The sequence below is a fragment of the Sycon ciliatum genome, chromosome 1, assembly GCF_964019385.1.
Source record: "Sycon ciliatum chromosome 1, ocSycCili1.1, whole genome shotgun sequence".
Lineage (NCBI taxonomy): Eukaryota > Metazoa > Porifera > Calcarea > Leucosolenida > Sycettidae > Sycon > Sycon ciliatum.
The window spans coordinates 63,992,511-64,135,868 of NC_088643.1; the positions used below are offsets into that span (position 1 = coordinate 63,992,511).

Sequence of the window (143,358 nt, forward strand, 5' to 3'; positions counted from 1 at the left end):
ATGCCTGATGATACCATTGTTGCGGTACATACTGGTATAGTACTACACTACAAATACATGTACTACAATAATTATATCAGTGTGAGATGCGATGCATCACTGGAGTGCTGAACACACCTAGTACCTGTTCATTGCACCTCAAGTGTACTTTCATGTACATGCTCGCCTGTAGTAGTGAGCCTGGCAGATATCTCCAATCTGTTTTGATCTATTATTGCTTTTCTTGCTTATGCCCATACAGTGAGATGTCGTGCGCAACTCCCAGTGAACTTCCTCGCCAACTCTCAATCAGTAACGCGCAGTGCCAGCGTTCCTCATTGCGGCCAGACTGCTGCCGATATCATTGTGGTCGTGGATGAGTCCAAGAGCATGAAGCCACATTATAAGGAAAGACTCCACGAGGCTTTCACAAGGTTGGACGTCAGCCTAGAGGAGCATGGCATCGGTCTCTACCCCGGCAAGCCAAACCAGTACACCGTAGTCGGATTTGGCCATTCGGAAGGCAGGACAAGTGTAAACGGAGTCCATAGATACGTTCCACATGTCCTCTACAGCAACAATGGACGTCAGGTGTATGACATCAATGGTTTCCAGGAGGCATGCTCTAAACTGCAGACCACAGGCTCCCTGGAGGATGGTTATCTGGCGATGAAATTCGCTCTGGAGGACATCACATCGGGAGGACGACAATTACTCCGACTGAGGCGTGAAGATATCGCACCCGTTATTATCTTCATTTCGGATGAAGACAGGGATACCCACCAACAAGGAGCAGGTATTTCACGCAGCGCCATCAAGAGAATAATTCGCAAGAGTGGAGCCACAATGGAAGCGATTGTAGACAACAACGTCTGGTATAACAACCAGCGAGGTTTTGGAATGGATTCCAGCGGAACGCTGTACGTCGCTGAGAGCACTACACGGTACACAACATCAAACCCAAGGTTCTACAAACGTTACCTGGACTTGCACTACAGGACCACACGCCGTGACTACTCCTCCGTGGCCTTGGAGGTCGGCGGCGCTGCATGGGACTTGAACTCAATCCTGGACAGTGATGTGCTGTTTGATTCGCACGTCCAAGCGTTCGTCGACAAGACGGTGACCATGGTGGAGGACAAGGTGCATAAGTGCTGCTCATGCCAATGCTCGCCAGGCACAGAGGACAGATGCTTGCTCTGCACGTATGCATTGTCTGTTGGGGAGTGTAACCTTCCCGCTGTCATTGCTGGCTAATGGGATACAGTCATGTAACATTACATTCCATATTCGAACAGCTACAATGTAGCTGTTTCGACCTTGTTAGGTCTCCTCAGTACATAGTCATCTACATAAACACACTTCAGTACAATGTATTCTGGCTGTTCTGGTGCACGGTTTTTTCTAAATCTTTTTAAAACAAAATATGGCCTACTCCACTGATGCGTTTTGCAGTTCAATTCCAGGATTTCTAGAATTTACCACTGTTCGAAAAGACCTTTCCCCAATTCTTATTACCCTTTCTAAGCACTCGCAGACTCCACTGCAGCCACTTACACATTTTATTAGGGTGCCTCAAGCCCTCAACTCGAACGTTCCAAATAGGGTCTCTTCGCTACACACGCCGCTAATACAAAATATAAATAGTATAATTTGAAACTCGGATGTTGAGCCATAAATAAATGTGGAAGAGAAAAGGACATATGGATACGAGTTAAGAGTAACTCTCCATCACTGTAACATGATACTATATACAGTCAGAAAGTGCAATAACTAGGCACAAAACTGACAGAGTACTGAAACATTCGACGTCCTGACACCTAGCTTCAACACATCTCCGTAGCGCTAACCGACAGCCTTCCAACTTGGAAGGTTCAAGGTTATGGAAAAGACCAAAGAGGGGAAGGCAAGCGCAACGAAAACGAGCAAAAGCTACAGTCCCAACGGAACAAAGAATTCTTTGTTCCGTTGGGACTGTAGCTTTTGCTCGTTTTCGTTGCGCTTGCCTTCCCCTCTTTGGTCTTTTCCATAACCTTGAACCTTCCAAGTTGGAAGGCTGTCGGTTAGCGCTACGGAGATGTGTTGAAGCTAGGTGTCAGGACGTCGAATGTTTCAGTACTCTGTCAGTTTTGTGCCTAGTTATTGCACTTTCTGACTGTATATAGTATCATGTTACAGTGATGGAGAGTTACTCTTAACTCGTATCCATATAAATAGTATAATTATTGAATTCACCAATTTTTCCCATCTTCAGGGTGAAAACAGTCAATTATTACGCTACCTTAATAGTTAATTTAAGTTAAAACCCTTTCAGCACGCATCACGTATATGTACGTGATGGTACATGTAACTGGCCCACGGATCACGTATATATACGTGATGCGTACAGTGAAAATGAACGTACTCCCGAGACATCCGTGGTCGACGGATCTTATCCCTACGTGGACCAGTGACGTGCTGGATGAACGTCGACTGTTCTACGATAGTACTGACGGGCGCACGTGTGCCGCTATGCACGCGTACTAGTACATAGATGTCGCGTGCGAACATGCATTCCGCAGAAAAAATTGTGAGTGAATAGGACTACTTTTGGAAAATCACGAAAATCACTGGTTTTGGCTCCGCGGGTCAGTTACACACCCTGGCCGTGCTGAAAGGGTTCTTATATCTTTTAGTTATGGTCATCACACTGTGACTCTCTTAAAGGGGAAGTTAATTAAGGCAAAAATTAAAATTTTACCAGTTGTAGTCTTCGGGGTGCTGAGTCGAATAGTCGTGGTCCGAGGAAGCTGAGACGCTCCCTTCCTACTTGAATCCCAATCGAACTCGCGCACTTCCACCGAAACTGGGTGACTGCGCCCTACTAGATGGGGATTTGTATGCAAAATGTCACTAAAAGCGCCATTTCGTTCTTATAAAAGCACGGATGACCGCGATTGGCCCATATGTTGTACTCTTTTGGACGCTGAGTCGATTGGTTTTGGTCCGAAAAGGCTGCGATGCAGCGTTCCTCCTTTATTCCCAATCGAACATGGTTGAAGAAGCGGTCACGTGCTCCTGCGTACGCCAGTCACCTGGTCACCGTGCCTGCAGGGTACAACTTACACTGTACCAGCCTGTTTGACCTTTTTTGGGTGCAGTCCTGTCACTCGAGTTGAACTCGAGTTGAACCTTGGTGTGAAAGTTGTCGCCTGCTGGCGTGGTGACCAGGTGATTTGGGCACCCAGGAGCACGTGACTGCTTGTTCAACCATGTTCGATTGGGAATAAAGGAGGAACGCTGCATCGCAGCCTTTTCGGACCAAAACCAGTCGACTGAGCGTCCAAAAGACTACAACATAATTATGGGCCAATCGCGGTCATCCGTGCTTTTATAAGAACGAAATGGCGCTTTTAGTGACATTTTGCATACAAATCCCCATCTAGTAGGGCGCAGTCACCCAGTTTCGGTGGAAGTGCACGAGTTCGACTGGGATTCAAGTAGGAAGGGAGCGTCTGAGCTTTCTCGGACCAAGACCATTCGACTCAGCAGTCAGCACCCCGAAGACTACAACTGGTGAAATTTTAATTTTTGCCTTAACTTCCCCTTTAATAATGATCACAAAGGCAAACACGCCTGAGGCTTTATGGTTTCATCTCACCGAGCCCTGGATCCCTATTCCTGCATTGCACGGTCCGCTGCCTACACGAATACTATAGTACCGTATTGTCCCCAATAAACATGTATGTACGAGTACAGTACTAGTATTGGAGACGTGTACCTTTATTGTTTTTGTTTCTGGAAAGATTGACTGACTGCCTGGGTTGGGTGGCAAACAACGCGTGATAATGATACTGTGAGGCTGTAAATACACCCAACCAAGGGAAGAATCAATGTACAAAGACACAAAGATGATCAACGGGTAAGAAAAAGGAAGTAAGGTGGACCCTAGTATCTGTACCCCAGTAATCAGGTAATGCCCATCACACCATTCCGCCATCAGTACTATTTGTAGAGACGTGTCCTTTTATATTTTGAGCCACACTCAACATGTACCCAGGTACTACAATTGGAGACGTGTAGGTTTCCACGGCCTCCAGTACTGAACAATTACATGTCACGCAAGTCCCGTGTAGATAAAGCTGTGAAGTGTGAATTAAATGGGGGATAACACGGTAAGTACAATCATGTACATCAGCTCCATCCCAGTCCTGGTTGACCCCGATGGCATGGAATGCACCAAAAGCCACGACAAGGCTAACGTCATCGGGAAGTACTTTGCCCAGAAGTGCAGCCTAGACGATGACTTTGCAGAACAGTCGGGGCCGTTCCCGCATGTCCGCCAGCGCACCGCAAATACGCTTGCAACAATCCACTTCCGCCAAGCCACCGTACGCCGGACACTCCGAGCCCTGAACCCAAGTAAAGCCACAGGGCCTGATGCAGTACCTGCTAGAGTGCTGAGAAAATGTGCTGACTCTCTGGCCCTGCCCCTATCCAAGCTGTTTACCCTGTGCTTCTGCAGTGGTCATCAACCTGCCATGTGGAAAGTTGCCAACGTCGTACCGGTACACAAGAAAGGCCCCAAGTCGAACCCCAGAAACTACCGACCGATATCACTACTGCCCATAATGTCTAAGTGTATGGAGTCCATCGTGAACCGCAGCCTGTCCAACTTCCTGAAGAAGAATGACATCCTTTCTCACAGGCAGTTTGGCTTTCGCACTGGACTGGGAACCTCTGATCTGCTGATTGCTCTTCAGCATGAGTGGAGCCTTGCAGCTGCCAGTGGAGGCCTCGTCAGGGTACTCGCAGTAGATATTGCCGGGGCCTTCGACAAGGTCTCGCACAACGGCAGTAGTAGTGACCGGGCCGGTCCTGGTGCAAAGTCCTGGTTCAAACTTGAACCCACTTGACCTTATGAATGGGTACTTGAACTTTGCGGTTGTTAATTAAGTGGCCACTTGACCTTTTAATTGGATAAGTGGTAATGAAGTGGCCACTTGAGATCTGAAGTGGTTTTGAAGTGGGCCAGGTGTCATATTTAATTGGATTAATGATTAAGTGGTGTTTGAAGTGCCTCTCGGTGTCATAAGTGCTTTTAAAGTGGTGGGTGTGGTTGTTGATAAGAGTCACTGTCTGGGAATGTGTTCTGGAAACTTCTAGGTATTCCCAGGCTAATTAGAACTAGCTCTACGGATGTCATAGGGGGGGGGGGGGGTATTTTAGGAGGTGTGTGGTAAGCATGTGTTGTAGAGCACTGTGGTCTACATGTATATAAACACGTACGTGAACATCCTTTTTCATTTCCTAGAAAGCTTTGTAAGAGTTGCTCTCTGTCTTCTCGCTGTTAACACAACCTTTATCTCTTTTAAATCACTGTTGAAGAAAATAAACATTTGAGAAATCTTTCCTGTGAGGATGTACAACTCAGCCCTCGTTATTGCCAATGGCGTTGAGGCTGGTCTTCAGTCGAAGCATAAGACTCGCGGTAAATTCTACCCGCAGTTGAATCCTGGAACCTCTCACCACTACACCGAGGGGGCTGTAGCTGGCTTCAAGGTAATGGGGAAAGCTCGTAAATCTAAGTTCAGTCAAGTTGTAGTTGAGATCAGGAAAGATATCGCCGAAGTCATCACAGGTATTATGAAGACATCTCCATCAGCTAGAAGAGCAATGTCCTCGTCTAGGGTTCACCGAGTGTCTACAAACTTCTTCCCCAGCAAATCTGATAAGGATGTTGATGATGATGATGAGTGTGACGACGACGACGACGTGGAGGACAATGCAGAGCCTGGCTGTGATGGAACTGACACTGTCAACACTACTGAGATATATGTCAAGGGGACAAGCGCTGTGCCCATCAAGGCATTCCGTCTGAACAAGAACGCCGAGTACGTAGTCTACCCTGCAACTGCATCTTGGCGTAAGGAGGACGGCCTGTACAAGTTCACCGTTGGAGTGCTGCCCGTGGCACGCGTCCATCAAACCAAAATGGCTGTTCGGGACTTCATCGCTGAGGAGGACAGTGATGTTCTCAACATTCCCAGTGACGTAACTTCTGGATTGGCAACAACCTTCCGCGAGAAGTGGAGTTTGTCTAATGCAGCAGATGTGAATGAGGATGATGATGATGCCATCCGTGAACTATTTTCCTAACTCTCTCTCTCTCTCATTATTCATAACCCTGACGTAGTGTGTACTAGTAATTGTTTTCTTTTTTTTTATTTATATTTTATTATTTTTGTGTATATGTTCATGCCCATCATAATGTAAAGCAAAACATTATTTGTGACATGCACAGCAATATTCGATAATTGTCACACTAGTATTTCTCAGAGCACATTGTTTTTTTTTTGCCTTAAAAATAATTTCAAACACATTGAAATATTCGCCGTGATGATCACTCTTATTTAAAAAAGTAAAAAAAAAGTAAAAAAAAACAAAAAAAAACACTTATCATAATTATGGTGATGATGATCCTTACTCTGATTGGTAGAGACACACACACACACACACACACACACACACACAAACATAGTAATAATTACAACTATACACGATCCAGCAAGCTAATGAGTTGCAAACCGCAGCAATTTTCGAAAGCCTGGCTCCGCCAACTTCTAATCCGTACAAAACCTCTTACCCCTTTTCAGCTGAAGAAGTTTAAGCAGAATATCCGAGAGTTTAATTCTGAGGAGAAGGAACTGATGCAAAGACTAATCCAATCTTACGGGTGCTGTGAACCTCGTGTGGAATTAATTCCTGCGGAGATGAAATGTGCGCTGTACCGTTTCTCAAGTGCCATGTGTAGGGCGAGGAAGATGATGATGAAGGGTACCGTTGCCGCTGTATAAAACCCCTGACATCTTAATTTTCCATCATTTCGCAAAGCATCCTTGCCAAGTCACAAGTAATTGTTGTTGTTGTCTTCATCCTTGCTATTACTTTGGTGAAGAAGAAGAAGAAGAAGAAGAAGAAGAAGAAGAAGAAGAAGAAGAAGAAGAAGAAGAAGAAGAAGAAGAAGAAGAAGAAGAAGAAGAAGAAGAAGAAGAAGAAGAAGAAGAAGAAGAAGAAAAACAACAACAACAACAACAACAAGAAGAAGATCATGAACATGTGGTCTATTTTGAAAGATCATGGTGAGGACGGCCATTGTCCAATGGGTGCGCTGATGCGTTGTGCTGCGCGGTTAGGAATCGCAACCTCGCTGACAAACCTGGTGGAACCTTTCAATGGAGACCATGGATATGACCAAGCAGTTGTTGAAAGTCACCCCATAACCAACTTGATCTGGATTGCTGCCAAGGACATGGCTTGCTGCGGGCGGAAAGAACTACTTGATGTAGTGAAGCTGCTGTTTCCAGTTGATCCAAGCCCTGATGGAAGTACGCCTAGTACTGCTACTGGCAAGTCGGACATTGCTCAACGCCACCTCATGAAGAACCTATCCTGCGTGTTCAAGAAGGTGAAGAGCACCCCTTCCAGTAACAACATTAGTATGATCATCGTGTTGGTTGCAATGCTCATTCTCTTGTGTGAAGAAGTGTCGCTGAGAGGATACGATCATGAGCTGCACTGCACTCTAGTTGAGTTCTTCGATCGAGAACTGCATGCTCTTGACGTGGTGCACTACAAGCGTTGTCAGCAAACTCAGTCAACATTCACGAATTGTGGAATTCCACAAATGCTCACATTGATTACTATTATGTCTATCCTTGCCTCCCTCACGTTGAGCTATATTATTTGACATGTGGACACACACACACACACACACACACACACACACACACACACACACACACACTCTTCTTACTGGTTGTCATCGCTTTCATAATATTGGGCAGAACTGCCCGTTTGCCATGCGATGTAAAATAAATAAACAACAACAACAACAACAACAACAACACACACACACACACACACTCAAATCATCATCATCATCATAATACATGACGTTATTCATTAAAAACATTTTATTATAATTTATCAATACACTTGGTAAAGAAAACGGAATGAATCATAAATGTTGTAGTTTCTGTACACGCCTGTGATGGTATCGTCCATTCTCAGTACGGCTTGATTGGCATGGAGTGGGTTGGAAGTGAATAACAGCGTGCACTTGTTCTTCCTGGGTGTTTGACTGTGTGCCATGCCCAGCGTGTGTGGACTGCATTCGGCTGCAGCGACATGGGCGACTACCATGATCTCTACCTGAAGACCGATGTGCACCTTCTTGCAGATGTGTTTGAGAAATTTAGATGCACTGCAATGGCCACGTACGATTTGGACCCGACACACTACTACACCCTGCCTGGATTCGCGTGGGACGCCCTTCTGAAACATACAGGAATCTCGCTCACTCTGCTGGACGACGTGGACATGCATCTGTTCGTCGAGCGCGGTCTTCGTGGCGGTGTTACAATGGCGTCACACCGCCACGCCAGGGCGAACAACAAGTACATGAGCTCACACGACCCTGAGCAGGCGTCAACATATCTTCAATACCTCGACGCGAACAACCTGTACGGCTGGGCCATGTCGCAGCACTTGCCGACATCAAAATTCCAGTGGTGTGCCCCCAGTGACGAACTCCTGCAGAAGATCCTCACCCAGCCAGATGACGCAGACACTTGGTACATGGTGGAGTGTGATCTGTCAGTGCCCACAGAGTTCCACGATCGCCTGAACGACTACCCACCCGCACCGGAGCGTGTAACCATCACCGAGAGTATGATGTCACCATACCAGCGCGACTTGATTGCAGCAGATCCTGTCTCCGGACTGAGTGCTCCGAAACTGGTCCCGAACCTCATGCCGAAGCAGCGCTACGTAGCACACTACCGTAACCTCAGGCTGTACAGTCGTCTAGGTCTGAGGATCGATGCTGTACACCGCGTGCTCAGTTTCCGCCAAGCTCCGTGGATGAAGCCCTACATCCAGCTGAACACGGAGCTTCGGAAGAAGGCGAAGAACGATTTCGAGAAGGACTTCTTCAAATTAATGAATAACGCTGTGTTTGGGAAGACAATGGAGAATGTGAGAAGAAGGATCTCCATTAGACTGCTGCGTGTGGAAGACGAGGAAGATACCATTCTCACAGCTGTGGCTAAGTCCACCTACGTCCGCCATGTCCTCTTCGACAACGGGCTTGTGGGCGTCGAGAACAGGAAGCTTGCGGTCCACCTCAACAAGCCGGTGTACGTTGGCATGAGCATCCTGGAGCTGAGCAAGGAGCTCATGTACAAATTTTACTATGACGAGCTCCAGCCACGCTACGGAGACCGCATGAGCCTGCTGTACACAGACACGGACTCGCTGGTGCTGCTGTTCCGCACGGAGGACCTCTATGCGGACATGAAGAGTATGGCCGATCAGTACGACACCAGCAACTTTAGCCCCGACAGTCCTCTGTACAGCGAGAGTAATAAGAAGGTTGTAGGTAAATTTAAGGACGAGCTCGGAGGAAAGCTCATGACAGAGTTCGTGGCGCTCAGATCCAAAATGTACGCGTACGATGGCGAGGAGAGTGGTCAGCGTGCAAAGGGCGTCAAGAGAGCGGTGACGAGAAGATTCACGATCGCGGACTACCGTCAGTGTCTGGTCGACAGGACGAGGATGCCACACGCAATGACCACCCTGCGCAGCCATTCGCATCGTATCTTCACCGAGACGATGACCAAGTCGTCTTTGTCGCCGTTCGACAGCAAACGATACATCCGAACGGACGGTGTCAGCACACTTGCACATGGGCACCACCGCATCGCACCGCTGGATGACTGAACAATGATGGTTGTGGTTGACAATCACAATTATTAGTCACACCCTGTACCATATCAATTCCATTTGTCTAATGAGTTACTGATCTTGATCTTGATGATGATGATGATGATGATGATGATGTTGATGTTATTATTTTTCTACATACTACATAATTTTGTTTTCTCCATAACTTAACTAGACTTTTAATATAGCTAAACATAATTGCGTGAAATGCAATTGCACAGTTGATGATGTTTACGATGATGGCAATGTTTGATGTTGATGTTGATGATGATAATAAGAATAAGATTGCTCTTGTCGGCAGCTAGAGCTTGCTCAATTGTCCGTTGTCAATCCAGGAGTTGAACTTGTCCGGGTAGCCTTTCCACTTGACCAGAGACTGTCCGGGGCGTTTGCGCAGGACTTTCTCCACGCGGAACTTGGTTTTCCTTGGTTTTCTGCAGTTGATGTTCGTAGAAACTGCCCTGAATAGGCTCGTTCATGAGATCTTGAATGTTGTAGGTGGGTGGTTGGGTGGGTAGAACTCTATTCACGACGAACACCTCTTCAGTCCAATTGGGTGTGTAGCCCTTTTTCGAAATGAGCTTTGCTCACAGCAATTCTCACTTCATCGTTCACAGCATAGCGTCGCCGCGCTGTGCGTGCATCTGGACTTTTGCTGGGGTGATCCTGTACAAACGATGCATTACGCTCCTCGGACGCCTCGGCAGGTTTCATACCAATACTGCGGTACGGTGCTTGCTGGTGTTGTAGTCATGTACAAGTTTGGACTTTGGGTAGCACTTTGATGTAGACATTTGTTGATTTTGCTGTAAAGTGTTTGAGCGTTCTGTTGAATCGCTCTGCAACCACCGCCCCTTGCCGTCGTTATGAGTGCTGTACATGCTAATACCGTTGTCAGCAAGCCACTGCTTGACTGTTGCGTTGTAGAACTCTTTACCCTCATCGACCCACAGCTTGCGAGGTGAGCGCTTGCTGCTGGTCACAATGCTGCGAAACGCATCTCTGACAAGTGCGCCCGTCTTGTTCTGGAGCGGTACAACCCACCATGCATAGGGACCGAAAAGGTCGATGACGGTCAGCAAATGTCGAGTGCCATTGTCATTTTTTTTTTTGCAAACGCCTGCATGTCCACCAGATCTTCACTCCATCATGATAATTATGTCATCCAACTCGTGCACTATCACACGTCTGCGGGGCAGTTGCACCGCTGTCACTCCCAACACCGCCAGTCCCACCACCTGCGGTGCCGTTTGTGATTGAATCACTGTCAACGTCCAGGATCACGGGATCCTTGTGCAACCTATTGTCAGTGAAGTCACAGTTAGTGGCGTGCAAGTACTCGCACAGTACCTTCAATTATAGTACCCAGCTCCGAGAACAGTCTCCCTACGAGAACTGCATACCGACCACACACGGCAGTGCATGATAAAATTAAAAATAATAATAATAAAAATATTGACTGGTTATAAAAATGTTATTGAATAAAGTCATGTATTATGATGATGATGATGATGATGATGATGGCCTGTGTGTGTGTGTGTATGTGTGTGTGTGTGTGTGTGTTTGTGTGTGTGTGTGTGTGTGTGTGTGTATTTGTGTGTGTGTGTACATCTCCAATAATATACATGTAGCTCAAAGTGAGACAGGCGAGGATAGACATAATAGTTATCAATGAGAGCATTTGTGGAATTCCAAAATTCGTGAATGTCGACTTTTGCTGACAACGCTTGTAGTGCACCACGTCAATAGCATGCAGTTCTTGATCAAAGAACTCAACTAGAGTGCAGTGCAGTTCATGACCGTATCCTCTCAGCGACACTTCTTCGCACAAGAGAATGAGCATTGCAACCAACACGATGATCATACTAATGTTGTTACTGGAAGGGGTGCTCTTCACCTTCTTGAACACGCAGGATAGGTTCTTCATGAGGTAGCTTTGAGCAATGTCAGACTTGTCAGTAGCAGTACTAGGGGCTGTCCCATCAGGGGTTGGATCAATTGGAAACAACAGCTTCACTACATCAAGTAGTTCGTTCCGCCCGCAGGAAGCCATGTCCTTGGCAGCAATCCAGATCAAGTTGGTTATGGGGTGACTTTCAACAACTGCTTGGTCATATCCAGGTCTCCATTGAAAGGTTCCGCCATGTTCGTCAGCGAGGTTGCGATTCCTAACCGCGCAGCACACCGCATCAGCGCACAATCGCTCCCGAGCGGCATATAACTGAAATACCGCCGCTAAAAGGTACTTTCAGCCATATCAGCTCACAGGTCTGGACAATTGGTAAAATGCATTGTTTTTCAGTTGTACCTCCACTACATAGCATTACAATTGAAATTGAAGTTAACGTTCGAGAACCTTCGACGGTACGGGTAATTCATTTCTAAGTCTGCTGCAGTGGTGGCGGGGTTGCTATACCCTAATGGTTTCAAAACATCCCAGACAGTCAATCTTATTAACACCACACCCACCACTTTAAAAGCACTTATGTCGCCAATAGGCACTTCAAAACCACTAAGTCATTAACCCAATTAAATGTGACACCTAGGCCACTTAAAAACCACTTCACGTTTCAAGTGGTCACTTAATTACCACTTATCCAATTATAAGATCAAGGGGGCTAATTAACAACCGACTCCGTCGACGGAGTCGACTCCGTCGGTTGTTAATTAGCCCCCTTGATCTTATAATTGGATAAGTGGTAATTAAGTGACCACTTGAAACGTGAAGTGGTTTTTAAGTGGCCTAGGTGTCACATTTAATTGGGTTAATGACTTAGTGGTTTTGAAGTGCCTATTGGCGACATAAGTGCTTTTAAAGTGGTGGGTGTGGTGTTAATAAGATTGACTGTCTGGGATGTTTTGAAACCATTAGGGTATAGCAACCCCGCCACCACTGCAGCAGACTTAGAAATGAATTACCCGTACCGTCGAAGGTTCTCGAACGTTAACTTCAATTTCAATTGTAATGCTATGTAGTGGAGGTACAACTGAAAAACAATGCATTTTACCAATTGTCCAGACCTGTGAGCTGATATGGCTGAAAGTACCTTTTAGCGGCGGTATTTCAGTTATATGCCGCTCGGGAGCGATTGTGCGCTGATGCGGTGTGCTGCGCGGTTAGGAATCGCAACCTCGCTGACGAACATGGCGGAACCTTTCAATGGAGACCTGGATATGACCAAGCAGTTGTTGAAAGTCACCCCATAACCAACTTGATCTGGATTGCTGCCAAGGACATGGCTTCCTGCGGGCGGAACGAACTACTTGATGTAGTGAAGCTGTTGTTTCCAATTGATCCAACCCCTGATGGGACAGCCCCTAGTACTGCTACTGACAAGTCTGACATTGCTCAAAGCTACCTCATGAAGAACCTATCCTGCGTGTTCAAGAAGGTGAAGAGCACCCCTTCCAGTAACAACATTAGTATGATCATCGTGTTGGTTGCAATGCTCATTCTCTTGTGCGAAGAAGTGTCGCTGAGAGGATACGGTCATGAACTGCACTGCACTCTAGTTGAGTTCTTTGATCAAGAACTGCATGCTATTGACGTGGTGCACTACAAGCGTTGTCAGCAAAAGTCGACATTCACGAATTTTGGAATTCCACAAATGCTCTCATTGATAACTATTATGTCTATCCTCGCCTGTCTCACTTTGAGCTACATGTATATTATTGGAGATGTACACACACACACAAATACACACACACACACACACACACACACAAACACACACACACACACACACATACACACACACACACAGGCCATCATCATCATCATCATCATCATAATACATGACTTTATTCAATAACATTTTTATAACCAGTCAATATTTTTATTATTATTATTTTTAATTTTATCATGCACTGCCGTGTGTGGTCGGTATGCAGTTCTCGTAGGGAGACTGTTCTCGGAGCTGGGTACTATAATTGAAGGTACTGTGCGAGTACTTGCACGCCACTAACTGTGACTTCACTGACAATAGGTTGCACAAGGATCCCGTGATCCTGGACGTTGACAGTGATTCAATCACAAACGGCACCGCAGGTGGTGGGACTGGCGGTGTTGGGAGTGACAGCGGTGCAACTGCCCCGCAGACGTGTGATAGTGCACGAGTTGGATGACATAATTATCATGATGGAGTGAAGATCTGGTGGACATGCAGGCGTTTGCAAAAAAAAAATGACAATGGCACTCGACATTTGCTGACCGTCATCGACCTTTTCGGTCCCTATGCATGGTGGGTTGTACCGCTCCAGAACAAGACGGGCGCACTTGTCAGAGATGCGTTTCGCAGCATTGTGACCAGCAGCAAGCGCTCACCTCGCAAGCTGTGGGTCGATGAGGGTAAAGAGTTCTACAACGCAACAGTCAAGCAGTGGCTTGCTGACAACGGTATTAGCATGTACAGCACTCATAACGACGGCAAGGGGCGGTGGTTGCAGAGCGATTCAACAGAACGCTCAAACACTTTACAGCAAAATCAACAAATGTCTACATCAAAGTGCTACCCAAAGTCCAAACTTGTACATGACTACAACACCAGCAAGCACCGTACCGCAGTATTGGTATGAAACCTGCCGAGGCGTCCGAGGAGCGTAATGCATCGTTTGTACAGGATCACCCCAGCAAAAGTCCAGATGCACGCACAGCGCGGCGACGCTATGCTGTGAACGATGAAGTGAGAATTGCTGTGAGCAAAGCTCATTTCGAAAAAGGGCTACACACCCAATTGGACTGAAGAGGTGTTCGTCGTGAATAGAGTTCTACCCACCCAACCACCCACCTACAACATTCAAGATCTCATGAACGAGCCTATTCAGGGCAGTTTCTACGAACATCAACTGCAGAAAACCAAGGAAAACCAAGTTCCGCGTGGAGAAAGTCCTGCGCAAACGCCCCGGAAAGTCTCTGGTCAAGTGGAAAGGCTACCCGGACAAGTTCAACTCCTGGATTGACAACGGACAATTGAGCAAGCTCTAGCTGCCGACAAGAGCAATCTTATTCTTATTATCATCATCAACATCAACATCAAACATTGCCATCATCGTAAACATCATCAACTGTGCAATTGCATTTCACGCAATTATGTTTAGCTATATTAAAAGTCTAGTTAAGTTATGGAGAAAACAAAATTATGTAGTATGTAGAAAAATAATAACATCAACATCATCATCATCATCATCATCATCATCAAGATCAAGATCAGTAACTCATTAGACAAATGGAATTGATATGGTACAGGGTGTGACTAATAATTGTGATTGTCAACCACAACCATCATTGTTCAGTCATCCAGCGGTGCGATGCGGTGGTGCCCATGTGCAAGTGTGCTGACACCGTCCGTTCGGATGTATCGTTTGCTGTCGAACGGCGACAAAGACGACTTGGTCATCGTCTCGGTGAAGATACGATGCGAATGGCTGCGCAGGGTGGTCATTGCGTGTGGCATCCTCGTCCTGTCGACCAGACACTGACGGTAGTCCGCGATCGTGAATCTTCTCGTCACCGCTCTCTTGACGCCCTTTGCACGCTGACCACTCTCCTCGCCATCGTACGCGTACATTTTGGATCTGAGCGCCACGAACTCTGTCATGAGCTTTCCTCCGAGCTCGTCCTTAAATTTACCTACAACCTTCTTATTACTCTCGCTGTACAGAGGACTGTCGGGGCTAAAGTTGCTGGTGTCGTACTGATCGGCCATACTCTTCATGTCCGCATAGAGGTCCTCCGTGCGGAACAGCAGCACCAGCGAGTCCGTGTCTGTGTACAGCAGGCTCATGCGGTCTCCGTAGCGTGGCTGGAGCTCGTCATAGTAAAATTTGTACATGAGCTCCTTGCTCAGCTCCAGGATGCTCATGCCAACGTACACCGGCTTGTTGAGGTGGACCGCAAGCTTCCTGTTCTCGACGCCCACAAGCCCGTTGTCGAAGAGGACATGGCGGACGTAGGTGGACTTAGCCACAGCTGTGAGAATGGTATCTTCCTCGTCTTCCACACGCAGCAGTCTAATGGAGATCCTTCTTCTCACATTCTCCATTGTCTTCCCAAACACAGCGTTATTCATTAATTTGAAGAAGTCCTTCTCGAAATCGTTCTTCGCCTTCTTCCGAAGCTCCGTGTTCAGCTGGATGTAGGGCTTCATCCACGGAGCTTGGCGGAAACTGAGCACGCGGTGTACAGCATCGATCCTCAGACCTAGACGACTGTACAGCCTGAGGTTACGGTAGTGTGCTACGTAGCGCTGCTTCGGCATGAGGTTCGGGACCAGTTTCGGAGCACTCAGTCCGGAGACAGGATCTGCTGCAATCAAGTCGCGCTGGTATGGTGACATCATACTCTCGGTGATGGTTACACGCTCCGGTGCGGGTGGGTAGTCGTTCAGGCGATCGTGGAACTCTGTGGGCACTGACAGATCACACTCCACCATGTACCAAGTGTCTGCGTCATCTGGCTGGGTGAGGATCTTCTGCAGGAGTTCGTCACTGGGGGCACACCACTGGAATTTTGATGTCGGCAAGTGCTGCGACATGGCCCAGCCGTACAGGTTGTTCGCGTCGAGGTATTGAAGATATGTTGACGCCTGCTCAGGGTCGTGTGAGCTCATGTACTTGTTGTTCGCCCTGGCGTGGCGGTGTGACGCCATTGTAACACCGCCACGAAGACCGCGCTCGACGAACAGATGCATGTCCACGTCGTCCAGCAGAGTGAGCGAGATTCCTGTATGTTTCAGAAGGGCGTCCCACGCGAATCCAGGCAGGGTGTAGTAGTGTGTCGGGTCCAAATCGTACGTGGCCATTGCAGTGCATCTAAATTTCTCAAACACATCTGCAAGAAGGTGCACATCGGTCTTCAGGTAGAGATCATGGTAGTCGCCCATGTCGCTGCAGCCGAATGCAGTCCACACACGCTGGGCATGGCACACAGTCAAACACCCAGGAAGAACAAGTGCACGCTGTTATTCACTTCCAACCCACTCCATGCCAATCAAGCCGTACTGAGAATGGACGATACCATCACAGGCGTGTACAGAAACTACAACATTTATGATTCATTCCGTTTTCTTTACCAAGTGTATTGATAAATTATAATAAAATGTTTTTAATGAATAACGTCATGTATTATGATGATGATGATGATTTGAGTGTGTGTGTGTGTGTGTGTTGTTGTTGTTGTTGTTGTTGTTGTTTATTTATTTTACATCGCATGGCAAACGGGCAGTTCTGCCCAATATTATGAAAGCGATGACAACCAGTAAGAAGAGTGTGTGTGTGTGTGTGTGTGTGTGTGTGTGTGTGTGTGTGTGTCCACATGTCAAATAATATAGCTCAACGTGAGGGAGGCAAGGATAGACATAATAGTAATCAATGTGAGCATTTGTGGAATTCCACAATTCGTGAATGTTGACTGAGTTTGCTGACAACGCTTGTAGTGCACCACGTCAAGAGCATGCAGTTCTCGATCGAAGAACTCAACTAGAGTGCAGTGCAGCTCATGATCGTATCCTCTCAGCGACACTTCTTCACACAAGAGAATGAGCATTGCAACCAACACGATGATCATACTAATGTTGTTACTGGAAGGGGTGCTCTTCACCTTCTTGAACACGCAGGATAGGTTCTTCATGAGGTGGCGTTGAGCAATGTCCGACTTGCCAGTAGCAGTACTAGGCGTACTTCCATCAGGGCTTGGATCAACTGGAAACAGCAGCTTCACTACATCAAGTAGTTCTTTCCGCCCGCAGCAAGCCATGTCCTTGGCAGCAATCCAGATCAAGTTGGTTATGGGGTGACTTTCAACAACTGCTTGGTCATATCCATGGTCTCCATTGAAAGGTTCCACCAGGTTTGTCAGCGAGGTTGCGATTCCTAACCGCGCAGCACAACGCATCAGCGCACCCATTGGACAATGGCCGTCCTCACCATGATCTTTCAAAATAGACCACATGTTCATGATCTTCTTGTTGTTGTTGTTGTTGTTGTTGTTTTTCTTCTTCTTCTTCTTCTTCTTCTTCTTCTTCTTCTTCTTCTTCTTCTTCTTCTTCTTCTTCTTCTTCTTCTTCTTCTTCTTCTTCTTCTTCTTCTTCTTCTTCTTCTTCTTCTTCTTCTTCTTCTTCTTCTTCTTCTTCACCAAAGTAATAGCAAGGATGAAGACAACAACAACAATTACTTGTGACTTGGCAAGGATGCTTTGCGAAATGATGGAAAATTAAGATGTCAGGGGTTTTATACAGCGGCAACGGTACCCTTCATCATCATCTTCCTCGCCCTACACATGGCACTTGAGAAACGGTACAGCGCACATTTCATCTCCGCAGGAATTAATTCCACACGAGGTTCACAGCACCCGTAAGATTGGATTAGTCTTTGCATCAGTTCCTTCTCCTCAGAATTAAACTCTCGGATATTCTGCTTAAACTTCTTCAGCTGAAAAGGGGTAAGAGGTTTTGTACGGATTAGAAGTTGGCGGAGCCAGGCTTTCGAAAATTGCTGCGGTTTGCAACTCATTAGCTTGCTGGATCGTGTATAGTTGTAATTATTACTATGTTTGTGTGTGTGTGTGTGTGTGTGTGTGTGTGTGTCTCTACCAATCAGAGTAAGGATCATCATCACCATAATTATGATAAGTGTTTTTTTTTGTTTTTTTTTACTTTTTTTTTACTTTTTTAAATAAGAGTGATCATCACGGCGAATATTTCAATGTGTTTGAAATTATTTTTAAGGCAAAAAAAAAACAATGTGCTCTGAGAAATACTAGTGTGACAATTATCGAATATTGCTGTGCATGTCACAAATAATGTTTTGCTTTACATTATGATGGGCATGAACATATACACAAAAATAATAAAATATAAATAAAAAAAAAGAAAACAATTACTAGTACACACTACGTCAGGGTTATGAATAATGAGAGAGAGAGAGAGTTAGGAAAATAGTTCACGGATGGCATCATCATCATCCTCATTCACATCTGCTGCATTAGACAAACTCCACTTCTCGCGGAAGGTTGTTGCCAATCCAGAAGTTACGTCACTGGGAATGTTGAGAACATCACTGTCCTCCTCAGCGATGAAGTCCCGAACAGCCATTTTGGTTTGATGGACGCGTGCCACGGGCAGCACTCCAACGGTGAACTTGTACAGGCCGTCCTCCTTACGCCAAGATGCAGTTGCAGGGTAGACTACGTACTCGGCGTTCTTGTTCAGACGGAATGCCTTGATGGGCACAGCGCTTGTCCCCTTGACATATATCTCAGTAGTGTTGACAGTGTCAGTTCCATCACAGCCAGGCTCTGCATTGTCCTCCACGTCGTCGTCGTCGTCACACTCATCATCATCATCAACATCCTTATCAGATTTGCTGGGGAAGAAGTTTGTAGACACTCGGTGAACCCTAGACGAGGACATTGCTCTTCTAGCTGATGGAGATGTCTTCATAATACCTGTGATGACTTCGGCGATATCTTTCCTGATCTCAACTACAACTTGACTGAACTTAGATTTACGAGCTTTCCCCATTACCTTGAAGCCAGCTACAGCCCCCTCGGTGTAGTGGTGAGAGGTTCCAGGATTCAACTGCGGGTAGAATTTACCGCGAGTCTTATGCTTCGACTGAAGACCAGCCTCAACGCCATTGGCAATAACGAGGGCTGAGTTGTACATCCTCACAGGAAAGATTTCTCAAATGTTTATTTTCTTCAACAGTGATTTAAAAGAGATAAAGGTTGTGTTAACAGCGAGAAGACAGAGAGCAACTCTTACAAAGCTTTCTAGGAAATGAAAAAGGATGTTCACGTACGTGTTTATATACATGTAGACCACAGTGCTCTACAACACATGCTTACCACACACCTCCTAAAATACCCCCCCCCCCTATGACATCCGTAGAGCTAGTTCTAATTAGCCTGGGAATACCTAGAAGTTTCCAGAACACATTCCCAGACAGTGACTCTTATCAACAACCACACCCACCACTTTAAAAGCACTTATGACACCGAGAGGCACTTCAAACACCACTTAATCATTAATCCAATTAAATATGACACCTGGCCCACTTCAAAACCACTTCAGATCTCAAGTGGCCACTTCATTACCACTTATCCAATTAAAAGGTCAAGTGGCCACTTAATTAACAACCGCAAAGTTCAAGTACCCATTCATAAGGTCAAGTGGGTTCAAGTTTGAACCAGGACTTTGCACCAGGACCGGCCCGGTCACTACTACTAACGGCGTCCTCCACAAGGCTGAGCGGTGCGGCATAAGTGGCCTCCTCCTTGCCTGGCTCCGGAGTTACCTGACAGACCGCCACATCCGGGTCGTCATAGGTGGCCAGTCTTCACCGACCCACCGAATCCAATCTGGCGTGCCACAGGGCAGCATCCTCGGCCCCACCCTCTTCCTTCTGTACGTCCACGACGCAGAAGACCACCTGCCTGATGGGGCGAAGCTGGCTGTATACGCCGACGACACAACTCTCTACAAGTGCATTACCACCCGACTCAGACTGCCAGAAGAGACAGCAATCCTCCAGCAGGCAGTAGACTCACTGGCAGCATGGGGAAGCAGGTGGAGGATCAAGTTCGAGCCCACAAAGTCGCAGGCATTGACCATCAGCCACCACCGCTCGCCAACCCCCCCCCCCCCCCCCGAACGCAATACGCTTCCAAGGAGCAGTCGTGCCAGAAGTAGAGGAGCTCAAGCTTCTTGGCGTCACCTTCGACAGGCAGCTGGCATTCCGCAGCCATATCCGACAGCTTGCAGTACGCGGAGCCCAGCGGCTCGGCTTCCTCCGTAAGGCATCGGCTGTGCTAGACCCAAAGCACCGGGCAATCGTGTACCGTGGCTTTGTCCGCCCTGTGCTAGAGTATGGCATGCTGGTGTGGATGAGCGCAGCCCCCACCACCTTGGCCCGCCTCACTGCCATCCAGCGCCGTGCCCTGCACATAATTGGAGATGGATCATACCTCCCGAGCCTCGACATTCGCCGTACCGTAGCAGGGCTCTGCTTTCTGTACAAGCTGCACTTTGTGGAGGGTCCGGAAATGGTGAAAGCCATTCTGCCACCATCAGCAGCCACACCGCAACACCGCATGCCTACTCGAGCGACAACCAGATCTGCAACACATCATCCATCGCAACTCACCAGTATCCTTCCCCTCAGGCACGAAACAACACGCTCCGCTCATTTCCCCACTCCCTCATCGAAACGTGGAATCAGCTCCCACCTACCCTTCTACAGTCTCCCCCTTCTCGCAGAGGCATGCACACGTTCAAGAAAAACGTCAACGACCACTTGCGGCGCAGCAAGTGGGAGTGGGCCACAGACAGGCTATGATCTCTGCCAACACACCAGCCTAATTATACTGACCGCACTCCAGCTCCCTTCTACCCCTCTTTGATCCCCTTCGCTCAGCCTTAAAACCCGATTATTAGTTCACTCCATCTTCTTACGGTGCACTGCTTTTACTATTGTTTTGTCCTATCCCAATCTCAAATTCTCCCCATTATCGTTTGCAAAGCCAGTGCTCCCCTCTTGGATGCACATGTTTCTTTTCTCCTACATGTATGTATCGGCGCACAGGAGTAACAATGATTCCGAGACCTTTGGTCGGAGGAGTTACTTTTGCCCCGCCCCCACTTCCATCCAATATGCCACCGCCCCCGCTGTGCAGCATCTGATGGTACTGTGGTATTCAGTAAAAAAAAAAAAAAAAAAAAAAAAAAACTCAATCGTCGGACAGAACTGATTGGTCCATTGTGGACTTTTCAGTGTAGCGCAGAGAAAATAAGGCAGAACCTGATAGAAAATGAAAATAAAAATTCAAAAACCTACCCCACACAAGTACAACTTACATTGTTATAACTGTAAAGGTGTTCTACTGATACTTTTATGTAAAGTGTTATATACACAAGTGGCAGGGCACCACGCATCTCCCCTGCAACTGTTTTATGTCCTGAGGCTATCGTGATTCCTGAGCCGTAGGACAACTATTCATAAAACCAAGAGTCCATAATCCCCCAGAGTGTGCAACTCGTGATCCTTCTCAGCACAAATCAGTGCCGCAACGAAATCCAAACTTCATACGTCATGTAGTGAGTAGCTATGACGAAATGGGAAGTTTGGCCCGGACCTACTTCGCCCGTTTGCCCAATTTGGGGTCTTTCTTTACGAATCCACGGCCACGTAACCTGGTAACACGCCTGAAAGGCTCAAGTACACAAAGAATTATTTTAGAGTTGTCGAACAGTTTTCTCTTTTGAGTGTCTCTCCGATAAGAGAAGAACAATGGCCACTGTTGAACCTAAAGCAAAGCGCTCCCCATTGTCGCCGGAGTGCAGTGTCTCTGTGGACGATATTCGTCAGTTTTTGCTCGATCTGGGCTCCTCATTTTCTTCTCTCGATTGTCGAGTGTTGGAAATTGTACCAAAATGGGACTGAGGAGCAGGTTGAAGCACATCTATTTCGAAATCGATCGGGTCTTCATGCCGTGTGCCAAGAGCTATTTCCATCAAATCTTGTAAATCTATATCCATGCCTATTCTTGCTATCCCGGAGTCACGAACTCTCCCAATACAAGCTTTTCAGACAACGAGCAGAGAAACTCTTTTCAAATAAAAAAATTCTGTGACTGTGAAATCAAAGCCGTTCTGCTGACACTGCATATGCGCATAGCCCGTGGAGCAAACGTTTTACGTGACACTTCCGTGGCTTGCTTCAACTTGGAACCCCCGCCGGATGTACCAGATATGCACATGGCCCCATCCGCCCATGCTTGCCCGGGGACCGGATGACGCAATGTTTGGATTTCGTTGCGCCAGACCCCAACCTGGAGTTGCACACTCTGGGGGGTTATGGACTCTTGATAAAACAAATCACGGTTCGCGTGGACTCGGGATCCGGGACTCGGCTACAAGTTATAGAGGCCGAGCTTTCCGCATCAGTGGATCAAAATGTAGGAACGCCACCACCCTCAAGGGCCAATGCCCATTCAAAATGCCACTTTTTGCCACGCGACAGATTCGAATCAGCGCACTGTTTGGACCTTCGGGAAGACATTCAGACCATTCAGACCAACTAGCTCAAGGAAAGATACGGCGATGTTTGCATTTGTATTTATGTATTTTATTGTTGTTGTAGTTGTTGTAGAGGTTGCAACTTCGGCGATGATTTTGTTTAGGAATGGGTTTGCTCCCACACTGGAGCTCGCGCTATTCCACCGACGACTTGACACTTGACTGACTCACGACTGCCATCCAGAGAACACGAGAGTTCATCGAACCTTCGACTCGGCAAACCTGCAAGAAAGCACCACTCCCTGCTCAATACACAGTGTTTCGGGGAATTCACCCCTCATCAGTTGAGCTTGAGTAGGCTGAGGAAGATTGTGCCTGAAGAGCACCACTTATAATTATAGTGTTGTCCAGGCACAAACATCACCAGGGATACAAACTTACAGACACTCCGTTTCCAGCGCGACAAACACCTCGTTTGTATCCCTGGTGACGTTTGTGCCTGGACAACACTATATAAGTGGTGCTCTTCAGGCGCAATCTTCCTCAGCCTACTCAAGCTCAACTGATGAGGGGTGAATTCCCCGAAACACTGTGTATTGAGCAGGGAGTGGTGCTTTCTTGCAGGTTTGCCAAGTCGAAGGTTCGATGGACTCTCGTGTTCTCTGGATGGCAGTCGTGAGTCAGTCAAGTGTCAAGTCGTCGGCGGAATAGCGCGAGCTCCAGTGTGGGAGCAAGCCCATTCCTAAAGTTGTAGTTGTTGTTGATGTTATTGTTGTCGTTGTCGCTGTCGTTGTCGTTGTCTTTGTCTTTGTCTTTGTCGTTGTTGTTGTTGTTGTTGTTGTTGTTGTTGTTGTTGGTGGTGGTGGTGGTGGTGGTGGTGGTGCTGCTGCTGTTGTGGCTGCTGTTGATTGTCTTATTTAGAGTCGAAGAACAACTTGACAGGGAAATGTTGCTTGACAGGGAAATGTTGCTTATTACATGATGTACACGACTACAAGAGAAAGGTTCTAGGCTGTACAAAACAGTACTCAATGCCCAAAGATGATGTCATGATGATGTCATGATGATGTCATGATGATGTCGACTATCAAAACACGATACGCTATAATATCCACTAACACCACCAGTTACTTGAAACCAGTTACTTGAAACCAGTTACTTGAAACCAGTTACTTGAAATCAGTTACTTGAAACCAGTTACTTGACAATCAGCTCATATCACTCTCTCTCTGCTCATGCGATAACATTGCACGACACTGACCAACGGTACTGACTGGTCTGTTGGAGTGCGCATCCAAGATGTGCTGCTCTAGATGAGTGGCACTGCCCGGCAGTTAGTTGTAGAAGCGCAGTATATCATGATGACACTTGTTCGCATTGAAGAATCGATTTTCTCGTTTCGCTCATCAGTGGAATAATACGGAACTAGTTGTAAGTATGACCAACGAATGAATTTAAGGTTTTAAAAGTATATTTGAAAGGTGCTACTTGGTAGAAATGAAACGTAAATCTTCATACAAGTGCAATAAAACTACGTGACAAGCGACGCAACATTGTAACGAGTTTACATAACCAAAGTGAGGAGGAACTGAACAAAGTGTCAACAGTAGTAACAGTTACTGCCAAAATGAATAATAACCTAAGTGCAACAACGTGCTCTTTCTGCTTACAGAGGCCTATCCATATCCATTCGACACACTCAAGCCGGCTCAACTGGGGACTTTCAACTGCGGAGCATAACGGGCACGACACAGTACAGAGAAAATGAAAGTTAGCATACACACAAAGACGGTCAGGACGAGATTACAAGACTTAGTGTAACTACGCAGATGAATTTCGCACAACTGAATACGCTAAACCGCCTCATCTTGCTCTCCCCCGACCGGCTCGTCCTCGTCCATCTCATTGTCGTCTACCTCGTTCAGCCCATCATCATCATCATCCGTCTCATCGTCCGCCTCTGCACCCACCATTCCGTGATCACCTTCCTCGTCCATCTCATCCTCATCCGTCCCTTCCTAGGTTTCTGCACCTACCGCTCTTCTCTCATCTTCTTGCTCGTCCCGCATCGGGCCGCGTTGCTCCTCCACATCTCTTTCTCTCCCTGACATCTACATACACTACACAATGACTATGTACATGTACGTCGGTGCCGAAAGTCACCAATTCTTGTTTGCAGATGATGTCACTTTATTTTGCCCAACAAAAGCTCTCTGTTTAGAAGAGTATCTCTTTGTCGTTGTTACTCTAATCGTGTGGCACATTCGCACTACGAGGTGATTTGTAAAAAATTTACATGGTATATTATTTTACAAATCGAGTAAAATATCATTGTTGAGGGTGATTGCGTTCTTCCCCTGAAGTGTTCTTGTTAGTTCGACAGACAAGTCAGTTGCCATTGTATTGTAGTTTGTAAGCATCAGCAGCGTTTGGCGGAATTGTTTTCTTCCACCGACTTGTGAGACATCAATCATGGATCGAAATTCGTGAATTTGTGGTCAATGAGGTAAAATATCCCTCAATGGATGCTTGAAGGACGTCCAAGAGCCAGCGAGCATATTCTACGGCAGGTGGAAACCCTAGGCTGGTCACCGATGCCAGCATTGAGTCTGTCACACCATCAAAGTAGCTGGGCTGAAGAAGAGATTAGCCAAAAAGGTGAAGGTCAGAAACTGCAATTTTGACAAAAGGTGTCTTTCACTCACTTATCATGAAAGGTGATTCAAATCCAAGTCCGAAGCTGCTGATGCTTATGGCATACAGGTAAATAATTAGCCGTTCAGTAGACCTACGTATGGAACTCAGCTTGCTACCTCAGAAGTGCTGGTAGAGATTCACCACGGCAAATGCAGGAAATGCGGCATGAATGTATGTTGGGTGTTGACGGCGGAGCACCCATTGAGGGTGGTCTGCAGTCTTCTTCCAACACAGAAGTATATGAATCAAGTGAAGGAGTCACTGCACTTGTCTTGGAGAGTATGGAAGCCCCGACATTGTCAGTATGTGCCGGTTAAATGCACTGTGGCCCAGATGCACGAAGGCACCCTGTCGTGGAACTGCTGGCGCGCATCATGGATGGTATCTTTGCTTATTATGGTTATTTCACGCATGAGGATGCACTGCAAGTTGAAAGAAATGGAGCAGCAAGATAAGGTCTGCGTGCTCATGCTCCACAATGCCGGCAGGCGCTCAAAGATACCCTATCGTTTTGAACCGCAATTGACGACGTACAGAAACCAATACGTTGGGCAACCTGCAAAACCAGTCTGCTTTCTCTGCATGTGATTTGCTTCAGATGTATCTTGATTTCCCATTTCAAGCTTATTGACACATTTAGGTCATATTTGTTGATGTTAGACCCTATTTTACTGACTTGTAAAATTTTGTACACACTTTTTCTGGGTGAAAAAATGCATGCAAAGCAACCCCACACTGTGTCTCTCATGTTTGTGGTGTTCGATCAAGAAGTCCATAGGTGGATAGAGGACATCATAGTGACAGAATGAGACCATGCACACTTCAAAACTCGCCAGTTGAACATCGATTATCCGACCACCTTTGGGCGTATTTACCTGGAACCCACTTTGGGAGATGCCACCTCTACAACATCTAGAAAGGTCGGCACAACTCGTGGTAAAGAAGCTTGGCGACAGGTGAAGACACTCGGCTCGCTATACGGCTCCGGGGAGGACGTAACGCGCCGTATTGGCTTGGCCGCAAGAGCATTTGGAGACACTCTGAAGTTATGGTTCAAACACAACCTGCTTTCTACACCCATCAAAATTCGTTTATACAACACTTTCGTTCTACCAATCTTGACCTACAACCTTGCTTGCCATGGCCTGTCCCGTGCACAAGAAAAGCGCCTAGATGTGTTTCATAGGAAACAGCTGCGGTGTACCCTTGGAATTACCTACCCAGATGTCATCTCGAATGCAGATTTATATGCTGTTACTGGCCAGTGCTCTGTATCTGAAATGGCCAAGCGGGACAGGTGGAAGCTATTAGGACATATATTACGCCAGCCAAGTGACATCCCTGCGAATGTTGCTCTCACTGCTTTCTGTACATATGCTACCAGTCAGCCCTTTCGAATAGGTGCACCCCGCTCTTGCCTCACCACAAGTCTCCAGCGAGACGTCCGCCTCACACCTATCTGCATTTTTAAGCCCAGCTGCCTTCGTGATCTCGGCACCTATGCCCGCGACAGAAAACAATGGAGTAACATCTGCTCAGCCATTTAGTCTAGTACTGCTCTTCTTAAATTTGACCTTATTACAAGACTTCTTTTCTTTTTCATTTCGTTCTCCCACTCTCACACACACATGCTCACGGTTAATTCTGCCGTCGTGAGTCCCATTCGGGACGGATACGAGAATAATAATAATAATAATTTGGGCAGACAACTGTCAGGCGGTGTTCAGATAAGGCAAATGTTCCGGATAAGAAAAAACTGTCACTCACACACTTTCAGTGGTTATTACTAGCCGCACGACCTTTTTACTTTTTACTTTTCAAAATTTTCGTATTTTTTGAATGGCTCACTACATGCACAGTGCGTACTCTACGGCACGTGCGCCCAAAAAAACTGTTACGGATAATCGAATGGTCGGATAGTCGATGTGCGGATAATCGACGTTCAACTGTATTCAGATGCCATGGAATTGGCCCGGCAGCAGGAGTGTGCTCATCAGGAGCAGCAGAGCGAGCCTGGCAGCGTCGACCAGGCAGACTCCCAGTCCCAAGCAATCGCCACTGAGAGGGGCAACGCCTTTACTGGCGTCAGTGCGAGAGGAAAGCAGAGAAATTCTAGATCTGCGTGCAGCGCTCCAAGATGCACCGTTTCTTGGTCGCCAGGACGATATGCGGGTTATGTTGCCCAGGGCTGCAGATTATGGAGAACGGGTAAAAGTAGAGCCGGACAGTCGTGTTGTAATGACCAGTGGTCAGCGTGTGGGGGAGCCTGCCGAACCCTTCCCGACTGTTGCCATGGCAACCGCGTCAGCACACGCGCCACCGCAAACGGATATGATCAACAGCAATGCATGCACCGCTTTATCTGCAGCAGCCGCAGAGTACCAGCCACGTAGTTCAGTGCTGCCAGCGTCATTTGCAACTATGACCACGGGCAGCAACGCTCCTGCTATAAATTCAGAACAAGGCTCTGCCTTCCTGATCAACGATCCTGCTGATCAAACACCTAGTATGATGTATGCAACGTATGGCAACAATAGTGCAAGGTCGCAGCAGGCATACATGTACCAACAACAGCAACCGCAGTGGAGTGCGAGCAATAGTGCAGTCGTGTACAACTCACCTGTGTCTACTGGACCGTCGCACACCATCTCTGCCGGAGCGTCACAGTACGGCGCGAGACCCAGCGCTGGCATGCAAGCACCCCAGACCGCAGTATTCGCCCCAGTTCCGACATATGTCGGAGGCACCGCAGCTCGACCTGCGCCACGTACTGCGCCAGCGGAAGCTGCACAGATCAACATCGCCAGCAAGTTGAAGCGGATCGAAATTGCCGTGTTCACCGGAGAGAAGCGAAAATACGAGCGCTGGAAATCCGCTTTCAGCGTTTGTGTGGACCAGCAGCCGCTCTCCGCTGAATTCAAGCTGCTGCAGCTCCGACAGTACGTGGCGGGGGAGGCACTGGATGCCATAGAGAGTCTCGGCTACTCGGCAGCAGCATACGAGGCTGCTCTGCGGCGGCTGGAGCGACGCTTCGGAGGGAGTCGCCGGCGCCTTGCGGTTAGGATGGAAGAGCTGGAGCGATCTCCACCTATTCGAGCCGGTAGAGCCCAGGACCTGGAGCGCTTTACCGATGTGCTCGACATGGCAGTGGTGACGTTAAAGGATGCCGGTATGCACACCGAGCTAGGTACCGGCATTCTCTACCAGCGGATCCAGCAGAAGCTGCCGGTGAACTTGTTGGCCCAGTATCGCCGCTGGATAGTACACCACCAAAAGGACGAATCGGTCGAGGTGCTGCTGGAGTGGCTGAATGCCGAGGCAGAAGTTCTTGCTGCCGCCACGGAAACTATCGAAGGCATCAGCCAGCAGCATCACGTCAGAAGCCAATTGTCAACCAACGGGACAAGTCGAAATCAGCCGACTCGGACGGCAACTGCTCACGACGCTGTGCAACCGCGCACGACCACGTTCGTGACAGCTACAAACACCGCTGGCAACGTGCCGACCGCAAGGTTCACATGCCAATGCTGCAATGGTGGCGAGCACCCGATCTGGCGTTGCCCAGAGTTTGAGAAACAAACTGTAAGCCAGCGCTGGGCAGCAGCGAAGCGAAGCAAGTCATGCTATAGATGCCTTGCGACTGGACATAGCGGCAAGGATTGCCCACGGGACCGGGAGTGCGGTATCGACGGGTGCACGCAGCATCACCATCACCTGCTGCACAGTGACCCCCGTCAACCGCCTCCAGCGTCGTCAACCCACGCCTCCGGAGAGACTGGAGCCATGCAGCCGGAGAACTTCAGTGCTGTCTCCCTCGGAAACAGCACGAAGGGAGAACCGAAGATGCACTGGCACTGCTCTCGGACACCGTCCTCCAAGCAAGAGACAATGGTTCTGTTGTAGCAACATGCCTGTTAGATATGAGTAAAGCCTTCGACAAGGTGAAGCATGCCACCCTCATCCAGGACTTGTTCAGCATCGGTATCTCCGGCACAGCCCTGAAATGGTTTCGCGACTATTTGTCTGGGCGCCATCAACGCGTTCGTATGGGCTCCCGACTGGGCAGAACTGTACCGTGCACTTGTGGTGTGCCGCAGGGCTCTGTACAAGGACCCATGCTGTTCTCCATATACACTAGAGATGTCCCCTCTGAATCTGCGCCGGCATCATCACTGCAGTTTGCGGACGACATCGCCCTGACATGTGCAAGACGGACAGCGCAAGAGGTGTCTGATGCGCTCAGCTTGGCGGTTACCTCCCTCTCAAGTTGGCTGGACGCTCGTGGTCTTGTACTAAATGCAAAGAAGAGCAATGTATTGGTTTTTACCAGCAGCAGTGGGCAGCAGCCGGACGTGGTTGTACGCTGTCGAAATGATGTCCTTCCGCACACCACCAGCGCGAAATACCTCGGCATCTTGATCGATGAACGAATGGCCTGGCAACCGCAAGTTGACCGGTGCATCTCACGCACTGCTAGGAAGATTGGTAGTCTGTGGCGGGCGCGACGTTGCCTCACTCTAGCTAGTCGAAGAAAGTACTTCCTATCTGTCATCATGCCGGATTTGACATATGGATCGTCCGCCTATGGCTCTGGCTTGACCCAAAACCAGCTAAACCGCTTGCAGGTGGCCCAAAACCGCGCAGCAAGGGCGGTGTTCGGACGACCACGATTTACCAGGGCCAGTGACCTCTTGGAGAGGCTCTCTGTTTATCGCGTGGACGAGGTATATCGCCAGAAACTGCTCGTGCTGGTATGGCGGTGCGTTCATAACCGTGCCAGTCCTGCTCTGCAGGCACTGTTTGTCAGCAACTGCGGAGCAACTCGCCTTCAGCGCAGTCTGGGCCTGCAACAACCAATAGCCAGAAGCCGAGCAGGCCAATGCCGACCGGCATCTCGCGGTTGCCTGTTATGGAACCATATACCTGACACAGTGCGAGCCATGGGCAACATCCCAGCATTCCGCCGAGCTGCCATTCCCTACACGTTGTAGACTGCTACACAATTGGTCACACCATGGTATTCAGTACCCACGAACTTTGCAAAGCCGCGCCGATAATATGGTAATGTACCGTGGTGCATGCACCCATGGTACCACCACTTCGTAGACTGCCTCCCGTTCATTTCTGTGCTCCTGTCTTTATTCTCGTCAGCTGTGTACATCAGCAGTTCAATTCTGTGCTCCAGTCCTCTTTATTCTCGTGAGCTGTGTACTTGTTTTGCTGTTTGTTTGGTTTATTTGAATTCGCTCAGTAACCGTGTACTTCAGCTATTCTCTCCTCCCTCTTCTGAATTTGACTCTCCGCTGGCCTTCTCTCCTCCCATCCCCTTACATTGTATTGGGCCTCCGCAGCTCCCCCCCCCCCCCCCCCTCCACGCACACACTACATTGTCACATAGCACAACTCAACCATTCGCTACCCTGTTATTGAGCACTCTTGCTCGTTTGGTCTCGCGAATCCAAATAAAATCAATCAATCAATCAAGAGAATAGAGTACGGACGGTGACGTCGATTCGGACAGTTCCCGTTCAGCTATCCAACGGCAAGTGGTCGCTAACTGTTAACGCGCTGCTGGACGACGCCAGCACGCGCTCGTACATAGCGAGCAATGGTACGGCAGAACTCGGCCTGGTTGGATCAAGCATGTCGCTGACCATCAGCAAGCTGAATGGACAGCAAGAGACCATTCACACTGTACCAGTATCGTGCACTCTGCGAAGTGTTGACGGAGCCACGTCGACGACTCTCCATGCGTGCACAATCGAGCAGCCAACAGGCAACATGGAAGTTGTAGACTGGCACCACCTGGGAAAGCAGTACGCACATCTAGCCAACGTTGAGTTTCCGCCGCTACCGTCGAAACCCCACATTGACGTGCTTATCGGTGCCGACTATCCGGAGCTTCACATGGCGGATGAAGAGCGCTCGGGTAACAGCCATGAGCCCGTGGCACGTCGGACGGCATTAGGTTGGACCTGCATCGGCCAAGTACAACCAGCACACCCAGCGGCGAACTGCTGCTTCACAATGTTCAGCGACGGTGACCTACAGAGCAGCTTGAAGCGCCTGTGGGAAATCGAAGAAGTGAACAGCAGCACTACGAAATTCATGTCACGCGACGACGAGGCGGCAGAGCAGAAAGTTGCAGCGTCGTTGAAGGTGACGGACGGCCGCTACTGCGTTGGCATACCCTGGAAATCCGAATGTCCAGTCATGCCTGAAAGCCGAGCGAAGGCACTCGGCCGTCTGCACAGCTTGGAGAAGAGGCTGCGACGTGACTCAGCAGCAGCAACAGCGTACATCGATGTCATCCGCAAGTACCTAGCCAACGGGTACATTCGACGAGTGCCTGACAACGAGTGTGGAGGTTCTGTATACGTACCTTCCACACTTCGCCATCATCCGTGAAGATAAGGCCACCACGAAGACACGTGTGGTTTTCGACGCAGCTGGCATCAGCAATGGTGTAGCGCTGAACGATGTTATCAGTGCTGGTCCCAAGCTGCAGCTACCGAAGGTACTCCTGCGCTTCCAGCAGAACAAGGTCGCCATCATCTGCGACATCCAGGAGATGTATCTCCAGATATCCCTGGCTCCGAAGGACAGGCCCTTCCATCGCTTTCTGTGGCGGGATAACGAGCAGGAACCGGCCACATACGAGTTCAATCGAGTGGTCTTCGGTGTGAACGCGTCGCCTTTCCTAGCGCAGTACGCGGCTAGACACAATGCTCATCAGCACGCCGACAGCCTGCAGCATCATCTAGGTCTCAAAGCCTTGATGTTGCATCGCCTCCTGCCGAATCGTCGGCGGCTTCTCCCAACACGCAATCATACGGTGTTGGAGAGGATGCAGGTGAGGAGGATGGTGATGATTGGCCGCCGCCACGACCTCCTGTGACAGCGCCATCTCACGGAGCTCGCAGCCTCATCAGCAATGCAGTCATGGAGTGTCGCAGGCGCCTGCAGAATACCCGCAAGAACAGAGTTCGTCGAGAACAACAGGCTCTCAACAACATCAAGGACAGTTTGTCTGAAAGCCAACGGTTTCTGGTAAACATTTGCAGTGGCGCCAGCAAAAGAGTCTCATCCTGGCTCACGTCATCGCCAGGAGTTGCCAATGGTACGGTATTGAATCGCTCGGATTTCAGAGACGCTATCGCCATTCGTTACGCCTTGCAGCTGGATGGCCTATCCCCAAATTGTGTGTGCGGCAAGGCAATGACGGTGGACCATGCGATGACCTGCCCTTGCGGAGGGTATCCATCCGCCAGACACAATGAGCTCCGGGATCTCCTAGCAGATGTAATGCGTGGGGTTGTTCAAGATGTGGAGGTCGAGCCGAAGCTCCTTCCATATCAGGAAGAGCAGCTCCAGGGGGTGACGGCGAATCGCTCCGTTGAGGATCGTGTTGATATACGGGCTCGTGGTTTTTGGACGCGGCAGCAGGAGGCCTTCTTCGATATCCGGGTGACGCACCCTAGGGCCAGCCTGCTGTCGTGTTCCAAAGTCACGAGTCAACTGGAGCGTAATGAAGGAGAGAAGAGGCGGCAGTATGGCGAGAGGATCAATACAGTTGGTCGAGGGAGTTTCACTCCGCTGGTGTTTGCGACAAATGGCATGGCTGGGAAGGAATGCACCATATTTTTGAAATCTCTGGTTAGCCTGATTGTCGAGAAGAATATCGATCTATCGTACTCTGTTGTCATGAGTCATTTGCGCTGCCGTTTATCGTTTTGTCTCCTTCGTTGGTGCATCACTTGTTTGCGTGGCTGCAGGGCGTCCTATCGTACTAAGCGCTCTGCAAATTTTGTTCATGAATGTCATGTACTGTCGCGTGTTTAAATGTCTTGCTCAGTTTGCAAAAGATATCTAGTTACTGTTTTTTGTTTTGTTTTGTTTTGTCTGCTATTACGAATGCCTCTTCCGTGCAATCCCTGTGTCGTGCCTTGGAGTTATAATGGTGTTCTTTCCTTGTGTTCTCGCTAGCTTCTCTGATTATTGATTTTGAATTGCCTTCATCATTGTTTTGCTTTGCATCTCTTTTTCTTTCTTGTTCCTCTTACATATTTATAACTTCGGGTTCTTTCAAATAAAGATTTTGAGTAGTAGTAGTAGTAGTAGCAGCAGCAGCAGCAGCAGCAGCAGCAGCAGCAGCAGCAGCAGCAGTAGTAGCTTTTTGAATTCTTCATTCCGACACCCAGTCTGTTATCAAATAAAGTCAACGTTCTCAGTAGTAGTAGTAGTACCGTAGTAGTAGTGTGTGTGTGTGTGTGTGTGTGTGTGTGTGTGTGTGTGTGTGTGTGTGTGTGTGTGCCAGCTAGTTCGGTTGGTGGGTACACTTATGCCAGATAGTGTTGGGCTTGTTGCCAACGGGCTCGGCTGCTTGAAGGTGTATTGTTGTACCTACCACCTTTGTTGGTTTCAGGGTTCATATACTTTCTATTTGAAGTATACATACCTGTTAACCATGGACTGCTTCTGGCTAGATTAACTCTTGTGTAATCAATGGTGCTAGTGAAGCTTATATCAGATCCACTCTGATTTAGCCACCCACACTAGTACCAAGTATTACCTTCACTGGGGGCAGGGGTACCTGCAGTTGGATCCCGGGACGGATACCCTGATGCCGTCAATCCTTTTTCTGCACCTTGTCCTCACCCACTTACTGAGGTGTGGTGAGCCCATAAGTGGGATCATTTCAAGTCCACCCTAGTTTGGGGATTTCAGGGGGTGTCGGCCGTTGGGTGGTTCAATGGCCAATTGAGTCATCTTTCCAAGATTCCTTTTGAGTCTCTCTCCCCTCTCCCGGGGAGACCCACGTGACCAGTTTTGGCAGTGGGCAAGTACAAGTACAAGTACAAGTGTGTGTGTGTGTGTGTGTGTGTGTGTGTGTGTGTGTGTGTATGTGTGTGTGTGTGTTTGTATGTGTGTGGGGAGGGGGTGCGTGTATGTATATGTATGTACATTGTATTGCCTACCAAGACAGAAGAGTGGAGTGGGCTGGTACGCCCAGCATTGACAACTGCTGAATGAAAATCAGTTAGCACCATCTCTCGAACAAACAAGTCAACAAGGAGGCATCTTCGGATTGAGGAGTGCTGGTTTCGAAACAACTGGTCAACCGTTTGAAGCTCAAAGTAGAGCTGCTGTTAGCTCAGAGTAGAGCTGCTGTTAGCTCAAAGTAGAGCGGGCTGGGTGCCATTTTGTGATTACGCAGCAAAACAAAGCGCATGACGTCAGTCTGGAATGCAATACAGTGCAGTGTGTGCGCTAGTTCGGGTTGTTGCTAACGAGTACTAGCACAGCTATAGCCTATAGCACCCCAGTGCACCAACCTCAGAAACAGAATGACAAGATCACAACATGTAAAGTTGTTTGTCGGCAGCGTTTTGATGGGCGACTCCGTAAACCTCTTCATGGGTGTGAACACTCCTACGTTTCCAAAATACTACCAGATTTTAATATTTAAAAAAAATTGAAAACCACCATAACGGTCAGCTGCCACTTACATGTATCTTCGTCCGCCACGAATTGCCGAATTGCCGCAACGTGTCAATATGTCCGCAGGAGCCTACTAACGGAAAGCGTTGCGATTGGAAGCAGCAGACGAAACAGCAGTATCCGGTGAGCATGTTTGCAATGCATGCATGTACAGTACAGGCCAGTTCTTCAATCATGCGCAACATGCACGTCATAGTGCGTACATGTGCATGACATAATTATAATTATGAGTTTGTGCGAGGACAATGCGTGCGTGGGGAAGCGAGAATGGTGACAATAGTCATTGTGACAATACTATGGGAACCCATCTCACGTGCGTCTGTGCCCGTCGGCTACAATACAAGTTCGGGATTGTATCTTGATTTGCTGAGTTGAATAGCACCTGCTAATTATCTCACCAGTATTGTCGCTGGACCACACGACCAATTGCTGTGATGTTTAGCCTTTGGGTGATGTTTAGGAAAACACAGCGACAAGATAACAATTTACTATACATCCTTTGCGACAATACACTGCCCACTGCGATGTAAACGTCTCAGATCATTGAAATAGCAAACCGACGTTCCAACTTTCATAATCTCCGTGCCAAGCAGATGCTCTCCAAACCAGAATTACCATTTTGTCAACAACCAAATTAGTAATGGGTTTGCTCCCACACTGGAGCTCGCGCTATTCCGCCGACTTGACCTGACACTTGACTGACTCACCTCCTAAACAAAATCATCGCGGAATTCGCAACCTCTATTTCGAACCAAATTAGTCATTATTATATTCATTTTTTTGGTTTGATAATTATTATAATTATTATTTTTATTTTTTCTTATTTTGTTAGGGATTTCCCAACAGGCAATGTTGCCTATAATGAAGTTGTTCAGTAACCAGACAGACCATCCTCCATTGTATCGTCACCTGTATCGTCACACTCGACTGTAGAAATTAATGAGGATTGAACAACAAGAGCCTCCCTCCACGCTGGCGGTTTCTGGGGCAGCTATTGGGGTGGAGTATTTCTTTTAGCACTTTATTATTCATGTGTATTTGTGCAGGCTTTTTGGCCGAATTCCTCGCTGGAATTATCATGACATAGCGGCATTGCTCAGTGCTGCCACATGAAGAAAAAATAAATAAAGGAGGAACATCAAGTCCTCCTTCGCCGGAGGGACATTTTGCCGAATTCAAAATTTTACCGTGGCGTCGCTTTCCACTTGTACAAGTATTTCAATCATCCAGCGAGGAAAGAACAGGTACCAATGTGCAATATATTAATTTTTTTCTCTCCTTGCTACAATACAATCATCATTCTTCCGACCTGCAATGGGATACAATACACGCTGCATCTGGCCTCTGCCTCTGGGCATGTCAGACAGCTGACAAGCAAGTGCGCGTTTGTCACAGGGGAAGTGACGTGTTCGCGAGCATGTGTCAAACGGCAGGTGCACACATTGCAACGTTTCCCCCATCCCCCATGTCCGTCCAACATCGCACTCACAGTCTACAATAGTCCTATCTCCTATGCACTCTCGCAACTATAAAAGGCGACTGTAGGAGCTACGCTTTTCAGTTTACTTTCATCTTATGTCCATGGAAGATTCTCCGAACAGAGGTGAGTTTGATGCTGGGGCGAGCTCTCTTTAAAAAAAACGCAAGTTCCAAAGAACTTTTTCTTCGGTCATGATTCAGGATAGTCTTTGACTTTGCGGGTCTGTCTCTGTTTGATTGACGCTCTTGTCTGTTTCAGTCACCTGATATTCCTATTCAACTGCTTGTCAACCCGCTCTGATCAAGTTTAAGTTTGAAGGTATTGTGTACATCATGATTGACTAGCGTGAGCTGCAAGGCACTAGTACCGACATGTGTACAATGTTTATTGCTCTCCCCAAGCTTCAAACGTACTCTTATGCACAACCCCGCTTAAAAGGTTTCAGCTTTTCTGCACTTTCCCTGGAGTACAGTCGTTCGTATCTGGATTCTGAACGTACGAAAAGCAATACATGCACCTTCATGACGTATACCGTCCCCCCCCCCCCCGCACACACACACATACACAATCATAAACCGGCCCTACCCCCACCCCCTATCCGCCCCTGGATGCAAGATGTCCCATTCCAAGACATCCAGGAATGGGACATTTTGAATCCAGTAGCGAATGGGGTGGGGTGGGGTGGGGGGGGGGGGGGTAGGGGAGGAATCCGGCTTGAATCTGTACTGTATATGAAAATAGTCGACATGGTCAATGACAATAGGCCTAGGGTACGATTGAGGGCCAATCGTACGTGAATAAGAAAATGTGCCTGTGGCAGGGGAACGAAGAGTCAACTGGCTGGTGTGTTCAAAGGTGTAGACTTCAGACTAAATACCTTTGGCATACATGTAGAATGTAGAACACGAAACAATCCCATCTTCACTAGAAGAACTGCTTGCCGCTTTTTACGTATCCACTGGCTGGTATCTGTCTTACATGTATGTATTGTGTCTGAATGTTTTTTTTTAATTGGCAGCAGACAAGCACAGTGCACGTACATGTACGCTTCTCAAACAGCTATACTTCTTACTTTCTGCCATGTTCTCCCTTGAAGGTACCAACGTTACCAGGCCAAAGATTGATCAGATCATAATGTCGCCGAACATCGCCAATGTCCTGTGTGGACTGCTGCTACTGATTTCCGCCACCTCCAAGCTTCAGGTGGCTTCACAGACCATTATCTTCCCTGATCCCACTCCCATTGTCCGTAAGCGACTAGAATAGTTACATGCACTGAGTGCTACGCACACTGAGTGCTAAGCGTGGAAAGCGGAGATTCTGGAAGCATGCATGCATTTTTAAAAGATTATCCTGAGAATGGAAACCTACAAGTAAACTAAAATGGAGACATTCTAGAGCGAAATATGTGTTATTGAATTAACTCGTGTTACTTCTGTCGCCTGTGTTCTATCCGGTCAGTTGCGCAGGAAGTCGAAACGGGCTGTCCAGATATCAACATTCCGAATGGACGGGCACAGCTCACAACATTCACGGATCTGGGAGTGACGATAGCATCGGTACGTCCGCGGTAGAGCCTACATCCAAAACTCACTTATTATTGCATTCAGCACCAGATACACAGGAAACCCCAGCGCTCTGTATTATTGTCCGTGTGTGTGTGTGTATGTGTGTGTGTGTTTGTGTGTGTGTGTCCCATGTGGTGCAGTGGTATGTGCAGCGATTTCCAATCGAGAGGCTGCGGGTTTGATTCTCGACGATTATGGTCACACACGTCTTTCTTCTCTTTCTCAGACTTCTCCTGACTTTTCTTTCATTCTCCTGGGTGGTTACCAACAGCCAGTGCATGCCGGCGAATGTGGTGTGATGTGTGTGCGGAAAAAAATGAAAAAACCAAAAAGTAGAGATTCACTGGCCAGAAAAAGCCACTTCATAGCTGTGTGGTGTAGACCAGGCTGAATAGTGGCGGTCAATTCTTCAGCCTTGCAAGTTGTTGAATGGTGCAATCCCAGCACAAGCTGCTATGGCTTCTGCTGTAGCATCGCTATCATCGCCTTCGGCGATGGGCGTCCATGGTCCAATGGTGTGTGTGTGTGTGTGTGTGTGTGTGTGTGTGTGTGTGTGTGTGTGTGTGCGTGTGTGTGTGTGTGTGTGTGTGTGTGTGTGTGTGTATGTGTGTATGTGTGTGTGTATGTGTGTGTGTGTGTGTGTGTGTGTGTGTGTGTGTGTGTGTGTATGTATGGCTGTTTTGATGCAATGCAATAGTAGAGTAGCATGGCTCGGCCAAATTTGCAGCTTCCAGTACTGTGTGGTGCAAGAGTGCTCATCTTTTGGTAAAACCACTGCGCTAGTGCGGCAGAACGAAAACTAAAATTAAGTTTTCGAGAAGGACACATTTTATTTTGTCCTTCTCCTTTTTCAGTATTTAATACTGAAATGAGAAGGACACATTTTATTTTGTCCTTCTCCTTTTTCAGTATTTAATACTGAAAAAGGAGAAGGACAAAATAAAATGTGTCCTTCTCCTTTTTCACAATAATTTAATTAATGGGCTCACCATCCGAGTTAAAATACTTTTGTTTTACGACATACAATTATGTACTTACTGAGCACCTGGTAACATACAATTATGTACTTACTGAGCACCTGGTAAGTGATAGGACCAGTGATACTACTGTTCTAAGGACCAGTAGTACTACTGTTCTACGATGAAGGCAACGTATCTAAGAGACACGCACTCCATGTTTTGTCACTCGTGTGTCCCTGCTGCTGCAGCTGAGGTTTATCTGCAATCCACCGTACGTACGCAACGGCATCCGTGAAGCAGATTGCGCGTCATCGGCCGATGGAGTGAAAACTCTGAGGGATGGTGCGGTTCCCCCCACATGTGATGGTAAGTTCATGTCATTCATGTGCATGCGCCATTACTGGCATTAGCTCTCGTCAAACAGGTGTATGTTTGTTTGTTTGTTTGTTTGTATTTATTTTGATTCGCAAATTCAAACGGGCATAGAACCCAATAACATGAAAGCGAATATGAAAATTATAATGCGAATGAGAATTAAAACGCTTAGATCTTCAGCGTAGAGTCAGCGGTACATCAGAGGGAGATCGGGTACAACAGAAAGAGAACAGAAAAAACAGAAGATTACCGGTATATGTATCTTATTAACTATCAGAGAAACAGTTTTTTAACGGCAGCATTATATTCCTGAAGTAGACTTTTGAAACTGCCTGCAGATGTGACCAGCAGTGAGTTGACTATCAAAAACCACTTGTAAGCAAGACTCCAGGCCAGAAATACAGTCAAAGGACAGTAGGAATACCTAAGTTAGTACCATTCTGCTCCCCCGGTGTACCGTCGTCTCCCACAGCGGATATACCAGTACCAGTGCAATACTGCAAAGTGAAAGGAGCAGATTTTGGCAAACTGCTGGCAAACCAGTACAATACATGCATCTACGTGTGTCATGTATATCTCCAACAGAACACAATCTACATCTGTAGTAGTATATGTACGTACTGTGATGGGACGCACAGTTGCATACTGTACAAAGTAATTAGTTAGTTCATTACGAACAGTGTGTGTTTGTGTGGGTGTGTGTGTGTGGGGGGGGGGGGGTGCATTACGCCGTGCTGAAGTAACGTTACGTATGTGTGCTTGGACATGAAGCACCCTGCAAAAAAGTACTCTTTCCCGTTCCACATAGGGCCAGGGGTTAGTCTTCAGACAGTCACACTCTACTGCACTAGTCTGGAAGCCCCGAGTAGACTGTACAAGATCACGGTTGAGTAAAGCCTTTGCAACCCCCCTCCCCCCCCCCCTTCCATGCAGAATTTCCAAGCAGGAGTCCTACAAGAGTGCCATGAACAGCATGCGGTGCACTCGAATAACTTGTTCCGCTGCATTTACATTGTATACTCTGCTCCACACAGCTCCTCCATGCGGACCACCGCCACCTATCGAGAATGGTGAAAGAGACTTCACGGGAACAGTCTATCAGGATAAGGTAAGGATGCAAGACATGATAGAATGCTTCTGTCGCCTACTTCCTATCAGTCTGTAATAAATGCAAAGAGTAAGGCTTTCGCGACTACATTACTTTCCTTGACACAATACTTAGTATACTAGTACACGGACTGATAGGATCCATCGAGGTTCCTTCACGGCTACAAGAGGCAACAGCAACAACCAATTCTGGAAATGTGTATTGCATTGTATTGTATTTTATTATTTTTACTTGGGCATTCCCAACAGGCCCTAAGGTCTTCTTGCAGGGTGCCCAAGATGAATGAATGTGTTAACCCTTTGTGTACGGACTGTACAACTTTCGATAGTTCAAACTTTTTCAATTGATCGTAACTCAGGCATGTCTGGGGTTTTGCCAAAAACTAAGATATGTAGGTCGAAGAGAAACCTCCCAGCTGTCTCTTGAAACAATAGCCGAAGCGCTCCGATGTGCGGTTCCAGACAGTAACGAAGCTCGAAAGTCGAATCACATTAAGTATTGGGGATATGATTAGTGCTAAGGGACTCGGGAAGCGCATTAATTTATAGCGGTCAGCACCAAGGAATGAAATAGATTTGAATCCAGCTTGAGTTTGCACAATGGGTAAAGAAAGGGAGTTATTGACTTGGCCCTGGGTGACTCTATCTGTGCGAGCGCAGTCACGGCGAAGGGAGAACATGTCAGAGAGGAGTGAACTGCAGATATTGTGGATGCAACGGAAACGTGTCTTCTCGTAGCACAGCAGTAGGTATTAAATGTTTAGCTTTTAAAAAAGTGAAAAGACCAAAGAACAGCCACACTGCTCCAGGTCACGGTGGAGTGGTATGGTTGAATGCACCCAGTGCATACTACCCAGTGCATACTACCCAGTGCATACTACCCAGTGCATACTACCCAGTGCATACTACCCAGTGCATACTACCCAGTGCATACTACCCAGTGCATACTACCCAGTGCATACTACCCAGTGCATACTACCCAGTGCATACTACCCAGTGCATACTTTCCCTTGACGTGTGTATACTGGGTTACATGTGTAAGATGTACACTTGTCCGGGAGTAGGAGCAAATTGAAGTGTGTTTGGACAAAAAGAAACTGGGACACTGCGAGTATTTGAGTAGTCTTTCTTGTTCCATATTGGGGTACGTTTTGTTAGAGTTCCACTGGCTGTTATTCCATATTGGGGTTCGTTTTGTTAGAGTTCCACTGGCTGTTATTCCATATTGGGGAACGTTTTGTTAGAGTTCCACTGGCTGTTATTCCGGCTATACTGTATGACTACTGCAGTGCTGGTCGATGGAATCCGATCATGTGAGAGTGAGTAAGGACCGCACCAGTTCACCTCCCATTATTCGCAGGTCTAGGGCTGCACAGCACGCGGCGTGGCACTGACTCGCTTGACCGGATTTCATTGAGCAGCACTGCATATGCTATCTTCAGTGTTGTTATTATTATTTTAAAGAGAGGAACACGTAGTTTGTTACATACCCTGCTTTGTGCCTTTCCTGATTAATCCCCTGCTGTTAGGCAACCTACAGATGCAACCCAGGGTACACACGTCAAGGTAAAGAGGAGCTGGAGTGCCAGGCGAACGGAACATGGACAGGCCCAACTCCCACCTGTTGTTGTAAGTACGATTGAAAGCAGCATAATCATAATTATTAGAATCATGTAATAGTGGTAATTTCCTCAGGCACATACAAACCCCAGTAGTAACAAAGCTTTTCTGGGAGTGCCTGCATGTACGACAGCTGGGCTCAACCTGGCCAATACAGTAGATAATCGGTATTGTGGTTGAACGTGGTGTGCTCTTACATCAACCTTCAGGACCGTGCGAGTAAAAGACTTCAAAGCACACTGGACAAGCGTACCTGCTCGTGTAAGATAATACTTATTTTGATATGTTTAATACTTCCTGTGTGTATACAGTGAGATGCCGCGCTCAACTGCCCACAAGTTTCCTCGAAATGTCACAACAAGTGACACGAAGCGCTGGCGTGCCACATTGTGGTCAGACGGCTGCAGACATTATTCTTGTGGTTGATGAGTCGGAGAGCATGAAGCCACACTACAAAGACAGACTCCATCAGATCGTCACGAGGTTGGATATCAGCCTGGAGGAGCATGGAATCGGTCTCTACCCTGGCAAGCCTAATCAGTATACAGTAGTCGGGTTCGGCCATTCGGAAGGCAGCGTATCCGTAGGGGGAACTCACCAATACGTTCCACATGTCCTCTACAGCAACAATGGACGTCAGGTGTATGACATCAATGGTTTCCATGAGGCATGCGCCAAACTGCAGACCACAGGCTCTCTGGAGGATGGTTACCTGGCAATGAAATTCGCTCTGGAGGACATCACATCGGGAGGACGCCAATTACTCCGTCTGAGGCGTGAAGACGTCGCACCTGTTATCATCTTCATTTCGGATGAAGACAGAGATACCCATCAGCAAGGAGCAGGTATTTCGCGCAGCTCCATCAAGAGAATGATTCGCAAGAGAGGCGCCACCATGGAAGCCATTGTGGACAACAACGTCTGGTACAACAGCCAGCGAGGTTTTGGAATGGATTCCAGCGGCACAATGTACACTGCTGAGAGCACTACGCAGTACACAACATCAAACCCAAGGTTCTTCAAGCGCTACCTGGACTTGCACTACAGGACCACACGCCGTGACTACTCCTCCGTGGCCTTGGAAGTAGGCGGCGCTGCATGGGACTTGAACTCAATCCTGGACAGTGATGTGCTGTTCGATTCGCACGTCCAAGCGTTCGTCGACAAGACGGTGACCATAGTTGAGGACAAGGTGCACAAGTGCTGCTCTTGCCTATGCTCAATGGCAGGAACGGAGGACAGATGCCTGCGCTGTACGTATGCATCGCTAGTTGAGGAGTGTAACATTCCCTCTGTCGTTCGTGGATAACTGAAGTCTTCTATTCTCTCTCACGATGGCTTGTGGCCAACAAGAGGTAATGGAACACATATTGAATTCTGACACTGTGCCGCTGTACTTAGTTTACAGCGTCTTGTCGGTATTCAATATTTACGCATTTCGCCTCTTTCTAATGTAGCCTTCCCCTACCTCTTAGTCTTAGGACTGAAGTGAACATGCGTCATCGGATATTTCACTCTCTAGTATGCTCAGCTAGGCACTATTTTGCACACGATATTTGCGCCTCTCATCCTCTAATGTACTTCTCATGTACTTCCATTATACTTCACATTGCCCTAGTCAAAACTTATGCTCTTTGAATACTTTGATGATCATGACTGTATTAATTGTTATTGTGTGTATTTGTTGACAGCCTGTCGACCCATGCATTCTCGCTATGGGAGATGTAGATCCCAAATCAGCAATGCGGATATTTAGCCCTACGCCTGATACCAATCCTCTACTAGTATTCCAACCTACCCCAACTATGTCACATATTTGGACTCCAGTTGAAATTCTCTACGGCACGTTGCTGAAAGTAGGCCAGTAATTCTAATATTTGTCACCTGATCTTGCTGAACACATTTTGTCACAGAGAACCCTTCCGATCTGCTGCCTAGTGGGCCTATGCGGATAATGCCGGCAGAATAATTGGCAGAATTCGGTACTTTTTCTGGTAAATTTCATGCATGTTTGGTATGTGGATAAAGAAATGGAGCAGAATTCGAGGAATTGCCCGCCATAAGGTTTGTATGGTTCTGCCAATTTCACTGCTTTTCGAGCAGAATCCGAGTGCCACTTTTTCGAGCAATAGGGACCTTTCGCACCACACGTACGGACACGAAACGAATGCTGATTCGTCACCTGGGTTCGAGGATTCGTCAGAGTCGCCGCGGAGAGCTCGTTTTCACGAATGGAAGCCTCTTCATTCGTGGCACGCTCCGAATCCGTCAGGTACACATTTTTTGCAAGGTACACATGTTTTGCCAGGTACACATTTTTTCCCTTGATTCCATGATCTATGCACGTGTGCGCGAACACACCCGTACGCCAAGCTACCGGCCGTATTCGTAGTTGCCATGCACATTTGCATTACGACTTGCGAAACCTGAATTCTGTTTTCAACGAAACGATTACGAGCCGAATCAAACTTTCGTTCCGCATTCGATTCGTAGCAAATGCGAAAGGTACGCTTTCCAACGGCCAAAGAGAGTTGGAAAGCTTGTGTCTTTGTTTTACTTCGCCATTGCCGAGCCACCGTGCTCACAGCAGAGACTCCTGTGTGTGTTATTGTCGTGAAAGTGGACCACAAAGACGGTCCCTATTATCTGCACACCCCTACTGCCTAGTAATTGCTAACGTTAATACCGTACCGGTTTCCTAAACTCTTGCCACAGGAAATAATGATCAAAAATCCAATATGGTTCTTAGGCTAGTACCGAGTGCAAGCCTTGAAGGCCCACTTCGCGACGTGGCATTGATTGTTTTACAGTAGACAAAAGATATCATACTAAGTCCATATTCTTCGTGTTCCGTTGCATCCACAATATCTGCAGTTCACTCCTCTCTGACATGTCCTCCCTTCGCCGTGACTGCGCTCACACAGATAGAGTAACCCGCGGCCAAGTCAATTATTCCCTTTCCTTACCCATTGTGCAAGCTCAAGCTGGATACCGATCTATTTCATTCCTTGGTGCTGACCGCTTTAATGCGCTTCCCGAATCCCTTCGCACAAATCATATCCCCAATTCATTTCGCCAGGAGCTTTTAACAATTTCATTAATCTTGGGCACCCTGCAAGAAGACCTTAGGGTCTGTTGGGAATGACCAAGTAAAATAATAAAATACAATACAATACAAAAAAATACTGAGTACAAGTACAAGGTACATGCATACGTCGCGTCGTGGCATTGATTTGCCTGGACACCAGAGCAGAATTCTGGTGGATGAAAGTCATATCGCACCAGCCTTGTTTCGAAGTCTGAAGAGAATGTTGAACGATCTCTGCTGGCATGACAGCTGCACCAAAAAGCTCAGGATAATGACAATCTTGACCTGTTTGATTGAGAACCGCTTTATCACCACACAAAGAAGTTGAAAGAACCCCGTATAATTCCTCACCTCTAATTCCTCACCTCAGGTGAGGGATTGTAGGTCCTGCAAAACATTCCTCCGTTTGCAATAACTGTTAGTGTCATCATGCCACTGCCACGTCCTTTTATCTTGGCTCCGCTGGTATACTCTGAACGAACGAAGCAGCTGCCTGAAGTGCCTTCAAGTTCAATATGAATGTCTGAACGGAATTGTCCTGGCTATGCCGTGGTGGTATCGGTGGAGTACCAGCACGCTGCTGCGCAAATTATGCGGTGTGGTACAGTTCACTGCTACTACTAGTACCAGGCCAGTAGTATGTCTCCTAAGTCCATTGTTCTTACCGGTAATTATTATTCTATCGTACACTGAGCTTTGCCTACAGTATCGATGGGTGTTATACATGGCACCATCGAAGTTTCCTGGCACTACCATACCTGCAAGCTGTGCATTTCTCACTTGCAGTTTCTCTCAATGAAAATGCGGTGAGTTGTTCGTACACTGAGAAACATGCAGCAACATTGAATCGTCTTCGAACCGTCGATTCTAAAGTCCTATCAGATAGTCTTTAGCTTTTGTGCCTTTCATTCTATTTGGTACGTTTTGTGCGTTTTCATGTCGTATTTATGGCGCCTAGCGGACAATAATAATACGGACCATAAGAAGATGAATGTAGCAACGAGGACGACTAATTTCACTGTAAGCATTTCATTTCCTAAATGTCGACATGTACATGTACGTTTATGTCAACATTCTGACGTGAACATGATCCCTGGCTGGTGCGGTGATCCCTTTGAAGTGTCATGGCTCCTCTGGTGTGAGCACGTGAAACATGTCTTGAACCAAAGATCCGTTCTCTAGACCTCTGTCTCTGACCACCTACCCTCGCCTACACCAGACCAAACCATTCATCATTACGACATTAGGCTGTTGTTTACCCGGTACGTATACCATGCATGGTAGACAAGCCATAGGCAGGGTACACAATGGGGAGGGGGGGGGGGGGAGTACAGTGCCGAGTATTGTAGTCTGTAGTGTAGTAGCCCGATTAAACTTGCCAGGGCAGGCAATAATTATTATTACTAAAAATGTTCTTGGGGCTTCAGGGCACAACCACACGGTCGGATACAGTGGAATGTCCTGACTTGAACTTGAAGCAGGGCTAGTGCAGCCGTAACAATGTTCTAAGCGGTTCTAGTAATTATTATTATTATTATACGCATTCCCGCGGCAGCGTCAACCAAGCAGTTATGCTTGATCCACACGTTCGCTTATGCTGGACATTGAAACAAAGCAGATGTAGACAGCTCCTAGAGAATGGGGCTCTACAAAACCAATGATCGAAGTTAGTCCTTCAGTAACATGGAGCGTCATAAAATTGGTCTCATTGGAAAAATGTCATCAATATTGTCTCCTCATGTAGCATCATGGTCAATGGGTGGCCAGATAATTATACGTATGAGGTTGAGTTGCCAGATAATTATTAAAAGATTCAAATAGTAATATTATTATAGAATGGTTGTTATGAGTTTATAAGGGTGCCATGGCTGTTTCTACTTGTGACGAGGGTGTGCACAAACACTCTTCACCAGCGCGTTCCATGCTGGACGGTCCACAGCAATCCGCTCCAGACGGCGCAAGTCCTCAACACTCCGCAGGTGCCCATTGTTCGACTGGGACAGATCGGTGTGGAGCTTTATTGGTAGTGTCACCCTCGGCCTCCCACGGTACCTCCCCTCGGGTGCCTGAAAGTATTGCTCCATGCTCAATCGTGCTGGCGTGTCCTTACCCAGGCGAAGCACATGTCCGAATAAACTCCAGCGTGAATTTCGGATCAAGTCCGACACCGGCTCCACTCCACATCGGGCATACAACGCCAAATTACTAATCTTTTGTGGCCATGTGATGCCGAGAAGTGACCTGAGTTGCCTTCTATGGAAAGCGTCCAGGGAGCGTTCGCTAGCAACCGTCAGGCCCCAGGTGCCTGAATTATAGAGAAGTATCGGCATGATAAAGGCGCAGTACAACCTCATACGCAGAGGCTCTCGGATCAGTCCTCGGCGCTTCCAAAGAGACCACATGGATCGGAAGGCAGCCTCGGCCAATTGCCTGCGACGTGTCACATCCTCAATGTCGCCCAGGAGTGAGCCCAGCTTTCGGGATGTCCTCCAGCGCTCGTCAATTCTGTCTACAGATCGACCCAGCTCTGTCCACTCAGTTTTGGTGTTGTTGACTCTCAGGGCCCACTGCCCGAGAGTGTGGTCTATGACCGGTTCGAGCTCTGTGAGCCATTGACGACTAAGGCTTATGAAATCAGTGTCATCTGCGTAGACAAGCTCAAATGGAATGTTGATGCTTTGATCCATTGGCGGTCTGTTTCGTGCCACCTGGGTGCTCCTCAGATCTCTCAGTGCTGCCTCTAAGTATATAACAAACAACACCGGGGAGAGAGAATCACCCTGCGGGGTGCCAATTGTAGTTTCAAGGGACTCTGATACTGCCCTGCCGATGCGTACCTGCAGAGTTGTGTTGGTCAACAGCACTCTAACCAGCCGAACATCATCCTCCGTCAGGAAAGACTCGAGAACTGTCAACAGTTTGTCACGATGTATACAGTCGAATGCTCTGGACATGTCGATTCCAAGAATGGTCATTTCCCGCCGATAATGCTGACATGTTGCTGCAAACCATCTGTGGCTCCAAACAAGGTCCGCTGTAGATCGGCCTGCTCTGAAACCACTCTGCGTCGGAGACAAGTACTCACCGACTTTCGACGATATTCTTCGCAATGTAATAATGGAGAGCGTTTTGCGTAATGATGTAAGGAGGACAATAGGGCGCAGATTTCCAGGTGGTCCAACCGTCTTTCCTGGTTTCTGCAACGGTACCAGTGTGCCACATCCCAGGTCAAGGTGCTGGTGAGTTGTAAACATGCTGTTGAACAGACAGGCAATGTGAGGTGCTAGGTTTTCTCTTCCATATTTCAAGAGTTCGCCTGGGACTCCATCTGGGCCAGGGGACCTTCCATTATTCAGTTTTTTCAGTGCGTTGGAGACCTCAGCAGATGAGATTTGTCTTTGGAGGCTTCTTGGGCGACCGGTGAATGGCTCGACGCCTGCATCCACATTCCCACGAAACTGGTCATGGAAGTGGCTCCGGACCGCAGATGCCGCCTCCTGGTCATCGGCTATGAAGCGACCCTTCTGGTCATGTACAATGGGCTTTCGGCTTGGCTTTCTGGTCATCAGCTGGACTGCTTTGAACATCCGTGCTCCATTCTTCAACCTCTCGACTTCCGCTGCTCTCTCTTGCATAATTTTCTCTGCATTGTCTCGGCATTTTGTTCTTATAGCGTGAAGGATTCTGTTTCGTTTCGTCTTGAGAGATGCTTTGGTGTCAGGGTTGTTAGTGCTACCAATGCTGATCCGCAGTGATCTCTGTTCCAGGGACAGCAGCTCAATTTCATGATCTGGTGCTTTGCGACGAGTTTTCTGCTGGACTGTGCCAAGGACATCACCTGCTGCACTCCTGACCACTTCCATAAGCCTCCGGGATCTTTCCTGCAGGCCGGTATTGCCTTGGACCTGATCGGCAGCTAGCAGCTCACTGGCCAACTTCTCAGCATATTCCTCTTGGACTTGTCCTTCGGCTAGTTTGAATGTGTTGAACTTAGGCGCCTGCAGATCATCTTTCTTCCTCTGTCCAAATATTCCATATAGCCTCTGGAGGTCCAACCGCGCAACAACGAGCCTGTGGTCAGACGAGAGGGTGCATCCACCATAGCTACGACTGTCAAGGAGAAGCCGCCTCTGGGTAGATTTACACAGCACGTAATCTATTTGGTTATACACAGGAACAGTAGCTCCACTGGCTCCATTCCTGCGATGTCCTGTCCAAGTAGTCACATGCCGTGCATTATGCTGAAAGGCAGTGTTACAGATGAACAAGTCACTAGCATGGCAAAAGTCTATCAGGCTTTGGCCACTCAGGTTCCTTTTCCCTCTACCATGCCTCCCACAACATGTTCTAGTAATGTTACTTGCTAATTCAGCCATTGAAGAGAACATAATAATTATACTCCGATAAGTCCTATCCCATTGGCCGTTCTCAAGGGTGATACACGACTGGTGTCATCGCAGTGTACGTGCACGATCATATGCGCTGCGATAGAGGTGTTGAAATGTTTTCCAGTGGGATGGGATGGCATCGTCTCAGCCTTGAAGACGATCCCACGTCTGATGGAACAATTTCATGGAGGCTTTGGAACGGCCTGCGACTTGTTTGTTCTGAATTATACTAGTACTAGTAGGCGCCAAAGGCCCACGATGCCACATGGCTGTGCGCGCCGCTGGTCAATGCTGGTCTTGGAGTATGATTATGAACACAATGGCACTACTTGATGGTCTAGACACTACATGGCAGCTGCAGCCTACCCGTACTGCGAAGTACCTTGGCATCTCTAGCTCTGTCATCCAATGTCAATTGTGTGTCATTTAGGACAGGGAGGGGCTAAATTAAAGCCCTGGATGAGTGACACACAGAGACTACATACATTGTGCGTTGGACTTCCAAAGGAGCAGTTCTGTTATAATAATTATAGTCAAAGGTGGAGGGGACCTTGTCCAAAGTTACTGAGTATGTGTATGAATGCGTGGACATCTCGTACAATGATGAACACAGCCTTCATGGTCAGTGTCAGTATTACACTGCAGGCGACCATTCTCGACGACCATTCCCGGCGGTTTGAAATTGTGATCACAGGAGACTATGGGCACACTAAGTTTCAGTTTCTTCACGTGTTGATGGTAGAATGAGACATCCTGTGCTGTAATGCTGTTCCTTTGACCCTGATATAAACGTAGCCGAAAACACATTAGCCTGTTGTGAGCTAGGATATCAAGCCTGACTCTATTGACACTGCAAAATCGCTCTGTTGACGCTACAAAATTGCTTATCATCTCCCTCCCTCCCTCCCCCCCCCCTCTCTCTCTCTCTCTCTCTCTCTCTCTCTCTCTCTTTCTCTCTCTCTCTCTCCCCGTAGCTCTCTCCCTTTTGAAATTCGCTTCCATAGAATTGGGCACCATTGCCCGTTTGGCCTTGCGAAGCAAAATAAAAATCAACAACAACAACAACTTTGACGACCACTGTACCGTATGCGAGCGCGGATTTAAAAAAAACATATTTGAGGATCTCCCAAATGCTATAGCTGATCGGGGGCTAGACGGAATGGCCAGCTGGACATACCTGAAGCTCACGGAATCTACAATATATTAGTAATCTGGGTCCTGGTCCGAGTCCTTTGTGGTGATGACAGTCAAGTTTTTCTTCCGACTTGTCCCGCTTTCAGCTCCCTCCAACTTAGGAAATAGCTAAGTACATAGATACAAGTGTTATGAAGCTGCGTGACGCGTCCTACTGCTAGTACTGGATTTTACATGAATACGTAACACATACATGATAATACATAATGCATGAGGGTCTGTGCATTGTGATATTCCGACAGATCCTGAAACAGTCAAACTCAGGAAATAGCACTATTATTATCACTCAGGCTGCAATATTCATAATAAGACATATTCATAAATGACATACAATGTACATGTATCTTCAATACCCATGAGCTACATTGTATATAATTATTATCTTTTTTTCCATTGCCCTTTTTCTTCTTACATGTATTTTTCCTTACCCTTAGGTTGTTTCTTGCATCGTCTCCATCGCTTATATTGTTAATAAAGTAGTCCACATGTCGCTTCAGCTCGTCCTACTTATTGCCATATTAAAATTATTGTCTCCTCGTCGAATTTTTATATAATTATCATAATTATAATCGTTCTAGCTCAATTTTTTCCCCTGTCATAGTCCTGTTTATCATGTTCAGCATAAGCGAAGTTGTGAATCATGCTTGTATGGCTGACTCCAACGCGTACATGCAAGTAATAATAATAAATAATAACATAACACAAAAAGCCATCATATCCGTCACGATCGGCGTCCCTACTGGAATGGGTGGTAACGTTAAAACCAAGGCCAGCTGTCACCTTCTGAGCTACCGCCTATACTGTATAATGCGCGAGTTGTCATTATGTATCCAAATGCTGTTTCCCACTTGCAGTAACTGTCTCGTGTCATCACACTGTCTTGGCGAATACATTGTACTTGGAAGTACGTGTCCTCCTGATGGCTTGCGAAGATGTACCTTTGCAACGGTATATTGGCGGCTGCGGCATGAACATCACAAACTAACCGCAGAGCTACTAACATTCCACCTGTGCCCTTGCACCACGTATGCATGCACATGTACTCCAATGCAATGGCTACAATTGGTTTCAATGTAGAACTACTAGTGCATTGTAAATATTTAGATGAGCGGTAATTCTACTTCGACCTACGAGTAGTCTCCCTTGAATACCAAAGCTGTTCTCGAAAGGCAGTGGCGCCTACATGTACATGAACATGTATGTGTTTTCTTGGCCTTGTTGGGGGTTAATCATTATGAATAGAACACGATAATGGAATTGGCGGATGTGTAATACAAAGGCCATGCATGCTACAGGAATGACCAACATCGCGTGTCCTTGTCAAAACGTCGCCACCCATCCACCTCCAACGCCCTACATGGCGCACAGGCAAAGTATGTCCACTCGCACCTATAAAAGGCGAACAAGAGAGCTACGGTTTTTCAGTTTCGCTTGTTCCAGCACTTCGCTGAGTTTCCGAAAAAAGTCTTTAAAAAGAGGTGAGTTTATTGTAGTTCGGGATAGGTCATATCACGGTCGAAACCTTGCTCGTCAACCAGGCCAGAGTCAAGGTTATCTCAAGCCTTCTCTGGCTCTCCCATCGTGTTTCTTCTCAGAGTCGCCCACAATTCTTACTCCCAGCCTCGTTTCCCGAGTCAAGACCAGGCCTAGTCATCAGCTAGGTTTCGTTCCAGCTAAGGTACAGGTACATTATAATTATCATGTTTGCTTTGTACAGTGTGTTGTAGCTGATGTGACTGCTCCAAAACCACAAGTATAATATTCTATTCCGTACGTTGGGGTGTGTGCCATTGTGCTATCGTGAATACACCTAAATTCACTGACTGGTGAAGCTAAACGCACAATGCCCTGACACAACAATGTAGGAATGCTTTCCAGAACACTTTAAAAAGTGGTGATGCGACTGGTTTGCCTATAGATGGTGATGACCATAGAAAATTCATCTTGTTCTTATCGCCAGTGTCAGCATTCGTACTGGAGTCTAGCACGTCCAACGATGAGAAGACTAGACATTTGCTATAAGGGTAGTGAGATCATTACCAGCTTCGGTTGCTTAATTTAATTAAGGAAACCAAATTCTTCCTCATGTCCTCACTGCGTACACGACTTTTAAATTCAGCTTTTTCTGAAGAGCTTTACTGCTGTAAATGTACTCTGCTCTCCAGGCACAAGCAACTGCAGCTGCTGAACAATGAGAATGTCGCCAAACGTCTGCAATGTCGTGTGTGGACTACTGCTGCTAGTTTCCAGTATAGCCGTGCTTCAGGTTACAGGCCAGAGCACAACTGCTCCTCCAGATGTTGTCCGTAAGTGATTGCATCCACTGTACGCGATGTGCCATGTCACTTTCCCTTCATCACCAATATCACCTACCAATAATTATTGTGATTATCCTACGCTCCATTCCCTAGAACTTCCAATATGTCTGTTTTGCGTGAGGCGTCCCTCAGGATTTTGAAATGTCTTTTTTGTAGCAACATTCAACGTTTCAGAAGCCACGAACCTCTTTTGAGAGCAAAATAAAACAAAATAGATGTAATCCAAGACTCGTTGGACTGCAGCGTTCATATCTCTGTTATCAGTAACTACCTTTGCATTCAAGGAGACCTGCCCACTTTAGTAATTCTGTGTTGGTTATTTCCCATACTACAACTGACTCCTGAAATCTTCTGAGACTACATGTGTTCCACGTACTTTTGTTGTTGATGTTGTTACTGCTGCTCTCAAAATGTTTGTGCTCTCAGAGGCTCAACAGGTGCAAACTGGCTGTCCAAACATCACCATTGCCAATGGTCGCGCACAGCTCACAACATTCACCGATCTGGGAGTGACAATAGCTTCGGTACGTGCCAGACAGACGTGCATGACCAAAAATTGTCACTTTTTACGTGCAGACCGAAAAACACAGTTGTCTAGTCCTGACCACGAGGTGTATTGAAGGTATAGTGTAAAGCCATGAAGCCCACTTATCCATGCAATACTCTCTTCTCTCCCTTCACTGTTGTCCCCGTTGTTTAGTCCTGACCGCGAGATGCATTGAAGGTATAATGCAAGGCTCTGAAGGCCATTTAACCTTGCAACACTCTCTCCCTTCACTGTTGTTCCTGCTTCACGACTTTACTGTTTTCCCCTTCTTTACTGTACTCTAGCTGAGGTTTATATGCAATCCTCCGTACGTTCGAAATGGCATTCGCGAAGCAAATTGTGCTTCTTCCGCTACGGGAATCCAGTCTCTGGTCGATGGTGTCACTCCTCCCACGTGTGATGGTGAGTCACTGGTGAGATCGCTGCAGTTACTAACTGTGCTTCAAGTCAGTGTAGATTCCACTGAATGGGGCTTGATTGTTGCGGGAGGTTCTTGACGGTCTGATTTTGGTCGTGCTTTGCATCTTGTCATGTTGATAATTATCATGGATGACCGCATCATCGTTGTGTGTGATTGTCAAGTTGTGCTTACATGTAGTATCTTAGGTTCACCTTCTCGTTCTTTTAAAGCGTCCAGAAGCTGCAGTTACTTATACCTGCAAATAGAAGAACTCCAAATCCTTGTTTATTGTAGTGTATACAATGAGACATGCATAGCATAACTTTTCCTTCACTCCGTTATACAGTAGTCTATTTTTGTGTTTGAGCAGGACTGCAGGAGACTTTCCAAAAGGGGAAAAAACTGCAGAATGATGATTTACTGCTACATGTACATGTCTTTTCTGTTAACACTCGCATGAACACGTACTGTACCATGAAATCATCATTATACTATGCAGAACATGTACAGAACGGTGGACAAAGTCAATATCGCTTTGACTCCAATCCAAGTTCAATCCAGGTCCTGCATTCACCAGACAGTACAGGGAATGATAGTTTGCATGATAATTAGCATGCTGGATGCATGCTGGATACATGCTGGATGCATGCTGGATGCATTCTGGATGCATGCTGGATGCATGCTGGATGCATGCTGGATGCATTCTGGGACGCAACATTCCCAAATTGTTCTTTCTCGTTCTCTGCAGCTCCTCCCTGTAGCTTGCCGCCACCTATCGAGAATGGCCGACGAGAATACAATGGAACATCATACTTGGACAAGGTATGCATGACAATACAATGGTGAAACCTTCTTCAGTAGACTACAGTCCACAGTCTACGTACATGTACATGTAGGTCATACACATACACATACGTGATTGGGATTCACGAATTGCTCAAACTGATGGAGTTCTTAAAAGTACAAAGACGTGTTGTTCATCGTTCAATGTGATTTCTCATAGAAAGTCTGAGTGCATGGGTGTCGCGGTACTGGAAGTAATGACGAATCACATTGTGATTCGGCCAGTTACAACAGTCCCCCCCCCCCCCTACACACACACACACACACACACACACACACACACACACACACACACACACACACTCACCCAAGCCCAGTAAAGGTACATATCTATACTATCTTTATTTAGGACTGTTGGAGAGGAGCATTATAATTATTATGTTTTTTTAGAATACGTACCCGTTAACTCTTTTTTCGTAAGTTGAGGGAATGGAAAAGGGCCAAGTCTGAAGAAAAATTGACTGTCACCACTGGGAATCGAACCAGGGACCTTCACTTGAGGCCAACGTTTTACTTTTCTGCTTGATCTATCTGCTACTTTCAGGCAATCTACAAATGTGACCCAGGCTACTCGCGTCGAGGCAGTGAGCAGCTGGAGTGCCAGGCGAACGGAACATGGACTGGCCCACCTCCTAGCTGTTGTGGTACGTAGAACGCTACAATCCGCATGGTTATGGGGATGAAACCGGTTCATGACCACAGCACCAAAGTGCAGAATTCCAATTTAGTTTTTCAACCTGGAAAGTAACCAACCTACCTGTACACTTCAGTGACTTCACCCTGCCATTTGGCGATTCAGGACAATGAAATGGAGTCTTGTACTTGTGGGTTTGTATCCAGTTTCAAGTGTGGGTTTTTTTTAAATTAATTTTTAGTAACATGGCAAAGTGCACCTCTCAGTCCTTCGGCGATGAACCACAGTACTGTCGCTGTCTCAAGTTCAACAGCCACACAGTGCACACCAGCATCTCTGTGTACCGGTGTATGGGACTCAGAGATCATGACCTGTGTGTGTAACATAGTTTGATCTGTGATTTATTGTCTGCACACAGTGACGTGCCGGGCTCAGTTGCCAACAAATTTCCTCCAGTATTCTCATCAAGTAACGCAAATTGCCGGCGTCCCACATTGCGGCCAGACGGCTGCGGACATTATCCTAGTGGTTGATGAGTCCGAGAGCATGAAGCCCCACTACAAGGACAGAATCCACCAGCTCATCGCAAGCTTGACTGTCAGCCTAGAAGAGCATGGGATTGGCCTTTATCCAGGCAAGCCCAACCAGTACACGGTAGTCGGGTTTGGCCATTCAAGAGGAAAGACGGGGGTGACTGATCATGCTACTGCTCCGCACGTCATCCACAGCAACAACGGACGTCAGGTGTACGACTTTGATGGTTTCCAGGAGGCATGCTCTAAACTGCAGACTACTGGTTCTCTGGAGGATGGCTATCTGGCAATGAAATACGCACTGGAGAACATCACCTCAGAAGGACGTCAATTACTCCGATTGGAGCGTCAAGACGTTGCGCCAATCATTATCTTCATTTCTGATGAAGACAGGGATGCCCACCAACGTGGGGCAAGCATTTCACGCAGCACCATTAAGAGAATGATTCGCAAGAGTGGAGCCACCATGGAGGCCATTGTGGACAACAGCATCTGGTACAACAACCAGCGAGGTTTTGGAATGGATTCCAGCGGCACGCTCTACGTCGCTGAGAGCACTACACAGTACACAACATCAAACCCAAGATTCTACAAACGTTACCTGGACTTGCACTACAGGACCACGCGCCGTGACTACACAACCGTTGCCCTGGAAGTCGGTGGCGCTGCATGGGACTTGAACTCGATCATGGATAGTGACGCAATGTTCGATTCGCATGTCTACGCATTCGTTGAGAAGACGGTGACCCTTGTTGCGGACAAGGTGCACAAGTGTTGCTCGTGCCAATGCTCGCAAGGACCGGAGGATAGCTGTTTGCTCTGCACATATGCATCGTTTGTTCAGGAGTGCAACCTTCCTCAATCCTGAATGGCTTTTTCCGGCTGATAGACTGCTTTGTTCTGATATACCGGTAGATGTTTGCTTGGCTTCAATATCATGTTGCCCAGTGCATGGCAGTCTATATCAGTATGCACAGCCATGCGGTCCAACACTTCACACAATATCTTCACATTTGCCTGCAATGCCATGCCGATAATGGCGCTATCGTTCTGCTTTGCACTGCTCCGCATTACATGTTGTACTGACCCTGCCATTTCTGGGTACAGTTACATTTACATTTTCATTCACAGATACTGAGACATTTACTGTTGCAACCTATTGGCATTTTGTACCCGCCATTAGAATTCTGCATTTCCCGGTTGTGGAGTTCTTCGTTTTCGTTTTACAACTCATCCACCTGAAAATGTTTGCAAACTCTTGCTTGCAAAAAGCCTGCGTGCACAAAGTGTTCTGGACAACGATGGGCGCGGCAAATCGACAATAGAGAGGTTTTAAAGATGCACGTTAGTTCTGACGTGACGCGAAAGTTCAGCTCGCGTTACTTGGCTCGATCGTGCATCGAAAACAACGCGAGTGAGGCTGCAGCTCACGTTGAAGTTTGGAGTTTTACGCCAAATTTGACGTGAAATCGCTCGTCACGTCGGAAAGAATGTGCGTCTTAACGGCAATAACCTAGGGTATCTGATCCCCAGAGTCCAATGCGTGTATTATTGCACCCATCACAAGCTGGGTGCATTGCTATACCCCCCCCCCCCCCCACACACACACCGCCTTTTTAGGCTTTGAACAGCTTGTGTTCAGCACTAGCAATGCATCATGCATTATGTCATAGGTTGCACCCAAAACACCCTGCATAACTGGCAGCCTTGACAGGTTGACACTGAGGTTGTGCACGTGTACGTGGTGTACCTGCACTGGTCATTGCGAGACAGAAGATTCTGCTCTGTAACAATTTCAGGCGACAGGTGGTGCCAATCAGTGTAGCTGTTATACTTTCGGATGGCCTTTTAGTTAATTCCAAACTTATGCCTCCTGTCCGTCCGGTCATCACTCATCAGTATCATCAACTTATGGTAAGTGCCATCTGTGTTGTTATGATCATGCGTTCAGGGAGCCGAACAATAATTTAAGAGGGGATGTGAAAAGTCAGGCTATTATATCTCCGCTGCCTGTCGTTCCCACTCTCAACTAGTCCATCGCTAGTATACTTTGCAGGGAACTGCTTTGAAAGCAATAGCTAGGTGTATTGGTTACCATGGGTCCTAGTATGCTTGAGAGCTGAGAAAATACGGCAGCAGACGTGCTTCAGCATAAAAGAAATAATTGAATAGACCATAGCCTAACATAGGAATGGGTTTGCTCCCACACACACATAGCCTAACATACTGTCCAGTGGACATTGAGCACTGTAAGCAGCCAAGGGACTTTAGACAACTGTCTAGCCTAACATACCTAAGATAACAAAATTAACCATGACCATAATTATCATTGCGGCTGTAAACACCAGTTACCCTCCATGATCAGATATCAATCTCAAGTTGAAAACGAGAAGTTATGCCATGGCCTAACAGCGTGTAATCAAGCACTGCCGCAGATTACTGACCACTGCAGATTTACGACCAGTGAGGCAAATCGAAAATTATACCATGTTACCAAATTCGAAAGGTAATATCACGGCGATGAAGATCTATCATGTGTACTAGGATGAGCACTAGTTGAAATTGTTTGTTGAACAGTAACATTGACGTCCGGGGGAAAAACTATTAAAATTCCTATTTCACTGATCACTATTCATTTCTAGCGCTGAAAGATCCAATTGAAATTATGATTCTGCTTGAATTCTAGGCATTCACCACTGGTCCGAAGTCACTGTTCCTGTTCCTCGCGCAGCCGATGCCATTGCAACAGACGTATGCCGTACAAATTAAACATCTGCTCCCCGAGCAATTCCTGGAGTTGAATCTGCAAAAAAAGTATGTAGAATACTATGTCAAACTATGATCCAGCGGCATATTGTATGGCATAAATAAGTGGCAAAAGGGTCCCCTTTTATTTACAACACATCATCTCTCAGCATAAGCCAATGAAAGTATTATCTCCTCTTCTTCTTGTCACCATCCTAGCCCCATGCACATAGCATTGCCGACCAGCCAAAACAATACCTATCAAATGCTTTACTTTTTCCTCATGCGCACGGTGTATGTGTGTGTGTGTATGTGTGTGTGTGTGTGTGTGTGTGTGTGTGTGTGTGTGTGTGTGTGTGTGTGTGTGTGTGTGCATGTGTGTGTGTGTGTGTGTGTATTATGATGGATGTGAGAGTGTGCGTGCCTGCACCCACTCACACACGCATACACACACACATGTGCGTGTACACGCACGCACGTACGCATGGACACACACAAACACATATGTGCACGTGCACACACACACACACACACACACACACACACACACACACACACACACATGCACACACACACACACACACACACACACAAACACACACACAAACACATGTGTGCACATGCACAAATGGACGCACGCACCCACATACTCACACCCGAAGCACTGAGAGCTTCGTCGAGTACAGACATGTGGCCAGCATGATCTTGCAGCAACCGAGCTGTGGCGGTTTTCAATCTTTGGGAAAAAGCATACCGCCGTGTGCTTTCTCAGGAATCAATTGAGGAGTACTCTTGCAGGTGATTATTAAACAACCCATTGACAGGATGGAAGCAGTAGGCCCTTACCATTACATCCTCTTCATTTCCAGCTTGGCCTTGTAGTAAGAAATGAGCTTCTTGGACCATGCCCTTGCCCAGACCTTCCGTACATGTCCTAGAGACAGAAGAGACGACAGCAAAGTCTACCAGTGTTCAGCTATCCCGGAAAAAAACATTTCTGGACTAACGGTTCGTGTGAAGACCTGCGAATAGGCAGTCGCTTATCCCTTCAACGATGCAAACAATTCAGCAGAAATCTATCAAGAGATGCCAAAACGCATACCCGTAGTGACGCGCAATGAAGCGCATGTGCCTACATGTATATCCGAGCATAAGCGCACCCTCACATATTATGTGCATGGACTTACTGGTGAACCGAATCCCGCAACACACTGACGCATGGACTTACTAGTGAACCGAATCCCGCAACACACTGACACCACCATGATACTGTCACAGGACTTGATGTGCAATTTCCAAATTCCATACTGGTTACTCAATTACAAGCGCATGCGCCTATATGTGAGACCAATCAACCTTCAAACAATTTCAAATAATTATGCCAAAAACTCGCTTATAAGCGCATGGGCTTAAATGTGGATCGCTATGGTATGGCAGTCTGCTTAGTGGGCTTTGTGCATGTTTGTCAGTGACTGCCACTTGGGTTTATAAAATCAGTTTCACAGCAGCAAATACCAACCACAGTACATTCGTCTTAAGCTACTGGCACATTGGTATTCCAATGCTGTCTCCTCTAACTAAGAGTGTGACCGGACATGTAATCTAGATATTTTTCACAAACCCATACACACTTATGCGCGCACGTATGCACACGCACACATACATACACACACGCGCGCGCGCACACACACACACACACACACACACACACACATATATATATATACACACACACACACATAAGTTACACGCAACCGCGCAACTGTGAATGGCTTACCTGGCCAGCGAGGCCAGACGCAGTTTAGAAAAGTGACTCTGCTCGGATGAAATCAAAGCTGAAGAACTTTGCCCAGATGCCAAATCTGCAATGTAGTGAAGTACACACAACATCAGGACACTTACACTTAGCGCAGTGTCTACTGCACTCTCCAGTGCCTAAATATGCTATACGTAGATTTAATCATTCATGCACAGACAAGAGAAGCAATTTGAGGGAGCAGAGCAGTGTCTCTAGATGAAACTCTACCCATTGTAATTTGTAGGTGTGCATTAGGTGTGCATTAGGTGTGCATTAGGTGTGCATTAGGTGTGCATTAGGTGTGCATTAGGTGTGCATGGAAACACACTATAATCTGCTGGGACGGCACCTACACCATGTACACCATAACACATTCTAATCTACTGGGATGGCATCTACACCATAACACATTCTAATCTACTGGGATGGCATCTACACCATGTACACCATAACACATTCTAATCTGCTGGGATGGCACCTACACCTGGGATGGCACCTACACCTGGGACGGCACCTACACCTGGGATGGCACCTACACCTGGGATGGCACCTACACCTGGGATGGCACCTACACCTGGGATGGCACCTACACCTGGGATGGCACCTACACCTGGGATGGCACCTACACCTGGGATGGCACCTACACCTAGGATGGCACCTACACCTGGGACGGCACCTACACCTGGGATGGCACCTACACCTGGGATGGCACCTACACCTAGGATGGCACCTACACCTGGGACGGCACCTACACCTGGGACGGCACCTACACCTGGGACGGCACCTACACCTGGGATGGCACCTACACCTGGGACGGCACCTACACCTGGGACGGCACCTACACCTGGGACGGCACCTACACCTGGGATGGCACCTACACCTGGGACGGCACCTACACCTGGGATGGCACCTACACCTGGGATGGCACCTACACCTGGGATGGCACCTACACCTGGGATGGCACCAACACCTGGGACGGCACCAACACCTGGGACGGCACCTACACCTGGGACGGCACCTACACCTGGGACGGCACCTACACCTGGGATGGCACCTACACCTGGGACGGCACCTACACCTGGGACGGCACCTACACCTGGGACGGCACCTACACCTGGGATGGCACCTACACCTGGGATGGCACCTACACCTGGGATGGCACCTACACCTGGGATGGCACCTACACCTGGGATGGGACCTACACCTGGGATGGCACCTACACCTGGGATGGCACCTACACCTGGGATGGCACCTACACCTGGAATGGCACCTACACCTGGGATGGCACCTACACCTGGGACGGCACCTACACCTGGGACGGCACCTACAATTGGGACGGCACCTACAATTGGGACGGCACCTACACCTGGGACGGCACCTACACCTGGGACGGCACCTACACCTGGGACGGCACCTACACCTGGGACGGCACCTACACCTGGGACGGCACCTACACCTGGGACGGCACCTACACCTGGGACGGCACCTACACCTGGGACGGCACCTACACCTGGGACGGCACCTACACCTGGGACGGCACCTACACCTGGGACGGCACCTACACCTGGGACGGCACCTACACCTAGGATGGCACCTACACCTGGGATGGCACCTACACCTGGGATGGCACCTACACCTGGGATGGCACCTACACCTGGGATGGCAGCTACACCTGGGATGGCACCTACACCATAGCTCAGTGACTAGAGCATCTTTGGCCGCCGAAAAAAATAGAAGACAAATTACAAAAAGGCGAAGGTTTGAGTCCTGGTGGTGAGAGTCAATATTTCTATAGACTTGTTTTCCCTTTTTGACAACCGTACCTAATGAACATTCTAATCACAAGGCAAACAATTGTGCTGGGTCCTTCTCTCCAGTAAAATCCCACTCTGAGAACCGTCCCACCTTATCAGGACATCTCACCTGCTCTGGTATGACTGTGCCTGGCTGGCTTGTTAGATGACACGTCCAGTTCTTCGTAGAAGTCATCGCCACTCGTCAACTCGCTGTCCTCACTGGTATCGCGTTCGCTGCTACCGGCATCGGGAAACCATCTTGCGTGCGTCTTACCGTTCGCAGGACGATTGCCTGGCGTTTGGCCGGCATCCAGTTCAAGTGTTGTGTCCAGGATGGTCTGAAGTTGAAGCACTTCACTATCACTGATTTGTGGCAATAATGCACAGAAATAAATAGAGAGAATGTGTTGTCTTTCATGTCATCTGCGATATCACATGTTGTGTTGTAGGTAACATAGAAAGTGGAACTAGGTCTCAATTCCAAGTCGAGTTTCGGCTTCAATTTATTCTGCCTTCCTCTTTAGGTAGCTTTGCTCGCCGGGTTTCAAGCACTGTGATATCGCCACCCACCGACTAGGCGCTAGACGCTAATTTATGGTAATGGTGAGAGATGGATTTGAAAAATGTGACAGAACTGTTTGCAGCCTGATAGGATGCGTGAAGTTCGGCAGGCACTGACCGCTATTTCACAGACTAGAGCATTTTAAATAGTAATATCATAATAATTATTAGAGTCAGTTCCTATGCAGCCTAAAAGCGAGATCACGCGTGGGGCTGACACATCTATCGATAAGTGAGACATCGCATCCAGAGTCAACGACTTAGCGTTTGACTGCTTTGAGTGGTGTGCGCAGCAGGGTTGCTTATGACACTTGACAGGGAATGTATGGCTGGGTGACTGCTTATAGGGGTGGGCTTTCTACTGAGTCTAATTTATAGCAGACAGCTAACCTTTCATCATCATCCAAGTCAGCTCTTCTCAGTCGACTGAGCGAGGAATTTACTGGAACCGCCCATCTTTCACCGTTGCTACCCAATTGATCATCACGTTTGCTCCTTCCACCACCTTCAGATGTCCTGCTGCTGGCCCACGCAGACGCTCCGCTCTGCTCAGGGAAGTTGACATCCAATGAAGGCACTAGTGGTGAGCTTATAGTGCGAGTTACTTGTTTCCCTGCGGTACTGCTCTGTGCACGTATCTTGGAAGACGGTATGCCTGATGGCAATGAGCCTTGCCTGTTTAGCTCGGTCGATTCTCTGTGTTCCTTGTGTGATGATGCAGTTGGGAAAGAGCCAGCTCTCTGGCGGCTAATATCCGCTATCGGTGATGGTGCTGAACCTTCTCGTTCAACACTCGCAGCCCTCTCTGTCCCATGAGTGCCCCTGCTAGCACGTTCCACGCTCAATTGCTGTCGAACTGCGTCGGGCTGAGGCGAGATGTTTCGGCGTCCGTCAGTGACGTCGTTCGAAGCAGTGTTGTCGAAGCATGGAATGAGCTGAACTGGTCTGGGTGGCTCGGGCCGGTTCACGTGCTGCACCTCTGCACAACTCTCCAGGCCGGTCGGGGGTAGTGGACATTGTTTCGTTGCCTTCTTCCGCCCTATGATATTCAACAAGCTTCTTGAGTTTCCTTCCAGGGTGGGCAGACTTCTGCGAGCTGCCTGAGGCACTGGGTTCTTCTGAGTTCTGCTAGGCGATGAGCGAGTCCTGACAGCTGTAGTCTTAACAACAGATTGCTTCCGGGGCTGGCTGTCACTGGTCTCTGGCTGTTCTGCCGGCTGGACACATGTCAAACAACAAAGACACCACCGGATCAAGACTACTACAAGTATCACACGTCCACAAACAGTCACAACGCACAGCACCAGCAGGTATATGCATAGCTTCAACGCCTGGCACCAGCTGCTTCATGGATAAGCAGAGGCACCAAACCGTCCACACGCAACACTGCTGAATGGGCAGAATCAGACATGGAATTGTCACTCATTGCAACGCCTGATCTGATAAATATGGTACATACTGTCACTAGCGTGCGTTATGCCAGCAGTTCTCTTCATGCAAGTATCAGCTTTGTCACCAACTACATCAACAATGCTCATACCATGCACATCCAGATCCGAATGGGTTGTTCATAACTTTGATTTTGCGGAGAAGCACGCAGAAGTCAGGATTATTGGAAGGATTAGTAAAGAAAGGCTCCAGTGAGTCATTGCACCAGAGAGAATGATACACATTACAGTACTTTCCTACCTGTTTGACTGCTTTGTCACCGTGGCTGTGCTTCTCTTCTCCATTAACCCTGCACCGGAACACACACACACACACACCACACAAGGAGGTTCTACTGGCACTGCACCGCCTTGTCGGGTTTCAGGAAATTAGCAATGCTGTACAAGGAATCACTTGGTCTCATATCCCAGAACAAATCCCGGATAATTATGGCCACAGATGGTGTGACTGATGACCAAAACACGAATCACTAATTCAATAACTCCCTGTACGAAAAAGGTGTCCGGTTTCTAAGTTCAAAGTATGGAGCTGTCCAATGCATACCTTGCTTGCACAACTCGAGGAGGTGCTCTTGATTCAGGGTCGTTTGCACGGGGATTGACGAGCTCCGTGACACTGCGACTTTGCCGCAGGTTCAGACCCGGATTACCTGCGGGAGAGAGAAGCGCCTCCTTAGATCCATTCAGACGACCGTTGCCGGTGTCGCCGGGGACTTGGCGAATATCTCCAAACGAACGACTCTTCCCCATTGGCAGATGCACTGGAGAACGGCGGGAATGTGACCGTCGCTCACCAGTAGTCTCCGGGCAAGAGTCTACATCGGACGAGATACCCATGTTCTTGCGGGCTAAATAGCTACCGATAAGATTGCTGGCATCTTCCTTTTGTACTCGCTGCTCGTATTCATTTTGGTGGCAGTGCAGCCGGTGACTCTCGGCCGCGGCCCGGTCTGCTTGTGGTTCGATTTCCAGGTTTTCACTGTCGCGAGACTTCTGCACTCCGGGACGTTTCTGTTTCCCGGTTGATTTTCGCACAGACGTCATGGGAGATTGACAGTCGTTAGCGGATGTGTCGGACTGATCACCACTTGCTGTGCTGTCGTATGGCTCCTTCTCCCGGTCTGGAGTCACGACTGGTAATGGAGCTACGGCCGGCCGTGGCTTTCCTGCTTTGGATACACCCTCGGTACCCCGCTTCTTTTTCAGCCGGCGGGCGGGTAGCTTCTTTGCGCCCGTTGTAGATGCCGACGATGTCGTCTTCCCGTCAGACGACTCTGCATCTGCTAATTGCTTGGTTACTTGCGGGAGCGGTCTCCTCTGTTGTCCTGTCTGACCGTTCTGTACAGCAAAGCAGCAATCAGTAGATGGGAAAGACAATTCACGTTTGGCCTGACTATGATGGCACATGATTAGTACTCTTTGTCCTGATCTAGATAGGCATCACTTGTAGGAACAATTATTCCAGGCACACAAGACAGTCATTGCGTTGACATCACAATACGTCCATTTAAATTGGCTACACCCCAGCTGGTTGTGTTTCTCAATACAATTGTATAGCAGGTGGTAACGCCGATGTGCGAACTTGAAATTTTTTTGCACCCCAAACCACCTACCTCTGTAGATCCAGTTGTCGTTGAATCAGAACACTCGCCACGTGTTTTGACATCGGTGAGTGGATTCGACTTCTGCCGACTTGCTGGAGCTGGTGGGAGCTGCCGGAATCCACCCAGGCTTGCTTTGGAACATTGACTAGTCTTCTTAGAAATAACATCTCGAGGAGAGGCGAGAGGAGAGCTATCTACCGCTGACTGGCGACGTGGTACTTCAGCTTCGGGCTGCTCTCGACTATTCTGAGCGCTGTCGAAGAGAAGATCATCAGCCGAAGCAGTGGACGGACATCGTGAGCCGGAGCTGCTGGACACGCTGCGTGGAGACTGTGTGCTGCACGCCGACGTGGACTGGGAGCTGAACGGAGATAGATCGCTCCTCCGCCGCTCGTCCTGCTCCGCCGGCTGGAAGGACGGAGAGAGGTGAGCAGGTGCTGCAAGACAGTGGACCTCTGACGACGGGCTGGAGTGTGAGACTGCAGACTGGCCGGGCTTGGGGGACGGGATCGGGTCTTCGGCCACTGGGGCTGTCGTGGATATCACTGGTGTCTGTGAAGTCTTGGTTGGCTTGCGCTCTTGCCTACATCGTCAAAGCACATGTAAAGAAAATCACGTTTTTTAAAAATGCCCAATGAATGCAATCCTATAGTTTTTCCAAAATGCATACTCCGGTAGTCAGGTGTTGTATTTTACTGGCAGTGGTTGGGTTTTTTAGGGAAGTCCATGACAAAATACTCTAGCTATATAACAAAAGAAACTGTCAAAGTACATACCGTGCATTATATACTCAGTCTTTCCGGAGGAGAGGGGGGGGGGGGGGGGGGAGGGCTAGATCACGTTACGCGTGTGTGTGTTGGGGGGGGGGGGGGTAGATCACGTTACGAGTGTGTGTGTGTGCGGGGGGGGGGGGGGTAGATCACGTTACGAGTGTGTGTGTGTGTGGAGGGGGGGGGGGGGGGGTAGATCTGAAGATGGTCCATCCAGCCATATGCAGAATACGAAACCCTATCATTGTTTGCCATTACTGTTCAATTGCACATAAAGTCATGGTACTAATCACAACCGAACCCGTAATGGATTTTGGATGCAATCCCTTACAGTCATGTTTGATGAAATTCATTCGTACATCATCCTTTACCCCATTACCTTATTCATTCGTACATCATCCTTTACCCCAATAACTTATTCATTCGTACATCATCCTTTACCCCATTACCTTTGATATCGATCCAGGTAACTGCGAATTGCCGTCTTGATGAAAGGTAGCCGAAGAAGTTCTTCTGCTGACGGACGGCGGCTAGGTCTCTGGGAGAGCATTGCACGGATTGTCGAGCCCAGTTCTTTGCTACATGTGTCCGGCACTGGCGGTGTCTGAAAACGAACGCAAGTTTCACACGCCCGGCAAACACCCCATTATACCTATGCTCCAGAGTCCATGCCTTCCCTTAGAGTGGCTAAGACCGCCCAAAATATATCCCAATATTAGTGGGAAGGCACCCTAGCTGTGAAAGTTGGTTAAGTTCGCACCCTAGCTGGTCGTGAATAACCTGCCTGTGATCATACTGGACGGTTGCCATGGTTATGCAACACACATTCGAATGATAGCCGCATGTAAGTAACTCTATGTCAAAGAACCGCTTTGCCAAGTATGGGCTGTACATAGGATCTATTCACTGTGCCCTATATCTACCAATCAAGTATCGGATGGGCATAGAATCTACTCGCAGCATCCTGTATCTATCACCAAGCATGGGTTGTATATAGGATCCACTGGTACTTACTTTGCCCTGCATCTATCACCAAGTATGGGCTGCCCATGGGATCTACCCGCTGTGCCACGTATCTATCAATCAAGTACGGGCTGTGAATAGGATCTACTTGTACAGGAACATTACTCACTTTGCCCTGTATCACCTTCATTGCCAAACCCTGGTAGTTGCGAGCACCAAACGCTCTCTTCAGCGTCGCCATCTCATACACCACGCAGCCGCAGGACCAAATGTCCGACTACACCACACGCACACAGTGAAGGCATGAATGCGAGAGAAGACAAAGAAGCACAATACAGGCTCAATGCGACGTTGAAGTATTACACGTCAAGACGCACTGAGATTCAATCAAACTCAATTTAGCTCCTGGAAGCTCGCACGGGTATCACCACAGTTTGTGTAGCCTGTTCACTTGCATCTAGCCGTGCGTGTCTTGCTTCATGTTTGAATGTTTACTAATACACCAAGAAACAAGTAGGGTAGGCATCCGGGGGCAAAAACGATTGCCAACGTCCCTCCACACATCACTGGTACCTCTATCGGCGGTCAGTCGGATGCATGTGAAATTGATGGCAAATGCACTGTGCACTTGGCTACTTCCATTGAACTCCATTTGTTTGTGAAACAGCACACTGCAAACGTGTACGGTGCATTTCAACGTAAACCCCTGTGCGTAAGTGATCCACAACATGACTGCTGCAGTATAGTGTAGCTGTTAACAGAGTGAGCGGCGAGCATTGCTCCTACCTTGGCACTGCATGGCTGTTAGTAAACAACCGCGTTTCTGATTCTGTTGTGTGGCTAGTTAGTGGACAAGCGCTTACCTTGAAGCTGTATGGTTTGTTAGCGAACAGCTCTGGTGACATGTAGTACGGTGTCCCGATCACAGTCATTGCCATGTCATTCTCATCCTCCAGAACTCTGGCAATGCCCAAGTCACCGACCTGACAATTGCCGGCCGTGCAACAGGAAAAACAGTACGACAGGGCGCATGGTCAGCAAGCAGTATTCTGTGCGTGCAATTAAGGGGTCCTGTCAGTCCGCTCCACCCAGGAGCCTGACATCACATACAGTAATAGGGGTCTGTCAGCCTGCTGTACTCAGGATACTAACAGTATAATTATACAGTAAAAAACCTGCAGTCTAACCAGGACACTGGCTGCATAAGCAATCCATATAGTACTTGTAAACATCAACACAGATCAAGAAAGGAAATTTACTGGTTTGCGAGCCTGTGAACGTTTTATTTGCAAGTGCCTTGTATCAGAGCCGTCCCTCAATCACTATGAATGAAACGTCACAGCTCACGCATCATGAACCAAGCACACTCACCTTGATGAGCATGCTCTTGCTGAGAAAAATGTTCTGCGTCTGGAAATAGATACACAACGGGGAAACGCAACCCAACGCTCAGATCATGGATTTGAGTAGAAAGAAAAAACAAGATATACCACTAATACAGGAATATGAGTGCAGTCGGAATGTACTGGCATGAATTTGTCATATCGCTTTTGCATGCCCAGCATCTTACCAAGAGTGCATAAACAAGAGTATGCAACTGTGGTTATGGCCCAGTGCGCGGCGCGCTGCCTTCATTACGTAACTTGCCTTCCATCACACTCTGAAAGCATGCATTCAAACTCACAATTTCTCGTACGAGTCCATCCGTTTTTGCTCGATTCGTTCCAGTACCTACGCGATCTCTGAATTCTGGCGCGTGAACTCCAGTTCCGTACGAAAGTTCATTTCAAACCAGAGGGAAAGTGCGGTGTTTGATTTTCCGCAGTGCGCGGACTGCAGCTGAATGATGTAATGAAGGCAGCGCGCCGTGCATCTGGCCCATAGAAAAGAGATCACAGTTGTTGTTTATGGACTCTTGATCTTACTGTATGTACATCCCTGTTTCTGCCTCGCATCATCATAGCCTGAATACAAAGTGTTGCAACCATAGGCGGAGCATCATCTAACTGTTCCAATGCCACACAATAACATGTAATACTAAGTCAACATGCCATTGGTACAATCATTACAGTATGACATGGGCGGTAGAAACAATTTTTCTTACGCCGTGTTTTTCCAAAGAACCAATTCACAAATGTGCACTGCAAATCTCTGCCACACGTTCGCACTAGCTAAGCAAGGTGCGTGATACAGACAGTCTGACTTGTGGCAGTGGATGAGCTACTTGCCCGCTAATGCTGCGTGGGTGGGCATGGCGGGTGTGAACTGCTCGGCTCACCTTCAGATCCCTGTGCAGTATGTTGTGCCTGTGCAGGTGATCCAGTGCCAGCGTGATCTGCACAAACCAGTCCATGATCTGCTGCTCGTCCAGGTGACCGGTCACCTTCTCGCGCAGGTGCGTGTACAGGTCGCCACCAGCACAGTAGCCCATCACGATGTGCAGCACGCCGCCAGAGTCCTGGAACGATTCCTTGTAGGAGACGATGTTCGGATGGTGCAGCTTAGCCAGCAGTTTGGCCTATATGCAGGTAGAGTTGGGCAAGGGAATGAGCAAGATAAGGTTGCAAACGCATTCAAATATAGTGGACACCGGTATAAACATTTGTGCCCTTTTCAGTTTGCGCTCCGTATGTCATAAAAAGGAAATGTTTGGGTTAGTTCGGGTATGGTGTTTTGGGATCCATAATGGTATGGCCTTCACGAGTCCGGGAATGTGCATTTCGTAAGGCAGTTCCACATGTGTGCATGCGTGCACACACACACACACACACACACACACACACACACACACACACACACACACACACACACATACACACACATATATGTACACACACACACACACCATTGACCATTTGACGCCCATCGCCAGAGGCGATGATAGCGATGCTACAGCAGAAGCAATAGCAGCTTGTGCTGGGATTGCACCATTCAACAGCTTGCAAGGCTGAAGAATTGACCGCCACTATTCAGCCTGGTCTACACCACACAGCTATGAAGTGGCTTTTTCTGGCCAGTGAATCCCTACTTTTTGGTCTTTTTCATTTTTATTTTTTTCACGCACACACATCACACCACATACTCCGGCATGCACTGGCTGTTGGTAACCACCCAGGAGAATGAAAGAAAAGTCAGGAGGAGTCTGAGAAAGAGAAGAAAGATGTGTGTGATAATCGTCGGGAATGGAATCCGCAACCTATCAATCGGAAATCGCTGCACATACCACTGCACCATATGGCACACACACGCGCACACACACACACACACACACCTTGACCTTTGACGCCCATCGCCGGAGGCGATGATAGCAATGCTACGGCAGAAGCCATAGCAACTTGTGCTGGGATTACACCATTCAACAGCTTGCAAGGCTGAAGAATTGACCGTCACTATTCAGCCTGGTCTACACCATACAGCTATTTGGAGTGACATTTTCTGGCCAGTGAATCCCTATTTTTGGTCTTTTCATTTTTTTTCCCCGCACACACATCACACCACATACTCCGGCATGCACTGGCTGTTGGTAACCACCCAGGAGAATGAAAGAAAAGTCAGGAAGAGTCTGAGAAAGAGAAGAAAGACGTGTGTGACCATAAACGTCGGGAATCGAACCCGCAATCTATCGATTGGAAATCGCTGCACATACCACTGCACCATATGGCACACACACACACACACACACACACACACACACACACACACACACACACACACACACACACACACACACACACACACACACACACACACACACACACACACATGCACACACATACACACACATATATACACACACACACACACACACACACACACACACATGCCGACAAACACAGCTATGCGAACAGACCTCCTGCAGTGCTGCATCCTGCTGCCTCTTCTTCACATCTTTGATGTCCATCTTCTTCACCACATACTGCACACAACCGTACATAAGAAAATGCAGTCATGTAATGGAGCACAGTCGGATAGAGAATAAGCACATGATACAAAACAATGAATATTTCAAGCATTCTGGGAAATTTCCATTCTTACTACTATTGTTATTCACTACCCTGTACTGGATAACGGAACCGTAGACGGTCTTGAGAACATTAATTTTAGTATTGTAACGATCAATCACTCTAGGTTTGCATGTGATGGCTCCTGACACTATTGTTCAGACTTGGTGCATGGACAGTCAGTGGATGTCACAAGCTTTTGGAAATTTTGGAATCAGCTAATGAACAAACGATAGGTTAGGTAGCACACAGATTTACGATATGGACCAAGTGAGAACACCAGTGGCTGAATAACTGTAAAGTGTAATGCTGACAACGGTGGATGGATGTGGATGGATGTGGATGGATGTGGCATGAAAATGTACAGCCTTCAGCGTCCTGTCTTGACATCATGATCATGGACAAATTTGTAACACAATAGATGCACACAAGTCACACAGAGCACCACGCATCTTCGTTGTGTAAAACAATAGGTGCTGTAACTGAGTTTTCGCCATTGTGGCTCTCACCTGTCGGCTCTCTTTCAAGTGCTTGACCAGGAACACCTCGCCATAGCTGCCTTTGCCCAGCGGTCGTAGAGTCTTGTAGCTTTCCATCGTCAAACCACCGCAAAACTATCCACCGAGAGCCAATCATTGAAGATCAGAAACACCTGCGTATCATGGCAGTGCACGTTCCCGACTGTGCAGCACCGACTTGTGGACAAGCCAAACACTAGAAACTCTCGAGCTCGGCGTCGAGCGCACTGCTCTTCCTCCTCTAATTGCAAATCGGATCGATCGTCACGCAACCGATTCATTCGTCGTAATTGACACTAAGCCAGGAGGCTGGAAAACTGTCCACGGGATTTCGCGAAATAGAATTACTTCAAACTGCAATGATCAGGTTTCACGGACCAACACGAGAAGCAGTTATGATGCATAGCTAATACGTCCACGCTCTCCTTAGTCCTAAGCTCACCACCGGTATTCCACGGGGACGGCGTCACGCACATTCAAAACAACAATGTTTATTGGGCCAATTACTACAAAAGTACAAGTGAAACAAAAGTTGATTCAACGACGTGTTGTCTGTTGCCGCACCAGTTCAGATATCTGGCTATAGTATAGACTGGAGTCGGAGACCAGAGCCGTGGGATACCACGCCAAGAGCTGACAGCCTAGATACGATCAGAGAAAACCAAAATGACCGTGCAATGTCGTGGCATCCAGGTGGATTCTACCGCGAAGCGCGTGAGCTCTACACTTTAGATCCTAGAAAGACACGACAGTCGTAGACGCAGCTAGGTCTATCTCCGGAACTCCGTGATCTATGTCTCAAGAGTCTATGACCAGTTGCACTGCAGTGGTAGTGCCTGTTGCCAGTAGGTACTCACGTGAGTCGACGCGATGCAGAGTTTCCCGGGTCAGTGGAAGAACAATCACGGTGCCGTGGCGATGAATCAGGCCAGCCAGCTCAGCCTGGGTAGCGCTGACATGACACTTGGTCCGTCCTTGAACTGTCATTCGCATCCACCATGTCCACAGGCAGTGCGAAATGCATCACAGGACGCCGCCGTTGTTGCCCGGTCGGCGTCTTCAAGCGCAACCTAACCGAGCATGAAACGTAAACAGAGATAGTTACTATCTCCTGTTACTACTGTAGTACATGAACTAACTGTACTGTACTGTAGTGTAGACTGAGTGTAGTGTTAGTGTTACTTGTAAGTGGTATTTTGTAAAGCACTGCCCTCATCTCAATAGGTTGCAATGTAGTATTGTAGGTTGGACAAGTAGAACTGTCCATGGAGGAAAGCTCTGAGTGTAGGAACTAATGTAATGATCATGGTGATCATGATTGCAGTGTCTGCTCTAGGATTGTAGGACAGCCGGTTACACGTGTACCTGGCGCAACCATTTCAACCGGGTGGGAGCCGGGTACCCAATGTACCTGGCGCTGTCTCACCAGCCGAGTCACATGCTTTTTAACTGGTTGGTTGGTTTATTTTAATTCGGACCATAAACGGGAACTAGGCCCAATGATTATAAAGGCGAATGGATAGGCCGCATTTAGAAAAGAGAAAGGAAAAAGACATTATGGATACGAGTTAAGAGTAACTCTCCATCACTGTAACATGATACTTTATACAGTCAGAAAGTGCAATAACTAGGCACAAGACTGACAGAGTACTGAGACATTCGACGTCCTGACACCTAGCCTCAACACATCTCCGTACTCTGTCAGTTTTGTGCCTAGTTATTGCACTTTCTGACTGTATAAAGTATCATGTTACAGTGATGGAGAGTTACTCTTAACTCGTATCCATAATGTCTTTTCCTTTCTACATTATTTATGGCTCACCATCCGAGTTAGAAAGGAGAGGACAGGAATTAGAAAACTACGAAAGAAGAAGTATCTGACACATACATGTACAAGCCATGGACATGTAGTCAGTCCTTTCAAAGTTCGAAAGTGTAAAGTACCACTCTCGCTTGTGCCATTCAGGACATCATACAGAGAATGAAGAAAGAGAGAGAGGGAGATAGAGAGAGGGAGAGAGAGAGAGAGAGAGAGAGAGGAGAGAGAGAGAAGAGAGAGAGAGAGAGAGAGAGAGAGAGAGAGAGAGAGAGAGAGAGAGAGAGAGAGAGAGAGAGAGAGGAGAGAGAGAGAGAGAGAGAGAGAGAGAGAGAGAGAGAGAGAGAGAAGAGAGAGAGAGAGAGAGAGAGAGAGAGAGAGAGAGAGAGAGAGAGAGAGAGAGAGAGAGAGAGAGAGAGAGAGAGAGAGAGAGAAGAGAGAGAGAGAGAGAGAGAGAGAGAGGGGAGGGGGGGGGGGGGGAGAGGGGGGGGGGGGGGCGGGGGAAGGAGAGAGATGGCCTTATGAAGAATATTATTATTCTTCCTGAGTGGCGTGCGAGCACCAGTTGTTCGGAACTGGGAGCGCGGTGACCTGGTGACGTCGCAGGCGACAGTATAAGATATATCCGCTGATAAATTGTGATAATCAACAGTACAGGATCGAGCAGTGCAGCAACTAATTATGTACAGTCATATACTTCTGTGCTGTTTTTTTTCTCCCGTTTGTGGTTATTGCCATATTGGCTGGCTTGCACGCTGTGTACATGTAGTGACAGTGTTCATGGTGTTTGGGGACAAGGAGTGACTTGACATCAACCAAGACAGGCCTGATACAATCGCGTGAATTGTGAGCTCAGTAGACTTGCAAGACTGCATGTGGAGTATACAGTGCTGCTCCATGAAATCCAGTAGTTGCGTTTAAATACACGGTACATGTACTTGTAGTGATGTACATGTACATGCGGTAGGGGTAGCATTCTTCGTTATCTCAATATCTGAATTGACCATTGTCAACAGCATTCGCTTTGGCATCACTATCCGACTGACTATAGTTGTACTGGAGAAGTGCCAAGGAACATCCAATCTAGAATCGTAGATTACGCAATAGAATGTCCACCACCATCAAAGGGCAAACTACATGTATGTCTGTGCAAGACCACAGACTAGTATGAACCGTTTGGGAAGAATTAAATTAAATTATTATAATTTTATTGCCCTGGTTCTGCGCCAATGTATTATACATGTCGCATAATGCTGCATTGATAATATATGGAAGCGTCTAGAACTAACTTCTGAAGGCACTGCATGTCCTCGCTGTCCTCAAAGAGGGAAAGACAATGATTGAATCCTTATGAAGTATGTTCAGGTGAATTGCGACACATCACCAGCATTGTGCTTTCGTCTACGTGTAACGTACAGTTCATAAGGCTGAACGCTGTATTCATCAAACTGCCAAGTGGTACGTACGTACGCGTTTGGCATGATCGCATAGATCTAGATGACGTCCACCACGGCACGACCGTATCGTTCCAGGGCCATACTGCCTGATGATACTGGTACATGTTCGTAACGTCGTTGACGGTGGTGCCATGCCTAGCACAGGCTGCTCTGTGGGTGGAACGTAGGAGGTATCAGTTACACTCACTCGGAGCAGGTGGAAGTCACCAGTACCTGTCAACTCTATGTAGATGAATATTGATTCCATTGTATATTGCAATACTTGATAGACTTTTAGCCGAAAAAGTCAGATGACACCTACGTATGCTGCGAGCAACTCCCCACTGAGCTTTCAGAGATTGAATATTGATTAGAATGTACATTGGAATATACGTGTATACTAACCAAGTCTGTCCGCAGATTGTGTATACTAACCATCAATGATACAATCAACCAGGGAGAAGTACAATACCGTAATCATTAGTGCACTGCCTGCAAACAACGAATCATCCTTCTCGCCTCGTTCTATCATCCATGTAGTAGCTCACACTGTACCTCATCGTAACCCCACACCTCCGCAATGTGTTGGCTTCCTTACTTGCTAGACTGATTTTATGTCATTGTGGACGACTGATTTGAATCATAATTATCTTCCTTATTGGCCATGGCCATGGCATGGGTCATCGTGGAAATAAAGAATAAAGAATCTTATTAATAACGCAATAAGGAGGACGAGCTGAAGTGACATTTGCGTTATTAAAATTGTTGTCTCCTCGCCGAATATTTGAATAAAGAAACCTTGTATTTAAATTAACGGATACGCTTGTATGCCGCTTTGACACTATAAAGGTATAATTATACCGCTAACAGAGCCTACGGGCCATATGCAACGCTTCAGGTGTTGCAATTTGCCAGAATGTTGGCAAGCAATCAAGCAATACGCGTTATACATGTAATTTAGGTGTCAGGTATCAAGACGTTCAAGCTCAACCAATGGCATGCGTGGTCACTGAAAATAAGTGCTCAAAGCGTCATCTGGAGCACAAGAAAGATAGCAGGTGCTGAGGTGGAACACGCATGCCCTCACTGTTGTTTACCGTATTACACAATCAAATCAACTCGGTGGCAGAGTCCAACAACTTTGCTCCTGTGAATCACGGAGAAACATAACCACTAATTCTATAAAGAGACCTCATTCATCCCGGCAGGCTTGATAAACATAAGAACATCGCTATAATATATACGGGTACATCAGTGACATGTGTGCACGGATAGTACTGGTGGATGGATGCATGCATGGCACATGCGGATGATAGCGTTCTGCCAGGCTGTGTCTCTCAGTCTCCCTAACCCTTGGTGGATAGAGCCAAGAAGAAACATTTGCAGAAGATGGTACTTTTCTGGTATGTTTCATGCATGTTTGGTACTTAGAAGTATGTGGATAAAGATGTGGAGCAGAATTCAAGGAAGTGCCTGCTATAAGGTTTGTATGGTTCTGCCAATATCACTGCTTTTCGAGCAGAATCTGCCGATTTGTTGAGCATTCTCCGGCAAGGGCTACCTCTCACCTGTCAGCCTTTAGTAGTTTACGCGAAGCTATGGTTGTAATCAGATTGGGAAAGTCCACATGAAATCGAACTGGTGTATGTCACCTTCTTGGGTCATTTCTTCAGGTCGTGAACCCTTTTTTCACACGTGAAGTAGAATGTGAGTAAGCTCGGGGGAGCTTACGTACCCTTGCTTGTGCTGTACTACCTACCCCCTGGACGCACCAGTCAACATCCCGTGCTGGCTATTGCCTATTGGTGTGCGGCATGTCGCCGGTTGTCCAGCTTGTCAGCCAACCTTACCCCTAGCCCTGGACCTGGACACCAAGCCTAATATTAAGCCATGCACTGTGGATCTCCCGAAGGACTTGAGCGCGGCTCTCCCACCTCTGGGGTCAGCGCGAGTCGAGTATGAATACAGTTTGCAGTGGCGCGAGGAAAACCATGAAGGTAAATCGAATCTTTCAACTAAGCTGCAGACTGTGCAGATTTGGGAAAACTCGGAGCCCAGACTCTGTGACTGCACGTCACCTGTGCACTTGACATGTCTAGTCATTTCTGTCTGTCATCATGATCTGCAGCTAGGTGTTGCTTCATTGATTCCTTTTTGAAGTTCAGAACGCCGGAGTCGTCGCCAAGACGGCATGAATCACAGCAGATCGACCGGATCGAGGAAATCAGAGCATAGTCGCAGAAGACAAAGGGGAACACGTCGTGCAACAATTGATTCGCTCAACGACAACGCACCTAGCTTACATGTACAAGGCGGTACAATGTAGAAAGGGTGCTGACTACTCTTTATTGTACCGTGCTTGACTGACCAGTCACGACTCACGACTGCCATCCAGAGCACACGGGAAGTCCATCGAACCTTCGACTCAGCAAACCTGCAAGAAAGCACGACTTCCCGTGTCCTCTGGATGGCAGTCGTGAGTCAGTAAAGTGTCAAGTCAAGTCGGCGGAATAGCGCGCCCTCCAGTGTGGGGAGCAAACCCTTTCCTAACAATCATCGCCGAAGTCGCAACCAATACTAGTGCTGGCCAAAGAAATCTAATATTAAACGTTATTGTAGGCATGCCGGTGATGGCACATGGACGTGGACATAATGCATGGAGATTATTTATTTTTTAATATTGCGCCAGTGCTTTCCGCCATACATGTGGTAAACTACTGTCCAGCTCCAAAGAAGAGTACCTACTGCACAGTCATGTGAGACATTATTACTACTTGTACAAAATAATGGAACAAAATGGCGCTGATGTTGAATGTACGCAACTGTGAACCCTAAATTACAGCGTCATGTACTGTAGCAAAGCACACATACCGTACCGGTATCTTATCTTCTTGGTCAACCGTGTCAATTACCCTTTCTTTCTTTTTTACAAGAATTCACATGGCCAATTCCATGCAGCACAGCATGCAAGAAAGCGGTGGCATATTGTGTGGGGCGCACGAGTCAAGATCGGATAGTGCTAAATGCCACTAACACAACACACGTGCTGGAAAATGTAGAATAATTGAAATGAGATGGGAGAATGGGGCGTGGTATTCCAGCAACTGTGGGAGAGCACATTTTCATCAGCGACAACTGTCATTAGGACTCGAATTTCGGGTCGGATCCATAACAGGGTACAGCATACGAACAGTACAAGCATGACAAGTCCAGCTCAAACTTTGGCTAGGAAAGTTTTCGCTGGTTCTTCTCAACTAACAAAACTACCGAAGGTTCGTATTTCCACAGCATTTCAGAGCATTGGTACTATCTCACCAAGTCGAATGAAGCGTACAGGAACCTAAATTACATAACAGCTTTGTACAAGAAATGGGTAAATAAAGAAGAAAATACTGAAATATGAACAAAAACTGTACAGGTAAGAACGCAAATGACAGAGCTAGAAAGAAAAGCAGAGGTTCAACACTCCTAAACAGCAAGTGACTATGTACAGATAAATTCGGTTCTCCTTTCTCTCTCTCTTTCTCTTGAGACAACAGCGAAAATACAAGATGATCAGCAAGCCAAGATGGCCAAAGATGGTGCTGTGCGATAACTTCTTCATTACGCAACCAAACAAAGCCGACGGAAATAATCCAACACACAGAAGAGAAGGGCACTGGGCAAGCGGTTAGCAATGGCTTACTGACTACGCCCAACACGCTAGTCTTCTAGTTCAGGAATGGCATCCTCAAGTCGCTTCACGAACTTCAGTCGTATTTCCGTTGTGTCGTCGCCGCACAGAGAGTCCTGCACGAATTTCACTTCCACCTCCATGTACACCTGCATGGACGAGGGCAAATGCAAGGCAGCAGCAGTAGGTTTAAGCGGTGCAGCTGAGCATTGTCTCTCCAACGAAACACAGCCATGACCCCTCACATCTTTTTCTAAAATAGATACGGATGCCAGCATCTTTAAGACCTGCAGCTCCAGCCGTAGCCCTCCCTCCCAAAAACAATCAATCATGTCAGCATTGAGCATTGTCACCATACTCTTTACCATTTACCCCCCCCCCCCCCCCCTCCCGCAAACACGGTACCATAAAATGCACTGGACCAGCGCCGCAAACCAGCGAAGGCGTTTCAGCGCTGGTCTTGCATTTTTGATCGAGCTCCTTCTGCCATTTCACTCTCCTTGCTCATGCAAAGCTCACTTTTTTGTAGCTACAGGTGGAATCCTGATAATTAGATATTTAAATGCCAGGAAAAACTTCTAATTATCCGGACATTCTAATTATCCAAACTTGAACCCACAACACAATATGTATGTCAACATGCTCTCATGGTCACGCAGAGTTGCGCTATGGACCTTAGAAATATATTTCACGGATCCTGAACTGACCGGCACAGCCTGCTCATGAAAACTGAACTGACCAGTACAGTGTACAGCGAACTTCGAATTACACTTTGCTAACTTCGAATTATCCGCACAAATCCCACACATTTTCTATGTAAGTGGAATGCGTAGTACTTCTAATTAACCGGACATGTCCAGTTCGAGGTTCGAATTATCAGAAATTGTCATACGCCGGGAATTGTATTGATAGAAATCGGTCCTGGAAAAACTTCTATTTAAGCGGTATGTTCGAATCAAGCCATATTCGAATTATCAGGATTCCACCTGTATTCGCGAGTCTTTGATTGAATTGGAATGAGTGCATCCTTGGCCAACAGCTGACGTACTCAGGGAAATCCCAGCTGTTTAGGCACACCATATGTACACCACATGCATGCACCCCCCCCCCCCCCCCACACACACACACACGTACACTAACGCAGCACATGAGCACACAGTCTCTTTTCTTGCATGATGGAGACGGGAGCGGTTTTGGATGCTCCTGCTGTCCATATAAACTATGATGGTAAAGACTGGCTGTGCTGAAAGCCATTCTGGCCTGTAGCACACCAGCTGCGGATATTATCAAGAGTACATAACCCCCCAGAGTGTGCAACGCCGATCCAGCTCTGCATAGGGTCTTGGTCGAGCGGAATCGGATCTTCTGATGTCATGCGTACACTCCACACCAGCGCAAAGCCGGTCTCGAGGCAGGGTACCGTTGTTTTTGATCCAAGAGTACACAAGGGTGCTGGACACCCTTATGACGCAAAGATCCGATTCCGCTCGACCAAGACCCTATGCACAGCTGGATCAGGCGTTGCACACTCTGGGGGGGGGTTATGTACTCTTGATATTATTCAAGTGGATTTACATGGCAAGCCTGGCTTCTGTGTCGTATATCTGAGTGCCACTGTGGTTGCTGAAAAACCTCTGTCCCAAGCATCCGTGTCTATCAACGATAAGAGCTACCAGCTCATAAAAGGTGATGGGTGGGTAACGATCACCCCAGTATTAGTCTATGGAAGTCCCTCTACTCTGCATAGTTCAAAGCTGTTAACGGGTTTAGCGCAGTACTTGGACGTGATTGGCAATATTCACGATAGACATGTACAGTTCGATGGCATCCAAATTCGTACAGGCATTCGTGTGGTCCCGGCTAAGTTGAAAGCGCCCACCCCATGTAAAGTGAAGTTTGGATCTGAGTGTATTTGGAGAGTGTGGCACCCTGGTCTGGGCCAGACCGGACCAGACCTGCTACTGCTGTGACAAACCCGGTCACACAGCCAAGGACTGCCCTGAGAAAAAGAGCTCTCCAGGCCAAGCCGCTGAGAATCTCAACCAAAGTGTTCAATGTTCTCGAGGTACTCGTACTGCGAAGGAATCTGCTCAGCCTGCCCAGCAACACTGTAGCGTACGCACTGCAACAACGGGTGCAACAAACATACGCACACATAGTACAAGTCCCATACTGGTACCACTCATGTGTGCCAACGGTGGCAAGTCAGCAAACAGTGCAGAGTCAGGCGAAACCCAGGGCATGCGACCCATCAAGCCGAGTCACGTACCACAGAGGGTGGCAATGTGGTGAAGCCAACCGGAAAAGACCACAGCGCCCCCGGTGGCATCAACGACGTACAGGAGAGCTCTAATATTGACGCTATCAACACTTCCACCAGCGAGTCACGGCGTGACCAGGTGGCTGCCTTGGAGCTTCATACCTCCATTGAGCCCTCTGGCAAAAGCTTCAGTCCACAGGTGAATGTGGAGTAGCAACACAATGCGTTCCCCGTACCCCTTGCCCACTCAACACCTGCCAACAACTGCAAAGGTAATGGGTGGACTAAGGTAGAGACGCGGAGGTCACAGATGAAGCGACGACAAGGGAGATCCTGTTCTGGAAGTAGCGGAGAGGTGAGAGCCTCGAAATGGAATGGATTCTGCAAGGTGAAGGCAAGTACAGGACAGTGAACCATCTTGCATGCTCTCTACATATTTCCGTTGTTCTGGATTTTGCTGACCCGTACAGTTCCATCTTTTGTTTTTGGTGAGTGTTTTGGGCCGTGATGCTGAGACCTCAGGTCGGCAGAGCCATCAATGCCCCGCCATCACTGCTGCGTCTCGGTGCAGCCCCTGCTCAATAGTTGTCACGTTCGTCCTAGTCTCAGTACCATTGTCTTTCATTATTATTTTCGAGTTGGGCATGTGAACATAGTACCCCCCCCCCCCCTCCCCCCCCCCCCCCCCCCACACACACAGCGGAGTATGCACATATGCTATACATGAAAACCCACACCTACACTCCTCCCCCTTTGACCTATTGACGCCCATCGCCAGAGGCGATGATAGCGATGCTACAGCAGAAGCCATAGCAACTTGTGCTGGGATTGCACCATTCAACAGCTTGCAAGGCTGAAGAATTGACGGCCACTTTTCAGCCTGGTCTACACCACACAGCTGTTCGAAGTGGCTTTTTCTGGCCAGTGAATCCCTACCTTTTGGTCTTCACCCCATTTTTCTACACAGACACATCACACCACATACTCCAGCATGCACTGGCTGTTGGTAACCACCCAGGAGAATGAAAGAAAAGTCAGGAGGAGTCTAAGAAAGAGAAGAAAGACGTGTGCGACCATGATCATCGGGAATCGAACCCGCAACCCTCCCCCATATACAGACACACAGACAAAACAATAACAGCAGTAACTCCACAGAACAGAACCAACCATTTCCAGTGCTCCACGGAGCGCTCCACACAGAACGTTGGAGTATAGAAGAGTGCGTCTCTCATCTGGGATTTCTACAAACTCTGTCAGAGGATTGCTGTCAAGAATCAAGGAAAACTCATCACCGGATGCACTCCAATTACCAATGGTCGGAGAAACACCTAAGTACATCTTGAATCCAATCTGTACAGAACAAGAGAGAAAGCAAAATGGAGAACAAAACATAGACAACGCAGTCAGTGCAGTCCAATCCCACATGCCGGTTTGCTCTCTCTCTCTCTCTCTCTCCCTCCCTCCCTCCCTCCCTCCCTCCCTCCCTCCCTCCCTCCCTCCCTCCCTCCCTCCCTCCCTCCCTCTCTCTCTCTCTCTCTCTCTCTCTCTCTCTCTCTCTCTCTCTCTCTCTCTCTCTCTCTCTCTCTCTCTCTCTCTCTCTCTCTATCTCTCTCTCTCTCTCTCTTGAAGATCAACAAACTTGTTTAGCAACATGCACTATGATGTGTGCTGGAACAGTGTGCATGGGCGTTCTCTGCCAGACTTCCGAGAAAAGTGATTCAGACATATCGATGTCAGTGTGTCACCTGGCACATTATATAATAAACTACCTGGTGCTAACTGAAGTGGACTCTCTCTCTCTCTCTCTCTCTCTCTCTCTCTCTCTCTCTCTCTCTCTCTCTCTCTCTCTCTCTCTCTCTCTCTCCGTCTCCGTCTCTCTCTCTCTCTCTCTTGAAGATCAACAAACTTGGTTAGCAACATGCACTCTTATGTGTGCTGGAACAGTGTGCATGGGAGTTCTCTGCCAGACTTCCGAGAAAAGACATATCGATGTCAATGTGTCAACTGGCACATTATATAATAAACTGCCCGGTGCTAACTGAAATTGAGTGATTGTTTTGTTCATATGTTAGCACATGCGCTTAAGTGGAAGTACGGTAACTATGTATTATAAGGCAGATTGGACAGCATTACTGTTCTTGGGATATGAACCCACCCTTGAGATGACGTCGGCAGTTTCCTTGAAGTCATGGCATCTGCCGACATTTGATCGGGCCAAAAAATCCTCGATTAGTCGAACGCCAATGTTGTAGCCACTGGGATATGCAAAGACAGAAGACATGACAGAATGTAGTCAGCTGAAAAGTTGCCTCAAGAATAGGACAAAGTTGTTATCTTCACCCCCCTCCTCCACACAGACACATCAAATGGCCAACAGCAAAACAAATCGTAAAACGCAGACTCTACAGCAGCTCGTACCATGGTCAGGAAAAGAAGACAGTGCTGAGTTACACGCTGTGCTAGAACATTGATCGGTTAACGAGTGCTGAAAAACTATCATGTCCACGTGTTACGTGCGGAGGGAAGTCAATGAAATACATGTATGTCTGCCAGGGTCCCATTCCACCACCCACCAATCTCTCTGACATACTGTAAGAAGTCACATTCATCCACACACTGTACCGACAATAGATTATTGGACGGCCGAGGCTACCCAGAATAGATTCTTCGTTTCGGGGTCACCTAACCCACCGTCTTTTACCCATGCGACCAAAGAACTATTTGAAGTGCCACGACAGAGCGACGCTATTGTAGCTGAGGGTATTGTAGCTGAGGGTAGTGGCCCAAAACAGCAAACTATAGTGAAACCTGTGAAGGCACTACATGTACATGTATTCAGATATGGTGACCACTCAATCAAGCAGCGACAAAGGCAGGCTGCTTGATGATGTCATACTTGGGAGCCAAGCAACACCGCAAATGTCATTACAAAATCAGGCCTCACTACTGGGGACTGACATCATTCACCACCACAAGTTAACCTCTTTGAAATTTCCCGACTACATTTTGGTGCTGGAAACGCGCTTTTGAAACAGTGGGAGTTGGAAGCAACGGAGAGCGGGGCAGAGCCGCGGAAAGCCAAGGTGTCCCCAAGAGCAGCCTAGACTGATCACATGCCACCAGCGGTAGTAAAACCATTCAGTTGAGAACTTGATCCAAACGCTCAAGCTGCTTCCGGTGACTCTTATCTGATCAAATCCCACCCTATTCTAACCAAGAGTACATACCCCCCCCCCCCCCCCCCCCCGCCAAGAGTGTGTAACTCCACTATGGGTGCTGTCGCGACAGAATTTCAAGTTGACATTTTTATGATGCAATGCGCATTGTACACGTATAATGAGGTGTATCCCGGACATGTGGTGGACAAGTCCGGCTTGATCTTGTACAAGGAAACATGTGTGATGCGTTGACACTCCGTACAAACATTGTAAATCACTCGTGCCAAGATCATTGCATCATAAAAAATGATGTCAACTTACTTCTGTCGGGACAGCAGGGTATGTGGGAGCTGCACACTCTGGGGGGGGGGGGGGGGGGGGGTATGCACTCGTTACATAATGTTCTGCAAGGATGCTAGGAAATGTACTGCTTCGACACCTCGTCAGTCATTTACACTCCATATATTCGGTTTTTCAACAGGTTTTTCCGCCGTTCTATCTGTAATATATTCAGTTACCTTCGGTAATTTCTTTCACTTGCGATTTTTCCTCCTCCCCTCCCCATTACTATTATTATTAAATTCGTTATGTCGCTCACATGTATAAAAGGAGGTGCCAGGGCCTGTTTGTGTTGCGACTTTAAATAAAATTCAACAACAACGACAACGACAACAACAACAAAAAAACAACCTCTTATTGGCGATGGTGCCATCGTGAGAATAAAGAATTCAATGACGACAACGACGACGACAACAACAACAACAACAACAACAACAACAACAACAACAACAACAACAACAACAACAACAACAACAACAACAACAACAACAACAACAACAACAACAACAACAACAACATAGCTATGCATGTGTGGTCAGTGCATGACGCTAATGAACTAACTTGGCAGGGAGCATACTACACATGTAACATACAGAGTTAGCATACCTATGCACTGTATAGACATGCATTCCACAAAGTATTTAGGAAACTTCACTTCTCAACTCCAAACTCCAAAAACAGTATCTTCACTGCGATTCAAATTCAAATTTACATTACACTAAATTTTCGGGCCTGGCCCATCATCAGGATAATGAAGATAGGCCAGGCCCGAAAATTTGGTGTAATGTAAATTTGAATTTGAATCACAGTGAAGATACTGTTTTTGGAGTTTGGAGTTGAGAAGTGAAGTTTCCTAAATGTGTAAATGGCTGCGTTGGAGTTTGCAGACAATTAGAAAAGTTCCACAAAGTACTTGGATTAACACAGGAAATCCCTGCGCTTTGACGTACGACACAAACATGTACGTTAATAGGTGGGCCAGGCTGGACGGCAGGATTTGATAATCCAGCACCCTTGTTTATCCAGCAGAAAAGGCTGCTGCAAAAGGTGCCGGAGTAGAGAGGGACGACTGTATAACGTGCATTCGCAGTCAATGCAGAGCTGTGACGTACTTATAAGATAAGGGAACCACCTGACCAAGGGACCGATTTGTCCAGTCCCTTCAACAGCTAGTGCTATTCTAGGCAGGTACACTGTAATTCTGGGGGCCTGATTACAAAAAGAAAGACGAAAAGTAAACTTCTCATCCCAGTCACTGTAGCAACATTCTGCTTTCCAACATACCAGGTTTCAATTCTCAAGTACATGTACCAACACACACGGTACTTTACTACTTGTTGCCCAGCGCCGTGAACAAGCCAGTGGCATTATGGACTTCGTATCATTCCAACATTATGGACCACAAGTGTATCTCGTCACGAACGGTGATATAAAACAAGTCTAAATTAATCAGTGACAAGACGTAGATCTACGTGTACAAGAATTTATACAAACATCTACTGAAAAAGAGTGGCAACTTACAGCTTGTCCAGCTGTTTGTTGACCTCTTCGTCACTCTCAAAGTCTTTGATCAGTTGTGAGACCAAGGCTCCGTACGTCAACGCAAATAGCTCACCACTCTGGTTGAAAGAAATTCGAACATGAAAATAGAGACTGATATTGATCCACTCCAATTACTAGGGAAACGAGCGTTTCTACGATCACACAACGAAACTTGCTAGATACGTACCAGCTTCTTATTATCAGTGGCAGCAGGAGGTCTTCCTGACGCTCTGTGTGCCATTCTGGACGTCTACCAGCTAATTATTATATCTTCGCCAAGAAGAGAACGTTCAAATCCAAAATGAAAAGTCAGAATGTTTCTTGCCAGTGCCTTTGGAGTTTGGAAAAATAATTAGAGTCACCATGTACCAGTGCACTGTGCAGTGCATGCAGTGCAGTACAGACTGTCAGTGTACATGTGGGTCGTGCGACGTGCATCGTGAACTTGATCCGTGACGTCATTATTAACTGGTCGCCGAAGGTCGATATGGTGGATGACAATCGATCACCCGAAAACATTCCTGGCCTGGCCAAAATAGTTGGCAAAACAGTAGTAAACATGTTACTTGAAGAATGAAGTGCTTTATAGGACATGCGCCACAGCTAGCCTGTTTATGTGCTTACAAACAGTTACTAGTCGTGCAGCTGAAATAAATCATTCTAATCAAAGAGCAGAAAGGGAACAAGGACGCTGTATACGTTGCTCTACATAGATTTCCACAGGTCCTTGACTGACTTCGTTGCAGAATGAGTGAATGGGATGAGGTGAGCACCAGTATCAGTGCACATGTACATAGATATAATCAGGCTACAGACCTACATACAGTCCATTCAGAAAAATGTGGACTTCTAGCTTTTGGCCATAAATGGGTCAAACTTTGAGTGTTTTTTAGAATTTTTATCTGCAATCCCCTATGCATGGATCATGGAATCCTCTTCCAATTATGTTTCTGAGTTTTTTTGTCCAAAAAGCAAGCCATAACAAGAATAGGATTTCGGCCAGGTTTTGCCCCAAACCGTCAGCACTGAATTCGGAAAAACCATAAAAATCCAGGCCGTTTGACCCCGCCTGCATGCAACAGTACTGCAGTGCATCATGTGTGCGGTTCGAACCCCAGTTCAGGTACCCTTTTTGGACCCTTTTCAAATTTAAAATTTCGCAGCACTGCACTAGCACTGTGTACGATGAAAATCGCGAAAAATCGCCAAATACGGGCGCTCGCCAGAGCCAGGGCCCATCTTTCAAATGAATGGACTGTATAATTACATGTATGTACAACTACATGATGATTGTATTTGTACTGTGTCACTGAACCGCGTACTACTAGCTGGAGACATACTGGGGCAGTGGGGGACTGGCGGTTCAGGAACTACAGGAACTACAATTAAATTGCATTATTTACATACTGGTAATAACACTGTAGTCATTGTTCAGGAACTACAATGTACATTGTGAGATAAAAGGGATAAAAAATGATTTAATTTACTTGGTGCTTGTCGCGAATGCGATCGGATTTATTCGTAGTCACGAGCACAATGCATGTATATAACCAAGAATTCACAGCTACGTATACATGTATCCTTGTTCAGTGCATGATTTGTACGTTCAATCACTCGCATCCCTTTGTGACACCCTTTTTTCACTTTGCATTTCGTTGCATTTCTAAGGTTCAATTCTGGGCACCCTTTTCTCACCTTGCAATTCGTTGCATTTCTAATGTTTCCGTTCCGGGCACCCTTTGATTCAGTTTGAACCCATGCACCTTGGCTTGCACACGCACCGACATCCAACACGGACTGTGTGTACGACTATCGGCATCTTTGATGGCCTTCACTATCCATTTTCATGCTCACAGTTGGACTCGTTGCACCGTGCGTATCTTTATGTGTCACCTTTTCAGCTACATGCACGTGGAGCTGTTTTAGTTCCACAACTTGGTGCTCTTCTTGCTTCTCTTTGATTCTTCGCTACTCCTTGGGAGCTAATTTCGATGCGTTTGTATATTTATCGCTTGTATATTTCTGCTGACGCTGTACGCAAGACACTTTCACGGCACACTACTGCTACAGGCATACACTCCGACTCACCTATATTATCGCTCTCCCCTTGTAAATATTCTTCAGTCTTGATTCACAAGAAAATTGGGCACTAAGGAAAATATGGTCTGCTTCGAGTGGTTTATGTAAAGGGTATGTACATGGTTCGCGACAGTGCTTGAGTCACAGATGTCAGTCAGTGTTGCTGATTTCTCTGGGGCATGATAAAACCGTGATAGCTACATACCGGTAAGTCGTTCTCAGCTCAAACACTCACCCATGGTCTCTCTGCTTCAGAAGTCACATCAGGTTCACCTTATACAACTTGTTTTCATGTGTGATAGTGACGAAAGGTGTAGCAAAAGAAACCGAGATTGGGATACATGCAGGGGCATCGGAAGGTAATTTAGAGTGGTATCGTGACAGTCAGCCGTCTGAGGCACAATCTACTTGTTGAGAGGGCCGGCCCGTCACTGATGAACATTAATTTTTTTCTATTTATTTTCAAATAGAGCTCAAATCAGGCTGTGCATTTTATTGATTCACGGGGTAACTGGGGCAAAGAGTAGTACGATCAATGCCATAGTGACCGTAGCGTGTCCAATGCAATGCCCCTCGCATGACATGTATTGTACTACAGTGGTCCCTCTATAATCCGGCACCATTTGTGCCACGAAAATCTGCTGGATTAGGGAGGGTGCTGGATTAACAAATCTGATTTACTGCTGCAATGTACATGAAGAGGACATTTTGGCTACTGAAAATTGTGCTGGTTTATCGAGGGTGCTGGATTATAAAGTGCCGGATAAGAGAGGGACGATTGTACAGTGCTGCTCAATGAAATCCGATCATAGTCGAGAGTAGCCCTTTCCCAAAGGTGCTCCGTTTTAATTCGCACTTAGTGCTTTCGCGTCCCTGAAAATATGCTGGAAAAGTGCTCTTTTTTCAGTGAAAACAGGCAAAAAGTGCTCTTTTTTCAGTGAAGCATAGCCATGATACATGTTCAGATACAAAAAGAATAGATAGGTAGAATTGGAGTATGCTGGTGTTTGGGCGACAACTTCGAGGACCACACCCAACTTTCCGTGTGTACATGTTCAGATATGAACTCAAGCTGAGAAACGAATACGCACTCTTCCATTTCTGGGTCCACGAAAGGCAAAACAGGAAATAAAGTTCAAAAAAACCACTTTTTACAGCATTGTGTACCGGGTACAAGCTTCACCAACTTGTTGCCCCCCCCCCCCCCAAAAAAAATCGCCGTGCCATGGCCCATCGAGCACTCGGAAACTGTGATCGCATGCAAGAGCAAACAGACAGATTTTAGCACTTTTTCAGCTAAAAAAGCTCAAAAAGGGCGATATTCACCAAAAAACGCAATAAAGGGCAAAATAAACGGGCTTTTTCAAAAAGGGCCAAAAAGGGCGAAAAAAAGGCGAGCACCTTTGGGAAAGGGCTAGTCGAGAGAGAGTCAATGCCACGCCGGGCGCTGTGCATCCCAAGATCTGCGAACGCTGGGATGTGAACTGGTGCAGGGCACAAACTACATGACATTGTGTATGTTACTTGACTCATGCAATCGGATTACATTGAGCAGCACATGTATACGGTGACAATATGCCAATGCGGAAAAATCCACGTATTTCCTGGAGTATAACTATAAGCCGCACTTTAAACACTCTTAACTCAGTGCGACGTATCCTACGGTGGTCGAATGAATGGTGACATACCGTACTTTCTCTATTACAAGCGCAGGCTCTTGTAGAAGCCCAGTCTCGCACTCCAATAGGGCTTCGAAGGTATAAGCGCAGGGGCTATAGTGGAGAGCTGTATGGATCATGTCCATGCATGTTTGACGTCACATATCACATAAACACATGCTGACTGCTGTGGTAAAAGTCTGTGATCCCCGAGATCTAAAGTTCAGACTCACTCAGTGTACCAGGAAGCACAAACCTGCAGTCCCGGTACCTGCTGGGAAACGTTGTGCTCCTGATACAATGAAAAAGCAATGTGCATGTACCAGGTGGTTGAAAAATTATAAGCCCAGTCTCTTGTAGAAGGCCAGTCTGGTTGAAAAAATACAAGCGCTGGGCTTATAATGGAGATAATACTGTATACTATAGGGTAGATGTCAGTATTCCGTGACAAAAAATCTGGGTGCGGCTTATTCTCTGGAAAATACGGTCTATAAACCAGATCTAATCTAATCCTGCTGTCCTAGGATACGTCGTCCAAACTCGAGGAGACTTCCGGTTTCTGAAGACGGCATCAAGCCACCTCTTCAGAAAAGCAAATTTTCTGGACAACGCGATGACAATTCCAACGCTCCCTCCCCTTTGGCCACATATGCATTTTGAATGCAAATGGCCGATCTAGGAGTCTGTTCAATTGCATGCCGTAGCCCTACATTGCAGCACTTTTGGACTGAGGCTGTTGGACTTGGCAGCCGGTGTCCTGTGATTACGGTGCATCGTTCATTACCCGACGCAGAATGACAGAGCGACTGTGCATACATGCAGCAAGTATACTGCTAGTGCTTCGCCAATGCTATACAACGTAAAAAATGACATCAGAATAGTATTCCAGTGTTTCAAGTATCCTAATGTGTAGATAGAGGGCTCTGACAATCAACAGTGAGGTGACTAAAACGCAAAACAACACTCGTAGGAAAGGAGGCTACAGATGAAGGGAAAAATAACTTAGCCACGGATCAAAGCTACCCGGTGGTTGACTGAATAACCGCAATTCCCCTGCTGATTTCAAGGAGCGGAGAGGGGCAAGGGAGAGGTGGAAGTAACAGCAAGTGCGAGACGGATGAGCGAATTTTGTAGAGTAGGACGTCTCACGACAGCAGGCTGAATCAATCACCAGCTGCTTACTCTGGGTTGATATTTGCAGCACCAGACTATACGTTCTGGCTGATTATAAAATAGGGTGCATATGGGTGGGTGTTGGGCATGTGCCGGAATAGGTCTAAGGGTTTCTTCGTTTTGTTTTCTCAGCGTCGGTCAGTGATTCGTGAATTATTGATAATCTCAAGTGTCCTAAGCATGTCATGGTTAATGAATGCTGGATTCCTCCTATAGCTGGAGCATAGTCTGAATTCTTCGTGTTACATTTCATCACCGATTGACTCACACGGCATGTACTAATTCTCCAATTCATTGAAGCACCTTGTATTTAATGTCTGTGGGAGGTAATTCACTGTGCCACGGAATTTCCTGTTTTCTACTGGCTGTTGTCTCGGCACACGATCTGCCGCAGGCCTCTGGCGTAGCGGTACATGCCTTTCCAGAACTTCCAGGGCTTCTTGATGTACGGCTCAATCATGCCAGTGCCGCCCTCCACGTCCACCTTAAGGTGACCGGCAAAGGGTGTATCAGCACTGTCGGCAACCCACTCGCCCGCCACCAGCATGTTCTTGGCGGCACTTGCACACGTGCACGCCGACTTCAGACGGATCTTGATCAGTTTCTCGGCCATGTTTCTCCCGTTGATCTTGGTCGTTTTCAGATAGCGGTCGACTTGCACCGTGTACTCCGTGATGCCTTCTCCGATATGTACTGCGGAAGAGAAGTCAACTTTTCCATTTGCAACTGAAGGTGAACAGACAGGGAATAGAGAAAAAGAATGTGAATTCTCAGCATCAAGGAGCTCTACCAAGAACGCTCAGCAGCGAAGATGATTAGATCGATCAATTGTCTATGCAGATCTCAGTGTACATTAGTCTCATTGGGTGGGGTGATTTTTTCTTCACCACGGTCCATTTAGTCTGACTCTGATCCCGTTTCAAGATTTATGTTCTGTGACAGAAATCCGACAATCGCATTGCCACATGAATTCGCTGTAGAGTACTCTACAAGCATGTCACATGTGTCAGTTTGCCGGACAGAGCCCATTCAGTGCATGTCGTGTGCATGTAGTATAGTGTGGCAAGCAAACTGCAGGTATGAATGTGCCGCTGTGCATTGTGTGCATACTCTGGGTACTGTGAAGAGAGAAATTTTCGCTAGAGATTAAATTTCGCTATTTTCGCGACCATCACACATTCGTGAATATAAATCGTCACACACTGCATGCTCTGTACTGTACATTGACTGTAGACAGTACAAGATCCAAATGAAGAGATAAATCGCAAAAGCTTCCCGTCGTGCCATGCATGCACTTACTCATCTGAACACTACACGCTCTTGGGAAGGAGACCAGGAGGGGCAGCTGTTCGTCGCACGTCATGCAAGTCGGAGTGGGCGGTGGTGACGGTGAAGTTGGACCGTTCGTTGTTGCTGCATCTGCTGACGACAATGAAGAGAAGAGAGCAGTGTCATCGCGAGCCAGATTCAAAGAGCAAAAAGACATGGCCTCTGCCCTACCCTTTGCCAGTTTGCTGGTGTGTAAGAATTTCATAGTACAAGTACAACAAAATTGACTGTTATAAAATAGTCCATGTGGGAAATGCATCACTGTTCTACTACCAAGCCTCGGGGGATGTGTCTGCATCGAGTACTAGAATGAACCTTATTGTTCAAAATACTGTGGATCATATCAGTACAGCTGAAGTGCTGCTCCCACATTATAAGCCTCCTCACCTGTAGCCACGACAGTTGCAGTGGTTTCCATCAGCAGCGGCGATGGAGTAGTCTGCGCCGTAGTGCACCGTTCCATCGGCACCACGGCTATGTCCTCGTCCAGCTGGCATGCTATCTTCTCCATGATGCACTCGTTCTGGTAGATGTGCAGTCCGCCGTTCTCTCCGCACACCACCTGGCGCGCGACGGGACAGTCGCGCGTGCAGTTGCATCTCGCCAGTCCCGTGGCAGGGCTCACTATGCAGCGACCGTGAAAGCGGCAATTCAGTGCTCGGCAGGCCTCTGCAGGTAGATAAAGCCCAGGACATGTATCAATACTCTATTGTGCTGCTCTGTTCACTGGTAGCCATGAACACAGGAAATGCTTTCTTGCAGGCCAAGAATAGATCAGTGCCATTTACATGTTTAGCCCAGAGCAAACTCAGGGTCAATCCCCATGCTCATTTCTCCAAATTTCCTCAGTACTGTCAAGCATACCTGGCATGTCCACCGTTGGCTGGCAAGCTGACATCTGCACTTCGGTGATCTCCTGCTGCAGCTGGCAGGAGAGCTTCTGCATGATGCAGCGGTTGTGGTACACGTCTCCGTTGGAGCCGCACACCGGCTGGCTGGCGCGAGGGCAGTGCTGCGGACACTCGCACTGGGCTGCACCTGACGCCGATGAGCACACGCTGCTGTACGGGCACTGAACACCGCTGCACGGATCTGTACAGGAAATACCACACACACACACACACACACACACACACACACACACACACACACACACACACACACACACACACACACACACACACACACACACACACACACACACATACACACACATACATGCGCAAGCAGTGTCAGTTCATGTACTGCTAGTCTTCGGCACCCTGCAACACATTATTATGAAAGAAAAAGGCTTGCTCCGGTTGATGTGACTATTTAACCCGACAAATTGTTTTTTTGGGTGTATGTGGAAAACTTAACCCATGAGCCACGGTTCCCTAGTCCAAGGAAGTGTTGGTGATTAGACCTTGAACGAAGTAACACGTTGAAATAAAAAAAGAATATGAAAGAAGCTCGGAGTCGCAACACAGCTTCCCCCCTCTTTCTCTCTCTCTCTCTCTCTCTCTCTCTCTCTCTCTCTCTCTCTCTCTCTCTCTCTCTCTCTCTCTGTCTCTGTCTCTCTCTCTCTCTCTCTCTCTCTCTCTCTCTCTCGCTCTCTCTTCTGTGTGAAATGGGGACTGCACTTACCACTGGCGCAGCTCCCGTGCTTCACGACGGTGATGTTGCGGTTCTGGACACATGCCATGGCGCGCAGCGTGCATTCGTTCAGGTAGGTCTCTCCGTCGGAGCCACATACGTTCGCCGCGCCGTGGGAGCATGACGTCTTGCAGGTACACGTTGCCTGGCCCGCACCATCAACTATGCATTTCTTGTCAGCGGAACACGTGACCAATGTGCAAGGATCTGGGAGAGAGTACGAAAGGGAAAAAAATCAACAGAGAAAGAAATACGTGTGAACGACTTACTACTCGGGTGATTATTGAAACGATATGACAAGAACCTGAAAGTGGCAGTGCCCTTTATACGTATGCTAAAGAGACTTGGGGTTCAAACCTAGGAACCTGTATCCGTACAAGCTCTACAAATAAATACTCTTTTACTGCGAAAAATATACTTTCTATCAAAATGCAACTCCTTCATTATCGTATAAATATACTACTCACTAGTTGCTGGCCTAGTCGTTGCTGCGTCTACAATCAGCGTTGTAGTGATCGTGGGAGGCGATGGGGCCTGCGTGGGGCAGGCACCGTCACTGGCTACGTCGATGTGAGAATGCCTCCTGCAGCGCTCCTGCTTCATGATGCAGCGATTGCGATACGTCTTGCCTGCGATCAAGAGCATGGAGACAAACAAGAAAACTGATGACTCCCTGTACAATGTATGCACAAGACCACTACAACAGACATCTAGCTAGCAGCATCCATTGTAGAGCCTGTCACTTGATGCTATCCGCACATGCATGACATGCATGCTGACTCAGCCTAATACAGGGCACTATGTCCTAGTCAAATCAAGAATTTTTTTAATTGATGATTGTATAATGCTCGTTTCTAGGGAGGTAAGTATTGAGAATATTACTATTATTGGTATAATTTCAATGTTGTTGCCTGGTGATTGCATTGAGCATGAAACTCAGTGTAGCAACAAGCTAGCCTTGCTCCACAGTTGTACTGTGCAGTTTCAATGGCAATCATGTGACAACCGTAAAGTTCAGTGTACTATGTTAGTTTGCATAGTCACTGCTGGCTGGTGAGCAACTTGTGACTCACAGCGCTAATCAACGAACAAAATAAGTTTCCAGTTTAGACTGAGCTATATTTGCCACACTAACCGTCAGTTCCACAGGTCAGGTCCTCGTAGTTTGGACAGTTCCTGGGACAGGTGCACACGCCTTGGTTGCCTTGCACCTCACACACCCCGCCGTATAGACACTGGACACCCCGGCACAGCTCTGTTGTACACAAAGTCAGCAAGAATGCATACAACAACAATATGAGATTTAGTCGTGCGACGAAGAAGGTTTGGCATGATAGTACACGATGTGTATACATCAAGATCATGAACCTAACACTAGCATAGATCTCGAGTTAGGTACCATGACAGCGTAAATATGGTACAGTGAAAGTTCAGTACAGCGCAACCGCTCTAAGGGACGTGAACATCTGTACAGCACACTTTAAAGTCAATGTACTCCTTATCGGAGGGCAAAGAACTGGATAAGGATTTGCCGGGTCTTGAAAAAGGTACTTTCTACGTGACAAAGGGGAAAGTACCTACATGTATATTGTATGTACCTGTGAATTTATTTTATTTTTTATTTATTCCACATGGCGCATCCCATAGCATGCAATTGCCAATCAAAGGGGAGGGGGTGAAAGCCAACCACGGCTGAGGAACGAATATGTTGTATCCAGGGTAATTTATACTGAAGTGTTTATACATTATTGTACCTCTGCGGTGCAAGGCAAAACGGTAGAATACATGCGAGGGAACATTCCATGGAAAACATTGATGATCAATTAAGTTACTTACGCGGCATCTCATGGATCGGGTCCTTGCAGTAGCCGTTGTAAGCCAGTGATGTGTCGCGTCTGTTTGTGCACGCGTCCTGGTAGAGGTGGCATGCACTCGCGTAGTTGTTCGCGTCTGTTCCGCACACGGGCGACGGGTTGACGTTGTGGCAGCGCGGGCACACACATCGCTGCTCTGCCCGATCACAGTATGTGTACTGGGAACATTGAGAACAATCTGAGACGAAGAGAGAGAGAGAGGGGAAACAATGACAGCAAGCACACAACGCACAGGACCATGGAGTTAAAGTCTAGGCAGCAGTATTTTACAAATGTTTTAACAAATGGTGACTTTTGCTTACTGTATACTAAGTCTGCGTAATTGAATAAAACACCAGCCAACACATCGGATAGCGCAATATTCAAAGCCTACCCAAGGTCCATGTTAGAACTCAAAGCCTTTTAATAATTTAAATTATATGAAAGCAACAGCCCAACACGTGTACATGTGCTTCCCAAATTCACTTCTAACAGCCATGGAGGGTGACGATGTGTTTGTTTGTTTCTATTATTTGAGTGTGTGTGTGCGGGGGGGGGGGGAGGGGGTGCATGTGTGTGTAAGTGTGTGTGTGCGGTGTGTGTGTGTGGTGGGGGGGGGGGGGGGGCTGACCGTATGTGGTGGTGGGGGAGGGGGAGAGTGTTGCTAAACAGAGTGCATGGCCACTGACGACACAATATCTTGTATACACATGCTCACCAAATCCAGCAGCGCCGCCTCCTGAGCTCTCCTCTGTCGGCTGTGCATCATCGCCGCTTGGGTTGGGGTGCAAGGAGCATAGACCATCGTGGAGAACTGTGACGTTCGTCTGTTCCTCACAGGCGCGTTTGTGCAGGTGGCAGGGGCTGGTGTAGGAGCGGTGATTGGTGCCGCACACATAGTTGATTCTGGAGCTGCACTGGTGGTTGCAGATGCATTTTGGTCGACTCACGTCGGCAGGGTCCGGGATGCACACTTGGCTCCGTGGGCATTGTGCAGTGGAGCAAGGATCTGTTGGGAGACAAACCATCCAAGAACACCTTTCATTGACGGCAATGTGGTAATGTGAGCTCTCCTTGATTTCACCCGAAAATCTCAAACAAAATAGTATTATTATCAACAGGAAAATGGATCATGTTGATTGTATAATTATTATGATAATTGTACAATGTACATGTACTTGCATTATTGTCCTTACCCGGTTGACAACCACCTTTCGAAACTGCCCGCAGCTTCCTTTGCAGTCTGCAGCCGGCTTTTCGCATCTCGCACTTGTTGGAGTATGTCTCGCCATTGGATGCACACACCTGCCGGTTAGTGTTCTTGGAATCGGCACACTGTGTCTCACAACCACACCTAGGCTGACCGCCACCGCCATTGTCCGCTACGCATTGCTGAAATGGTCGACATGGCTCACGGCAAAGCTCTGCACAAGACACGCGCGATTGAGAAAGTAGCACAGTCACTAGGGTCATAAATGGCATGCTGATTTCACAACCACAGAGTTTGAGAGTGAGAGATAATTTCGACAAACAGCGCTAATGTAATTACTTAGTAATAATGGACTTTCAAGCTGAACGGAGTCTATTTATACGGTTCATTTGAGCGATGATGCGCACATTTACTTCCAAGTAATGTGTGCTCAATTAAAATCCCGACAGGCGACAAACCCGTAGACTCTATAGATCTACTCGTCATAAACTAAAGCGATCTTCGACGCTCCGAGCCAGTAACGACGTATTGCTTGACGCGGTGATGTAGACTATGGTGAAGTGTGCCACCAAAAGCCTGTACATGTACATGTACGTTCTTTCTGACAAAAATGATCGTTCTGAACATGTCAACAATCAAACTAGTCCAAAGTTCATTCCAGAAGATACAGAACTGTCAGAAGGGAAAGGAAGGGACATCACGTCATGGACGGGATTTCACGGTTCATCACCACTCGCAAGAAGCTCACCACATTCCGATCCGATGAAACTCAAGAAGGACCTCGTCGCCTCGGAACTGTGGCGTCTCGACCGCACCTCCAACAAGCATTCTTCGGGCCGTTTGAGTGCGAGGAAAACCGCGAACGTAGCTGAAAACATACATTGGGGTCATACATTCCCTGCGAACAGTGTACAGTACGCGGACACGCGGTACAGGTTCAGAATGATTATCGTGTAACTGTACCTGTCCTTTTACAAGCGCCTAGCATACACTGACTGCAGCACAGGGTAATACCATTCTTCTTTGAACATCTCGAGACGAGTGTACGAAAAACTACAAGTCATGTACATGACTGTACAAACAACTACAAAGTACAATGATGTCGAGTGTCGTGCCGCGTAGGCAACACTTCTTTTGTTCATGTTTTGGTGCAGCATGCTAGCAATGGTCTCTGGTCAGTGGATCTGGCATTGGCAGTGTGCATGTATCGTGTATGCCTCACAAGAAACCTCGCAAGCATTGTTTGGGGTACAAGAACTTTTACTACACCGGCTAACCCTGGCCTGGGTATACGTAGATCTACGGTTGCGGAAGAGAAAGAGGGGAACAGGAGCAGAGAGTCGGGAAAAATCTGGGTTTGCTGTTTGCTTTGACAGCAACAGTACAGAGCGGTGTCGCAAGAAGGTCTGCAGGTGTGAGACAATCCCGGAATGATGATTTTACTGAGATCACGTCTACACTACAGACAGTATAGACAGTGTTCTGGTGTACTTCAGTAGTACTGTCTGTACTGTACACTCATGATGTGCTGTATTGGTTGTCGTGATGGCTGGTCTGGAAATGCTCCGAGCAACACATACCCTACAGAGGCTGCTGCAACAGTGCAAGTAACATCCTGAAGCAAGGACCTTGTCCTTGGCTCTTGCAGGACTCAGGAAAAGAATTTCCACCTGCAAATTCTTTGACAGGAGCTACTACTGTACAATGATTTATGTATTACTAAGTATTTTGCTGATTCTAGATCTACATGTAACAGGGAACCTCGCTCATTGCAGTCTTTGGGCCACATCTGGTCAGGCAGATAGTCACTACTTGAAGTTGAAGGCTAGGCTTTCGTGGTGGAAGAGTACACCTTCTAGCTGGCACGTTATCACCATTACATGGAATGTAGTGTGGTCGGTGATAGGATCTTCGCCAAGTACCTGGGCCATGGGACATCCTGGTCCTGGATCCATACCAATTACCAGCGCGAAGGACATAAATCATTATGTACATGTACTAGTACATTGTACGTGCAACAAGTGTGTAACTGCAAAGGTAAACGAAGTAGGTGGACACGAGAGTAAGGTACCACTACCAGTACCGGTTGTCGGGGTTGATCTCGTATCATCTACTACTAGCACCCGTCTGACTCAGTACAGCAGCGCTGGGTGTCGATCTGTCCGTACCGCGAGTACAATCATGTATCTTGAAGAGCTAGAGCCTAGTAGAGGCTCAGTGAAGTTCTTGCACTGAAGTAGAAGAAGTGGCTTTTTCTGTACTGGTTGAGTCGGTTCTGTACTTCTCAATCTCTTCACATAACACTAACAGCGGTTGACTCACCACCAGAGGCAGCTCAGGTCAGAAGCGGAGGACTGACTCAGAAATCAGGGATATTTCAACCTTCTATCTGTACATGCTACATGCAAGGTGGTTGTCCGAGCCTTCACTCTACATTGCACGGCAAAGTACACTGTACAATCATAATGGCGTTGGGAGGTTGCTGGGTGACTTGCCTGCCACGTTGATCTACATAATCTGCACTTCTTCCTGTTGCACTTTCGCACCCATCTCTGGCACTTCTCATCGCGCAAGATCACGTACATGTATCCCATCATGACTCATGTGACGACCGACTACAGTCTGCTGGCAATTGTTTCACGGTGTAGCTAGCTAGCTAGGTGTAGATATTGATTTGAAGAGGACAACATTGAGGAGATGGAGGGGGTATAATTATTAACACGGGTTGCAAGTGTCAATCGACCTTCTGGGTGCACGATCCGCAGTTCTCAAATGCTGTGGGACCGTGGAGATTGGACATTAGTGCCCAAGACAATAGGAGCTGGGAGTAAATCATTTGCAACAGCTTAGAGTAACTCAGAGCGCCGGTACAGCACATTCATCAAGTACATGTACAGTAGTTTAGCTGCCGTCACTGGCTTGCAGAGTGCTGGAACTTCCCCACTAATTAATTTCAACAACTTCAATGAAGCCGCTGTAGCAGCCATGATGGGCTAATAAAATATTTGCCTAGTTACTAGTTAGTAGTACAGTATGTATTGGATCCCGTCCAGGGCACAGGGCACAGGCATTCACAGCTGGACACTGCAATCCGGAGCTGAGCCAGAACGACAAGAAGAGAACAAAGCCTTCTTTCGCACAGCGGGAAACCTGCCAGAAGCTCGTCATAGACGTGGAAATGCAGTTTTTCACCGGTAACCGGCAATACTAGTACGGATGACTCAGAAACTGCTCCACGTGGTCCGTCGTGGGTGCTGAAAACCCGGTAGTCCTATCGGTACTCTGACCGATATAATTTGGTGGAGAAGCTATTTCGGACACGGTTCCTTACATCGCGGAGTGACTACACTGGCCGGCTACGCGTAGCTGCCTCGCCTCTGCTGCAACCAGCACATAATGACGACAATATTGTACAATCATGCACACCGGCCAAGCACCTGTGCATGCCAACGCGCTAGCGCCTCTGTCTAGTCATGAGACGCGAGTTATTATCTTTGTGGTCTTGTATCACGCACTGCATACAGGTAATGATAACCATCTTCCGGCATTCGCCCCAGACCTGTACGTAACATCGTTGCTGGTTAGAATCGTGAACCGCACAGTTTCATCAGGTTACATTCCAACTGCATTTTTGTTTTTTGTTCACCGCACGACCTTCCGTCTTCTGACGAAGCGCTTGCTCCCGATAAGAATCCACATATCAGAGTGACGAGTCAGCCACCTCTGACCGCCTTTGATTTCGGCGTGTCCGTGTCTTCGACTAGCTTCTTCGATCTCAAACGGGAACACTAGTATGAGTCAGTCATGACCCAGTGTGCGCGTTGGACGTTCTTCGGATTCCTTCAGCGATCTGGTTTCTGTTGTGGGTGCCAGACGGCCAGCACTAAAACTCGAGACATACAGGTACGACTGGTATGTAGCCTACTACTAGTACTAGTAGTAGTACATCACGGCGACTTCGGTGTTGTGGCCTAGAGAGACACGGCTCTACTCTAGCTGCTGCATTCACAAACATTTACAGCAACAATCAGGGTTGCATTCTTCTACCTCCACAAATACCCATTCCTTTGTACTATGAAGTAACTATTATACGAAGCGTATAAAGCCTATGACGAATCACTAATGCACCACTCTACAACAGAGAAATCTGAGTGGATGATCATCGGCTATTTGTGAATGCCAACTAACTCCAAGACGACCTGTATCAAACTTCAGTCACTTCACACTTTTCAAGTCTCGTTCAATAAGTCTTCGGCCCAGTTGTACAGAATCAAAGTCTCCACACTTCACACCTACCAGTATTATTATAGCGCTCCCAGCGCAACACAACACGCATAACGAGCTGCTTTCGTTTTCGTCTTTGAGCTGTATACTATTCTACCCATCACCGACTCGCCACCACACCGGAAAACAATTTCACAGTTTAAAAAAAAAATAGGCAGCTGAAGCTCCAAACCTGGCACATACATGACTGATTCAGTGATTATAACTAGTAGTTCTTCTTGGACGCCAGTGCTCACTCCATGGCTAGGACTCGAAACAGAATCTGTTCGCTCGGCTTTTCACCCGGTCCGTATTTCGGAAAGCAACCACTCGGAAAGGAGGCTCCGAGAGCGCGGCACTGAATTATCGCCCGTATGCGCCGGGTCTTCTCTTTATACAAGCTGAACTGGTGACGGTGTAGCGGCATGCAGCACTCACACGCATACTCTACCCGCCGAGGAAGATGCTGGATAGGAGCTGGTCAAGGTAGAATGCCACCCGTTTCAACTTGAAGCTCTCATTGCGTATTGGGGCAGGGCAAGTGTGTGTGTGAGTGTCGGTGATCTGGGACGAAATACTGACACAACTCTTCACAAAAACTGGGGAGAAGACTAAGAATAAAGGTGTCCTACAAGCATCACGCCAGCCTTGACACCTTTCTTGCGGCTACACAGCCTTAACTTACACCGATCCGGAGAAACCTATTCTAGTTTCAGTGTTTATTATCCCAGGCGAATGGAAGTTTTGACCTTGCCTGAGCACAAGACCAGAGGGTATGGCCGTTCATCAAACGGCATGTCACTTTGGACTAACATGCTCAATATCCACGGCCAATCCTAAGGGGGCTAGACCTGTAGCTGTGGTCCTTCGGGTGCCACCAGTCGACATTGAGTGATTAGCCTGACCAGCGGCGGTTGAAGATCTTTAGAGAACCGGCAATCGTCATTATGTGCTTGTAACATACATGGGCCATGTGTTGTACTGGTTCTCTTCTATAATGTACAATGTACATACTAGCATCACTAATCTGTAGCATCGCCATTGCATATACATGTAAGTAAATATTCTTCGGACTTACCATGTTTAATTCGAACTAATCCTTGCAGGACGGGAGTTGCGAATCCACGGGGAAAGGAGAGGATCACCACCAGCACCACAACACCAGCACAGCAAAGCTTCTCCATCTTTCTGCTTTCAGAGCACAATCGTTCTGAGTCAATGACCACCTAATTCAGGTCAATAATAATGATGATGATAGGATTCAGTTATGCGGGCCTCCGCACTACAGTCTGCTAGTACACTGCCTGTCTGTAATGCCTCCGCTCTAGGGCCTTGTAAGCTATGCAAGAATGTGGTCAGTATATCCTATGCAGAACGGCCATGGTAGACGCTAGTACGCTGTGTAGCCTCGATGACCTAACGTTACTTTGTGCTGGCCAATTAGAATAATATGCAGATACGCGAAATGACCATTGAGGACAAGAGACGTGATAAGTGCTCACAGTGACAAGGCTGAAGTGCGGAGTTCACCAGCTTGGCAATATCCTCTCTCTGCATTCTGTCCAGGGCCTGTTTACTGGTAATATTCATATCAGAGCACTGCCCGGAGTGCCCGCAGGTGCTAGCCAAGACTGCAATAGTCGGTCATTACGGACGGCTGAACGCATCATTTGCATACGGGGTGGGGGGAGTAGCGCTAGCTAGCGGTACATACACTACACGTGCATGTCATGTTCAGTGCTGCGCAATGAAATCCGATCGAGCGAGTCACCATTTCGGAGCCCAGGCCAGTGTCCGCAGTCCGCACTGACTCCGCAGGTCTACACTGTAGCGTAGTGCAGGGCGGCGAAGCGTCCAGCGCGTACTTGAGTGACTTGATCGGATTTCATTGAGCAGTACTGACTACAGCTCTACTGTACATACCGTGGTACTAGTAATAATATTATTATACAATGCGCATGCATGCATGCACAATGATCGATTGCGTGAATCGTCAAGGCTGAAGCTACTAATACAGTACCGTTTTAATACACAACTCACGGCCAATATTCCGTTTTAGATCTCGTGTTTCTTGAATCTTCTTGGGTCCTTTTCCGTTATGGTGCGTTTACAATCAGAGCTGATCAGATCTGCCCGTCTCTGTTTCATTTGTATCGTTTTCGCGCGTCTACACGGGCGCGAAGGATCCGCGAAAGTAACTCATCCTTGCTATTCTTCCATTTTGGTGTACAACTAGCGTGTTACGATTCCGCAAATGTCAGTCTGCGTGGCTGTCGGTCTGTCGGAAACGGTAGATAGCCGGACCATGCCACTGCCTGTCTGTCTGTCTGTCTGTCTGTCTGTCTGTCTGTCTGTCGCTCTGTCTTTCTGTCATTCTGTCTGTCTGTCTGTCTGTCTGTCTGTCTGTCTGTCTGTATGTATGTATGTCTGTCTGTCTGTCTGTCTGTCTGTCTCGTTCATCAGTAGGCAGCCTAACCACACAACACGAGCAGGACGTCCCCATTACTGATGAATAACGTTTCGACCATATTATTAATTTTTATCTTCTTCAGAATGATTTGGAAGCAGACCTACATGTACATGCACATGCACATGACATTGTCATGTACATGTATGATCGAAACGTAAAGATTCGTCAGTATCAAGTCTTGCTCGTGTATTATATTTTACCTTTCATGGCATCTCTATTTTTTCACGTCTACATGACTCTATCTTGCCCGTAAAAGAGGCCGTTACCCCGCAAAAAAAGAAGAAAAAGTCTTGCTCGTGTTGTGCGGTTCGGTTACCTGCAGATGACAGTGATGTACATGATGTACAGTCATGCACGAACTTCAGAAGATGTCAGATGTCTATTTTCAGACATGGCACGTGCTTGTTGCCAGGAAACGGCCAATGAGCGGCCAGAATAAGCAGTCAAGATCAGTCGATCTTGACCGCTTAGCCGGTCAAGAACAGCAGTCGTACGGCATCGCGCCGCACATGCGCATTTACCATTTTTCGAAGTCCTTGCCTTGGGCAACATCTCCGACGAGGACTAAAAATTTGTCTCCCTTCTCCAAAATTATTATACTCACTACTGTCTTGAACGTCTGCAGGGAGACCAGAAACGCCAACCGACCTTGCAGCTGATCCTGTTTCTCGCGGCGAAACGTACACAAGGGAAGCAGACCTCCACAAGTACATTTTGTACCTGCCCTAAGGCTGCAGCTTCTCAGCACTCGCATTTGAACCTTACTCTGGCAATCATCTAACTCGAAGAACGGGTTTATTCCGAATCCGTCATATTACTGGTACTAACGTTACTACTGCCTTCACTGTACTTGAATACTTTCATCTCAAAACTGGAAAGTTCCGACCAAACAAATAGCTGTTTGTTATGATCACTGCACACAATGTGACATCAACTCATTTGCCGTCAAGGCTTTCTTTCTGTTTGAATCTGTACTGGGCCTTGTTGTTTGTGAGGTGGGCCTTGTCTGAAGCGCAATCCTACACAGTTGCGTCGGGCATGCCGCTCTGATCAGGCCCTCGGTCATGTGAGTAATCTTGCCCTCGGTCGCGACGCCCTCGGGGCTACGCCCCTTGGGCGTCGCGACCTCGGGCAAGATCACTCACAGACCTCGGGCCTGATCAGAGCATCATGCCCTCGCAACTGTGTAGGATTATGTATGTAGTGGTAGCGGTAGCTGCGGCAGTGGTCCACGCCTGATAAGCATAACTTTTCAGTTTTCAGGCCTCACTCATCATGAGTACATGCAAGCGATCAGCCAAAGGTCGACCAGACGACCAAGCAGTTCCGAGTGCCTACTGACAAACTGGGTAGGCCTGATAGTATCAAGACAACAGCCCATGCAGAAAGGGGCCGGGGAGCAGAATCTCTGCAGGTGTACATAGTCATGTACATGTGTACGTACATTGTATTTGTAGGTGTCGTGAGGTAATACTACTCCCTGGGCCAAACACAATTCAGCTTTCAACCACATACATGTACATGTGCATGATGTACTGCTGGGGATGACCTTCACTTTACGACACGGCACAGCTGTCTACAATAGCATAGCTATTGCCTACTATTGGCAGTCCTACGTGCAGATAACGTGACCTTTCTCTGCGTTGTCTGATCGAAACTGACATGTCCACTTCTGCAGGTCCATAGTCCACTCAACTACTTCATTGTAGTGTATTGCGTCTCTCCAAGGCTGGCATGGATACTAGTCTTGCTGCTGCGCGTACATGTATACAATTATGTACATGTACATGTACATGACCTACTACTACAGTAGTACAGTAATGTCCTTCGGAAGGGTGAATAGTCCGCAGGCCAGGGTGCAAAATTCGTATTTTTCGCTCCGAGCAGAAGGGTACCAAGGTTTGACTATACGAAATGATAGAGTGGTGCTAGGGCTTTCTTATCATGTATCTCTTGTCCCGGGATTCTTGTCCTAAGTTGACCAAATCAAAGGAATACTATTATTTTGATGTTGCCATGGTAACGGAAGTCGAAATTCAAATTTTACCACCTTTCCTATGCTGTAAGCAGTTCCAGTTTTTTGCATTGCCAAAGAAAGACCAAGAACCACCGGTATCCAAGGTTTGATGATAATCGTGCAACTAGAACCCATGCTGGGGTCGCCCGCAGTACGACAATTGTGTGCATACAAAAGGTCAATACCATTGCACTGTAAGTACAGTAGTTGGGTAGAAGGGGGGTGCTCAGCCCCTCGATTAGGGATGCAGAATGGGGTGGAAGGGGAGGCTCCCCCCTCGTGATATACCTGGACATTTTACAGTCTTTATCACTTCTTGTGGGCCTTGTTTCACAATACAATTCAGAATGCCCTTTGGTATACAATAGCATTACAATCACTGATAAGATTATGTCCAATACATGGATAGTCTTTCGAAATGAGCTGTAGCCAAATCACATTGGGGATCGTATGTACATCAGAAGCAAAGAACAGAGTACTCATCACAAGTATTATAATGTACATGAAATACACATGTAGGTGGGCTTCTCCATGTGACTGGGCCATCATCTGAAACAAACTTCGGCTGTTATCAAATCAAAATGAAGGCGTAGAAAATATAAAAAAGACAAAAAGAAGAGTATGCCATCACATGGGCATTGGACAATGTACAATGTGGGAGGGCTATCCGCCAATCGCTGCCAACTCAGTAATGGACTTGAGCGGGGAACTGAAGATGCACAGTATATGCTGCTATGCACAGTATATGCTGCTATGCACAGTAGATTCTGCTAAGCGGCCAACAAAATATGGACGCCGAGAGATGCACATAAATCTGACGTAACAAAGATGTTGGCTTTGCATTATTACCAACCACATACTCATACTACATTGTTATACACTATACACTATACACTACGTTGTTTCAGAAGCCAGCAAAAACACTCAGCACATACACGTGTATGCAACAAGTAGAGGTGCCTGACTTTTAACCGCATCGGTCCACTAGTTTTGAGCACATACTGGGTAAACCGACGTGATCCGCACTTGCCATTCATTCAATTACCTGCATTGACAGACCATAGAATCATAGAACTCACTGACTCACAGTACGACCTTACTATGTAGTCACCCATGAATCAGAATAGGGAAGCATGTCACAACGTGAACACAGTTCTGTATACCCAATGTTTAGAGTTGAACAGTTACATGTAACATAAAACGAAAGTGCATTATCCGTGTGTCCATAAATGGGTGACTCACTGCTGCTCAGTGTCAGACGGAAGATCTCCCTCATCGATGGCCTGTACTTCGTCATGTCCAGGAGCAGATTCCACCGGGCAGTTCTTGCATGGAACTGAAGCATGATGGTGACAGCTACAAGCATCTGTACACACGAGCATGTGACGCCTGCAGGAGCAATTGCCTCCTCCACAGCCAGTCTTACAGCCACAGCTGAGAAACTCGAGGACAGAGTGGGGAGCGGGTGGTATACTAAGCCAGTCCACAGCTAGATCACCGTTCTGGTCAAGACACCAACCTGTAATGGGGAGAACAAACAGATGGAGGAATGCAAATTATTTACTCCATATATCAGAAAAGCTTCTTACACTACAACAGTCAATTACTTCATGCATGATTGTGTTGATAACACAGCTGATTCACTCTATTGTATAAGTAGCAACATCAACGAACATGTCTTGTTCAGAGAATATCCATCATTTTCATACTGCAGTCCTCCTCTACAACTGCATTATATGCTACAGTCAGCTCACTCACCTTGGCCATTATCTTGTGGTGCTGGTATCGCAGGCTGGGCCACAATGCACTGGCGCCAAATGGCAGCTTGGTAGTTAGCTCTCGCGGCATGCTTCAGGAAGGCATCTTTGCATGGTGGAAGCTGGTTTGACTGCAAGGTCTTTGTGCAGAACAGCTCATACCTTGCATCGTTGACGCTGCTACAACCAGAGACTTTGTAATAGGAGCACACAAATGTCTCAAGGTTGAGGAGCACATCAGCTGTCAGTGGTTCGAAGCCTTTCCCCAGGGAGGTGAATGCTTGCCGAGATGTAGACCCAACAGGACCGGTGCTTTGCAGAATCTTCAATGCAGCCTTCTTCCCGCGGTATGCAAAAGCACTTGTGCTATCACACCCAGTGAAGGCGTGGAAGCCTGGCAGTGCTTGGCAGAGTTCTGGGCCAAGCTCGTCGCTGACAGTTGCCATGTCGATGCATCGAACCTTGTTCCCAGTCCCAGTGAGGAAGTACAATCTTCCAGAGATGCAATGGCGGGCGAAGGCAGCCAGAACTGCTACATCAGTGTCCGGGGACTTGACCGTGACGGTGGGATAGCCTGCGGAACCAGCATGAGATGCATGCAACAAGAGACGGGTATCCGCTTCCTCGTGGCTGCACTCCAAGTCAGGTACAGGGACGACACTTGTAGCACCTGCCTGACGTTTGATCATCACACAAGAGCTACCGCTGGTAACGACAAGTTCCCTCTGCTCAGGCACCTTCTCAACCATGGCAGGACGCTGCCACTGTACGGCGAGGAATGCAATCAATTCCTCTTTGTTGTCACCCACTGCCAGGAACTTGGCAAACTGCCTGGGAAGCCGTTGATCAGCGCCAGTGATATGCTGCCGTAGAGTCCCACTAGCGGCCCGTGATGAACGTTCCAGATTCTTGATCGACATATCCCGGTACGTATCAACAACAAAGTCCACTCGAGCATACCGTGCAAAGAACTTACACAGGCGATCTAGGATGCACTCAGCATATTCGGCAAACGTGGATGGCAAGCTGGAAGTCTTCATTGACCTCAACAGTGCCATGGCGTCGACTATTAGTGCACCATCGTGTGGGTGTGTACTGTCGTCGACAATCGCCTTGTCCGTGAGCAACGGCAGCAGGGCAGACTTGCTGGTCTTCACCAGAGATCCTGACGTTGTTGCTAAAGCCCAGGGCAGGGGGCCAAGTGGGTATGACAGGACATGACGCATATCCATCTGCCTGGTCTGAGCAATCAGGGCAATCCTGGAGAATGTTGACCGATCACTCCGGAGAATTTCGGCTTGACCACTTCCAGGAGTCTTCTTCTTCTGCTTCTTCAGAGTGAAGGTCTTCAGCTGCAGCTTCTTCAGTGGATCGTGGAATTGTTTCTCGGATGCTCCAGACAACAGTCTCTCGCTAAGAAAAGCCGTGAAGGCCTTGTGTCCACGAGATTCGGCATGGAGCAGATCCTGGGCTACATCATGGGGTGCCTCAATGCCAGATGCGAACTGTGTCAAAGGCAGCGGTTCCTCGCCGTCAGATGCGAATGGGTTGAGAAATTTGCTGACAGTCTCGACCACACTCACGACATCGTTTTCATCACGAGCCATTCTTCCCGTCTGGCACTCTTTGTGCAGGGTATCTCGCTCCTCGGTACCACTGTCCATACCACAGTGCTCCGAACAGACATCTGCCACAGCGGCTCGGTCATGTGCAGTCAACACCCATCTCTGCACGGTTGCTGGATGGCGGCTGAACCCAATAATGCCTCCCACGGTCTTTGTGGCCCGGTTTATCGACTGTTCAATGGCCTGGTCAGATGGGACCTGAGCAAATGGGTTGTCGGAGCGCTGGACGGAGAAACCTCCTTCTTGCAGGAACCGATCCGCTTCGGGATGTGTTGTTGGCAACTGGGTCATTTGCAGCCAATAATAGGACATGTAGCGGGCATAGTTTTGCCTGTCGTACGCAAAGCACCAAGGGAGCATTTTCAAAACGCACTGCAGATGGAGCTTCCAATCTGCCATTCGACTTGCACGCAAGAACCGGAGCAGAAGGCTCACCATGGCAATGTAGGAAGACCAGAAGTTGAACATTTCTGATGAAGCGGCCTGCTTCCGGCAGTACTCCGTATACTGCTTGTGCAACTCCACAGCCTCCGGTGATGCCGTGATGCACGCCGAGTTGTCATCGGTGACACAAGACTGTAGCTCCTTGAATGAAGACGTTAGTGAAGATCGGAGGGCTGCTAGGTTGATGATCGTGGGATCCGCATCTTGCACGAACTGTTGCCACCGCATCCGATGCAAAGCCTCTGCAACAACCTTGTGCAAACGCACAGCTCGGTTGTATTGAGTCCCGTCTAACGCAGACGAGGCAGAAGATGGTCCAGCTATCCCGGACTCAACGAACAGATCAAGGAGACCTGCATCACGGAAACGCTTCCCGATGATGGCGAGGAACGTGCAGGCTGCGTGAAACGCTCCCAATCTCAGCACCACGGGTGAGAACTCGTCAGGCCGGTGGTTAATAATGTCCAATGCCTTTGCGTAAATGGCTTGGTCCACTACAATGATGCTAAATGGGAGGCCAGCATTGGCACATCGACCGAGGCACTTTCTGAGGATGGCGTAGACTGTTGACATGTCAGTTGGTGACGAGTTGACCACAGGGCAGTAACCTATGGCAGACCGTGGTGGGATGCATTGGCGTTGAAGCAGGGCATTAAATGCCGACCACGCTGGAACTGTCTGGTCTTGATCAGTGCGGGACAAAATGACGTTGCCGATGTCACCGTCCTTTGAAGCCCGTGCAAGCTGCCAGATGAAGTCATCCATGGCCACCGCGTCAGAACAGTGAGGCAGTGAGGTGTCCAGCGTCTCCACGTCAACTGCCTCACGGCGCTCTGGGTTGACTTTTGTCGGGCACACTAATTCGGGAAGAACCTCAGGTTCGAGGGCCAGCGTACGCTTGCGTTTTCGTGCTGGCTCAGCAGGAGAAACATCACTGTCAGGGCGGCTTACAGATGAAGCACGGGGCTGGACAACAACGGTGTTGGTGCAGTGTGTGGTCCCTTTCCCGTCCAGAGTCTCCTCGTTTAAGTCGTTATTATCTGCTACATGGTAGAATGGCCTGTGGGGGTCAATGCCACCCGGTAACGCATCCACTATGTGCCCGTCTCGCACTCGCCGCTCTGCCATAGCAGTCTCCCTTTCCAAAACCTGGGAGTAGGCAATGGTGTGCCCAAACCGGTTAAGCATTTTCAGCAGCTTCTCGCTCCGGTAGAGGTGATGTAGGGTCAGTCCCAGAACAACATGTTTGGGGCACGGCAGTCCTGATGTAATATACAGCAAATCCTGGCCAATGGAGGAGACGTGACGTTGCAGCTGCTCATCCAAATCAACTTTGTCCTGACCGATGTCATCATGATGCTGGTCAGTCACTACCCAAGCCAGAAAGTTGTGGAGTAGGCTGGGTAAGCATGCGTTTGCTTCAGCAACTGTTGGGATTTCCCCGCTTGACTCTTGGGCCTTTGTCTCCTGGCACGCAGTCCGTAAAAGACGTGCCGCGTGATATACAATACGCAGGCGATCTTGTGCTACAACACCTTCACCTCCTGAAGTGTTAGCTGCATTGTCCTCCTCCACCCAAATATCATCATCAACCCCATCCGAATCCCTCGCCTCTTCCACCTCGGCATACAAACTGGCTATTATCTCACTGGCATGGGCATTAGCGAAAACTAGCTCAGCCCTGTTCCGGGACGGACGGCGCACAAAAGTGACAGATTCACCAAACCGTTCTGTGATAGCAGCTTTGGTTCTGTCATTCCTAGCAGTTCCATGTACTGTCGCGTTGTAGTCTGCCGTAAGACGTGAAATGCTAACAGCAGTGCGTTCCACAAACAGCAACTGGTGTACTAGGTGGTAAAAGTCTTCGATGTTTCCCTCTTGTCTTGGTGTTGACAGGTCATGCTCAGCGCTACCTGCAGACGAGCTAGTGACTAGGGTCGATGTAGCTGGGGTCGATGTAGCTGGTGTGCTGTCACGGATTCGTGCAAGGGATGACTCTCTTGTAAAATCGTTGTAACACTGTTTGTGATAGTATGCCTCTCTTGCAATGAGGCTACTGACTGCTGAAATGGCAATCGAAATGCCCTCGTCCTTCCGTATGGCAGCAGCTTTTCTCAGCCTTTCCTCAGCTTCGAGTGTCAAAATCTGCGAAGTACTCTGCTTTTTGTTGGTACCTGGTATTCTTTTCTGGATGGATCCACAAAATATGCAATTCTTCCTTCCTGGCTCGATACGAGGAACTTCAACGGACTGGCGAGTACTGCGCTTGTTTAGGGACTCTGAAGAAGCAGGCGAGGACGCCATGAGCTGGACGACAAAGGCCTAACACAACGCGCAATCATTGCTTGACATAAGGAAAGGAAGAACAGGAAATGGCTGTACGTGCAATAAGAAATTTGACAATGTGTTCGCCGTCACCTGATCACTCAGTTCAAAATTTCCAAATTCTGCGTGGCGTGCATCACTTGATCCGTTTTGAGCAGTTTCCGTGCATGCTCAGAATCCCCGTACACGACAGCTGTGCATATTTGACAGCTGTCGAACCCCCTCAATTCCACGCGAAAGGACAAGTCCCCTGACACCAAACCTACATCATTGTGCTCGTAAAGGAACACTCTATCACGTAGAGTCAACAAACCTTGGTACCCCATCAGCGGGAACGAAATTTTTTTTGGAGCATTTTTTTCCGCTTTGGCCTGCAATCCTACACAGTTGCGTCGGGCATGCCGCTCTGATCAGGCCCTCGGTCATGTGAGTAATCTTGCCCTCGGTCGCGACGCCCTCGGGGCTACGCCCCTTGGGCGTCGCGACCTCGGGCAAGATCACTCACAGACCTCGGGCCTGATCAGAGCATCATGCCCTCGCAACTGTGTAGGATTATGTATGTAGTGGTAGCGGTAGCTGCGGCAGTGGTCCACGCCTGATAAGCATAACTTTTCAGTTTTCAGGCCTCACTCATCATGAGTACATGCAAGCGATCAGCCAAAGGTCGACCAGACGACCAAGCAGTTCCGAGTGCCTACTGACAAACTGGGTAGGCCTGATAGTATCAAGACAACAGCCCATGCAGAAAGGGGCCGGGGAGCAGAATCTCTGCAGGTGTACATAGTCATGTACATGTGTACGTACATTGTATTTGTAGGTGTCGTGAGGTAATACTACTCCCTGGGCCAAACACAATTCAGCTTTCAACCACATACATGTACATGTGCATGATGTACTGCTGGGGATGACCTTCACTTTACGACACGGCACAGCTGTCTACAATAGCATAGCTATTGCCTACTATTGGCAGTCCTACGTGCAGATAACGTGACCTTTCTCTGCGTTGTCTGATCGAAACTGACATGTCCACTTCTGCAGGTCCATAGTCCACTCAACTACTTCATTGTAGTGTATTGCGTCTCTCCAAGGCTGGCATGGATACTAGTCTTGCTGCTGCGCGTACATGTATACAATTATGTACATGTACATGTACATGACCTACTACTACAGTAGTACAGTAATGTCCTTCGGAAGGGTGAAGTAAGGAAAGCTGTACTGACAATCTAGCCTTGGTCCGCCTGCGGCAAACAAACGTACAGAGGGTCAGTTGGAAAATATCGATTGGTGGTTATCACTTCTCGTGCTGGCAAACAATAGGACACGGGCAAAGTGTGTTATGTATCACGAGAATCTAACTTACTTCTAGGCCTGAAAGTTTGGGAGATACAGTAGACAGTAACAAACACTGGCTGCATGGCTAATGTCTTTTGCTAGCTGATCTTCCATAAATACATATGTACATGTACACTGGACATGTACAGTACATGAACATGTACTAAAAAGGTAAATGATATTGATAGCAGCACTTTCTAACCAAGCACAATGTAAATAATGTACATGTAGCTTGTTAACATTTTATTACACTATAATGTCTGCCAGGGTGACTTACGATGTATATCAGTACGTGTATGTTGGCGTTGTCTGAGAAATGTCTGAACGGAGATTCGGTACATGTACAGTTGTATGTGACTAAGAGTTATGTTATGTTATGTTACCTTTATTTTACTTCACCATAGGTACAGGCATTGCTGCCTTCTTGCTGTGGATCATTAATGATGCCACAGCTCCTAGGCTATGATGAAAAATATAATAGTATGATAGATTAATATGATCAAATATGAACAGCATGGGAAGTAATAAGATGTCATGACTGTCAGCAGGACAATTATAAAATACCATGTAGCAGTGTATTTTATGTGTGTTGTGGTTGTACATGTAGATAATATTGATGATGGACAGGGGACAGAACGTACTCGTGTGTCAATAGCTAATGGAGTGAAGTGAGATCAAGATCTGAAAGAGATTTTTTGAAATGAACAAGGTTTGTTAGAGAGCGGGTAGCATCGGGTAGAGAGTTACATGTGGTGCTGCCCAGAAATTGGATAGAACATCTCCCAGCAGGATTGGGTAGGAATGGGATGCGAAGTAAATTATGCAGCTGCCCACGGGTGACTATACGATCAGCAAGTGGTATCTGAGGCTGGGCAAGTAATACAAAATAATCTTGAAAGAGAGAGCTTGCAGATCCGTGTATAGACCGGAAAACAAATACAAGCAGCTTCTGTAAAAAGGACTTGGTGAAGTGATGGTATGGATAACTTAGCAAGCAAGGGAGCTGTTGCAGTGCGGTGGGGAGCCTGAAACACAGCACGAATACCAGACTTATGCAGTTTGGTATTCGTGCTGTGTTTCAGGCTCCCCGCCGCACTGCAACAGCTCCCTTGCTTGCTAAGTTGAGTGTGGTCATATCGCTAGACTAGAGTTTCAGTTTCCCCTGGTTCAGATACCTTCAATAATATCTATTTTAAAAAGAGAGGACCATAAGTTTACAAGTAATTAGTTACAATGTCATGTATCTGTTTTGTCCAACACTAACGATTAAAAGCAGGATAGTATGGAGTCAAAATGTGCACACAAAAAAAAACAGAAAACTTATGAACTTATGGTCCTCTCTTTTTTAATTCAACCCTTGGCTCTCCATCCAAGTTTAGAACTATTTTTTCTCGTCAGCTGCGAATCACGTGACGCGAGCTATCATTCCCCTCGGATGGATCACTTTCCAATTACTACTAATACTAGTATGATGAATGGGGATTCTGCGAAGTCCTTTCCCCAGCTGCTGGGCATGTGGATAGTCAGCTGTGTGGTTTCTTAGCGGGCCTTGATTCCTTGAAGTAGTTATTAGCTTACCCATGTCATTGTACATTGTACATGACCTGAAGCCGGGCTTCTGGCACAGCCAGCATGCCTAATAATAATATTATTAGCACTGGCACTGTACAGACAGTGCAGTCAGCGAATCAGTGCACATACTGTGACATAGTCAAGTGCCTGCATACATGGTACACTTAGCTAGCACGTGTTCGCTTGATTCCACACTTTGTGGCAACTAGTTAACTGCCCGAGGACACCCCTACCATTAGTATCAATGTGTTTCGATGCTTTCAATTACTGGCATTTCAAGCTGTGGAAACCGATATGCCAGTGCTCCCCAAGACTGCAAGAGGTTAGTAAACCGAGAAACAATTATTTTCAAATTGAATATGCTATTCGTGCATGTGCTGAGTCAGACTTAGTGCCCAAGTAGTTCACCAAGGTCCAAGGATCCATACGACACGTGTAACTATTAGTATGTACATCGGTACATACATGACGTGTACTGTACATGATTGTACAATGTCATCTAGATAGACTCTAGCTGCGAGAGTCCCTTACCTGGATATCGTCCCGTAGATGTACCAAGCACTGAAGCTAGCTATCAGCACAACAGTTAAAACTTCAACTGATATACAAAAAGACCCGCGGTCGACCGGTGGATACAATGTACATGTACGATGACTGTATTCAGCACACGGTTCGCCATGCCCTGAACTGAAGGCAGAACAGACACAATGTATGAGCAGATCGTCAAGTGTAGAGCGCTCTCCGAGCTGCGGAGGACAGACATGGCTTGGCATTGTTGAAAGATGCGAACAGTGGTTAGTAACACCTAAACCCTGCGGGGGTGGGGCTAGCAAAATGGTGCGTGCATACTTCGAAGTACTTGTAACAGTATTGCCGTCTGTTGCAACATTCAGGCGTCATTTAAAAATAATTGTAGTGCACTGTACTCTAACGTGTGAAACTACTTGCTATTGTAGTCAGCACGTTCATCCTCTCGTCATGCATGTGGAAAAGAGAAGGGTACATTGACGTTCAGGTTTGCAAAGTTCTTATTCGCGAAGGTTACCCTTTCGCACTTATCTCCCAAGGCGGGCGGTGCATGCATGTTAGATGTTCTTTGCTGCTTCGAGCGGTAGTTTGGCGTACTGTCCAATTGCATGGTCTTATTTTTCCTTCGATAACCGCCAGCATTCTTTGTTGCCGTGTGAGATTCAGCTTGTACTCGCGCGAAGTTCAGCGCATCTATTTTACACTTTTTGAACATTCCTTAATTAAAGGGCTCAGCCTTCCAGTTAGGAATGCTGTTTGGGTTAATTTTAAAAGCACGTTGAGGTGTGTTCAACGTCTAGCTTGTACATTGTAGGTGTCAGGCGGTCGAATTTCTCAGTGCTCCCGGTTCATCAAACTTATTGTGTCCAGTTCTCGCACTATCATCTATCTGTTCATACTCTCGTTCAATTGTTGGCTTGTTGCTACAAGCTCGTAGATCTACCCATCGGTCCTTTCTCTCCTCAGTTACGTTTTGGTGCTAGGCCTTGACAGATTATGCTAGTTTAGTAGTCTAGATACAGTGCAACGAGTGTTAGTTTCCAAGATCTTTACAAGACTGGCGAACACTAAATGTCATGAAGAAAGTGAAGAGAAAGGAGGTTTATATAGGAAAGAGATTGTGATAGAAGACTGTGCAATGAAGTTTGTTGTTTTGTTAGATATCTGACGTGTGCTGTTTGGAAGAAGTGTTTGGATGCAAACAGAACTTACAAGAGATGAGTAAAGACTACTTTTCTACAATAGCGTTGTAGGCGAGGAGTGCGTAACATCAAAAGATGTCGTAATGTGTATTGGAACTATGCTAGCCAAACATTACATAATTATTATGGTAGCGAAGTACGTGTAGTAGGTATTACAATGTGTGCGAGAGTATGGTGAATCAGTGTTTGTGATGATGAGGAAAATATGACGTGTACATGCAAACAAATGATGATGTCATGATGCGAGAACGTCAGAGACGCTACAGAGCTCCCCTCCTAGTGAATGAGTAATGAGCGATAACTAGCGCGATAAAGGGAGAGCAAGCAAATGGGATAAGCGAGAGAGTGTCAGAAATAGGCGGGAAATCTGACTTGACGACCAGCTCGTGTTTGGCGTGGCGGAGGCACGTCGAATGCGAGCGATGGCGTCGGCTTGGTCGGATGGCAATGGTCGACAGACTGGTTGTCATGGAATGCTGGTTTGAGTCGATCGATGGATACTGTGTCGGAGCGGCCGTTGAGGTCGAGGCGGAAGTACTTATCATGACGTTCCAGGACTCGGTGTGGACCAGTGTAAGGACGTTGGAGGGGCGTTCGTGTTGCATCTGTGCGAATGAAGACATGAGAGCATGTCGAGAGGTCAGCTGGAATGAACGGATGCTGGGTGGGTGGCTTGCGGGGTTGTGTAGGGCGGAGCTCGGACATGGCTTGTTTGAGGCGGCTGACATAGGACGTCGGATCCGGAAATGGCTCAGGCTCGTCAGTGAGGAAATCACTTGGCAGGCGGAGGTGGCAACCGTAGACCATTTCTGCAACTGAGCAGTTGAGGTCAGCCTTCAGGGAGGAGCGAATGCCGAGCAGGACTAGTGGCAGATGTTCCGTCCAGCGCTGTGGATTGTCGGAAGCTCGGAGTGCAGCTTTCAGTTGTCTGTGAAAGCGCTCTACCATGCCGTTGGCAGCAGGGTGGTAAGCCTTGTACGAATGCGAGACGTGCCAAGTAGTGACATGAGCGATGACCACAGGGATGACTCAAATTGGGCACCTCGGTCGGTTGTGAGCACAGTGGGAACACCAAATCGGGCGACCCAGGTGGCAACAAACTGGCGAGCGACGGTTTCGGCTGTAATGTCGGGAATAGGTACTGCTTCGGGCCAGCGAGTAAAGCGATCTACCATTGTCAAGAGGTAGCGAGACTCACTAGAAGATGGAAGCGGGCCTACGATGTCGACATGGACATGGGAGAAACGAGCATCAGGTTGCTTGAATGCACTTACGGGAGATGTGGTGTGGCGCTGAACTTTAGACTGCTGACAAGCGTGGCAGGTACGACACCACTCACTAATATCCTTGTTCATCGCGGGCCAGACGTAGCGAGCTGTAATCAGGTGCCTGGTAGCGCGGGTACCAGGGTGGGAGAGGCCGTGAAGCGAATTGAAAACAGCACGGCGCAGCTTGGCAGGTACATACGGGCGGGCAGACGCAGTAGAGGTGTCACAGATGAGCGAGTGATCAGTCATGGGCAGAGCTATAGATTGCCAGCATAGCGAAGTGGATGGATCCTTACCAGGACTGGGCAAGTCTGGATCATCTTGTTGAGCGGCGGCAAAGGAAGCTGTGTCAATGGCAGTGATGGCAGAGACGGGCTCATCGGGTAGGTGGCATCGTGACAGTGCATCAGCGGCAGCATTCTGAGAACCCTTGACATGACGAATATCTGTCGTGAACTCAGCAATGTACGACAAATGGCGCTGTTGACGCGGGCTGTGGGTCTGTGAACGGCTGTGGATGGCATGTGTCAGAGGCTTGTGATCGGTGCACACATGGAAGACACGCCCTTCCAGGAAGTGTCGGAAATGCTTAAAGGGGAAGTATACCCTAAAATCAAATTTTCACCAGTTGTAGTCTTCTGGGTGCTGAGTCGAATGGTCTTGGTCCGAGGAAGCTGCGACGCTCCCTTCCTACTTGAATCCCAATCGAACTCGCGCACTTCCACCGAAACTGGGTGACTGCGCCCTACGAGATGGGGATTTGTATGCAAAATGTCACTAAAAGCGCCATTTCGTTCTTATAAAAGCACGGATGACCGCGATTGGCCCATATGTTGTAGTCTTTTGGACGCCGAGTCGACTGGTTTTGGTCCGAAAAGACTGCGATGCAGCGTTCCTCCTTTATTCCCAATCGAACATGGTTGAACAAGCGGTCACGTGCTCCTGGGTGCCCAAATCACCTGGTCACCGCGCCAGCAGGCGACAACTTTCACACCAAGGTTCAACTCGGGTTCAACTCGAGTGACAGGACTGTACCCAAAAAAGGTCAAACAGGCTAGTAAGTTGTACCCTGCAGGCACGGTGACCAGCTGACTGGTGTACGCAGGAGCACGTGACCGCTTGTTCAACCATGTTCGATTGGGAATAAAGGAGGAACGCTGCATCGCAGCCTTTTCGGACCAAAACCAGTCGACTCAGCGTCCAAAAGACTACAACATATGGGCCAATCGCGGTGATCCGTGCTTTTATAAGAACGAAATGGCGCTTTTAGTGACATTTTGCATACAAATCCCCATCTCGTAGGGCGCAGTCACCCAGTTTCGGTGGAAGTGCGCGAGTTCGATTGGGATTCAAGTAGGAAGGGAGCGTCGCAGCTTCCTCGGACCAAGACCATTCGACTCAGCACCCAGAAGACTACAACTGGTGAAAATTTGATTTTAGGGTATACTTCCCCTTTAATGGCTAGGTAAATAGCGAGGAGCTCTCGACAGAAGGTGCTGTAGCGTGTCTCAGCAGGCTTTAACTTGCGTGAAAAGAAGGCAACAGGATAACACTCACCATCTAGCTCTTGTTGGAGGACGGCACCAACAGCAATGTCTGAAGCGTCGACCATCAAGCTGTAGGCGGCATCCGGGCGAGGATGGTGAAGTGTGATGGCATCAGTGAACGCAGCTTTGACATCATTGAAAGCAGCGAGGGCCGAGTCGGACCAGACGAGCGCGCCTTTGGTGCGGTGGCGTTTCTCAAGCATAGCGTGCAGCGGTGCGAGCTTAGCAGCAAGATGTGGCTGAAATCGGTGATAGAACGTGACGAAGCCGATGAACTCACGGAGCTTACGAACACTAGCTGGCTGTGGGAATTCACGAATGGCGGTCATGCGAGCGTCGAGAGGTCGGATACCTGAGGCAGTCACGTGATGTCCCAGGAAGTCAAGCTCAACCTGGCCGAACTGCGACTTCCGGACGTTGATCAAGATGCCATGTGAAGCAAGGCGGGAGAATATGCAGCGAAGGTGGGCCATATGTTCAGCGGGTGAGGCGCTAGCAATGAGCAAGTCATCCAGATATGCAAAGCAGAAGGGAAGGTCTGAAACTACCTGGTCAATGAAGCGTTGGAATGTCTGGGCTGCGTTGCGAAGGCCAAAGGGCATGCGGACAAACTCAAACAGTCCAAAGGGGGTGGTGATGGCAGTTTTCGGGATGTCGTCAGGGTGCACAGGAATGTGGTGGTATGCACGGACGAGGTCAATCTTAGAGAATATGATCTTGTCATGCAGGTGGGACGTAAAGTCTTGAATATGCGGGATGGGATAGCGGTCGGGGATCGTGCAGTCATTCAAGGCTCGGTAATCACCACAGGGTCGCCAGTCACCGGATTTCTTTGGCACCATATGCAGAGGGGATGACCATGCACTAGAGGAGGGACGAATAATGCCTAAATCTAACATGTGTTGGAACTCACACTTAGCGACAGCAAGGCGGTCGGGTGCCAGACGGCGAGGCTTAGCGTGGACGGGGTGGCCATCTGTGACTATGCGGTGTGTCACATTGTGCTTGACAGGCGAGTCACCAGTGGTCGGTCGGACAAGGTCAGGAAACTCACTCAGCAGGGCAGAATACTCACTAGGGCTATCAGTGTCCAGCAGGTTGGTAGCGGAGGTGCTGACATCCGAGGCGGATCCGACAACGGCAAGTTGAGTAGTGGAGTCCCGGAGACATCTGGCGGCCAGGTCGACAGTGAGTTGGAAGTGGCCAAGGAAATCCGCACCCAGGATCGGATAGCTGACGTCAGCAACGACGAAGACCCATTTGAAAGTGCGTCGGAGACCTAAGTCTAAATCTAGCAGCTGCTGACCGTACGTGGCGATGCTGCTCTGATTCGCTGCACGGAGGCGAGGGCTATTGCGATGAACACGACGAGACAGAGTTACGAATGACGGAGGAAGAACACTGACGGCGGCGCCGGTGTCGACAAGGAACTCGACGGACTGGGAGCGATCCTTGACGAATAGTAGGCGACCGGTAGCGGTATTCGAGGGGCCAACCACACTAGCGGTCGCGACTAGTGGCTGGCCTTCCCGTTTCCCGACAGGAATCGGCAGGGGTCTCGGCATTTGTTCGCCTTCGCACCGAACGCACGGTGATACCAGCAAAGGTCGTCGTGATTGTCACGGCCGGGAGACCTGGAGGCACTTGGGTGGCGTGACGGTGGCCCGGGACTACGCTCTCGTTGGCGGCCACGCTGGGAAGGGGCACCGGTGTCACGGGTCATCACATTCACAGCGGACGTCAGCTTGGCGAGTTCAGCTCGGAGCTGGGCCATCTCAGCCCTGTCAGCGGTGCAGGCCTGTTCCGCATCTGTGGACGCTGTAGATCTACATGATAAGGCCGTATACGTACTAGACCGAGCAGGGCTAGGGGCTTCACTCAGAGCGTGAACACTTGTACCGGTGAGTGGGGTTGAGCACGTGCTTTCAACCACCTTGTCAGCAAGCGCTGCAAGTTCGTCCAGGCTGAGGCTTGCAGGTGTTGCAGCCAGAATCAGGCGGACCGTCACGGGCAAACGCTGTACAAATAGCTCGCGCAGGATAGTTGGGTCTAGCGACTTACTGCCTAAAAGCTGTTGCATGCGTCGGAGGACGCGACTTGGTCGGCTGTCCCCGATGTCGGCTGTTGAGAGTAGCTCACGCAACCGTGCCTGATCGGACTTTTGTGTGCGTGCGGTGAGCGCCTCTTTCAGGACTTGGTACGGCTCCTCGGCTGGCGGCGCTAGGAGCAAGTCCCGAATCTCAGCGGCGTATTCAGGAGCCAGCGAACTCACGACGACATTATACTTGGCCCGCGGGTTGGTGATGCGATGGTTGGCAAAATGCGCTTCTGCCTGTGCAAACCAAAGCTGCGGATCGCCGGGCCAGTACTGCGGCAGTCGGAAGGTGATGGCAGACACCGGACGGTCCGGTGCGTCGTGTTGGTCGTTGCGGGCGAGTGGTTGGTTTTGGGCCGGGGCGGAGGAGCTAGCGGCAGCTGAAGCTCCAGAGGCGGAAGCGGAAGAACCATCGTCGCTGGACATATTGCACTTTACTCACGTCGGGGGTCACCAATTTAGTAGTCTAGATACAGTGCAACGAGTGTTAGTTTCCAAGATCTTTACAAGACTGGCGAACACTAAATGTCATGAAGAAAGTGAAGAGAAAGGAGGTTTATATAGGAAAGAGATTGTGATAGAAGACTGTGCAATGAAGTTTGTTGTTTTGTTAGATATCTGACGTGTGCTGTTTGGAAGAAGTGCTTGGATGCAAACAGAACTTACAAGAGATGAGTAAAGACTACTTTTCTACAATAGCGTTGTAGGCGAGGAGTGCGTAACATCAAAAGATGTCGTAATGTGTATTGGAACTATGCTAGCCAAACATTACGTAATTATTATGGTAGCGAAGTACGTGTAGTAGGTATTACAATGTGTGCGAGAGTATGGTGAATCAGTGTTTGTGATGATGAGGAAAATATGACGTGTACATGCAAACAAATGATGATGTCATGATGCGAGAACGTCAGAGACGCTACACTAGCATAATATTTCGCATAATTCCTACCAAAATCGAATAATCGCATAATTCGAGGCAAATTGCATACGAATCGCATAAATTGGAATAATCCGCCTGTTTGCATCAAATTCCATACAGTTGTACATGTACATGTTCTACAAGTACAAGTAGATGCACCAGGAAGTCGTAGGTTTACGACTCCCTTGATAACATGTCCAGTCCACTACAATCGGTGACGGTCGTAGCTAGGTCGGACGGTGCGTTGACCCCGTTGAACTTTTGCTACTACAGTACAACGCCCTCCACAAAAAAATTCCCCTGTTATTTTGCACAGAACCATTATACATTAGCAGCATATGTGAGCATCATGCGGCATAATATGATAACTTTTAGCATAAAAATAGCATAATTCTGCAATTTTTTCAGCAATGCGAAAAGCATAATTTCACGAAAATGTTAGCATAATCTGTCAAGGCCTATTTGGTGCGGTATATTATACAGTACTTCAGTAGTTTGAACTCCACAGTTATTTCAAGTTTCAATACACGCACCGGTAGCATGCAGAACGTTCTCCGTTGACGATCACCAGTGCAGTACGTGCCTAATTTGTGAACGATTAAAGAAGAGAATAGTTATAAGCATTTCTAGTGTACACTACTCAACCAAACAAACTCGCGGTGAAAACTAAAATGTGCGAACTACATGTACATGGAGTGGCACGTATAGCCTAGTGTAGTCGACGAGAGCAAAATGACAACACCACATTATGAACAAGTTGTCACTGATGGGTATTGGTAAGGTAGTCATTTTTATTGTTCAATCCACAAAATGTGATGCAGAAAGGGAAGAACCATCCGAGGTAAATATCCATTGTAAATATGAAAAATGTTTTTATGCCATGTCAGCCGACTATTATTAATTCATGGCTGCACCCACAAAGGTGCAGGCAAATATTATTGTATTACATACCCACAGTATAACTACAGCAGGAAGATACTATAGTACATGTATTGAGATTACCAGAAGGCCTCCGCAGCATATGCAGGGTATTGGTAAGGTGCTTAATTAACAACGTGGAATTAATGAGGTCACTAGTGAATCTCGGATGATTTTGTCCCTTCCCAAGGTACCTCACAACAATGGCGCACCAAACTAGCCCCCTAGGATTCGAATTCAAATTCTATTTCAATATTGTTTTACCCCCTCTCAAACACCAGCAATGAAATATTTCCTCCTCCGTAAACAAAAACTTCGTGATGGAATTTTGAGGGGCTGATTTGGGCACAAACTGCCGTGAAATGAGTCGCAATCACTTTCTTGGCCTTCCCTGGTATGCCATGACAGAGGTACGATGCAAGGAAAGCGACCTTTCACAACAAGCCCACCGGAACCGATGGTTGCGCTGTGGCGAGCGAAACTGAAATACCACTTCTCCGAGGGGATAATTATTGCGCTGCTTGGCCTCTCTACCACTTTAGCACTGAGTACGTTGAAGAGTGATAGAGAGCGATAAAACGCGTTAACGGAGCAGCGAGCCCACACAATGAGCGAGTGAACAAGGAGCTGCTCCGATCGCACGTGATGATGAATCAAATTGGGGCTGTTAAGTGTGACGTCACGGCCCCTTCGATACGCATAGCAACGGAGAGCACTGGGGACAAACAAAAGTCGCGTCCTCTGGATGGAACCAGTTGTGAAGGGCAACAGCATCTAAATGACTGGAGAGAGAGCAGTTTTTCTTTGCTTTTTCTTCAAGCGATTGTTGTCGCTCTGTACTCCTTGTTCTTTCCTCTACAATTCTCCTGTAATCGTCGAGGGCCTTCATAATGGCTGTGAAATTGGCTGCCCACTGTAAAACTCCGTGTTTGAGAGTGCTTTGAAGATTCTTCGCCTCCTGATGGATCAAAGTACGAGCGCTCCCTGTGGATTCGATTATATGTAGGTGAGTTGTTCAAGAAATCAGTGTCTTCTTTCTGTCTCTGCCCTCACGCTGGCACAATATCAGCCTCTATATCCATGACAGCCCGCACCTCCCGTAGACTGCATGACTTAGCTGTATTCTCGCCCTCCGTGGTGATTGAAGACCCGTGGAAGAAGTTGTTCAGAATGATGTCCTGAGAATATAAAATAAAATAATTCCAGGGAATTGTTACAGGGTATTTTGGAAGGATGGAGAGAGAGAGAGAGCACAGTTTGAAGTGTTTGTCTCACTGTAATTACTCCAGATTATTGAATGGTGTATGACCTACTCGATATTTTCCGCAATGGTTTTTCCTGATTTGCGGGATCTCTTCTTTTGCTGTTTGCGTGTTTACAGGAAGCGACTGTCTGATGTATCTGCACCAGATCCTGGGGAAATGAAGTCAGATGCAGACGCAGGGTCGTCCAGTGATGCAACACTGCCGTTCTATGTGCAACGTCACCGCTAATTCCCCCGGCGAAAACACAAACACGTGAAGAGACTACAGTATTGACCGTTCTGGTAATGAATCGTGACTGCTCGGACAGTCGATAATCGAAACACAGAGCACCAGCATGATGTTTTCATATTGGGAACCACACACCAGCTCAATTCTCAAGCCGAAAAATTGATGAATACAAAACACAGAGCGACGCAACAAGATATCATCCGGCAACCAAACCAACCTGGGTCTGATGCACTGAATAGTCCTGAAATATGCAGGCCACACAAAGCAGTGCAAGCACAGACTGTTACAAGGTACATGCATTGCAGAACAAAGTGTAACCAAAGATACACAGGGTTATAGCTGCACACTCGTGCATGTGCTCGCTCAGCCCAAGAACACGCAGGATGATAGAAATAATCCGGGGGAAACACGCTAATGTCATGACCGGGGAGTGGGCCAGACACACTCTCAGGATTCTGCAATTCCAGGTTCTTTACGGAAATATACCAGGAGTCCAGATACCCATTCCTCACCCTCACCACACAAGAAGATCAAAGCTTCACTCTAGGACCAAGCTCAAACAACAGAGAAGCAACAAGAACAACAACAACCAGCGATCGATGCAAAGCACCGAGCTATATACTACAAGACCTAGTAGCGTGCACGGCGCGTAGCGAGCGAGTAGCCAGCAAAGCATGAATAGTGATAGGTTTCACAACACTATTGATCGACAAGACACATCGCCGCCACGGCAAACACTTCATAAAGACACGTGTATAAGCAGACGGAATACAATACAGATAATGACATTGTAGCAACACACGGACACGACACTAGCACCGAAGTAAGCATCAAGACGTAAATAGTGCAGCTCTGAAAAAGTAAAAACTACATTGACATGTACATTGGTGTGCCGAGTAGTATCATCCTTGATTACCCATCCAACCAAGATGTTATCAGGTCCCAGACGCCAAGATCCCACGCCGAATGTGAAGTGCATCTAGCCTTGAACCTGTTGCACAAGGCACACACATATGACAAAAAATGACATCCACTCCGAATATTTCCAGAGGCCAATCATAACAGAACACAGAAATGAAACCACGGGCTCAACAAAGTAAACGCAAAGGAAATTAGTTAAAATAATCCATGAAGTGCTATTTTAATTCCAGCGCTGACTGCAGTGTGGCGTCCTGGCCCGATACCCGCTGAGCATAGACACAAACTCCATTTGACAGGGGCACGACATACTATTTTAGAATAAAGTCACAGGGGCGTAGCACCCGCTACGACTGGTACGACCATGGCCGCACCACTTTTCGAAAAGTGTGGTCCGTCTGGAACGTGCAAAACCGTAAAAAAAATCAGGACCCATCGATATTGGCATATGCGCATCAGACCTTTTTCTAGACTCGTACTCGTAGATCTGTTATGCATCTGCAGTCGTACTGAGTACTGTACTCGACTCGACTGCACACTGCGCCAGAAGTTCCCAGAACGCAGGATTTTGTGTCTTTTTTACAAAATTTTCCGGGGGGGGGGAGGGGGGCCGGACCCCCCTCTAACACGGCCTTCCGCCGCACCGACCTTCGGTCGTACCACTTCCAAAACCCCTCCTACGCCCCTGAGTCATAAAGTACAGCACTCCAATGACATGACGGACACCTCGTGCAAATGCGTGGTCTGTTCATCCGGCCAACTCGGCCACGCATGAGAGTGTGTGCATGTACGCGCGCACGCAAGCGCGCGCGTGCACACACACCATGTATTCAGTGCGTATGGCGTACCTGTTGCGGAGATAATGAAGATGGAATCATTATCATGATGTTACATGTACATGTACAGTGTATGTTTGAGTGTAAAGTAAATTTTATTTTATTACACATTTCTTCGACACAACTTACTCCACATCTTCGCATTTCTCATAATCCATCCACCTACACTCCGTCTCAGTTGAGGAAAAACTCTCCCAGGTATACACTAGTCACCACAGCCATGTGATGACATTGGGATGGGTCCCAAGCACGATTGCACTCTCCAGTTACAATATAATATATTTGTCCAGATTATCTGTGAAGACAAAATGCAGTGCATAGCGGCAATCGATGGATGAAAAGAGAGTTTGTAAATACACATATCTTTCCACTTGTTCAGGAGCTTACCTTTTGGAGTTCACATCGTTTACACGATCTCTTATGCTGTCTTATACCTTGGCTTTGTTGACCATGGATACGCCATCCCAGAAGACATTCTACAGGAGCTACTATTAGTACGAATGCAGAGCGTTTTTCACGCTCGATCTCAGCGATCTACCTCGTCACGCCAATAAAATCCTCCGTGACACTGGCTACAGTCACAAGAGACGTCTCAGTAAGGTAATGAGCACGACCACGCCGTCGAGATCAAGGACAAAGAGAAAACAAAACACTCACTGAAAACAGCAAAGAAGAAACGAAGAAATGTACACGATTCCTATATGTTGCCACTGACAACTGGTTCGGTGGAGACGACGCTACTTTTGTTTGTCCCCAGTGGGATCGTTGCTATGCGTATCGAAGGAACTGTGACGTCATCACTTAACAGCCCCATTCTGAACTCAAGTTCTTGTTCAACCTGCGCAAAGCCGAGATTCGAATGCTGATGACCATGCATTCTTTCAGAAGTCTGCAGTCCGATGCGAGTCTCGTGGCTAAAGAAAGTCCACTGGACTTGCTAGCCGCTGCCGTTCAGTGCTGGTATCCATTAGAGAAAATGGAATCAGTTTGGCTGTGCCTTTACTCCTCGTTTCGTGGAGTTCTGGAGAGCGAAGATGAAACCAGGGAGTCGTCAAATATTTTTCACGACTCCCTGGTGGAAACGAGTAATCGCCATCGCGGCGGATCACGCAGCTTGAAAGCAAACTTACTTTGGTTGGTTGGTACTTGAACGACGGCGACATCAAGCGGAGTGTGATCAAAGAAGCCGAGGCAAGGCTGAAACGAGCTGAACAACGAATTCGAGAGAGATGACTACTCGCGTACAGCAGATGACGACTCGCGTGCAGCAGATGACGACAGCGACGCAGGTCAAAAATGAATCGAGCGAAAGCGACGCAAACTGAAAGGGGAAGTGCATCGATTTTTCGAGTATGGTCCAGAAGAAAGACAATTTGATATCGGTTCGAATGGCATATCTCTCGCTTCCATACGATAAGCCAAACTTGCCAAATCGCCAATTGTATACTCACGTTGCCATAGCGACCAGCGGAGTGATGACGTACGAAAGGCTTAGCTCCACCACCGAGAAGGTCGATCACTGCAGAATTTACGGGTCATTTTCAATTGGTTTATTGTATTCACGAAGTGAAAGAAGGGCTGTGTTCAATGCTGTAAGTGCAGTGAACTGTTTGTTAGTAGTCCTCTCGGTTGTGTACTGGGACGTGACACCGACAGGAGAAAGCTGGAGCGCGGAGACACCAGCAGACAAGCGAAAAATATTAATAGTGACGAACAAAATGCTGAAATCTTGGTTGGGACAAATCAGACGTTCAGCATTTCCCCCAACCAAGGACCATGCCGTTTGCTCTTTCCACTTCCTGAAGATGAATGTGATGCTTCCTGGCGACTCTCCTATCTCTCGTAACATCTTCTGAAGCCAGGTGAGACGACGGGTGGTGGAGATTGACGAATGAAATAATGTCGTAGGTTTGAAAGTTTGCTGAAAATGTCTCAGGAGAGACGGCGAATTCCAAGCATCTTGTCCTGGAGGAAACCATTTCCTAGGCACAGTCAGCCTAGGGAAATGCATGAGAAGGGCGACAAATAGTTCACGGCACTAACAGCATTGAACACAGCACTTCTTTCACATCGTGAATACAATAAGATAATTGAAAATGACCAATTTATGCAGTGATCGACCTTCTCTGTGGAGGAGCTAAGCCTTTCGTACGTCATCACTCCGCTGGTCGCTATGGCAACGTGAGCATACAATTGGCGATTTGGCAAGTTTGGCTTATCGTATGGAAGCGAGAGATATGCCATTCGAACCGATATCAAATTGTCTTTCTTCTGGACCCTACTCGAAAAATCGATGCACTTCCCCTTGAACTCTCTGCTAACAGTTTCTCTTGTCAAGAGGCTGTACATAATGGCTGAATCACCTTCGTCCAGTGATTTGCAGTCGATACAAACTGTTCTTGACCTGTTCGAAGCATTTTCATATCCATCAAAATCCATCACGAAGTTTTTGTTAACGGAGGAAGAAGTAGTATTACCAGTATTGTAATACTCATTCTGTGAGTATGTACATGTACAACATGTCATGTACATGAATGTGTGTGTGTGGGGGGGGGGGGGGTCCTTTCAAACGCATTTTATCACGGATGAACAGTTGTGAGATATATTTAGCCACATGCACTATTTCATTGAACCGTGACATGTTGAAAGCGTGTCTGAGAAAACATTTTCAGCGCTGCTGGTGCTGGCTGTTCTCCCGACACAAGATCTGGCGATGGTCTCCGCCTCTGCCATACATGCCTGCCCAAAGGGTCCATGCTTCCTGATCTGCAGGTTCAAGGATACTGGTACGGTTGCCAACATCCACCATGAGGTGGCCAGTGAGGGGTTCATCTGGTCTTCCAGCGATCCACACACCGCCAACTACCATGTGCCCCGCGGGACCTTCACACGCGCACGTCGACCTCACTCGAACCTTGATCTTTTTCGCAGCCATCTCCTTGCCGTTGACCATTGGCGTTTTTAAGTAGCGGTCTACTTTGAAAATGTACTCCGTGATCCCATCTCCGAGAGAAAACGATGAGCAAGTGCCAAGCTCTCCAGTTGCAACTGAAGGTGAGAAAACAATCATACAGAAATAGACGTAGTACATAGTGTCAAGATTACCAGTGAGCAGCATAGCATGTTGTTTATAAAGGACAGCCAGTGGTCGGGGTGAAACAGGGGCTGGGCTTGAGCCAAAGCAATAATTATAACATTACTAGCAACATGGTGCTGTTACCCTTAGTACAGAGAGTTTTTTTCTGCTTTCTGCTGAGTTGAATGCTAGCTGAGAACGTCTCTTGCACTAGATGACGGCTCAATCGGTCAAATCAAGATGTTCGTGGACAGAAATACATGTACACATGTTTTTAAATGAGAGGGGGGGGGGGGGAGCACAACTCTTTTTAACGGTTTGTACATGTAGATGGCATACATGATCAAGCATGGCTGGTTAAGGTTGTACATGTAGATGGCATACATGATCAAGCATGGCTGGTTAAGGTAACAAGACACATCTACTACTGGTGAATAGTCTGAGTTCTTTTAATGGTATTGCCTAGCTAAACAAACCACTCTCACGCACGCAGAGGAAAAACCGTAACAAAACACTTCATGCATTATCGACACAAGACAAAGATAGCAGATCTCCTACATGTCAGCCGCACAGCATCACACTATTCGGATACAGCACAGCATCACACTATTCGGATACAGCACAGCATCACACTATTCGGATACAGCACAGCATCACACTATTCGGAGACGTACATCACAAGAGCATCACACTATTCGGATACATACGTATTTGCATTCGGCACGCTCTTGGGAAGGACAGCAGAGTTGGCAGTTGCTCATCACATGGCTGGCAAGATGGAGGGACTGGTCATGGAGCAAAGCAAAGCAAAAGATGGGATATCAGATACAGTGCAGATCGGCTATAGGGTTGTCGGCTATAGTAATATATCTCTAATAGTGATCGTATTCTCAAATTCATTTTCGTAAACCACCCCTTTCTATACATATCGGATCGGCTATAGTAATAATCGGCTATAGTAGTATATCGGCTATAATGATACGATTTCTTTGTCAAAATGATTTTATTGCATACATTTTTCATCGGCTATAGTGATGATCATAAAAAATTATACATCGTACGTGGCGAGATCTGATCGCGGCAGTCAGGAAGCGCTGGTACGACTATAATATCCCTCGGAGGAAATTCGAAATGTTTGGCGTTGGCTGTGCTTGTTGTTCCGGGGCATCCTCGAGCGAGAGCGGAGGCAGTAATGAGTACCAGCGCTGAAGCGCTACCTTTATCAGAGGTTTGCACAGTGGAATTGAAGGCAAAATGGGCTTCTTGTTGCTTCGGATGGCAGTGGTGGGTCAGTCTGTTGTCAGGGCAGAAAACGCGTTAACCCCCCCCCCCCGTAGGGTGCACCGCACACTTCCGGATTTGACTATTAAAATGTTGTCAATATTGCCGCCTTCCACATAGCGTTCCATGTAGCGTGACCTAAATAATCTGTACAGTCACACCTTTTTTCTGGCCAACCGATTATAATGATTATAATGATTATAATTATTACGGTATTATACTTCACCAGTGGTATCTCACCTCCAGCCATAGCAGGAGTGTTTGTAGGTAGCAGGGGACTGCTGGTGGTGATTCTAGTTCTGCGGCGGGTATTCATGGCCGAACCACACCTGTCTCCTTGGACCATGGTGATATTCTCATTCAGCTGGCACGCCAGCCTCTCCATGATGCACTGGTTCTTATAAAGCTCCGGGCCCGAGCTACCTCGACCGCACACAGGTTCGCTGTCCGCAGGACAGTCACGTGTGCAGCTGCAACGTTCTAATCCCGTGGCTGGGTTAGTCTCGCAATGACCATGCTGGTGGCAGTTCAGTGATTTGCATAGTTCTGCAGATAAACAAGACATCAACCAGTATCTACATTATGCTTGGCTTGCAAGGCAAAATCAAACTGCGAATAGTTACATGCACATACACAGTAGTCAGAACAACTCGCAGTTTGACGCTGGGCCATCATTATGATAATACATATACCATTAAAGGAGGAAACCTGCTCTTATATCTATTGTGAGGGCAGTCAGTGGTTGGTAAAGTTCTGGTGGTATGGACTAGTTAGGCGGTGAATGTCGGTGGTGTTGTTGTTATTGTTGTTTTCCAATTTGGATTTGCGATTCAAACGGGCAAATGTGTCCAACGACATGATGCGAACATAGAAAGGAAATACCGTATTTCCCTGATTGCAAGGCACACTCGATTTTAAGTCGCACCCCCACTTTTAGGTTTGAACCACATTGTTTCAATGCATGCATATAAGTAGGATGCCACATTCGATTGTAAGTCGCATCCCCTTCTTTGCCCTTGAGGTTTAGTGTAAAAAGGTGCGACTTATATTCTGGGAAATACGGTAGCGAGAACAGTTTCCTGTGAGACAATAAGTATATGTTATCGCATGGTTGCAAGGGCCTTATGGCATATTATTGCCCCGAGAGGTTAGCCCGAGGGCCGTAGGCCCGAGGGCTAACCTCGAGGGGCAATAATATGCCATAAGGCCCGCAGCAACCATGCGATAACAAATTTATCACATGGCCCACAGAGCAGACCATTGGGCTGCTGTTGAAATTAGCCCAAATGCCAACACATTATGACCACAATGTATATTGATGTGCTATCATTATCAAAACAGGAAAAATGAAGATATTTCTCCTACACCCTAACAAAAGTCTGCTACAGGCCATCAGAGAGTATACAGCACTGAAAGACGGAGACAGATAAAAAGTGCCGGCACCGCATCGTCATAGCAATAGACATGGCAACGACCATAAAATACAGCAGAATCATAATTTCAGTTGAAAAATTAAGAGTGCTACCACAAAGAGTTTCTTCATGTTTACATGTGTATCAGGAAGTTGTCAAATACAGTACTGCAACAAGTGCAAGCATTTGACGACTCCCTGGTGTGCAATTCTGAGGACAATTTTTCTTTTTTTTTTCAGCTCCAGATAGCTGTGTTTTTCATTGCAAAACATTCCTGAATTGTTGTGTTTGTTGTTCAAGCAAAGGTGAAGGCAGAGGACATATGAGCCTGGTAAGAGTTTTGCGTGGCACATGAAGACCACACACAGGCAGTGACTTTGCGAGGATAAGAAAACGCACGACGCTGAGTTGAATTTGTGTTATTTCAAATAATTGTTTGTGATCACAGTACCACTTCGAGCAGAACTGAATCTTATCCACAAGCTTACCGACGGTCAGGCTGCCAACATGACTGAACAAATGATCCCTGCAAGCACCACACGGCAGACGTCCGAGGCCATGTCCATTGCCGGGATGTCCATCTCCAAAAAGAATTCCATCTTCTCAATGCTACACTGCGACTCGTCGTAGAGTCGTAGAGTCTACAGTCTTCGTAGTCACGCGATCAATGAAATAAACTATTTTTTTGCGGGCAAATAAACTATTTTTTTGCGGGCAATATCGCATATTATTGCCCGCGGCGCGAAAGGTGCTGATTCGCTGGAGTACGGGCAACAATCACGTGCTATGTGATAATACTATAATACTTAGCAATAGGAAACACTTCTGGTTCTTCAACAAGATTTTCAAACCTTCTTTCTCGTCAAGTGCAATACAAGCAAGCGCAAAGGAACAAGGATATGTCGACAGCGGATTGCACCACATGCACATTCCACGTAACAGCATAGGGAAACCAAAGAGTACTCCGGGTACAAGATGGTCGAATATGCCGACATCAACATCAAACAACGTGTGCAATTCGTCACCAAGTCTGTGAGCCGTTGGACTGCGAGCCGTGATACTGGACACATACCATCGACAGCACTTATCAACCTTAGGAAGGCATTTGCCCATGTTTGACTCAACAATGCCTCCTCGCGCGATTGCCCCATAAGCGAAGGATATTGATGGAACAATGTTTGCATGGCTCGCTTCCTATCTTTTCGCTTGTCGCTAGATGGTTGTTATGCCAAAAGATTTGTTTCCAAGGTTCACCCACTGTCAAGCTTGGGGTTCTGAAGGGTACGGTGCTGGGCGCTGTTCCTGTTTTCAAATGTTTACATGTGCGATCTCCACGCCATATCTGACACCTTTGCCTGTTCTCGTTTGTGTTTTGATTTGTTTTTAATTTGCAGTGACCAAACGGGCATTGGTACTCAATAACAAGGAAGCGAATGAAGGTACGAGGGGACTTAATTATAAAAGCAGAACATATCGTAACATGTTCACTTTTTTAGTGTTTCTTTTTGTTTTTACTACGAGCCACATAACCGTCAGATGAGCACTCAATTTTGGATGCTCGGGCGCTATAGGAAATTCCGGCCACTGTTTTGTGGAGGTGTGTTACTGTTAGGAGAATGGGGTATTCGTTGACTGTTCTGCCCGCTTCATTGCTGAACCGGCCGAAAGTGCTAAGTAAGATTTAGTTCTGCTGTGCTGGGTCTCATGATGAGAAGCACTTCTCGTGTTCTCTAGCTCTGTGTTCATTCTACATGACATCGTAAATTTAGACTTCCACTAGTTTTGAACTCGGATAATGAGCCAGCTAAATGCGAAATAGAAGAAGAAAACACATGGGAACGAGTTGTGAAGCAACTTTCCACGACTGTAACAAGAATAAGCAGTCAGAACGTGGGATACCAGGGCACAAAACTGACAGGCTACTGAGACATTCAACAGCCTAAGACCTAGTTCTAGTTCTAACACATCTCCAGTGTGCAAACCAGCAGCCTTCCAACTTGGAAGGCCTAGTTCAAGGTTGGGTAGGACCAAAGAGGGGAAGGTGAGCGCAGCGGAAGTGTGCACAAGCTAATTCCCACTGCAACACAATATAGTCAGAATTATAGTTAGACCGCATTGCAATGTTATTTACTGGTCTCGTCATCGTCCTGTAACAGTCGGCATTCTTTTTGTTTTATACATGTATTTCGCGAATCTAAACTGGAGTTTCTTCCCAGTAGAAAGTGAACAGATTTCGATCTGAAATGCGTGTGCGTGCTTGTGTGCGAAAGGTCTTCAAGGCGAACCTGGCCGAAATTGAGAAGTTGTAAAGGTTTCAAGGAAACCATTTCACACGTATTCGAATGAAAGTGAGTCAGCATGGCAACAACTGCGGCTTTGCTGCACTTTGCCGCTTTCAATTCCATAGTTTCGATTTTATGTGTATTTTTGAGTGGGAACAATGGCAACTGTTGGGAAGGCCGTCGTGGCCATGTGTTTTTTTTATGATGTATTTACTATTTATTCAATATTTCCCTCAGGATGTGAAATATGAAATGTCTGAGAAATTCAGTTTATTTTGGAACGCAATTTCGCGTACATGTAGTGATTTAACCTACAGTTAGTTCACGAGTTATTTAGTAGGTTGTTTGTTTCTTGCGTTGCACAGTGCAAGACAAGAATTTGCACAACTGCACAAGAGTATTGACGTTGACTCTCAAAATGATTCTTGGTCGCATTTTGTTTGTTTCTTCTAAGTTTTGACAAAGGGACATGTATTTTCGTTTTGTCTTTTCTCGCAGTGTTTCCTTTCATTAGACACCCTTAGCAAACAACGGTAACGCTATTTTTTACGGTACTCGTACCTTGATCACCCAAATAGCGTTGAAGCTGCAGCGTATAAACGTTATGGGGGCTGATTTATCGTTTTGACCAACGGTACGTGTTTTGGCCAAATATTGCATAGTCCGTACGCAATTCACCTTGTATCGCGTATATGGTGACAAAAATGGTTGTACCGCGCGAAATCAAAGCTACTCTCGTGGCAACAGCGTACTAAAAATAGCGTGCATCTTGCTAAAGGTCGAACCCAAATCACGGTATTTTCCCCCTTACGATAATACCATTACAACATAACGTTTTTTGCTAAGGGTGTCTATTTCTAAGCCGCGACGCCGTCGCGTACTGCGGTACGACGGGTCACGTGCTGCCAACCTACTGCATTCTTTATTCACCAGTTTTCACAGCTACACTGCATGCATGCATTGTATAATGACTCATGATTATTTTTTGCTCTGCGCTGAATCCCGTACTAGTATAGTGTAGGGCTTTTTCAGAGTTTTGGTTTTCGATGAGGTCGGCAAGTAATTAGCTCGGTTCTTCGAAAGGAAGAGAAAGAGTTGTCTTTTTGTTGTTTGCGAAATATCTATTTTACTACCACGAAGTGTTCCCGTTGCGTGTGAGAACCTGCATGACAAATTGGTAGCAGAGGATGGTTGTCAAGTAGTGGTTCCTTCACCAAGCGCAGTGTGGTAGTGAGTAGCATTTCGGGTTTTCGCTGGACAACATGGATCTTGAGGAGTGCAAGAAAGCGAAGGCCAAGGCCAAGTTCCATGTCACACGAAATCGAAACTTGTTGCTCAGCAGGATCTACGAAGAGGATGCGACCTCGAAAGAGATCAAGAGGTTGTTGGATGACGTGACTGAGAGTGTTCACAACGCTGTGGATGTGTGTCTAAAACTGGTAACTCGGTACGCAGAATTAGGACTACCCACAGAAAAAGTGCACGAGGAGATAGAGGTCATCAACGTCGACTACAGCGATGCTGTCAGCAAGACCAGCGACGTGCTGGCAGAAATAAGCAAGAGGCCAAGTCGAGCCAGAACGGGTGAAAGTTCGCCAGCTTCCATCACCAGAGCCAAGAACATAAGATTAGTAAAGGCAATGTTGACGCAGAGCTTGGAGAATCCCAGAGCAAGTGGGAGGATGTTGACACCACCACACTCTCCTAGCAAGGCCCTTGAGGAAAAACAGAACATGTGTGCTGAGAAGAGTCTCAGTCGTTTTGGGAATGTGTCTGCATCCAGTGTCAGCCAGAGTGCGACTGTTGAGGGGACTACCCAGCCGCCAGCCGTTTCCTCGGGAGCACCTCTGAGAGCAAATGCATCGGCACTCCCCCTGGGAACTCCAAGTGGTGACCATCGTGATAGACAGGACGAACCGCCTGGGGCTGACATGACAAGCGTCAGTGACAGCCAGCCAATTGTGTCGTCGTCAAGTGCAACCATGGCAACCAATGTGAGTACAGACAAGTCACGCACAATCAAGGTGTCCTTTCCGGTCTCTTTGTCGTCTGTACCTACGTTACCGTTTACGGCGGAGCTATTGTCAAAAGTTCACCCGGTTGCCATGGCAACCGCCGAAACCATGGCAACACCGCTGAACATTGGTCATCAGTCTGCAGGGAGTAACCAGGCAAGTGGCATTGCTCAGTCTGGCGTGCAGCAGGCACCGGTATCTACGTCGGCAGCTTCGGCAAGAAACGTAATCACTGCCCCTAACCGTAGTTCAAGTGGGGTCAGTGTACCACCCAGAGCATTGTCGGCCACGACCATACTCGTGCAGTCAGCCCAGACGCAACCAACTCCTGCAGTGCAGCCTCCTCGTGGGATGCAACCAACTCCAGCTGTGCAGCCTCGTGCAGTTGCAAGTCATACTCTCTCGGCTTCTACACCTGCATTTGTGCCGGGATCAGGAAATTTGTACGTTCCACCGCCGACCCATTCTGGACATCCATTCTCATTTGGAACACCACCGGGTTTCTTGTCGGCACCCGACTTCCCGACGCACGTCTTGCTGAATCAGTCTGGAATAATGTCTACCCCACCAGCGACCCAACCGGTCATGCAACAAATACCAGTTGGTCAGCCGGGTCATGGGTCACACCATGAAGATTATGGTCTTGTGCAGCCGAGCAGTCTTCCAGTTGCCATGACTTCGCCGAGTGGTCTACCAGTGCAAGCGAGTAGTTCTGGTAGAATCGAATTGTACCGACATTTGGAGAAAGTGTCAATTCCAACATTCAAGGGCGACAAGCGGCAATATGAGACGTGGAAGGCGGCGTTTGAGATGTGCATTGGCTGCGCTAACATTCCGGATGGGCTGAAGTTATTGCAGCTCCGAAAATACCTCGCGGGCGATGCACTACGGTCTATCGACACTCTTGGCTACTCGGCCGAGGCGTATGAGGCAGCACGACGTAGGCTGGAACGCAAGTTCGGTGGTCAGCGACGTCTAGTTGCAGTGCATCTAGAAGCCCTTGAGAAGTTCCCAGCGATGAGATCTGCAAACGCCCAGGAGTTGGAGCGTTTTGCGGAGCTACTCGATGTCGCTGTGGTGAATTTGAAGGCGAGTGGTCAGACACAGGAGTTGGCTAACGGGACATTTTATGTCCGGCTAACACAGAAGCTGGGGGTGTCTCTTCTGCTGAGCTACCAGAAGTGGATACATCAGACAAGCACCTCTGAATCTCTCGAAGCGCTTCTGCAATGGGTGGAGCTGGAAAGCGAGTTCCAAGTACGAGCCCAGGAGACGATCCAAGGTATCTCCACGGCAACTCCAGTAGGGTCCACTCAAACAGCAAAGAGTCACCCCCTGCAGGGCCAGGCCAGTCATGGTGGAGTGAAGCATCAGGCATTCTTCGCTGACAAGCCCAAGAAGGCCCAGAGCAGCAGCAGTTGCCCGATCTGCACGAAGATCCATCCCGTTTGGAAATGCCTAGAGTATCGGAAGCTGTCAATTGCAGAGCGTTGGCAGAAGGCCCGGACGCTCAAGCTTTGCTACCGTTGCCTAAACTCTGGTCATTTGGGAAATAACTGTCCCAGGTCGCAGCCCTGTGGTGCAGACGGTTGTACAGAGACCCACAACGCGTTGCTGCACGGAAAGTCTAGTACTACTACAGACTCGAATGGAGCCTCACAGAAGCCAGTGCTCCAGGCTAGCGCCTCCACGGAGGGGGGGTGACACCAGTTCCATGGCCACTCATATGAGTAGTGTCGGCGTTAGAGCTGTCGCACTGCGAACCGTTCCCGTCATACTTCGCCACGGCGACAAGAATGTCACGGTCGACGCGCTGCTGGACGACGGCAGCACGCAGTCTTACCTTAATTGCGACGTTGCGGCACAGCTAGAGCTTAGCGCTCCCACACAAGAAGTGTCAGTGAGCACGCTGAACGGCCGCATCGAGACCCTAGAGACCATGCCAGTCGACTGCCACATCGAGAGTCTGGATGGCAGATTTATCACACAGTTCTCTGCTCTGACTGCCAAGAATGTCACCGGTAACCTTACACCTCATGATTGGTCGGTAGATCAGACACGGTATCCGCACCTCAACGGCATTGAGTTTCCGCAATGCCAGAAGAAGCGAGTAGAGGCGCTGATCGGCCTTGACCACGCTAGTCTCCACAGGTGCATGGAGGAAGTCTATGGTGAGGCTCATGAGCCATTCGCACGCAGAACGCCACTCGGGTGGACATGCGTTGGCAGGAGCACCAGACCGCAACAGACGACAAATTTCACCCGCACGTACTTCGGAAAGGACGTCGACCTGAATGCACTGGTGAGAAGGATGTGGGAGGTAGAGGAACTTTCCCAGTCGTACGAATTCTGTGCAGATGATCAAGCCGTTTTTGATCAGACGGTCCAGTCGATGACCTACAAGAACGGAAGATACCAGGTTTCGGAGCCGTGGATCAAGAGACCACCTCCGGACAACTACAGTCGAGAAACTGCAATGAAGCGGCTCATCGCAGCAGAGAGACGCCTGGCGAAGGAGCCAGACGTCGCTGAGGAATACCGAACCGTGATTCGCCGTCACTTAGAACAAGGGTATATCAGCAAGATCAGCAACGCAAGTGATGGCGACGGCTGGTATCTGCCGCACTTTGCTGTTGTACGACCTGGGGCTACATCCACAAAGGTGCGTGTGGTCTTTGATGCAGCAGCAAAGACGAAAGGCAAGTGTCTGAATGACTACATCAGTGTAATAGGTGTATGTATGCTACGACCTGAATACTCACTATTTGTATTTCCCGCTCGTTCCCCTTGGCAATGAGCACTCACATAGAAGAGCGCATGCTCCAGTTCTGTTCTAGTCTAGTCTTGAGTTGTCGTTGTCCTGTTCTCCTTCTGTTTACACTCTTATCGAATACTTCTAATTATCCAATCATAATACCCTTGTGTTCCGGTGTGAGGGGGCATCATTAGCCGGGAGCAGCTAACACTGGTGGCAGCGGAAAACGTCCACCACTACATCGCTGGCGGAGTATGTACGCCTTCGGAGATCGCCGACTATGGGGTGCCACGGGGGCCCACGCAAGTGAAGCCATATCCTCATCCACTCTCTTCGTCATTATTTTCCTTTCTGCATTGTGTTTCTTTCTGCTCGTCGTTTTCTTGTTGCATGCATTGTTTACCATGGTTTACAGTCCATAGGTCAAGCATTGGCGCCAACCTGTCTGGCCAAACATTTTCGGAACATTTTCTGTGTCCGTGTTTTGTGCATACTGGCTGCTGTCTAGTGTCTTGTTAGGATATCTGCTAGCTGGGTAGTAGAGTCTAGCTACACTGTGTCCGTAGAGTAGTTGCCTATTTGGAATTGTCTCTGCCAAATTTAGTTGTTTGCCGCTACGCACGATAGGTTACTAATAGATTAAGGGTGCGTTCTTAAATCCTCTCGGAAAAGTTGGAGACTCTCCGAAAAGTTCGAGAGCTGTTCTTATATCCTCTCCGAATTTTAGGAGGCTCTCCAAAGCTCTCCAAGCTCTCCAAGCTTCAGAGGTGGTTGAAACTTGGAGATTCCCGCGGTTTGGGGTCAGCGCATGCGAACTAGGCTAAAAGCCACGTGTTGATCATGAGTGTACGCATTTCCCTTTTCACATACGCACAGCGCATACTATATTCGTGGCACTCAAGATCGCGGCCCCTTTGGCGCTTCATTTTGCTTGACATCTGCAAAATATCTCCGAATTCTTCGAGACCCGTTCTTGAAGAATCCAAGTTTCTTCGACTTCTCTTTTCTTCTTCTCCTAGAAGCTAGAGAATTTAAGAACGCACCCTTAGATCGATAGTTGATCGAGGCGTCGATCGAGTCCACGGGAAATTTTTGCAGATAAATTTTTTTTCGAAAATTCAAAAATACAAAAACAATTTTTTTTCACAATGGGCCGTTCAGCGAAATCCAAGAGACAAGAAAAGCTAGAGCGTAGCTTCGCTGAAGCTGGCTGTGACATGAACATTGCTGAAGAGCGCGAGAGTTCGCCGGTACAAGGGTTGTCCCATCGTTTTCGTTTGCCGGACACAGACACACCACATGCACGTCCACTGCCGAAGCCAGTTTTGCTTCCTGAGACATTCGGAAATCAGCCAGGCCAAGATTTCACCACGTACATGAGGCATTTCGTCCACACATGCGAGTTGAGTGGGTACGACGACGACCAAAAGCTACGGCTACTACCTGCTCGCCTTGTTGGTACAGCTCATGAGATGTTCACCGAAATTCTACCTCACACGCCTGACATGAACTTTTCCGACACAGTCGAGGCTCTGCATGTCCGTCTTGAGCCGCCCCAGCAAGCATTGATGCACGAGGCCAGTCTTCGCCAGCGAGTGAAGCTGGCGAGTGAAACTCAGCACGGGTATGCCACGGAACTTCGTCGGCTCGCTCGTCGAGCCTACCCAGGACAACAAGGTGCACTGCTTGATTCAATGCTTTTGCAACTTTTTATTGATGGCCAGGCATCGAAGGATTTGCGCTTGGCGTTGGCGTCACCTCGGCCCCCTGATTTGGATGCGGCGGTCCAAAAGGCCATCGAGGTAGGTGCTATTTATGCTCGCGAGCAGGCCCGCACCGTACCTTACCAGTATGCACAGCCCGTATTTGCTGCTGCTCCGGAAGTGAAGCCCCGTCGCACTGCTCATGGTCGTGACCCCTACGCAGCAGTCGGTCCACTGAAGTCGGAATCTGAGCGAGACCAGTTGGCTTCGCTTTTGTCGAGTTTTGATTCGCGTCTCTCTGCTTTGGAGGCGAAAATGGAGAGCGTGAGTCTGTATCGCCCCACCCGACCCCAGCAAGACCATGTACGTTTTGTTGCTCGTGGTGCTGGTGCTGGTGCGCCTAGTCGTGGTCGTGGCCAGAGTTTTGCGAGGCCTGTCCGTGGAGTGTGCCATGGATGTGGTGAAGAGGGCCACTTATGATAATTTGACCTGGTAGAGTAGGCAGCAAGTTTTTGACCTCCGAGAATCCGTGGGATTTTTGGGTTTGTTTCTAAAATGTCGAGAGTGTGTTCGATACAGTTAGGGGAGGACCATCCAAGGAACGATCATGCGTTCTACGTAAAGCTGTTGCTGTCTGCTGGAGTAAAACCAGGAGATGTGAAGCAAGTAGATCTAAATGGCCGACGTGGATTCTGCAGAATTACATTTTGTAGCACTGAAGTAAGGGACGATGTTGTGACGAAAGGCCTGCAGGCTAACGGAACGCCTTTGACCTTGGTGGTTGGAGATGGTGCTGTAGTGTCAGTCCATGCTTTTGGCGTGGCTGAAGACGTTTCCCTCCCCTCCATTGTCTCTGCAATCGAGAAATTCGGCACTGTGATCGGCAAACCAAAGCGGGAGGTGAAAACCATTGAAGCCTGTACCTTCACCACTGGAACGGTGTACGTCAGTATAGTACCGACCGTAGCTGTCCCCTCTGTGATTGTCTTGCCTGGCACACACCAGAGAATCCGTGTATGGCACAAGGGTCAGACCCCAACATGCTATAAGTGTGGGTCAAGCCACCACGTGTCCAGAAATTGCACTCAGCAGATGCAACGGGGCAAGAACTCTGCATCTGGTACGCTGTACTCCAGTATGGTAGGGTCAAGCGCAGGTCAAGCCAACAACTCTGTGCACCACAGCTCTGAACCCCAGCCACCACCTCCAGTACTTGGCGCCTCGATTTCATCTACGGATGCAGAGTCAGAGATCTCATCTCGACCTCGTGAACCTTGTACGGACCCAGCACAACCCCACGCGGATCCAAAGGACAAGCAGAGCACTAGGAATATATCGGAACTGTTGCAGCAGGCTCGCAATGAGACCACCAGTCCGAGCAGAACCCCAATGCAGGATATGAACAAATTCTGCAGAGGAAAGACAGCTCACCAGTCACCTGACGCTGAGGGCTTCACCCTGGCTTCTGGGAAACACACCTTCCCAGCACAGTCCAGGACTGCACTGCACAGCACTGAAGGATTTTCTGAAAGTAATGAACTGCCAGTTGGAAATGCAGATTCACAAGAGGATGCAGACAGCAGCCTGGCGAATGTTACAATCGGTGGGATAACCTTTGAGTACTGATTTGATCTTCTTTTACATAATCTATGACAGAGTCAAACCCAACTGCCAGACTCCAACCCACTTTTACAAGAACAGCCATGTCTTCACTTAACCCCCTTGCTGACTCATTTAGTCCGTCAGTTCCACTACCTTCTCCTACCCACCCAAGTGCACTTCGCGTTCTATTTCTCAACATCAGGAGCCTGCGTAACAAACTCAATGACATCCTACTGCTCACACAACAACTCAACGCCCCGGATATAGTCTGTGTCAACGAAACCTGGCTCGACGCCACTGTTTCGGACCAAGAAATAGCCCTGACTGGA

General features: G+C 47.7%; 11 protein-coding genes across 14 annotated transcripts in view; 3 read left to right on the forward strand and 8 right to left on the reverse strand.

Annotated features, from left to right (window-relative positions):
• Nucleotides 1-1,493, forward strand: part of LOC135804834 (uncharacterized) — a 4,517-nt gene extending 3,024 nt beyond the window's left edge. Inside the window, exon 7 of the mRNA XM_065318792.1 lies at nucleotides 242-1,493. Within this exon, the coding sequence (XP_065174864.1) occupies nucleotides 242-1,236 (995 nt within the window). The 3' untranslated portion in view covers nucleotides 1,237-1,493. The remainder of the gene's footprint in view (nucleotides 1-241) is intronic.
• A 6,655-nt stretch (nucleotides 1,494-8,148) lies between these two features.
• On the forward strand, nucleotides 8,149-9,741 carry LOC135806345 (uncharacterized). The gene has a single exon (XM_065320518.1). It carries the CDS (start codon nucleotides 8,149-8,151, stop codon nucleotides 9,739-9,741), a length of 1,593 nt encoding a protein of 530 aa, XP_065176590.1.
• A 5,291-nt stretch (nucleotides 9,742-15,032) lies between these two features.
• Nucleotides 15,033-16,625, reverse strand: LOC135806356 (uncharacterized). Its single transcript, XM_065320530.1, has one exon. The coding sequence runs from the start codon at nucleotides 16,623-16,625 to the stop codon at nucleotides 15,033-15,035; it is 1,593 nt and encodes a 530-aa protein (XP_065176602.1).
• A 30,401-nt stretch (nucleotides 16,626-47,026) lies between these two features.
• Nucleotides 47,027-48,127, reverse strand: LOC135806364 (uncharacterized). The gene has a single exon (XM_065320542.1). The coding sequence runs from the start codon at nucleotides 48,125-48,127 to the stop codon at nucleotides 47,027-47,029; it is 1,101 nt and encodes a 366-aa protein (XP_065176614.1).
• Nucleotides 48,128-52,330: 4,203 nt separating this feature from the next.
• LOC135807063 (uncharacterized) lies at nucleotides 52,331-57,265 on the forward strand. Of its 2 annotated transcripts, none has more exons than XM_065321146.1 (7): nucleotides 52,331-52,412; nucleotides 52,900-53,040; nucleotides 53,479-53,576; nucleotides 53,884-54,001; nucleotides 54,748-54,821; nucleotides 55,387-55,486; nucleotides 55,895-57,265. In XM_065321146.1, exons 2-7 carry the CDS (start codon nucleotides 52,926-52,928, stop codon nucleotides 56,875-56,877), a joined length of 1,488 nt encoding a protein of 495 aa, XP_065177218.1. In that variant the 5' UTR covers nucleotides 52,331-52,412; nucleotides 52,900-52,925; the 3' UTR covers nucleotides 56,878-57,265. The 2 variants fall into 2 exon arrangements, with proteins under 2 accessions (XP_065177218.1, XP_065177219.1); XM_065321147.1 differs by having other exon boundaries at nucleotides 52,348-52,418.
• A 788-nt stretch (nucleotides 57,266-58,053) lies between these two features.
• LOC135804835 (serine/threonine-protein kinase Nek4-like) lies at nucleotides 58,054-72,810 on the reverse strand. Its single transcript, XM_065318793.1, has 15 exons — nucleotides 72,205-72,810; nucleotides 71,545-71,610; nucleotides 69,973-70,212; nucleotides 69,066-69,104; nucleotides 68,558-68,677; nucleotides 67,864-67,971; nucleotides 67,181-67,335; nucleotides 65,971-66,544; nucleotides 64,902-65,695; nucleotides 64,599-64,647; nucleotides 63,300-64,126; nucleotides 62,476-62,711; nucleotides 60,532-60,616; nucleotides 59,601-59,688; nucleotides 58,054-58,812 (listed from the first exon to the last, which is right to left on the reverse strand). The coding sequence occupies exons 1-15, from the start codon at nucleotides 72,289-72,291 to the stop codon at nucleotides 58,717-58,719; spliced, it is 3,564 nt and encodes a 1,187-aa protein (XP_065174865.1). The 5' UTR covers nucleotides 72,292-72,810; the 3' UTR covers nucleotides 58,054-58,716.
• Nucleotides 72,811-78,369: 5,559 nt separating this feature from the next.
• Nucleotides 78,370-86,784, reverse strand: LOC135804836 (trafficking protein particle complex subunit 3-like). The gene is made up of 5 exons (XM_065318794.1): nucleotides 86,625-86,784; nucleotides 86,417-86,514; nucleotides 83,554-83,653; nucleotides 82,566-82,748; nucleotides 78,370-79,287 (listed from the first exon to the last, which is right to left on the reverse strand). The coding sequence occupies exons 1-5, from the start codon at nucleotides 86,676-86,678 to the stop codon at nucleotides 79,168-79,170; spliced, it is 555 nt and encodes a 184-aa protein (XP_065174866.1). The 5' UTR covers nucleotides 86,679-86,784; the 3' UTR covers nucleotides 78,370-79,167.
• Nucleotides 86,785-90,981: 4,197 nt separating this feature from the next.
• On the reverse strand, nucleotides 90,982-102,869 carry LOC135804843 (agrin-like). Of its 3 annotated transcripts, none has more exons than XM_065318805.1 (11): nucleotides 102,716-102,869; nucleotides 97,361-97,588; nucleotides 96,883-97,173; nucleotides 96,148-96,363; nucleotides 95,447-95,566; nucleotides 94,779-94,940; nucleotides 94,303-94,518; nucleotides 93,541-93,768; nucleotides 93,064-93,345; nucleotides 92,647-92,769; nucleotides 90,982-92,073 (listed from the first exon to the last, which is right to left on the reverse strand). In XM_065318805.1, exons 1-11 carry the CDS (start codon nucleotides 102,819-102,821, stop codon nucleotides 91,706-91,708), a joined length of 2,340 nt encoding a protein of 779 aa, XP_065174877.1. In that variant the 5' UTR covers nucleotides 102,822-102,869; the 3' UTR covers nucleotides 90,982-91,705. The 3 variants fall into 3 exon arrangements, with proteins under 3 accessions (XP_065174877.1, XP_065174875.1, XP_065174876.1); XM_065318803.1 differs by lacking the exon at nucleotides 102,716-102,869 and adding an exon at nucleotides 98,123-98,300; XM_065318804.1 differs by lacking the exon at nucleotides 102,716-102,869 and adding an exon at nucleotides 98,123-98,298 and having other exon boundaries at nucleotides 92,647-92,766.
• Nucleotides 102,870-106,558: 3,689 nt separating this feature from the next.
• Nucleotides 106,559-112,639, reverse strand: LOC135804840 (uncharacterized). The gene is made up of 3 exons (XM_065318800.1): nucleotides 107,883-112,639; nucleotides 107,367-107,643; nucleotides 106,559-107,169 (listed from the first exon to the last, which is right to left on the reverse strand). Exons 1-3 carry the CDS (start codon nucleotides 112,252-112,254, stop codon nucleotides 107,166-107,168), a joined length of 4,653 nt encoding a protein of 1,550 aa, XP_065174872.1. The 5' UTR covers nucleotides 112,255-112,639; the 3' UTR covers nucleotides 106,559-107,165.
• Nucleotides 112,640-117,257: 4,618 nt separating this feature from the next.
• On the reverse strand, nucleotides 117,258-117,716 carry LOC135806375 (uncharacterized). The gene has a single exon (XM_065320553.1). It carries the CDS (start codon nucleotides 117,714-117,716, stop codon nucleotides 117,258-117,260), a length of 459 nt encoding a protein of 152 aa, XP_065176625.1.
• Nucleotides 117,717-125,679: 7,963 nt separating this feature from the next.
• Nucleotides 125,680-143,358, reverse strand: part of LOC135804844 (agrin-like) — a 44,213-nt gene continuing 26,534 nt past the window's right edge. The window contains exons 5-9 of the mRNA XM_065318806.1: nucleotides 131,501-131,806; nucleotides 130,687-130,764; nucleotides 127,291-129,951; nucleotides 127,033-127,198; nucleotides 125,680-126,140 (exon numbers count right to left, since the gene is read on the reverse strand). Coding sequence (XP_065174878.1) covers nucleotides 129,572-129,951; nucleotides 130,687-130,764; nucleotides 131,501-131,806 — 764 coding nt within the window. The 3' untranslated portion in view covers nucleotides 125,680-126,140; nucleotides 127,033-127,198; nucleotides 127,291-129,571. The remainder of the gene's footprint in view (nucleotides 126,141-127,032; nucleotides 127,199-127,290; nucleotides 129,952-130,686; nucleotides 130,765-131,500; nucleotides 131,807-143,358) is intronic.

Excerpts from the sequence above, each read along its gene's own strand:
- LOC135807063 (XM_065321146.1), top strand. The coding sequence starts at position 52,926 with ATGAGAATGTCGCCAAACGTCTGCAATGTCGTGTGTGGACTACTGCTG. Across the intron at positions 54,002-54,747 it reads CACTCCTCCCACGTGTGATG|CTCCTCCCTGTAGCTTGCCG; the intron begins GTGAGTCACTGG and ends CGTTCTCTGCAG. Across the intron at positions 54,822-55,386 it reads GAACATCATACTTGGACAAG|GCAATCTACAAATGTGACCC; the intron begins GTATGCATGACA and ends TGCTACTTTCAG.
- LOC135806364 (XM_065320542.1), bottom strand. The coding sequence starts at position 48,127 with ATGACCATTCTTGGAATCGACATGTCCAGAGCATTCGACTGTATACAT.
- LOC135806345 (XM_065320518.1), top strand. The coding sequence starts at position 8,149 with ATGGGCGACTACCATGATCTCTACCTGAAGACCGATGTGCACCTTCTT.
- LOC135804836 (XM_065318794.1), bottom strand. The coding sequence starts at position 86,678 with ATGGCACACAGAGCGTCAGGAAGACCTCCTGCTGCCACTGATAATAAG. Across the intron at positions 82,749-83,553 it reads CTGCCGACGTCATCTCAAGG|ATTGGATTCAAGATGTACTT; the intron begins GTGGGTTCATAT and ends TGTTCTGTACAG. Across the intron at positions 79,288-82,565 it reads TCCGTGGAGCACTGGAAATG|GTGTACATGGAGGTGGAAGT; the intron begins GTTGGTTCTGTT and ends TCGTCCATGCAG.
- LOC135806375 (XM_065320553.1), bottom strand. The coding sequence starts at position 117,716 with ATGGTCTACGGTTGCCACCTCCGCCTGCCAAGTGATTTCCTCACTGAC.
- LOC135806356 (XM_065320530.1), bottom strand. The coding sequence starts at position 16,625 with ATGGGCGACTACCATGATCTCTACCTGAAGACCGATGTGCACCTTCTT.
- LOC135804840 (XM_065318800.1), bottom strand. The coding sequence starts at position 112,254 with ATGGCGTCCTCGCCTGCTTCTTCAGAGTCCCTAAACAAGCGCAGTACT. Across the intron at positions 107,644-107,882 it reads ACCACAAGATAATGGCCAAG|GTTGGTGTCTTGACCAGAAC; the intron begins GTGAGTGAGCTG and ends TCCCCATTACAG.
- LOC135804835 (XM_065318793.1), bottom strand. The coding sequence starts at position 72,291 with ATGGAAAGCTACAAGACTCTACGACCGCTGGGCAAAGGCAGCTATGGC. Across the intron at positions 69,105-69,972 it reads TACTGCACAGGGATCTGAAG|ACGCAGAACATTTTTCTCAG; the intron begins GTGAGCCGAGCA and ends ATCTATTTCCAG. Across the intron at positions 65,696-65,970 it reads CGACAACTGGATCTACAGAG|AACGGTCAGACAGGACAACA; the intron begins GTAGGTGGTTTG and ends TTTGCTGTACAG.
- LOC135804843 (XM_065318803.1), bottom strand. The coding sequence starts at position 98,252 with ATGTTTTCAGCTACGTTCGCGGTTTTCCTCGCACTCAAACGGCCCGAA. Across the intron at positions 97,589-98,122 it reads TTTCATCGGATCGGAATGTG|AGCTTTGCCGTGAGCCATGT; the intron begins GTGAGCTTCTTG and ends TGTCTTGTGCAG. Across the intron at positions 94,519-94,778 it reads AACGACTAGGCCAGCAACTA|ATCCTTGCACATTGGTCACG; the intron begins GTGAGTAGTATA and ends ACTCTCTCCCAG.